At 44.1% G+C, this 144179-nt stretch overlaps 1 protein-coding gene across 2 annotated transcripts; it reads left to right on the top strand.

Annotated features, from left to right (window-relative positions):
- The first annotated feature begins 40780 nt into the window (after window positions 1-40780).
- SLC1A2 (solute carrier family 1 member 2) lies at window positions 40781-142545 on the top strand. 2 transcript variants are annotated; one of them, XM_081239745.1, is made up of 11 exons: window positions 40781-40883; window positions 84300-84439; window positions 86300-86452; window positions 88307-88557; window positions 94291-94459; window positions 98859-98985; window positions 106853-107086; window positions 112077-112271; window positions 116260-116394; window positions 128557-128788; window positions 132724-142545. In XM_081239745.1, the coding sequence occupies exons 1-11, from the start codon at window positions 40876-40878 to the stop codon at window positions 132793-132795; spliced, it is 1716 nt and encodes a 571-aa protein (XP_081095871.1). In that variant the 5' UTR covers window positions 40781-40875; the 3' UTR covers window positions 132796-142545. The 2 variants fall into 2 exon arrangements, with proteins under 2 accessions (XP_081095871.1, XP_081095872.1); XM_081239746.1 differs by lacking the exons at window positions 128557-128788; window positions 132724-142545 and having other exon boundaries at window positions 114082-116319.
- The last annotated feature ends 1634 nt before the right edge of the window (window positions 142546-144179 follow it).

Genomic DNA, 144179 nt, shown 5'->3' with positions numbered 1-144179 from the left:
ATGACTTGATTGTAGAGTAGTAGAAGGTAAAGCAACCAATGTTGAAACCTTCCTTTCCTTACCTGTTTTTGAGAGTTACACATCTGTTACTTACAATGGCAGAAAGATACTGTGTATGTTTCCAGTTACGTAAGGCAGCACTGATTGTATTCAGTCTGCATTTAGAAAATACATTTTGCACATAGAATATATCAGCCAATAAAGGGGTATGACGAATTCACAGTCCACTGTCAAATAGATTATATTAAACAAATTTTAGAAAACTTCTTGTCCTCTGGATCAGTGGCTCTTTTCCCCAAACGAAAAATGTGGCATTATTAAAAAAAAAACCCAAACTTCAAATATTACAGAATAGCATAAAGTAAAGAAGTAAAAGACTGCCTCTCACCCCGATCCTGTTCTCCAGAAATGCTCATTTTTTGGTCTATCCTTTGAGCTATTTTTCTGTAATGTAGAATGTCAATGTAAACATCCTATTCTTAATATGCAGATTGTATTATCCTATACAGACAACTTGCTTTTCACTTCATAGCCCTAGGTACATATGTATGCGATATATATGTCTCCTATGTATGGTAATATGTTTGGTTATAGCCACTGGTCCACTGTATGGTTACATAATAACTGACTTAAACAGTCCCCGATGGATAGATATTTAGATTATCTCCACGTCTTTGTTATTATAATTATTATAACAATGTTGGGTGAAATATGAATTGGAGAGGAGGATGAGGCAGGGCCACTGAGACCATTAGAAGATGACAGCAAGTGATTCGGTGGGAGATACTGCCTTATGTTAGGGTATGGGGATGCATATGCAATACCAGAGTCCAAGGATATTTAGAAGGACTCAGTGACCAAGCACATGAGGTGGGTGAGTAGGGGGAGGTGTAAAACCATCTCTTGGGTCTCTGGCTTAAGCAAATGGAAGTGAAGGGCTGGGAGAGGGCAGACAAGGAATTCAAGAGAGAGAGAGAGGTTTGACAGAGAAGATAATGGATTTGGTTCAGCATCCTGGGTTAGACTATTTCTGTGGGACGTCAGGTGGAGATGCTTGCTGAGAAGTTGGGTGCATGAGAGTCTGGGGCCTTTATGGAGTGACATTTATGATCCGAGAAGTGAACAAAGTCACCCAGACAGATCATGAAGCTAGAAGAAAAATGGGTGGAGGGAAGAATCCTGGGGAGCTCTCATGTCTCTAGATGGACAGAGATGATTCAGGGTACATAGGATGCTGAGAAGCAAGAAGGGAGTCAGGAGGCAATGGGGGTCTTGGGGTGGCTGACTTCTACATGCTGCAGAGATATCAAATAATGTAAGTACTGAAAAGGGATCATTGGATTAATCAATTTCAAGGCCATTGCTGACCAGAGCTAGACTCAGCAAAGGGATGGCTACTGTCGCCATGTTGGTGTGGGCTGGGAATGGCTGGAGAGAAAATGAAATTTTTTTTTTCAAGAGTGGTAATCTAGGGGAGGATGGGAGAGCAGGATTACATTTTAGCTTAGTTGTTTTGGTTTCAGGATGGGTGTGAGGTAAGCATGTTCAAAAGGTTTTATTAGTGATGGTGAGGTCTTGAGTACCCTTTGTGAAAGAAGCTGATGAAGGAAAGAATTAGAACCAGAGGAAAATTCATTGCTTGCTCTGGAGGTTCCTGCAGGGGAGGACAGGGCAGCTCTCTGAATACTTGGCCAAAGCTTCCTGCAGTCTTCCTGTTTCATCCCACAGCGCAGAGCAGGACAACTCAGAACAGAGGGAGAGGAGAAGATCATGTGCTTAGACTGCTAGACCCAAGCAGTCAACCCTGGTGATCTCCTGAGTGACAGAGGGGGCAGCTAGCTGGAGTTGGATATATTTTGGTAGTAGTTGTTATTTATTTTTTTAGATCCACCTTCCATAAGCCTTTCTAAGTCTCCCTAGTTGTATGTCTTCTCTTTTTCCCCCAATCCTTCACTTGTGCTCCTGTGTAGCTCGTGAAACTTCTTTGGACTCATTCTTGATCCCCATTCTCTTGACTCTGCAGTCTCTTTGGATCACTTCTTGGGCCTTTGCATACCACATGTATACGTATAACTTTCAAATGTATATTTCTATCCTGGACCTATTCTCCAAGCTCCAGATTCTTATATTCTACCACCTAATAGACATCTTCATTTGTGCAACGCACAGACATGTTGAAATGACTGTGGTACAATGGAAATCTTGATTTTTAAAAAGTTTTTATTTCATATTGGAGTACAGTTGATTTACAATGTTTTGTTAGTTTCAGGCATACAGCAAAGTGATTTAGTTATACATATACATATATCTATTCTTTTTCCATATAGGTTATTACAGAGTATTGAGTAGTTTCTCTAGAGATTCAAAGCCACAAAGGTAGGTGTTACCCCTGTTGTTTTCTCTTGTGTCAGCCCCAACCTATAAGCTTTCTCGGTTCTGCCTCTAAAATGTCCCTAAGTCTGGTCTTTTCTCTCCACTGCCATGGCCATCACATCAGCCCAGACAACTGTCATCGCTCCAGTGGAAGCTTCACAGCTTCCTAACTTTGAGTTCTTCAAATACCCCATGCTCTCGCCCACCTCAGGGCCCATTCCCTTTGTCTGGACCACTTCCTACCCTCCATCTGCCACCATTCTTCAGTTGGCTGGCACCCTCTTATCCTGGAACATCCTTTAGTTCTTAGCTTGAACGACATTTCCCGGAGAGCTCTTCTCTCATCATTCCACTGAAAATAGGTCTCCTTTCTTAGTCCTACATCATTCCTCCTTTTTTCCTTTCTTCATGGCATCAGTTACAATTTTAAGATATTTTATTTATTTATCTTCTTATTTGTATCTACCTCCCTCACCAGAATGTAAGCACTCTGAGGGCTGGTTCATCATGGCATCCCCCAGGATCCTAATGGCCATGCACTCAGTAAGCGTTTATTGATTGAATATTCACCCACCTCAGCCTAGCGACATAGAGAAGGCTTCTCAGGAGAGGTGACATTTGGGCTGAGCCTTTTCCAGGGACTTTATCCCCATTACACTTATTACAGCACTTCATTATAACAGAGTGTGCTAAGTGTTTTCTTGTCTGTCTGAACAATCACCATCCTGAGATCTCTCTGAGGATCAGGAATACACTCATTTCTTTTTTTTTTTAATAAATTTATTTATTTTTGGCTGCGTTGGGTCTTCCTTGCTGTGCACGGACTTTCTCTAGTTGTGGCCAGCGGGAGCTGCTCTTTGTTGCTGTGCGCAGGCTTCTCACTGCGGTGGCTTCTCTTGTTGCAGAGCACGGGCTTAGTTGCTCTGCGGCATGTGGGACCTTCCTGGACCAGGGATCGAACCCATGTCGCCTGCATTGGCAGGCGGATTCTTAACCACTGCGCCACCAGGGAAGTCCCTCCATTCATTTCTTTGTGCCCCAATTTATTATCATTGTCACAATGCATGTAGTAATTGAATTGTAATCTCTTTGGGAAAGAGACATGCAAAGGCATAGAGAGGGCAGGAAAGGGAGGGTTTTAAAGTTGAAAAAAACATGTTCTTTTGCTTGTTGGGACAAGTCCTCCCTGGTGGTCAGTTGAACTTCCCTGTCTTGAAGTGAGTAATCAGCCTTTTCACTGCAAAGTGTTGATAGGGTTCAAGTAGGTTACAAGAATAATTAGTTGGGCAGCAGCTCATCTTGTGAAGCCAAAAATGTGTTTGTCATAGTCAACCATGTTCCAGTGCTGTTGTCTGGGAAAGATTACAAACTCACATAGCTGGTGTTATTTTAAAATGCAATAGAATGGAATCAGATAAGATTTCTTGAGCCCATCCGCCCCCCCCCACCATGCCCCCACATCTTTCCTAAGACTGCTTGCTTCCCCTCAGAGGGATGTCTTTCTATTCCTTTTCCTTGTTCCTTGTGGAAGAAAACAAGAAGTTAGCGTGCATTTGATATTCAGATGCAAAGAAGGATTTAAGTCAAAGATGGTGTTTCAATTACATCAGTGAATAAATCCAAGGCTCTACAGACGGTACAATTGCTAGTGAAATTGATTTAGAAAAAGTTACCAGAAGCTGACAGCATTGTTGTCAAATTTGACGCTTTTTAACTTTTAAAAAGATTCTGAATGTATTTAATCATTCCCAATAGAGTTTTCTTCTCTGGTTTCCTATTGTGATCGGGGAAAAAAAGAGCCATGGGTCTAAAAATAATATGTCTTGCCTTTGGTATATGTGTTTTCTGGTAACATAAATAACAATGTTCGATATTTCTATATTTCCTGAAGTGGAGTTCTTTTCTGGAGTTTTCCAGGGCCGGGACATGTTGAGGGGTATTTTTTGTGTCCTGGTGGGATAAGAAAATAAAAACTCTGCCCGGCGTATTCTTTCTCGACTCTCAGAGAGAATTCTGTGATTGGATGAAGGGCCAGTTTATGGAACCCGCTTCCTGAGCCTTATGAGAAAGTCTTCAGCTGAAACCCCCCTCCTCATCCTTATGGCAAATGCTAGATTCCTCCTAGATTCAGAGCTAGGGCATTCAAACTGCTGTTTTTGAGTTGAAAGTAGAATCAAAGTAGAGACGCTGTGTTTTCTAGTGTCCTCTGACATAGAAGTCATTGTTAGTTGGAGCATCCACGGATCATGTGTTTACTTTCTTTGCTTTCTCTCTCCCTGTGAAGACTTTCAGTGGGTTTCCAGGAAAGTAAACTCCAGATCTCCACACACAATCCCCACGTCATTAATTGTTCCACAATCAGAAAGACCTACCCGGTTTGTCCAGAAAGCGGCGCGGTGGAGCCTCCCAGTGGCCAGCTGCAGGGCAAGGCTGATTTTCCTGCTGCCCTGAATCAAGAGTCAGAAGGCAACCGCCTCTGTCCCCAAGCCAGCAGCAGCTGTTGCCTCGGTTTTTGAGGAGAGAAGCCCTTCCGCTTTGACTGTTTACATTCCAAGTGACCTGGAGTTGTTAAACCAACCAGGGGACCAGAGCTCTTGAGCCCAAGGCTACACCTGGGTCAACGGGACTGAGGTTGAGAGTGCGTTGACTGCAGTCGCCGTTTACACCCTGGTCCTGGGTCCACGTCCTTGTCCTCGTCCTCCTGGCTTCTCCCTGAGAGTCATCAGCAGGGTTCGAACGAGATTTGCTGGTTCCAGAGCTTGGGTATGTCCCACCTGGGTTTAGTCTGGGTTATTGGCAGACTTTTTAAGATGAGGGGGGCAACCCTGGGGAAGGAGAAAGGCCTTTAATGGGGGGGGAAACAGACGAGGGATTGAAAAGTACATTTGGAAAAGGTTGGAAAGGCCCCAGAATAAACAATTCAAGAATGGAAGAATAAAATGAAATGAAAACAGATATTCCTCTTTTCCTAATGACTAACCAGACACCCCAGAAGTCCAGCTTGTGTTCCAACCCAACTGGAAGCAAGAAACGGAATTAAAATAGGCGTGAAAATGCTGTGTTTTTGTTACTGGGCTCACTCTCTTAGGAGGAGGCTGTAGAGGAGGAAGAGGCTTAGCCATGTGTCCATATGTTGGTTGAAAGAGGACTCTCCTCTCCACGTTTGACTGAGATGCCCAGGCCAGCCAGCGAGGTGGAGATGTTCCCGAGTTTTCAAGCCGCAGGAAAATCACGCTTCTGTGCAGCTGTAACTTTCGTGTCTAGTCAAGGGGGCATTTAAAATTAACCTTTGAGTTTCTCATGTCATAGAAGCGCAGGGTATTAACTGAGTAAATAAATGAAAGCCGTCGAAAAGCTCACTGGATGAGTTCTTTACTGCAAGAATTTCTGAGCCCTCCTTCAAGAGAACCTTGGATTATTTGAGTTTATTGATTATAAACATAGGAACACAGGGAAGCAGGGCTTGCTTCGTGGGCATGCGATGGGCAGACACACAGGGCTCAGAAGGGGCCTGTCCTTGGTTTAATGCTCTGCAGTTGCCATCTTGAAATTCTTAATAACAGAGGCTTTGGGTTTTTCTTTCTGCACTGGGCCCAACAAATTACGTGGCCAGTGCTGCAGGGAAGCCACCCAGAAACAGGCCAGTATGAAATACTGCTATTAGTGGTGACAGTGACCATGAAGAAGATGATAACTGTGAGAATATCTGATCTCTTGCAGTGCACTAGACTATTTCATAATGAGATATTTTGCATAAAACAGCTTCTGGGGGCCAGTGTTGTACAGTGGTTGAAAGGATGTGTTTTATACTTGGACCCAAGCCAAATTTCCTGTTCCACTGCTTACTAATGGTATAACTCCAGGGAAGTTCATTAGCCTTTCTGAGACTCAATTTATTTATCTGCTAAACAGGGACAATATCACCTACCTGATAGGGTTTTGGACACGGGGGACACCCTGTAATGATGACTGCCTTTCTGTATCTTGGAATAGCCTTACTATATTGCTTTTAGCCTGCTGAATTTAGGTGGGGTTATCCCTCAGTCTCCTAACTTTGCAAATTACATTGCTAACACTCACGGTTATGTTTGCTAATTCTTTCTCAAGAGTCCCAGGTGATAAGATTAGAAAGTAGGTCCTAGACTCCTTTGATCTTATGGTGGTATTTGCACTAGTGAAGGTCTGTTTGAAGATTTTTCTCTTCTTGTGCTTTTAACCCTTGAACTATTTTTACTCATAACACATGTGACTCAAAATGCATGGTACCTTTTCCACCACACTCTGATACCAGCTGGGTGTCCTACCATTCAATTCAGTTCTGACACTGTCCACCTGGAGTTAGCGTCAGATCCCACAAGTTAAGGGCTCAGTCCTACAAGGCTGCCCCCGCCCACTGTAGATGCCAGTCGCAAGCCCAGGTTGTGCTTCTGATGGACAGGCTGTAAATTCAGGGGGTTCCCACAACCCCCTCGTCAGGTTTGATAATGCCCCAGAATGACTCACAGCATGCAGGGGAACACTTTACTTATGTTTCCCAGTTTATTATAAAGGATACAAGTCAAGAACAGCCAATGGAAGTGATGCATAGGTCAAGGTATGGGGGAGGGAGTTTGGTGCCCTCTCTGGGCACACCTTGATGTGTTTACAACCTGGAAGCTCTAGAAGCCATCCTTTAGGAATCTCTATGGGTGTTTCATGATGTTCCACGATTGATTAAATCACCGGCCATTGGTTATGAACTCAATCTCCAGCTCCTCTCCCCTCCCCCAGGGTGTCGAGGGTGAGAGGGCTGAAAGTTCCAACCCTCTAAGGCCTCGGTCTTTTTGGAGACGGCTGCCAGCCTGAAGCTACCAAGGGATGGGGCCCCCAGCCACCACTCATCAAATTAGCCTACAAAAGATGCTCTTATTGCCCTGGAGACTCCTACAGTTTGGGGAGCTATGTGCCTCCCAGAAACCAGGGACAAAGACCAAATATTAATTTTTTTATTTTATCACAGTCCTATAATAGGAAGGTCTCCCCAAGCAAGAAGCATCCTTGTCCCAGCTCATTCATTTGTTCTGAAACTGTCTAAAGATAAGATGAATTGTTTCAGGAGATGTTGGGCAGGGAGATGGAGCAGAAGGTGTCTTCAGACCTAGGTCAGACGACCATCAGGCAGGGGCACCACGGAGGGGAGCCAAGCCTTGGAAAGAGGGGTGGGCTAGATGACTGTTGTTTCCTGTAACACTGAGGGTCTGGGGTTTCCTCTCTGTCACGTTACCCTCATCAACTCCAACAACTGGTGGTTCAGGATTTCCAACACGTTAGACCACCTTAAAGCATCTCATGGGTGTTTGATTGGTAATTGCCTTGTAGGTGACCAAAAACATGTGACAGAATGTTACTCTTTTATCAGGCGAGCTGGTATACGGGGTAAAAGGGACCTCTGTGTGCTGTAGAAAAGAATGCTTGTATCTCCCAAATAAAACATAAAAAATAATAGGCAGCTGGGCACTAAAATATTACTATAGGATTATTTTCAAGGGAAATCAAATAGAAAGACTTCTGTGTTTTTCTTTTTTCCCTTTTCTTTTTAATGTTACCTCTGTTAAACTTTCATGGGACTCTGATTTTCAGGGATGTTCTGTATCATTTGTGACAGGCATAAGCCATATTAAGACATTATTCTGTAAGGGTGGAGAGTTTGTCTATAACAAATTTATTTATTATACGTGAAATCCATACTGGTTAGACACAAACAAGATAAAAAACCCCCATAATACCTATTATCTCACTAACCAGAGATAAATACCTTTAATATTGGTATATATCAGTTTGGACTTATGCATATTTACATGTCAATAATTTTTAATAAAAGTAGAAGCAGAACCTACAGATTGTCCTATGAACTAATTTTTTTGCCTTGGCAATGTGTTATGAACATCTGTTAATAAGTAAGTCTGTAAACTTTAATGAGTGCAGTTTTCATTTTGTGGATATCATAACTTTTAAAACCTATCTCCCGTTGTCAGGTATTTAGCTTGTTTCTAATTTTCCACTGTTACAAACATCCCTGTAGATACATCTGTGCAAACCTGTCTCATCAATGCCTTGGGGTGGAGTGCTAGAAGCTGAATCACTTGGTCAAATGGCACACATACTTACAAGTTTGACATGTATATATCAATTGTGCAGTGACTGGGAGGGGCAGGAGATTCGGGTGAATGAATTCGGGTGAATGCAGTGTCTTATTGAATCTACCTCACTGCAGTGTCTATTAATTATTAATTATAGTTCTAATATAGGATGGCTCTGTCGCTAACTTTAATTCCTGGCAAAAACATAAGCCAGAAGTAGACTGAGAAATGCCTTTCTCCTGCACTTGGTTAGAAAGCATTTTTTTTTTCTGTGTTGGTTTTTCCTGTTTTACATATCCTCTTTTACATCCCACATCAGTCTACACTGAAATGGTCACAGGCTTTGTTTTGGAGATTTTAAACAAATTGCAGAATGTTCTAGTGATGTCTATCTGTAACCGTGTATTGTTCACACGGTGTCTCTAAGGGGTTATCGCTCCTCTGATGAGTGATTTCCGTGAAAAGGTGGCTTCTGACGTTACGTGGGGTTGGCTTCTCCCTTTTTGCTCTGTGTTTTTGCTGCAGATGGAAAGAACTAAGTATCCCCTCTACGCTGAATAGGAATAGATGATGGAACAACTATTTCCAACTATTTCCAGTTGTGCACAACTGCCAAAGTCATCCTCTATACGCAGGCATCGGGTGCAAGCTCTGCTTCTTGCGTTCTTAGACTTCTTGTCTCAAGACCCAGCCCTGCCCCTACCCTGGCCACCTCCCTGCCTCCAGTTGTGGTCATCTGGATTTTGTACCCCAGTTCTAAGGAGGTGACATCTACCTAGCAATCAAACAGGGAGAATCATCCCATTTGTCTTTCTTATCTGGGCAGGTCAAAGTTAAGGTGTTGGGACCAAGTCATTCAAAGTGCTTGCTTCAGTTTCCCACGTGTCCTAGGAGATGTCTGTAGAGGGCTGAGTCTGTTAAAGGCCAGCCCTCAACTTCCTTAAGGGTGAAGGGGGACCTCATGGGGAGCATGGCAGTTCAGGGAGCAGAGAAAAGAGAGAGGAGAATAGTACAGACATGCTGAAGGTCGACGTGGATGGGATGGCTCCTCCTAGGGTGGTAGGAAGAGATGCAGCTGAAAAGTTTTATTTGCAAGTAACTTACAGGCTGATGCAAATGGAGTCTCTCCTCGAGTAGATGGTGGTCCAGTCACGGGCAGGCTCTGCAGGGCTAGCGTGGTGCCCTTCCTTCCCATCCAGGAGTCTCCAAATGGCCTCTCTTCTCATCTCACGTGTTTCACAGCCCCGTGGAGCTGAGTAGGAGGCTAAGCTGCTGCTGCTTAGGGTAAGACTCTGCCTTTACTTAGCTCTCTTAAGATTAGATAACTCACGTCATCTCCCTGAGGGAGAAGTAGGGGCATTGATCTTTATTCCTCTGCAAACAGTGGACCCCAAATATCTATTTGAGCAGGCTCTACTTAACTCAGTGTGGAGTTGCTGTGGGCTTAATATCCTTTGGGCTACTCACCAGGGTAGCACTTCAAGTTTGGGTGGTGTTTCCTTGGTCAAACTTGGACCATATTTTTGTTCCATCCCCTTCAAAAGGGAGAGAGTTCAGTGCATGTGAAGTTGCCTTGGAAATGAATGCTGAATCGACTTCTATGTCATGTTAAGGATAATAAGGGGTTCCTCATTGTTGTCACCAAGGTCTCAGAATGTTCCAGAACATTTGGGCCAGCCCCCTCATTAGCCTGAGGCCCACAGTCAAAGTGAGTTGAGAGACCTGGGCTTTAGTCCTTGCTCTCCTACTGGCTTCTCGACCGTTATATCTCCTAATACCCTCTGTGAGTTTCAAGGATTGGGAGAAAGAAAGAAATGAGGTTTCAGCTAAAGTCAAAGACTGTGCCTTAGGCATATTCTGAGCTTTTCTTCTTCCTTCCCAGTGTGTGAGTTTTAGAAGATGCGTTGCTTGCTTCACCTGTGTTCTTCCCTTCACCTTGGGCCTCCGCTGGCTATTCTGGGGTCCCTGGGACCATTACTGTCCCTTGGGATGGTGCAGCTCTGTCTGCAGTCTCAGTGGAGGGTGAGGTGGGAAAGCCGAACTTCCTTAGCTCCCGTACCCCTGAGTTCCCTAGAGCCTCTCACATGGAAGGGGGTTGTGAATATATAGACTTTATTGAAGATACGGGAATTACCAGAGGGAATAATGATTAAAAAAAAAAGATAACCATAAAAAAGAATATTCTCAGTGCTTAAGAGAAAAAAATCCTCAACTTTTGACAGAGGGGTCTCCTGAGAGATGAACTCATTCCTGGTTCTGGCTTGAGGTCTGAGCACAGAGAAAGAACCTCTCTTTCAGTCCTTCACCGGGTGGGCGGACATCACTCCCTTTTGAAAACCACCACGCCTGCCCACGGAGATGTGGATGCTGTCCTTGGATCTCTGTCACCCTCGATGCTCCAGGACAGCTCATAGCTGTTCACTGTGGAGTGTTCCTGAAATCAGAGTTAATCACTGTGGATGGCACAGCGGCAGCATCCCTGTGAGAGCTCACCTCCTCCTGGGTCTCTGGGAGCCTTTGAGTGACTATAGGCCATGGCCCAAGCTCACCACACAGAGCACCTGGGCTCCTGAGGACAGCAGTGGTCCAAGGGGGACCCTCCACACCTACCATGGAAAGAAATGTTTTTCTCAGAGGTAACGTACCATGCAGCTATGTCTTCCATCCACCACAGAGAGAAGATTTAGCTTTATAAAGCGTTGTCCTTCCCTCATCTTCCAGCTGCCATGTCATGGTCAGCAGCTTAACTGTGCAGCAGAAATGGGACTCAGAGCTGTGTCTCTCCAAGCCCCCAGGGCCACTTGGCCCTGATCACTTCTACTAACTAGATCAGAATCTACAGGGTTGAATCTTCCTGGAATTCCATCCCATTCTTGGCTGGTGGGACGGTGGCCCTCCAGCAGATGAACAGGAATTGAAGGTGTGACTGTGGGGTGAACTCTCCAGGGTAGAAAAGAAGGGATGGGCCCACCTGGCCTGTCCCACCTTTTTCTGCTGAGTCACTTGGTCATTTTCTACTGGCTGAAAAGTTCATGCTGCTTTGACTCGAGCTAAAGGAATCTTAATATTTAATCAGGAGAGTTAAGTGAACTACTTGCACTTTCGTATAGTTGAAAAGAGGCCTTTCGCTCCAGCAGGCTCAGATGGCCAAATCTGCGCATCCAGTGTCTGAGGGACGAATGGCGGGCAGGTCCAGGACAATGTGGCAGTTCTCTGTGGTGCCTGAGCAGCAGGCTGAGGCTTTGGAGACCCAGCGGATGTGTCTCTGCTCCCTCCACACCTGGCTGAGGACATGTTTGGGGACAGAGCGTGGATCTCAACCTTCACTGTGACATCATAAGCACCCCCATTGCCTGCAGGAGGGAGGTGGGTGGAAGGATCATGTCTGGGGACCTTGTACGAGGAAGGGGAGTTTACCTTTCCAGACTCCTGTGGTTAAGGCTGGGATTTGTTCAGGGGCAGGGGCAGGAGTTGGCGACAGGAGGGCAGCAAACTTGCAAATTGCTGAGGGTGGAAGGGCTCCATTAAACGAAGACATCTTCTTCCTTTACATGTGGACCGGAGAATGCTGGGTCTCAGCTATAAAAGGGTCTCAAGGACCTGGGACCTCCTCTAGCCATTCCCATGAGAATACAAGCTCGGGGGAGGAAGAGGAAAATTGTGAAAATGTCCATGATGATAAAAGGGAATCTCTATTCTCTCCCATCTTTAAAAGACCAGAACATTTTAGGCAAAGAATTTTTAAAAATGCCTTTTTAATACCCACATTCTATTTGAAGATGCATGTTCTATTGATATCTATAATTATTTTCATTTGGTTACTTTTTGTATATGGAGGGGGGCACAAATCACTAAAGGGAATGTTCAAAGCTTGTAGGAAAAGTGATGGATGACTTTTTTCAAATTCATGAAACATCCTTCCCATTTTGTCTGAGTGCCTCTTCCTAATTACCAAATATTAATTTGATTGAAGGCTTAGCAATGAATACCAGTTTTAGAATTATTTTTGCCATCTCTGCTCAGGACAAAGGCAGCAAAAAGAATGGAAGGGTGGGCTGCAGATGCTCTGGGTCACTTGCAGCCATCTGGCTTTAAAGTGACCAGGGAAGGGACTCCTGTATTAGCTGGTGGTGGGGGGTGGAGGTGAGATCAGGGGCTGGCCTGGCCTCTGCCTTCATCGTGGCAGCTTTAGAAATCAGGGGAGTTTCCTGATATATCATCTGGACCCCCAGCTTAAGCTGCAATAAAACATGGTGCCACTCATTGATTTAATAGATGCTTGTGGAGTGGCTGGCCCTCTGCTAGGTGTTAAGGATGACCCTCTGTGGGTCAGATACAGCCATCTGGTGGGACCCAGCAGCCTGGTGCCTGGAGAGAATGCATCTTGGTCTTCTGCTACCTGCTGTTCTCACAGCCTGGCCAGAACCTTAGTACAAGACACTTGGCACCTAGAAGGAGCTAGAGATGCTTGAATCTAGGACCAGCTACTTTCCAGATGAGTGACCTGGCTTCTGGGAGCTTCAGATTCCTCTTCTATCCCTACTATAAAGTGGAGATAATAGCACCTACCTTGCAGGACTGTAATGAAGGTCATCTGCCATTTGACTGGTACTGGAACAAATAGGTGCTTGAAAAAAAGGTGGCTGTTTTGAAACATATTGCCATGTAAGCACAGTTGCGCTTAAATCTCCCTGGAACACCTAAAACTGAGCCTTCAAGATGTATAAAACCTTTGTTCAAAGTGTAGTAATGCTACATTTATGCATGCTCCCCCTTCGAGCACACATGTGCACCTCATTGCTGCCGAATCTGCCAGAAAGGGAGAGCCTGATGATGCTGAGCCTGGACAGATGCTGTGCAGGACTCAGGGCATCCCTTCCAGGCGGCTTTCCCAAGCCCCTCCACTGCCGCCGGGAAGATTCTGGAAACCCTGGAAGCCTTTAGTTCGGCAGGCAAAAGGTGGGCTTTGGAGCTCCAAATCTCTCACTTGTCTAACTCAATAAGCATAAATACTGTTTGGCCCTGGGTATTCCTAGTAGTCTATATGGAATTGCCCAGCAGGACCCCTGCCCCGGAGCAGCAGAGGCCGGCTTCCTCCGCCGGCTGCTGGTGACGTCCCCGACCCTGGACGCAGGGGGGCGCTGCAGCCCCACTTTTCCTCAAAGAGGGCTGGTGGCCCTCCCCGGGTTTCCTGACTGAGCCCTGAAGATGCCAGTCCTTTGTACTTAGTGATTATTCTCTACGTCTTCCCATGTGGAAATCAGTGGAAGGATGGCAGTGCTCTAAAAACACACACACAGAAAATGTGCATGGCTTCTTCAACCAGGAAAATTTAAAAATTTGCAAGCAATACACTTTCATTGTAACAAATATTTAAAAGTACATACCAGCAAAAAGAATTCCACACACCCTGTGAGAATAGTCTTCAACACACACACACACACACACACACACACACACACACACACACAAGACAGTTACAATTGATTTTTATTTATTCACCAAAATAGGATATCACTCTGAAAACTATTTTGTTATTTGCTTTTTCATTTAATAATAGCCCCAGTGAACTTTTTCAGTCTTTCCCACACTATTTTTGTTTCAAAGTGACTTTGTTTAACTGTCTGGGACCATCAAATCTGAGGTGTGAAGCCCTAAAGTATTAGGGTTGAAAATGAAAAACCAGGCACCTTAATGAAAAGCCCTAATTGAACAGAGGCTTAAAATGATGGCAGTTTGGTCACTCTTAGAGCAGCATCTGAGCAGTATTTATTTGCAAGGCGGGTAGCAGGCAGCTCACTTTCCCTAGAACTAAACAAGTATTTACCACCCTTAAATTCCCTGAGGAGAGGTCTTCTTCCCCAAACCTGTCCCCGTTTCCCTCTGGACTGGTTGACAGTCCCATGGGCCAGTTCTCCAGCCACAAAGGTAGAATTTAGTGCTACATCTAGCTAGGAAGGGATTGTTTGAGGGAGGGGAGGGTGCATACAAGGTAGAAATGATAGCCCAGGCCTTGTTGTCAGACTGGCACGGGTTCAAATCCCAGCTCTGTTATTTGCTGCCCAGCTGGGTGATCTTGGACCAGTTACTTAATTGCTTGGAGCTTCATTTATAAAGTGTGGTAATGAAACTCCTCTTGCAGGATTGTCATCAATATCAAGTCAAATAACATATATATGTATATATATATATATATATATTCACACACATTGACTGGCTGATAATAAGCATCTGGCACTCTGTTAGGCATCAGCAAACTTTCTCTGCAAAGGGCCAGGTGGTAAATATTTTAGGCTTTGCAGGTCATACACAGTCTGTGTCGCAACTCTTCAACAGTACGTGAATGAAGCAGTGAGGATGTGTTCCAATGAGGGTTTATCTACCAAAACAAATAGCGGGGTGGATCTGACCATGGACAGTGGCCACTGACCCTGCTTAATGTGAGTCTCCTCTGTAATATCAAATTTTCTTGTAGCCACAGGAAAAAAGTAAAGAGAAACAGGTGAAATTAGTTTTAGTAAAATATTTTATTTGCTTCAAAATATCCAAACTAGGGCTTCCCTGGTGGTGCAGTGGTTGAGAGTTCGCCTGCCGATGCAGGGGGCGCGGGTTCGTGCCCAGGTCTGGGAAGATCCCACATGCCATGGAGCAGCTGGGCCCGTGAGCCATGGCCGCTGAGCCTGCGCTTCCGGAGCCTGTGCTCCGCAACAGGAGAGGCCACAACAGTGAGAGGCCCACGTACCGCAAAAAAAAAAAAAAAAATCCGAACTATTATTGCTTCCACATGCAATCAATATGAAAGATCATTAGTGAGGTATTTTCCTTTAATGTTTGGTAATTTTTTTAAACATCTGCAGTGTATTTTAAACTTGCGGCCCCTCTCATTTCATCTAGTCATGTTTCAAGTGCTCCAGAATGAAATTGGACAACACAGCTTTGGAGAGTGCTTCTCAAACTGCACGTCCCCACCGTTTAGTGAGTCAAGAAATCCATTTGTTAGAAAAAAGTCAAATTAAGAAAATAAGCTAGAGGAGAATAGAACCTATCAGAGTACATTGCATATAGAAAGAGTGTAGGTTGTTTCCTGCAGTTTTGTGTATGCTTGCCTGTGTGCGTGCGTGTGTGCGTACTTGCACATGTGTGTATATATGTGCATGTGTGTGTATATATGCGCATGTGTGTGCATGCTTGCATTGTGTGTGCGTGTGTGTGATGCATGTATGTGTGTGCTGTCACGATGAAAAACATCAGATGTATTTCTTCCTGTGGATTGTTGTCAAACATGCTTGAAATTCACTCTTTTACAAGCTAAAGTCAAGTTTTTTAGTTTTGTTTTTAAACTCAGGCTGAGGTGTTTAGCTTCTTCCTCACTTAGGCCCTGCCTGTGCTGTACCAAAGCCAACTGTTGACCACATGACTGGTATAAAACGAGTCAAACCAGTTACTAAGTGTTAGGCTGACCATTTCAAAAATACAAATCAAAGTTCTCAACTTTAAACTTTACTATCGCTATACTTAGTTTCAAAGAATCCTCATTTTACAGATAGTAAACTGAAGCCTGGAGAGCTGAAATGCGTAATTAAGATCCCAAACGTGAGCCGTGATTTTGGGTGAGAACGAGACACTCCATGTGCCCAGCTTGGGGACAGCTCCTGCCTCATGTGCTGGAGCTCTACCTGTGCACGTGGACGGCGGATGGGAGCCTGGGCCAGCTCACCTGGTGATTTAAGTGTCATGAGTCATTTTTGCTCGGAACTTTGGAATTTATGAAACAAAAGTTAAAGGGATGTTGCTTTAAAGTATTTCCGTCTCTTCTTGATTCTTTCTTTCACGCATTTTTCTGAGCACCCCAAAACGAAGGTTAAGTAGGTTCAGGCTCTGCTCTCAAACAGCTCAGCTTTTATCTTTCTATAAATATATGTCTAATATTTTTCAGAGGGTAGTGGAAAAGAGCATGTTGTTGTGTCTGGCTCGTAATTCCATAAAAGAAGAAAATAGGAAATTGATAAAACTCATTTTCCCCTCTTCTCTTTAGCTATGTGATGAAAGATATTTTAAATAATGTGTATAGTTAAAATTATTTAAGGTCCATTTTCCTGAAAGAAATTCTGGGTTTATCCCACTCCCAGTTGGATTCAGTTTTCTTCCTTTCCCACAAGATTGGTGTGTAGAAACAACACAGACTTTGGATTCAGGCTGACTTGGGTACAAGTCCTGCCTGCACGGCTTCTAGGCTGTGAGGCTTAGCTGTGGTCTCTAAGACTCAGCTTCCTCGTCTGTTAAATGGGGATAATAATTTTGGTCTCATAAATTTATGGTAAAGATTAGTTGGGGAAATATATGTTAAGATAAAAATGTTTGAGTGTGGTAAAATACTTTTATATATGTATTTTCCATATGACTATGTTTTCATAATAATAGAGCCAAGTTGAGTATAGAAAATGATACTTTTTTCACTTCCTCCTCCTTCCAGAAGGGTGCAGTGTAGAGCTAAGAAATGCTTTTGTTTAGTTTGTTTTAATGTCCTGATATTTAATGACTTACAGACTGCATTTTTAAGATATCTTTCCTCCACCCGTTCCCATCTCATTCTCACACATATACAGTTTCCGTCAGGAATTCAACATTCGAGAAGAAATGGCCTCATGTTTTAGATACTTAAAAAAAAAAAAAGGGCTTTATGTTGTTGCCATGACACCCAAACCCTCTCCTGTCAGTTATCCAGAGTGAATTATTAAAAAGCCCTGTCCAGAGAGTCATTCTGAGGGGAAGGTTATGTGGCTCTAATAGCGAGAGAGCGGTTGCAGTATTGGGAAGGTGGGGCATGGGCTTGCCTTCTCAGCCCACCCACGGAGGAAGACCCAAATGAGCCAGCCATTTGCATGGGATCCTCCTCAGTGGCCAAAGAGTCTATTTTCCTGGCATTTCAGGTTGCCTAAAAGGCTGAGTGCCTCTCTGAGTCACTTTTCTAGAAGCAGGATGCTTAAATTAGCACTTTCTTTCATTCCCAGAAAGAGTTGACCCGTCCCTGCTCAGAAAATCCTTCCCACAAATTAAGATGGCCATCTACGGCGATTGGTTGACCAGGAACAAATTCTTATACCAAGTCCATGAGAGAATGGGGGAGGCCGCTGGAAGACGAGAAAGTCAAAATGTATATGTTTGCAACTTATTGAGATATAAATGGCTATCCTCATTTTTATTTTAAATTAAGAAGCACTGCATGTTAGCCATGGATAAGCTTCCCAGACAAGGTAATTTTAAGGCAACTTACTTAACTTTTCTGAGCCTCAGTTTCCACACATGTAAGGTTTAACAAAAGGTTTAACCAAATCTTTTAGGGGTGGTTGTGAGGATAAATGCATAGAAAATGTAGAGGGAAGTTTCTGGCGCACAGTAATCCTTTGGTATGCTAGCTGTTGTTCTTAAAATGGTTGATCCCCAGGCCATATATCAGTATTTCTCTAACATTGTCAAATCTCCTGAAATCTGTTAGGATGTTCAAAATAAAACCTTTTAAAGCTGATTTTATTATCATTTTAAAAAATAAGTATTGGTTTTCTTTCTCTTTCTTTCAGAAGAAAATGCTTGAACCTGCCATCCGAGTCATAACATCTTGATGGCTTTTCTTCACTATTGAGTTTTGGTTTATACTAACATCTCTGAATTTCACTGCAATGGTGTCTGAGGGTGTCAGTGTCTGAAAGTATCTAGAAAATATATACATTTAAAAAGACATGTTCCTTTACTGACACAGTATAAGAGTGAGAGATGAGAGAAAGCAAGATGGGCCTAAGATTTTGAGTATTCCATTGAAGAGAAAAACGTGGCGGTATGGAAGAAACATAGCAAGGAACATGGTTAAGGCCCAGAGATAATAGTTTCTAAAGGCTGGTTTTGCTTGTAGCTTTCTGCCTCCTCTGCCTAAATTCTAATTCTGATGAGACAAATTCCTGTAGGGTCAAGATAAAAAAAAATTATTACATGAGTTTAGTTAGAAGATGCTAAGGAGAATCCAGGGGACCAGAGAGAAATGAAACTAAGCTCTGTGTCTTTGAAGGAGCACACCTTGGGGACAGATGAAGTCAAGAAAGTAAATGGGCTGGCCTGGTTCCTTGTGGAATCGGTGTTCTGAGATAACTTAGAGGTCCCAAGCAGTGTACTTTTAAGGAATTCCAAAAAGATCATTTTATGCCAGTCATGCCCCTCTGAGGATTTTCTGCCTGGCAAGAGTGGGAGACATAACACTGCAAAACCTGGAAGCTTTAGAGCCAAACAGACTAGCTCTGTGACCTTGGAGAAACTGCCTAACCTATAGGAGCCTCAGTTTGCTCATCTGAAAAAAGGGAGATAATATTTTCCTTGTAAGGTTGTGATGGGGATGAAATGAGAAGCAGTCTGTGATGCGCTTGTCATGTCATTGGCTTTCAACATCTGTTATTCCTCTTCTGTGTATTGAAAAAGCTGTCCATTTTTCTAATACATAAAGAGGAGGGCAGGGATGGTTTCACCTGGGAGATTTACTGGTCTTTATAAGTTACATTTAGGAGTGAGCTTTTATTTTTGAATATTTCTATTTTGCTCTCATTAGTTCACTCTGAGGCCCACCACATAGAGTATGATCTTATCAATCATTCAGCCTGTGGGTAAATTTTTTTTTGTGTTTGTTTGTTTGTTTTGTGGTACGCGGCCCTCACAGTGTTGTGGCCTCTCCCGTTGCGGAGCACAGGCTCTGGATGCACAGGCTCAGCGGCCATGGCTCACGGGCCCAGCCACTCCGTGGCATGTAGGATCTTCCCGGACCGGGGCACGAACCCGTGTCCCCTGCATCGGCAGGTGGACTCTCAACCACTGCGCCACCAAGGAAGCCCTGTGGGTAAATTTTTATAATCATGCTTCTTTAGTTTATCCTTGTATACACAACAAATTTCTGGGAAATTTACCAAGTGCCTCTCTATGGGTTGTGCCATATTTAGGCAGATGATTACCTATTGGGTACACAGAAGGGTAGGAAAACTATAGTGCACTGACTGTGGGCTTCCTGGCCTTGGCAATCACCTTGACCTCTCTAACCTTTATTCTTTTATTCATATTTAATAAAATATGAGGTTGATGATTGGGTTTCTAAAATCCTTCTACATCCTCCAAATTCTACGGTTCAAGTTCTCAGTTATTTGTGTAATTGTCCAATAGCATAAGCAGATAAATGGCTCAACTTCTGAGGTGGTATTTTTCTTCCCTGAAGTTGGTGAACCTTCTGAAGATTTGAAAGTTGAAACACTGATGAATATGCCATAGTGTAAGTATGGATAGGTAACTCAGCAAGTGAGTAAGCTTCAGTGATGAATTGATGTTCTCTAATCCATAGGGTTTAAGGCTAGAGCTGTCTGAGACTCATTTACGATTCTTAGATCTTCCACGCACTTGTCATTTTGAATTATGGTCACATACTGTGCAGATGGCCTCGGGGCTGGTCTTCCTTGTTTGAGAGGGAAGAGGTCATCTTCATTTATCTGTACTTTTCTAAAACTCATGGGATTCTAAGGATGAGTTCAGAATTCAGGCACACTAGGATCAAGCCATATGGATGAGAACAGTCATCATCCATATTCCATGTGGGATCTGAGGTCATCCAGAGTTTGGCAATGTTTTTATACACTTTCAGTTAAAATATTTCTAGTATTATGATATTTCAAAAAGTCATTCTCAGCTCTAGCTAACCAATCATCCAATGACTGGTCCAAATTGCATTTGGCAAGGCAGCTTCTATTATTATTTTGTTTCTTGTTCTTGGATTCCATGACATACCCATGCCTCACACTATCACAATCTTCTCTTTTGTTTTGTGTGAGTGCATTTCTCTCTCAAGCAACCAAAAAAGTCCAGACCAGGACAATGGAGGAAGATGACAGGCCATTGATAAACTTTATTGGGTTGTGTCCATACCGTTTCTCAACTGTCCCTTTTGTTCCCTGAACAGTCAGCCCTCCAAACTGACCACTAGAACAACTGCTGACCCTTCGATACTAAGAAGCCCCAAAGACAGGATCTGGAGGGAGATTTATGCAACGCATGTCATGAGTGAGGTGGTATCATGGTGGCCACACCTCAAAACACTAGCATTGCCCCCCTGGAATCCAACTGGGCACCATTCAACAGACATTGATCAGACACCCACTGTGCATGAGGCCCTGTGATACATGCTGGAAATATAAAGATGGATAAGATAAGGGGCTCGCTCTTGAGTGGTTTACACCATAATGAGGGCAACAACTTGTACAGAACATGCTCTATGACAGGCATTGTTTTAAATGCTTCATGTGTTAGCTCATGTGACCTTCAGAACAACTCCATGAGGTCAGTACTATTACTCTCATCCCTGTTTTCTAGGTGAGGAAATGGAGATGCAGAGAGGGTGGGTAACTTGCTCAGTTACAAAGCAAGTGAGTAACAGAACCAGAATCCAAACTCAAGCAGTTGACTTGAGTCTGGGCTCCCACCCATATTCTGCTTATACTTTTCTTTTCTCTGATAACCTCACTAACATCTTCATCTCCCTAATCCTTGAAGCCTTTTTCTTAATAACCGTTATAAACAACCATTTATCAAGTAATAACCATTATAAAAATAATGTTGCTCAAAGCAAAACAAACCAAAAAACTTTCAACCAAAAAGGCACAAGGCAAAAAAACAAACAACCAAAAAAAAAAAAATCACCCACAATCCCACTACTGTTAACCATTTTAATTTATGTCCTTTAAACCTGTGTGTTTGTTATTTTTGTAAAAATAAACATTTTAAAGTCTGCATTTTTCACTGAGGATTATGATAGGTTTGTTTTTTCCCCACTGTATTCGTCCTCAACATAACTTTAATGACTCAATTGGTGTACGTGTTTTCAAATCACACTTATACTGTACGGTTCACTTAACTAATCCCTTATTGTTGGACATTTAGGTTACAACTTACCTTTCACTGTCATAAGCCACAGGGTCATGCACATCATTGTATATACATTTTTTTCATATATGTTTGATAATTTCCTTAAGTGGTTGTCAGCTTTTAACTTTTGTGACGTTTAGGTGGGGAAAGCAGAATCAGATGTCAGCATCAGGTTTCAAAGAACAATTTAAGTTCTTTTTACTCCTGGAGAGCTGAGAGATAGTAATATCATAAATGTCTGAAGCATGATTTAAATCATCTTTTATTTTTTAGGAAAAACATTTAAAACTTAGGATTTGTTTTCTTGGAAATATAGGGAATTTTCTTCCTGAGAACTGGATTCACGATTCTACCAAAGGTTAACTAAACCAAGATGTAACTGGTTGGTTGCCCCTCTTCACCCCCTTTGAAGAATCACAATGGAATGATGGAGAATCAAACACAAGAGGATCCGGAAGACACCACAGAAATTTAATGGGAACTTTATGGGAGTGAAAATGTAGAGAGTCTGACAGGCCAGGAGGGAAAACACAGTGTGAAATAAATAGCAAGTAAATATCCATCAAGCAGTGGGTGGTTCAACACATAGTGGGTGACCACAGGCTTTGCAGATACATGGGGTTGAGTTGGAAGCCTAACTCCACATCTTACTTGCTGTGTGACCTCGCACAAGTTGCTCCATCTTTCTGAGCCTCAGTATCTACATCTGTAAAATGGGCGTGTGACAGTATCTGCTTCAAAGTGTTGTCCTGGGGATTTAACCAGATCATGTAAGTAAAAGTCCAACGGCTGTTGGCTGGTTGCTTTGTGCAGGGCACTAGACTACTGCAAGTTCATCATCATTATCTTCATTACCAGCAACATCACTCAGTGGAGAGGACTGTGTGATCGGAGGTCAGCACTCACACACAATTGTGGGGGCATGAAGCTGTCAGGGAAGTTTGCTTTTCTGGGAATGACAACAAATGAAAGGATGCCATGTGATATCTGTGGGAAACGAACGTTACACTTTTTTTTTTCCGGAAGTACAAAGTAGGATCAGCTTGGAATTTCCCATTTGCTTTCTGGGACAAATGAGCACAGTTAGGAGGCCTTTGTTGACAGGGCTTGTATCTTAGAAAGCCGGGTGGGCATAAGTGGATAGGCTTATGGCTTGTACTTCAACATTCCTCTGGTGTTTTTAGAAATCTACATTTAGAGATCACCCCGCATTAAGCTTCTTTTGGGTGTTCTTGGTAGAACCCCAACTCAAAGGGAGAAAATGGGGAGCTTTATTGTTCAGGTCACCGGGATGTCTAAGGAGTCAGTGGGCTGCAGACAGAGCAGGGCCAAGGGTACAGACACCATGAGAGTCATCCTGTTCCCTCCCATCTCTTGGCTAGGCATTCTTGGGTTGTCTCATTTCAGGCAGTGATGGCTTCTGGCAGCTCAGGGCTTATAGCATCCTCACCATTGATGATTCAGCAATAAAAAGTGCCTGTTTCCTGATGCTTCCAGGAAAAAGCCCAGGGAACAGTCTCATTAGCTAGACTATCAGTCACACCTATTCCTGGTCTGACCATTGCAGGAAAGGTTGTCTGACTGGCCAGGTCTGGATCACTGGCTTCACTTCTAGGAGCAGATGGAAAGGGGTGGAAGAGCAAAAAGAAAGGGAAAAAAAAAAGAAAAGGAGAAGAAGGAAGGAAGGAAGAAAAAGAAGTATGTCTGGCTACTACAAACTCCTAAAAATCTCATGATTATGTGGCGTACACCTGAGCTCTGCAATACTTAATTTACGAAGAAGTTTTTTCTCCCTTTTCCACCTCTAGTTCCACGTATGTGTGATTTCTAAGTCAGCCGTGGCTTCCTTTCACCTGAAACTTTGGCAGTCGCTGTGCGCATCCTGCTTCTTTAAGCTCAGGGTGTCAATAGTGGCATAACAGCCACCCTGTGCAGCTTAACTTCTCCCTACAGATTCTAAAAATACCCAGCGGCACTCAAAACAAGCAGTGAGGCCGAGGCGTGCGCAGGCGCCACTGCACCCAGGCGCCCTAAATGCCTTAGTGCTGTCACTGGAAAGGCAGCCATTGGCTCCCTCAGCTCTATTCTCCATTCTTTATCTTCAGTTTTGGCTCACGTATACTGCTGCTTATGCAGAGGAAGAAAACGGGGTTATTGACGGAACAGAATTGACTGGAAGAAAGGGAAAGAAACACCAAACTAGTTCATGCTGTCATTTTGCAGCTCGCTGTAGACCTGAACTAAGATGTGTCAAGAGATCAGACCAGTCCAGGGAGCAGCAAAGATTAGCTGGCATTTAAAATAAAACTCTTTAACCAGAGGTCACCTAGAATAACTCTCACGTATATGTCCATGAAGAGACTCGAGGACCATATTCGGAGAAGGTTAGTGCTCACAAACGACCTGGGCCACAACCTGGGTTATTTTCCAAAGGCAAAGCAAAAACAAATCCCCTTTCTGTGAAATTCTTAGGTGGAGTTGATCCATCCAGGGAACTGAGGTTTTCTTGTTTCAGGGAGGTGTCCCATTTTGTGGGATTGAGGACCTAAGGGTATTGGCATCACATGGTTTGGGAAGCTGCGTAGCGTCGTTTGTCTGATCAAATCAGTGAGTACTGGGGTTTTCTGAAACCTGACCAAGGGATTAAATGATAAAATCAGGTGGGTTATGAAAATATGTGAGTCATTACAGATCTGACCTTTTATAGATTTCCTGGAAGAATCAGACATCCTCTTTAGGGTAATGAACCTGAACCCAGTGGAAGCATTCAAGTAATGTCTTTTGCTGTTGGTGCCTAAATGGAATCTAATAGATGTCACGAGTGATGATCATGGAAAGGAGAAAAAAACACAGCTTTTTACTAACTCTATGGATGTCTGGACTACATTGAACCTTCGTTTTAGCTGTTGGGAATTGCCGCGCGATTAATAGATTGCCCAGAAGTTGTTCTCAGAGCAGCCTTTCAGTTGGCTGGTTTATGGCAGGATGCTGGGATTTCAATTAAAAAGTTCAGCCTTGTAGGGTAAGCATGAGTCAATTCTTGGGACAGAATGTACTTAGCATTGTTTCCACCCATATGTGAGCGGAGGAAGCATATGTACCCTGGACATATGCTTCTCATTGGGAAATGCGCTCAAATGTCTCTCTCTGGACTGGTTCTCATGGAAAGTCCTTGGCATCTTCTCAAGCCTCAAGTAAAGGCTTCTAAGCTCCTGAATTGCTAGATGGTCTCTCCCAAGGCACGTGTCAGAGGCAGGGGTGCTTTGCTCTTTGTGGGTGGGAGTTTGCTCATTCAAGATTTCATGTCTGCCTTCTTTAAAAAAATCTGCTTTGCTTATTTAAATTGAATTGCCTAAATGTGGTGAAGGTTTCTGATAGTTTTGTGAATCTGTGCAGCCCAATAACAATTTCAGTAATGACGATCGTAGCAGGAACAAGAGCTAACATTTCTAAAGCACTTCCTTTACGCCAGACACTGTTCTATGTGTCACAAATTTTAATGCATTTAATCCACCAACAGTGGGGTTTCAGGTTTATCCCTCCATCTTCTCCTTCTCCTTTCAGAGCTAAAATTAGCCAGGATGCCTGTACACCCTTTCCAAGATGGCCAACTTTGAACTGTATCCATACAGATTTGACTTTTAATAGAGTTTAACTGAAGAGAGCCACGTGTTGTAAGTTTGAATAGGAAGAGCAGTGGACTTTTATTAGAGTTGCTCGTAAAGACACAAATTGCTGATGTGAACGGAAAGGGTGAGTGTTTTCAGAAATGAAGATTTTGACAAATCAGTTCAGGTTTATGACAATTTTCAACTGCTTCAGATTAGTCGTCAATGTTCTTTTCTAGCTCTTCCTCTGCGTTTGTGGAAAGATGTATAATATGTAGCCACAAGCTGCTCTAAGACTATTGTCTTCCCAGAAGGTAGGGTCCCCTGAGTGTCTTGTGTTTCATCACCCAGACAACGTTTCAGAATAATTGGTACCCAAAGTCCTACAGTACAAAGGCATCGGGCCACTTCCACTGTGCCTGTGTTTTAGAATCTGGGGATTCTGTCCTTTCCTAAATTCATGTATTGCTTTTCCTTTTGAAACGTGGAATTTTCTAGATAGCTTGAGTCATGGAGGTGTCTAAAATAAGAGATGTAGGCCCCAAACAAAAGAAAACACGCAAAACAAACAAAGCAGGGCTTCCCTGGTGGTGCGGTGGTTGAGAGCCCGCCTGCCGATGCAGGGGACATGGGTTCGTGCCCCGGTCCGGGAAGATCCCACATGCCGCGGACCAGCTGGGCCCGTGAGCCGTGGCTGCTGAGCCTGCGCGTCCGGAGCCTGTGCTCCGCAACGGGAGAGGCCCCAACAGTGAGAAGCCCGCGTACCACAAAACAAAACAAAAACAAAAACAAACAAAGCAAAATAGACAAAAAGTACTCTAATTGTTCAGGGTCTGAATAATCTGGATTTGATCAATGTGACAGGCAAAATCAAGGATAATGTCAAAATCTGCATGAATATGCCTATTCAGGCCTATCTTTTAGGGTTACTTTTCAGGGCCTTGAGAGGAGGTTCATTTATTCTTAGCTACTTTACATTTTTTTCACCTTGTGACTCTGCCTTGGAAGTAGAATGAATGGAGCTTTGGCCATCAGGAAGATCTGGGCTTAAAAATTTCTGGTGTGGCCACTCAGCTGTCTGGTAACTTTTCTGAGCCCTGGTTACTTCATTTGAATATGGAGTTGATAATCACTCCTCTTTGGTGATGATCAAATGGAATGATGGATGTAGAGCAGCTGGTACATAGTGTGTGTTCTGTGATATTCATCTGGTTCGCTTTGCATCTCACTCTCTGAGTTGAGGGCAAACCAGAGGATGATTTGATAGAGAGAGCCAGTCCAATTTTGGCCGAAATAAGCAAGTGAACAAAGAAAGGGAAGCCTACAGTCTCTCATGATAATATGGTTTTCATGCTATATCCCAACTCTGTTCTTGACTTGCTGTGTGACCTTGAGAAGCTGTTTAACCTCATTGACCCTCAATTTCCTGATGAGTGAATTGGGAATAATAACAATGGTTCCTTCCTCCTAGGGCTGTAGAGAGGATTCAGTGAGCTAATGCAGGCAGAGTGTTTACCTCAGTGCCCTGTACATAGTTACAGGGAGCTGTGCATCTGTTTTTCCTTTACCCCTCTGGCTGCTGGCTGCCAGCCACCTTGACCCTCATGAAGACTTGGTTCTCTCTGGCTTGCCCATTCCTCCTTGTGTGTGTCAAACCCGTGCCTACGAAGTGGTCCTTCAACCTCCAAGGGATCCAGGCCTTTCCTGGGCAGCGGCCATCTACCTGTGGGTATTGAGTAGATTTGTTGAATAGCAACACTGAGAGTGGGCCCAGCCGCTCCGCGGCACGCGGGATCCTCCTGGACCAGGGCACGAACCTGTGTCCCCTGCACCAGCAGGCGGACTCTCAACCACTGCGCCACCAGGGAAGCCCTCTCTTCCAGTTTTATTGAGCTATAATTAACATGCAACACTGTATAAGTTTAAGGTGTCCAGCTTAATGAGTTGAATGACGTACCTAATGAAATGATTATCACAATAAATTTAGTGAACTTCCATCATCTCCTATAGATACAAAATAAAAGAAATAGAAAAGAATTTTTTCCTGGTGATGAGAGCTCTTAGGATTGACTTTCTTAACAACTTTCATATATAATGTAGAGCAGCGTTATTATATTCATCATGTTGTACATCTTATCCCTAGTACTTATTTATCTTATAACTGGAAGTTTGTGCCTTTTGACTGCCTTCATCCAGTTCCCCCTCCCCCACTCCCCACTCTGCTAAACACAAACCTGATCTCTTTTTCTGTGAGATTGTTTGTTTGTTTGTTTGTTGAAGTATAATTGACCTACAGCACTACATTAGTTCATGGTATACAACATTGTGATTCAGTATTTCTATACGTTTAAAACTGAAGTGATGGGTTTTTCTGAAGAAGATACAGGTTTCTAAACCTAATCATTGCCAGCTTTTTTTTTTCATTGTTGTTTACAATTTTTAACAGATTCAATGTCAAATCAAGATAAGTACTTATTCGCATACATAGGAGGAAACAATGTAGTTTGATTACAATTACAAAGATAAACACATTGGTTTATAAACCGAGAATGTCAGTGGTTTTGATCCTTTTGTCACCTGTATTTTTTTGTTTTTCAACACCAAATTCTAGAAAAGTTTTAGATAATTTTAGACTTAAAGAAGAACGGTAAAAATAATAGGGAGAGTTCCCGTATGCCCCTCACTCCGCTTCCTGTAATGGTAACATTTTACATAACCACAGAATATTGATTAAAACTAAGAAGTCAGCCTTGCTCCAATGCTATTAGAACTCATTTGGATTTCCCCAGTTTTTCCAGAAAGGTCCTCTTCCTGTTCTGGGATCCGATCCAGGATCCCACGTTGCCTTTAGCTGCCCTGTCACTCCCCGTTTGTGACAGTTTCCTTGTCTTTTATGACTTTGACACTTTTGAAGAGGACTGACCAGTTCTTTTGTAGAATGCCACTCAAGTTGGAAGTATCTAATAATTTCTCCATTTCTAGTTTTTTAGTTGGCTGCTCTATATACACTTGACTACCCAGGCCGAGAAACCAGTCGTAAATGAATGTTTCAAGGCCTAATAAATCTAGTTGCTTCTGAGGCTAGCCTGGTGGGGGTATTAGAGAGCCTAGAGGTTAAGAGTATGGACTCTGGGGACAGAGAGCCTGGGTTTTGTTCCTGGCTCTATGACTTACCTACTGTGTGACCTTATGAATGTTACTTGACCTCTCTGTGCCTAGTGTCTTCAACTACAAAATGGGGATAGAAATGACTTCTTTGGATTATGGTGAAGATTGAATTAAAATACATGGTGCATCAAACAGTCCCTTGCATGTAGCCATCCCTCAGTATGTCTTAGCTGCTACCATTGCTGCCCTCTGCAGCCCCACCCCACAGAAGTTCAGGCCTAGTGATATCCTGGTGTCACTTCTCAGGTCTGCAAATTCAGGTGTGGTTCTGGCCAGAGTGATGGCTTTGCAGCAAAGCCCTGGGGTTTTGGACATGGGCCTCAGGTCCCATGGAGAAAACCCATTTCAACGGGAGGATTGAACCTTGGCTGCCAGGACCATATAGAGGTTCAGTCTCCAGGGCCTCCTGGTGGTGCTCAGCTCTTAGAATGTACTTGTCGCATCCCCTACCTTGCCCAGTTCCCAGACCAGTGTACCCCCTGGCCATGCTGTATTAGTCCCACAACCTCTCCCCTACCAGCAGACGGGCTCACCCACAGCCCTTCACCTTGATACAGCCCAGCCTGCAGTCCCCCACCCTTAACCCATGCCAGCAGCCCTGGGATCTGCTTGGAACTCTCTCCAGGGCCCCTTTCTCTGCTCTGCTTTCCGTTCTTCTGTTCTGCATTCTTCTGGGCCTCTCACCTTGGCCCCCTCTCTTCACCTTGTTCCTCTGACTTGATGTGAGGCAGCAAGGCATGATGGTTACACACCGCACTTCCCTGGAAACATTGGCTGGGTTTAATTCCCAGCCCCATCACTTTAACATTACTTAGATCTCTGTGCTTCAGTTTCTTTGTCTCTGAAAGGGGCTAATGATAGCAATAATTATTACAGTGGAATTGACTGAGGCTTTATTCCTTGTGATGCACAGCTTTAAATGTTACCTCTACTGTCACAACTGTATGACATAACTACTAACATGTTCCCATTTTACAGATGAGGAAACTGAGAAACAGAGAGTTTAAGTAGCTTGCCCGAGATCACAGAGCTAAGAGATGGAGGAGTCAGGATTCAAACCCCACCTTGGAGCCCACGTTTTCATTCACTTCACTCTTGCCACATGGTGTCTCAGGGGGTTTCTGTGAGGGTTCAATAAGATAACTTATATAAAGCACTTATCAGTGTGCCTGGCTTAGGGTTAAAGTTCAGTAAACTTTAACTATTATTAATCCCATGATCTGACTTCTGTTTCCTCTGGCTCATGGTTTATACAACTCTGGGTTGCAGGTTCTAGGGTTTATCAATCATTGACCTGGCACTCTGCACCATGAGCAACGGACACCTTGCCCAGTTCCCAGACCAGTGTACCCCCAGGCCATGCTGTATCAGTCCCGCAACCTCCCCTCTACCAGCAGATGGGCTCACCCACAGCCCTTTACTTTGATACAGCCCAGCCTGCAGTCCTCTATCTGCTTCTGATCTACTCATTTTCTCGTGTCTTTGCTCCTTTTCCATTGAGTTTCACCTGCACCTCCAACGTTTGGTTCTGCTTCTCTGGCCCTGTTTTTGCCTTCTTCCCCTCACCCACAGCTGGCCTCATGCTTGCCCTGGACCAGTTGCTTCCTGTCCCCAGACTCAGCCCCTGGGACCTGTCGTGTGGCACAGACTGAGGCAGGTCCTTGTGACTGGTGTCCCTGCTGGGTTTGCCCAACTCGTGAAGGGACTCTACCCTGTTATGGAAACAGCAGCACTTGGCCATTGTCCTCGAGGTCTGAAAGAAGGTACTCAAGGAGAGGGGAGTGCAAAAGGACAGGGACAGGGGGCAGGAGCCAGCCAGCGTTTTGTTCCCTGGTCCCAGGAAGCCCTTTTCCTCATCCAGTGACCAGAACCCCCTTGTGTTGCTTCAGGCTCCGTTCCAGACAGCATGTCTGAGAGGAGGACTTCTCCATGCCCTACATCCGGCTCAGGCCCTGCTTTGGTGGATCCCGGTGCTTCCGAAAGTCTGCCCCCTGGATTGTACACAGACCTGAATCTCTGACCATGCTGTAAAGCAGGGAGGTGTAGTGGGCAGGGTCCAGATGCTCCAGCCGGACTGCCTGGGTTTGCATCCCAACTGCCACGTGCCAGATGAGCTCAGGCAGGTTACTGCAATCCTCTATGCCTCAGTTTCTTCATCTGTAAAATGGAGCTACTAAGGGTATCTACCTCACAAAGTAATTTTAAGGAAGCTCAGAATGTGTTGATCCTAATTATTTTTATTAGCGGGAATTTCTCGAGGCCACGTACAACATCTTACTCATCTTTGTGGCTGGTCCTGGGCTAGGTCCTTCCTGGTTATTGAGAATCAGTTTGCAATAAGTACCTGAGGATATGAGAATAAATGTCTCAAGTTGTATGGAGTGTGCACTTGGGAGATACTCCAAGAAGTAGAAAGGTTAATAATCTAGCTCAGAGGGTTTTAATGTGGGCTCCAGGCCTGGGCTCCAGAACCACGAAAGCAGGGGAGATGAGGCTAACATATAGGATGAAACCACAGAGAATGGTAACCGAGCGAAGCCATCAGCTGGGTGGTATGAACTGCTGCTGGAAGCTCTGTATGAAATGATGAGATTCTAAGTGCAGCTGAACATGAATGAAAGAAGCATCCAATCCTAAGAGACAAGACAGCAGGGAGCATGGCGTGGCTGCCTGGAGGGGTGATGGGGGGAGGGGCGGGGGGAGGGTAGCCTCATCATTACTCTTCCCAGGCACGCTTCCTTCTCTTGCCCTCTCCATTTCCCCCCTGCCTTCTCGCCAAGTCGCTTCTTTGCTTGCCCTTCTCCCTGCCTACACTGTGCCCACACCTTGGGGAGCTGCCGACAGTGGCAAAGGCACCAAGGGCTGAAGCGGGAGTCGGATTGTGGGCCAGACCCCAGGTCTCCTTCCTAAACTTCCCATGAGGATTGGTGGTTTCATGGCTGTCAGGCTGTCAGGCTGCTCTTATTGTTCCGTTTTTGTTTTTTTCAAATTAAACAAATTTCAGACCCGCAGCCTAGTCAAATGAGTTTCAAGATCAGGTAGACTGATGCTTCTTAAACCTCAGAGGGTTTAAGGATCACCTGGGGATTCCGTTAGAGATTCAGTTTCTCATTGCTCAGGGCTGGGCGGGGCCTGAGACTCTGCATTTCTGTCTCCTAGGTGATGGTTGCTTGAGTATCTGTTGATAGGCAAGAACTCCAGCACATTAATTCAGCCAGTGGCACTTCTGACTGTTCGATAAAGAATTAAAAGTGCAAAGGTGTTGCCTTGAGCCTCACTGCAGATGTTGCCTCCTCCTAGAGATGGTAAATGAGGTCACAGTCTGCCTCGGCAAAGGTTTCGAGGCATTGTTGGCATATTCCCTCATCTGCTGGTACCAAGGAAAATGAGGCCACAGGTTCAAACTCAGCTTTTCAGGGAGCAGTCAGCTTTACTTTGCTCCGCAGATGTAGACGGTAACTCAATAACCATTGGCCACCAAAGTCATATGCAAGGGCCGGCAAGGGGAAGAGAAAAATCCACTGTGATTGAGGGATGAGGTCCTGAGGGCCCAGCCGGACCATGGTAGATACTTCTCCAGGTCAGCAGGAAGGGAGTGAATGTGGCTCTGGCGGAGTTGGTGCCATATCCATGTGGTAAGGGGAGGCTATAGACAGGAGGTGAATGGAATGATGGGAAGCAAGGGGATGGGAGCCATACTGGAAGTGTCCCTGATGGGCTGCTGGAGGGGACTTGCTCAGGATGCAGGAGGCAAGGTTGTTCTCACTCAGGGTGGCTACCAGGCTTAAAGGTGCAGGATGAGAGTCAATACGGGTGAGTCAACTCATTCCATCACCTGGTAAGGAAAGAGCTCAACACTCACCCTGCTGACGGGAGAGGGGCTGCCCCCCCCCACCTTTTCTGGTTCTCTGAGCCCTCACAGGCTGTCAGATAGGGAGGGCAAAGGTTCACATCTTCCATGCACTCTGGCCATCTCTTCTTCCCCTCCAATACTCAGCAGAGACAGCGCATTCTGTTCTTGGTCTGGGAGGTTATGGAATCTCTAACTGGCCACCAAAATGCTGGGAAGGAAGACTCAGCACTGAGGCCTCTTCTTGCCCGCAGTTTCTCCCCTCTGCCATCTGACTCAAGTGAGACAGCCGCTCACCTGGAATGGAAAGAGATCTCACCTCACCCTGCTCGGTCCCCATCCCCCTGCTCAGCCCTTCTCTTCACTCTCCGCTCCACATGGAAGAGTCCCGCTGCCCCGCACTAAAGCGCAGGGATACCTTCTAACAGCCCCTCTGTTCTTTGCACTTCTCTTTCAATTTATAATCCTGTCTGTCAGGCTGCTGGATGTGGAAACTCCAGGCTGCTTCTCTCGTGGCCGGCGGGGCATAGTTACCGCCACGCCAGCATCATCCTTGTTCACTTGGAAGCTCAGGTAACTCATGCAGTTATCTAAGGACAGTCTCAGCTCCTTCCTTGAGGAGGCTTAGCTCTGCCTGGAGTACAGGTGGACCACCACCAAAGGGAAGTAGGAAGGGATAGTGGAATGTTCTACCGTGACCATTCCCCCATCATTTCCCCTAGCGATCCTTGATTTCCACAACCAGATGAGCTCATTACTTTATTCCTATATGAACAGTTTCTTACTTTTCTAGCTCTGGATACTTATCATAGTCTGATTTTTGTTAGCATTAGTTATGTATTTGAGTTACTACCATACCATCCTACCCAGCCCCCTGCCTCACCACGTACACCTCGCCAACATCTATGATGATCAGTTGTCAGACAGTGGGGTCTAGCCCTGTTTGGCCTGCAGTGGGTGGCATAGAAGGCAGTCCATGAAAAACTCAGAATAAATGTGTCAAATCCTGATATGGAAATGCCAAGCCCCTTTCAGGCCCTTAGACATGGCTGTATCATGCTCTGGTGGGTGTGAGGGATCTAGAGTTAGGGACAGTGCTTTGACAAGTATCCACAAAGCCATTTTCATAAATGAAAGAACATAAGTTTCCATCCAGAACTTCCCCCCTCCTGCTTCCCATGAATGCCCATGGGCAACCTGGGGTGTCCATAGCCACAGCACTAAGTGTCCTTCATCTGCTGGCCGGCCAAGTCCCTTGGGGGGCTTCCTGAGAATGTCCGGACTGTTCTTTGCTTCAGAATCAAGTGATTAAATCCAAAGCAGACAGAATCCAGCAGGCACTGGGGATGGAGAGTGGCTTTTTCTGGACCGTTCCACTTGTCCTGGGACTCCCAACCTCAGCCAGGGACTTTTGGGGTGCACTCTGGGTGTGGCCCTGTGGTGGGTCAAGAACACCCAGGGTCCCCTTTCCCACAGTCCCACAGACCATGTACCTCCTTTATCCCCAAGGCCCCGTGTCTTTATTTCCAGCTTCCAGCCTGGGTTTCCATTCATTCTCTGCACATTTGTTTTGCTTCAGTTTGGGAGAGGCAGGGAGGTGCAAGGCTGCTGATAAGGAACCTGGAGCCTTGTAAACAGATTCTGTGGATGGAGCATCTACAACACAGGTGATGCTGAAATATAACTAACTTTTAAGCTAAAAGAGTGTCTGACTCACACCACCCTCACCATTGCCTTGAGTTCCATGACAAAAGACCCATCCCCTGGGTATTACTTTAGTCTTCAGAGCCCCTAGTCTCTGGGAAGGCGGTGGGGAAGAAAACTCCACTCTGGGTTGTGTTATTTCTGCTGCCTTCACACTGTCAACTCCAGAGCAGGACTTGATGTTGGTGCTTTAAGACCAGAAAGGGGTATGGGGAGGGAAGGCAGCCATGTGAGCCATGGCCGCTGAGCCTGCGCGTCCGGAGCCTGTGCTCTGCAACAGGAGAGGCCACAACAGTGAGAGGCCCGCGTACCGCAACCCCCCCCGCCAAAAAAAAAAAACCCTACCATCCAGAGTGAACAATAATAGATAATAATGACAGGCATAATTTAGTGAGCCTGACTGTGGGCCAAGCATTTTTCGAAGGTCTGCACATTACGAAGTAGGGACTATGATTATCCCCATTTTGCAGATGAGGAAACCAAAACCCAGAGAGGTTTAGCGACTTTGCCAAAATTGCACAGCTAAGAAGTGGTAGAGCAGGACTCAAACCTGTGCTGTTAATAATGAAACCACATGAGGTAAGGATCCAAGGCAGTGATACAGCTTTACTCAAAGCGTGAAACAGATGCTCAATGAAATGAAAGACGATTTTAGAGGACACATGAGATGATTGTTCACTGGTGGCAAATTAAGGAACATTGCATCACGTGGTGAGAAAATTACTCCCTTTTCAAATATCTTCCAATCTTTCTGATTAGGACAAAGTTAAAACCTTGGTTAGGTGCTGCCAGGCCTTTATCACTGTCCTAAAACCTTTCAACTTCCCTTTTTTTTTTTTTTTTTTTTTCTTTTTTGCGGTACGCAGGCCTCTCACTGTTGTGGCCTCTCCCGTTGCAGAGCACAGGCTCCCAGGCTCCGGACGCGCAGGCTCACGGGCCCAGCCGCTCCACGGCATGTGGGATCTTCCCAGACCAGGGCACGAACCCATGTCCCCTGCATCAGCAGGCGGACTCTCAACCACTGTGCCACCAGGGAAGCCCTCAACTTCCCTTTTAAACCAGGAGAGCAGGAGGCCAAGGCTTCAGCAAACATCCAGGTAGAATTCAATAAAGATGTTTGTTGTCACATTTGTTTGCACGCCTACCTTCCGTTTTTGACAAGTGTTACTGGTTTTTCATTGACAGTAGTCATGTAATATTCCCTCTGAAGATACATGTATTTAAGTACAAAGAATCCATCAGTGCTAAATATTATTAAGTTAGTACTAGTAGAGGTGGTTTCAGATACGGCAAAAATAGCAAAGGCCGATGTGAGTGACTCAAGCATGAGGAATCCTGTGATACATCATGAGTAGGTTTCAGCCTGATGGGTTGCACAAGGTTCATACTTAAGTGAATGTTAAAGGACAGAGGGAAGGGAGGCCACTCTCTCTTTCCATCTGGGAACAAAGGAAAAGAAATGAGCTGTTGGTAAACTGCATGCGACGGTCTTTCCCTTGAAATTTTGGGTCTGATTTTAGCTTGTTCTAAAGGCTGATGGATCAAGCAGGGGATGAAGAAAGTGAGGTTGGTTTTGGTCTTCAGCGAACCACGGAGGCTGAGTGCTGGTGGTGGACCTCAGCTCTTAGGGTCAGACCCCAGGTTACAAATGGGAGGCTCCAGATGAAGAAGGGGTTTCCCCCAAGGTCAGCCAGGCAGAGAGAGCCGTAGCGTGACTAGTGCCTTCATCCGTTTCTAGGCCAAATGCCTCGTCTTAGTCTCTTTTCCCAAAATAGTCACCAGGCCTGAACTGGTTCGTGGTAAAACCCAGATGGCTCAGGGTTCAGTCCACCTCTCTAGGTGCTCACCGGTTCCCAGCACTGCATGAGGAACCATGAGTTATAGGAAACTCCACAAAAGGAAGAAAGTAAATAATCATCTCCAACCTCAAGGCTCTGCTGTTTGATTTTGCCCTTAGACGAGCATCATTTGGGAGGTAAATAGCCTAGGTTTTCTAGAATGACATCAGTGAGGAAGGTCCCTCTAGGAGTGAGAAGCCCCATATTAGTCAGGTTTCACCAGGTTATGCTTCAGTAAAAACAACTCCCAAATGTCTGTGTCTTACAACCACGGAAGTTTGTTTCTTTACCTGTTGGTTGCAGGCCAACTTCAGGTATCCACCATGTCTCCTCCATGTGGGACCCAGGCTGAAGACGCAGCCCTTAGCTGGGTCATGCCATTGTTGTAGCAGAGGGAATAAGAGCAATGACAGAATCATGTGAAGGTTCCTGATGCTTCTGCTGGGAAGAGACATGTGTTATTTCTATTCTGTGTTGGTTTGGGTACCGAAGGGCAGATTCCAGAACAAGGATTCCAGCACAAGTAGTTTATTTGGGAGGTGCAGGAAATACCAGTAGGAAAGGGGGAAGTGGAAGGCCAGCCAAGAGAGGGTGGGTTATCAAGCCCGCTACCACTGTGGGCAGCTCCAGTTTAACACATGGGGAAGTCTGTGGTGACAGGGTGAATCACATGTCCTGTTATCCTTGGAATCATGTGTCCTGTTATCCTCTCCAGGAATGAGGGAGCAGGTGTATTTACACATTCAAACCTACCAGTCACTGGTTGAGGGCTACTCCTGGTCGGGGCATTTAATTCCCCAGCACTTCTGACCTGTATGGGGGCAGAGTAGCCTTTTAGCTTCTGAGAAAGCCCTCAGACAAAGATACACAGACACTGGCACTTGAAAGTCAGCTGGAGTGCATTAGAGTGATAGGCGAGTATTATGGGTGAGGCAGGGAGAACATCTGAGACATCTCTCATCCCATTGGCCGAAGCGGAAAGGCAAAGCATGGCATCAGGAATGGAGACGTATAATCCTCCCACAGAGGTGCAAACAAATATTTGAGGTCTGAAGCACAGTTTGCAGCAGGCTCTGAGCCATGATGTACGGAGTACAGTAAACTCTTTAGTCAAGCATCAGTGATGCTTAATTGAGAACTACTAGGTAGACTAGGGTGTATTGACCTTGGCACCATTGACATTTGGGGCTGGATAATTCTTTGTTGTGGAGGGCATATCCTATGCACTGTATCCTATGCACTTTAGCAGCATCCCTGGCTTCCACCCATGAGATAACAATAGCATGTTCCCACCTCCAATTTTGACAACCAAAAATGTCTCCAGATCTCCAGCTGTCCCCTGGGGAGCAAAATTGCCCCCACAGAGAACCACTGATGTGGATTATGCATGCATTGCTAATTCCCAGAGAACTGAAATACATTGCTAATTCCCCAAGAATTAAAATAAATCATAGGTGCCTGGATGGAGGAGTTCACAGTCTAATGGGGGAGACAAACAGCAAGTCACTCGCTGTTGCAGCACTTCAAAATACGTAAAAGAAGCAAAAATATGTAAAAGAAGCAGAAATAGTTCAGGAATGGAAAACATCCAATCGTTGAAGGGTGGGGATGGACAAGGAAGGCTGTATAGAGCCAGAAACAGCTGAGTAAGGTTTTGAAGGATGAAGAGGAGTTTTCCAGATGAGTGATACCACAGGTAGAAGTTAAATATAATCTTTGATGATAGTGGAGACTTGGGCATGCTGTAATAATTGATGTTGGAAAAGCTGACTTCAGAGCCTTCTCACACTCAGGCCAGCATGCACGACTGTAGGTGGATCATCTTTACCTTGTGATGACAAAGCATTCTGAGTTCAAATGGACCTGGGTTCCAGCCCTCCTCTGCCATCCACCAGCTGTGGACTTCTCTGACTCCCTCCCCATTTTCTTATCCATAAAATGTGTATAATACCTACCTTATGGGATTGTCTTGAGGACTAAATCATGCTATGTCTATAACTCTCAGCCCTGTGCCTGGCATACAGTATGAGAGGAATAAATAACAGTTAATCATTATCATAAATATTATGAAATATGCTGAATTTGCGTAATGATAGCTAACTTTTATTGAGTGCATGTTATGCTCCAGGCACCATCACAAGGGCCTATATGTATTAAGCTTTGAGTACAATAGCTATTGTGATTATTATCTCCGTTTTACATATGAAGAGGTCAAGGCACAGAGTAATATGTATGGTGGGTGAGTGGTACTCAGACGCCAGCAGACTGTCTGAACAGGCAATCACTTTGCTGGATTGTTTAGTACTTAGCATTTCCCCTTAACTTTTTGAAGAGAAATCAAGGGCTTGGTTATAAAGTTGTTTCCACCAATTAGAGCCAGTGTAGCAACTTTTGGATAAATGAACTTTTCTCACTGTTGGCTGAAGGTCCTTAATACACTTACACATTATTAATAAGAAGGTGGGTGAGCAGAGACTTTTTTTTTTTAATAAATTTTATTTACTTATTTATTTATTTTTGGCTGCGTCGGGTCCTCGTTGCTGTGCACTGGCTTTCTCTAGTTGCATCGAGCTGGGGCTACTCAATTGCGGTGCGCGGGCCCCTCACTGCGGTGGCCTCTCCTGTTGCAGAGCACGGGCTGTAGGCGTGCGGGCTTCAGTAGTTGCAGCACGCGGGCCCAGTAGCCGTGGCTCGTGGGCTCTAGAGCGCAGGCTTAGTAGTTGTGGCGCATGGGCCCAGGTGCTCCGCAGCATGTGGGATCCTCCCGGACCAGCGCTCTGTTCCAAGAACTGGTTTCAAATCCAGCCTCTGTGTGCCTGGTGACAGCTATGGAGATCAGCACAGGGTCCCAGCGTCTGGGGGATGCCCTCCTTCTGCCTGTGGTCCTGTGTCTTGCTAAGCTCTCATCTCTGATAGCCTCTTCTTGTAGGAACAGAAAATACAGCTCAAAAAAAAAAAAAGAAAAGAAAGAAAATACAGCTCAGTGAGGGCATGGACCTCTGTGAGGGCATGGAACTACATATGGACCTGCCATATGTAGTTCTGCGTCCTGGACCCATTGTAGAAGCTCCAACAAGAAAGAGTCCGTGAATGAAAGGTGTGGACGCTCCTTCTGTCACAACACTGCCCATCGAGTGCCTAGACTGCACCTGATCTGAGTTTCTCCCATCTTGGGCTCAGGTCGTGGCTCCAGTTCTTGCCGGCTTCATGTCCCGGGGCAGATTTCTTTCCCTCTCTACGCCTCATCAGTAAGGTGGAGAGAATAATAATTCCATACAGAGTGTGGCTGGAAGAATTCAGCCTAAAGCACCCGGCTTATAGAAAGTACTCTTAGTGGTAGTTCTTCTGTTTGTCATTTCGAAAATGGAGCTGGCTCTGTTGACAGTATCCCTGGGGCTGGGGAGAAGGACTGGCATCCTAGAATCCCACAATGTGGAGGGATCTTAAGGTACCCTCTGGCTCTGTATCCCAAATGATATTTGAAACCCTCTGGTGACCCCCTGTTTTACAAGTGACAAAAACCTTGGCAACCTAGAGAAAGAGGCATCTGTAGCAGCTTTGCTCTCATTAGCCGTGTCCCAGGCTCCAGCTGGGCCCCCTTCCTTGCTGCCAGGCAGCAACCTGCTCTCTGCCTCCTACTCAGGCATCCATGGGTCTGCGGCAACCCCAGAACATTCTGGGGTAGAATGTGAATGCGGCTTAGGTTGTGCCTGATTCATTGATTAGCTGGTGGTTTTCTCTGCACGACACCCGAAAGATGGTCTCACTCTCCATGCCTCACCCACACCCACCCTTCCCTCCTCCACTTCCCATTCTTTCTCGAATATCCATGCCTCACACTGCCCCTTCTCTAGAGAGACAGTAAACCCCTCCAGGGAGAGTCAGGGTCATGCGATGGTTCTGGGCATAGGCTCAGGAGTCTGAGTTTGAGGGTTTGGATCCCAGCTCTGCCATGGAGCTGCTGTGTGACCTTGGGCAAATTACTCAGCCTCTCTGTGCCTTCTCCTGGTCTACAAATGTAAATACTAGTAGTGCCTACCTCACAGGGTTGTTGAAAGATTTAAATTCGCCAAACACACGTAAAGCATGTAGAATGTGCCTGGCACATAGTAAGTCTGCAGTGAAGAATAGCTAATATCAAGATCTTACAGTGACAAATGGCACCAACAGAGGATGAAGATGCTGCAACTAGAAGAGCTTGAATGTAGTCAAGCTCCCAAGGGGATCTGAGATCTGAAAATCCAGTTGGCTGTGGATTTGCCATGGATTCTAATGGCAGCTCTCGATAGCAAAATTGTTCAAAGGACATTAAGGGCTCATAAAGGCAATGGCTACTGTACCTAAGAAATATTTGTGGATTGAATAAATACTGATGAAAACAATAGTTACTATGTGTTGCATGCTATCCATGTTCTAGGTACATACGTGTATGTTGACTGATTTAATTTTCACAACAACCTTGTGAGGTATTATATTATTATTATTATTATTTATGAATGAGGTATTTGAGGTTCAGAGTTGTTAAGTAATCTGCCCAACATTACACAGATCATGAGAGGTGGAAGTAGGACTGAAATCTCAGGTGGAGGCCCAAAAGGTGTCCACTGCATGCTATAGACTTACCTATGGCTGAGATTAGGAACCAAATAAAATACAATTTTTTCCCAGATGCATAGCTCTTGTGAAAATTTCGGATCAACTGGAAGGCTACAACATCTCCGAACCTTACAAGGAGAGGGTTACTTTCATTTACATTGGGAATTAGAAGGTAAAGACTCAGTACTTTGATGATTCCAGGTTAAGTGTCAGGGAGTGAGGCTGCCAGGGGTGGAATGGTTAATGATCACAGTGGCTGTAAGGATAGTGATAGAGGAATGAGGGTAAGTGCCAAGGGATGGTGGTCTCGTGACAGTGACTGGGGCTTGTCAGCAAGCTTCTGGGCTCGCTGAGTGGAAAGTCACAACACCTGGATAGGAAACAGGTACGGTTCTTGCTTATGGAGAGGAAAGGGACATCAAAGGCCTAAGATGATCCCGATGAGGTCTTTAACTCCCATAATTACACAATGTTCAAACAAACACTTAGTGACCTTGAGCTTTTCAGCTAAATGACAACAGTCAGTAGGACAGTTTGTTACTTCTGTGACATCAGAACTCTGGCTAGGTAAACTTTAAAGCAACGGGCAGATTTTTCTCGGAGGTACAACAGCACCGAGATGGAAGACAGAACTCATTCCAGTGCTACGTGGCCAGTGCGTTCCTGGAGACGAGAGGATGGTCAGGTCAGAAGCCTTGGGTGGGGTGGCGGTGGACAGTGCGGGTTGATGAGAAGAGAGGAATCCCCTTATATTCCTGGAGGAAGAGGAGAGACAGAAAGTGGGACCATGTGTTATTATAAAACACTTATTGGAGCCTATTTTGGTATTTGGCAAAGACTCTTGCTTTTCCCAGTGGTTGAGATAACGTGGGCTTCCTTCTGTGAACCAGGTCTTCCCTAGAAATGTAGAGGTTTCAAGAAAGAAGGAGTACAAATTGGGAAATATAATCTGTTCATCAGAAAAACAATTGGCCCTGAAACATCTCAGGCTGGTGAAGAAAATGTGTGGGTCCCTGCACCCCAATGCCTAGCAATGAACCAGACACATGGTTTGCTTCTCAATGAGTATGTTTTGAATGAATCAGTGGTTGAATAGATGATATTCCTACTTTTTCATAGAGACGTTTTCTCCTTTAGATGATTGCTTAAATAACATATTAATAAGGTGTTTAGTGATGAGTTGGAAAAACTGTACCTTGTACCAAGGTCATCATCCGTGATTGCCTCTTGAAGAACTTAAGCACCCAGAAGTATGACACAGAGTCCTAAATGAGGATGTCTTCTGCATTCAGCCCCAGACTCTTTCTAGAAGTTCCGATGTTAGCTAGCGTCTTCAGCAATCATTGCTGAAGAAATTGGTCCAGATAAAAATCCATGCATCTCAGCTCTGCCATTTACCTGTTGTGTGGTAACTGTATTCCCTTGTGCAAGTGCACGATATGTGAATGACTTTATTAAGAGTGTATCATCAACCAGTTAATCCTGCTGCAAAAGGTCTTGGGATCAAAGATTGAAAAGCAACAGTGTAAGTGATGTTGCACTTGGTGTGATGGAAAAGACAGGAGGCTTGGTTTACATGATGGAAAGATATTTTCTGATATTGCTAAATATGTAAGGTGTTTGGTCCAATGCTCTACTCAGGGACTCTAGCATTTCTTATTCCTCTTGCAACACAAAATGTAGGTGTTACAAAGACCACCAGCTCCTCTTGCTGTTTTTCCCTTCAAATTACTCTTTTTTTTCCCTCCATAATTGGGAAGACAATGTCTTATGTTCATTCTGTTCTTCAATCATATCTTTTGAGTGTCTTCTATGTTTTGGGCCCAGTTTTAGGGTTTACCCTAAATTGGGTAGAATTGGGACAGTACTTAAATACTCTATCCTTTTACATGCTGATTTCTGTTTTTAGAAGCTCAAAAAGATGACAGAAAAATAATGATGGGACTTCCCTGGTGGCGCAGTGGTTAGGAATCCACTTGCCAATGCAGGGGACATGGGTTCGAGCCCTGGTCTGGGAAGATCCCACATGCTGCGGAGCAACTAAACCCATGCGCCACAACTACTGAGTCTGCTCTCTAGAGCCCACGAGCCACAACCGCTGAGCCAATGTGCCTAGAGCCCATGCTCTGCAACAAGAGAAGCCACCACAGTGAGAAGCCAGCGTACCCCAAAGAAGAGTAGTCCCTGTTCAACCAGAAATAAATAAATTAATTTTTTAAAAATGAGTCAAATGAAGCAGAAACTGCTGATAGTAATAATTCAGGAAATCAGAAAGAAGCGATAAAGTGTGGAAAGGTTGGATTTTGGGCGAGGACTCTATGTATTTGACACTGTGGATGATACCAAGCTGTGAAAAACCTGATGATTTTCCTTTTTCACAGTAATATAAATGACTTATTCTTTTCACATTTTGGCTCATTTCTCTCACTGTTTAAAACTAAGTCCTAAAGGTTCATTTGTTTATAGTTTCTTTTTTTTTTTTTTTCTGTGGTACTTGGGCCTCTCACTGTTGTGGCCTCTCCTGTAGTGGGCAGTGCTATTATAATCCCCTGCCATTCTCCATAGGAGAAAACCGAGCTGTAAAGAGTTACCTAAGCTTGTCCGGGAGACAGGCAGCCAAGGTGCTGAGTCTAGGTCTGTAACTGGCCTCACTCACTCCAGAGCCATTGTACTGACCACGCCCTGCTGATTTGCAGCACCCATGCAGTCAAACAAGGCGGTCAGCAGGCAGGACCCATGGGTGCTGTCCTCCTAGTGAGCCTCTGAATGCTGCCAAGTGCTGACCACCGGAAATGGTACTAGTTATGGGAGAGAACAGCAGAGAGACAGCGGGGATGAATGGGGTGGAGATGCGGGAGGAGGGTGCTGAGGGCCAGTAGGAAGAGGGCAGGCCACCTGAGGTTTTAAAGCGAGCCCACCATGGGTGGTCTCATCACAGACCCTCAGGCTACTGGTTGTTTTTCATCCTGAGAGTAAAGTCTACGCTTCGAACTTTTCTACCAACGAGGTGGAGGCATGTGACCTCACCCTGGTGGAAAGAGCCTGCTGCAAGAGAGAAATTCTCTGAAGGCTTGTGTTTGGTCTTTGTCTTTCAAGCACATTTTACATCACACTCCATCGTCTATTTGTGTTTATTTCTAGATGTTGTGTTTTAAACTACCATGTTTCTCTGCTTCTGATATATAATCGTTTATAAGAGTTTCCATTGATTTCAGAATGACATGTGGGCGGGTAAACCTGCATTAATTATAAGGCACATTCCATTTTCAGAAATATTAAAATACGGGAACAAGATGTATCTGAGAATCGAGACAATTCAGTGAATTCTGAGTAAAATTGCTGCTCCCAGAAGATGTGTCATGTTTCTGGTGGGGCTGGGTCTGTCCTCTGGTCCATATTTGCGTACATGTGGTGGTAGACAAGAGCCTTGGTATATGATGCACAACCTTAGATGTGTTGTGGTGAGGGGAGCGTGTTGTGGTTGGGGCCGAGAAGCGTGGGGAGTTGCCCAGAGCTCATTCTGGGTCCTTTTCTGACATCTCTCGGGGCAGGGTTCCTTGACCTTTGTACTGTTGACATTTGGAGCCAGCTAACTCTGTTCAGGGAGATGTTTAGCAGCATCCTTGGCCTCTGTCTGCAAGGAACACCCCTTCTCTTCAGTTGTGACAATGAGAAATGTCTTCAAATATTATAGAATTGCCCCTGGTTGAGACCCGCTGTGTTAGGGCAAAAGAGAAGCACCTGAAGCAGTGGACCAATACAGAGCCTTTGGCCACAAGCTTTCCCTTTTATTCTAGGGGGTCTCTTGTGCCAGGATACATCGGTAGGACACCTCTGTCATCTGGCAGCTGATGTTGTCTTTGGCCTTTATCTGCCAAGTGGCCAGATCTGAAGGTTTCTAGGGACCCTTCTAAGTGTGAAATTTTTCTCAATGGTTGAAAGGATTACAGGATTTGAAAGAGTATCAATAATAACCTATCGCACCATTCCAATACCTCGGTTGAAGTTTTCCTTCCTCAAGGTTTAAAATGTATACTATTATTGTACTAAATGTTGTAGTCATATTATTTATTTACTTAACATTCATTCAAGTGAGGATTTGGCTTATAAATGAAAGAGGAGTAAGAAAGAGTCACTAGGAGCCAGTACAGAAAAATAATAAACGCCTAAATATTATTTAACAGGCAGTGGATTAAATATCAACATGGTCCAGTGGTGGTAGGAAGATGGCAAGACTTTCTTCTCTCCTGAAAGTCTAGCTCGTGTCCACCCTTGTAGGTGGTGACATTTGCCAAGAATTTTTTTTTTTTTTTCTGTACGCGGGCCTCTCACTGTTGTGGCCTCTTCCATTGCGGAGCACAGGCTCCGGACGCGCAGGCTCAGTGGCCATGGCTCATGGGCCCAGCCGCTCCGCGGCATGTGGGATCTTCCCGGACTGGGGCACGAACCCGTGTCCCCTGCATTGGCAGGTGGACTCTCAACCACTGCACCACCAGGGAAACCCGCCAAGAATTTTTGAAAGGAATTTGGAATCATCTGAGGCAAGAATTAATCATTTGTCTTCCAGCTCTCATTAGAAACTCAAATTTATTCATGAAGCAAAAAATTATTGAAATTCCTATTGTGCTCTCTTTTTTTTGTATTTTCAAAAATTAAAAAAATTATTGAAGTATAATTGATTTACAATGTGTTAATTTCTGCTGTACAGCAAAGTGACTCAGTTATACATACATACATACATATATATATATATTCTTTCTCATATTCTTTTCCATTATGGTTTATCACAAGATATAGACTAGAGTTCCCTGTGCTATACAGTACCTTGTTGCTTATCCATCCTATATATACTAGTTTGCATCTGCTAATCCCAAACTCCCAATCTGTCTCTCCCCCAGCCCCCTCCCCTTTGGCAATCACAAGTCTGTTCTCTATGTCTGTGAGTCTGTTTCTGTTTTGTAGATATGTTCATTTGTGTTGTATTTTAGATTCTACATATAAGTGATATCATATGGTATTTGTCTTTCTCTTTCTGACTTACTTCACTAAGTATGATAATCTCTAGGTCCATCCATGTTGCTGCAAATGACATTATTTCATTCTTTTTATGGCTGAGTAATATTCCATTGTGTGTATATATATATATATATATTATATTACATCTTCTTTATCTGTTCATCTGTTGATGGACATTTAGGTTGTTTCTATGTCTTGGCTATTGTGAATAGTACTTCTATGTATTGTGCTCTTAAGTGGTGATTTAACCATGAGGGAAAAAAGGCCCAATCCTGCCCTCATGGCGGGTACAGTCTAGTGGAGGATGGTGGACATCAGTCCATTACACAGACAAATAGGGAAGTTAGACCTGATCTTCGAGGTCAGGAAGGCTTCCTGGAGGAAGCAATATTTGATCCAAGACCAGAAGGATGAGCAAGAGTCTGCTAGGTGAGGCAGAGGCGGGGATTTGCTTCTGTACATTTGTATGAATTGCTTGAGTAGTGGAAACCTTAACAGTAAAGAGACAAGTGAGTGAGAAAGTCAGTGCATCTGCTTCTATGAGAAGGTTCTTATTTATTTATTTATTTATGGCTATATTGGGTCTTTGTTGCTGCCTGTGGGCTTTCTCTAGTTGCAGCGAGCAGGGGCTACAGTTCGTTGTGGTGCTCGGGCTTCTCACTGCAGTGGCTTCTCTTGTTGTCGAGCATGGGCTCTAGGTGCACAGGCTTCAGTAGTTGTGGCTCACGGGCTCCAGAGCACAGGCTCAGTAGTTGTGGCACACGGGCTTAGTTGCACCACGGCATGTGGGATCTTCCCGGACCAGGGCTTGAACCCATGTCCCCTGCATTAGCAGGCGGATTCTTAACAACTGTGCCACCAGGGAAGTTCTATCAGAAGGTTCTTAAACAGCTGCATTTACTCCATCCTAGATCACCCTTGGTTGTAATCTGCAAAAACAATTTAATAATAGTTTTTTCAAGTAGAAAGGCAAACACCGCAATAGATGTATATATTGAATATTATATGCAAGTATATATTCCAATTTCAGAAGTTCTAAAATATTCAAAGAAAGAAAAAAGGTTACCTTAAAACCAAGGAAATAAGGCATCAAAATTCAAGTGTCAGTCTCAAAATTTCACAAATCATCCAGTTTCGCACAGGATGTTATTGTACTTTATGATTTATGTGAAATTGACTTGAAGCCCTGCTCATATTCGGAGGGCCACTGAGCCTCTCTTCCATGGATTCTTAGAGGCTTGGATTTCTCCAAGGCACCTCCCAATCTGAGTCCTGCTTCTGTTGAATTCTTCCTCTCCACCCTGTCACCATCTGTGCAGGCTCTTTCCACCCTGCCTTCCCTCCTTGGAACCGTTTTGATGCCCCGCTTCCCAGGGTTTCACAGCCTTAAGGCTGTAGACACAGCAGAGCTTACTGATGGTATGAGTGGCAAGGGAAGCGGGTGGCTTACACTGCAGAACAACACAGCGGGGGGGATACAGTGGCACCTTTGGCGTTTCTGTTCTTAGGGAAAGAGTGTGTAGTGATGTGGTTAAGAACAAAGTTTCTGAAGTCAGGCTGAGATTTTCAAAACCCACTTACTGTCACTTTGCACAGATAACTGTACTTTTTGGTGCCTCAGTTTCTTCACCTGTGGAATGGGGATGAGAGTAGTACCTACCTCACAGGATTGTTGTGGGTACAAAGTGCTTGGAAGGACATCTGGAGTTAAGTGCTTTGGAAATGTTAGCTATCATTACTATCAACGTTATTATTATTGCTATTATTATTGTTATTATTATTGAAGGTCCTTTGACCACCCCTGCTAGCTGGGATAATCTTCATTGGCCATCTCTGCCACGCAAGCTCCCACCTCCCCACTGTGTTGATAGGACCTCTTGCTTCCTGGTCAAGATCCTCCCTTTTCCTCCCCAGATCCCTTCTCCCCCACCCCCTGAATTCCCATTTACCATTTACATCTTCTGCAGCACTGTTTACCCATTGCATTAGCTTATTCCCACCTGTCTCAGCCTAACCCCTGGAGTGAACTGTGTCCTTTAAGGTGTATTACAAAAGAAGAGCAGCTCGCATTCTCTCTCTCTCTCTCAGATTTGGTACAGCTCACTCTGAGATGTTTTTACAAATCTAACTGGTGATGATGTTCTTAGGAGAAGAAATTGTGCCAGTGCTTTGGAGAAGCGAGTTGGAGCCTGGCTGGTTCCTCAGCCATTGGAGTGGCTTCTAGAAAAACAACCTTGGCACCGGGACAAGATGAAAATGCCTTGTCTCTGTGACCTCTGAGGCTCGGCCAAGGCAGGAGTGGATAAAGAGCTAACCTGCCCCGCCTGCCAGCCAAAAATAGGCCAACTGCATCACAAGGCTGTCGGTAAATAAACCTTCCCTCTGCAAAAGGCTGTGGCTCAGACTGGAAAGGGGCCAGGGATGGGTTAAGGTAATTCACTCCCAACCCTGACATTCCTCTCTTAGCATCAGAGGCAGGCTTGGAAACCATGTAGTGCTACATGGAGGTGTAAATTCGTAACCAGGCACGATGTGTAAGCAGCCAGGTGAGGGAGCATGTGCCAGTGAGGTTACTTACAGATGGAACTATTCTTTGTCTTTACTCTGAATAATGTAGACTTTTGGGGGGGTCAATCGGCTTATTTTTGTAAGTTTTTTGTTTCTTGTTCTAAAGGTTAATTTGTGTTTGTTGTAGAAAGTTTGAACATAAAGGAAAGAATCAATAAGGAAATAAAATGCATCCATCAATATATAAGGAAATAAAATGCATCCGTCATCCTACCATTACAACCACTGGAAACCTTTGGTGCCTTTTTTTTTTTTTTTGGCATCTTGATGCAACGTATGGTTTTCCTAAAATTGTGATCATATGCAGTTTTCTGTCTTGCATTCTAAAAGTACACACAGAGCACTCACAATGATACTGTATCTCATGAGGTCACTAAATATCACTTGAAAACCAGATGATTTTTGGCTTATTAACCTCCTCGTGGCCGGGCTGAGTGCAGTGGAGTGGTGGCACACATGTCCATGTTGGTAGGAAAATATGCTAGTCTGGAGTGTTCTTCAGACTCCACAGTCCCAGGTGCCCACGTGCCATCTGTGAGAGCGGAGATGTGCTGGCCATTCAGGGAGGTGGGGAAGGAATGGAAGGCTGCCCCAGCTTCCCTGGAGAACGTGTGACACAGTGAGTAGAGCCTGGGCTCCTAAGGAAAGCATTTCTGGTTTGTATTCTCTCTGTGCCACTAACCAGTTGCCTGACTTTGATTAACCTACCTCATACTCTAAACCTCAGTTTTCCCATCTATAAAGTGGAACTAATGATTGATTGTATCTATTTCTTTGGGAGAGTACCTGACTCCGAGTAAGTACTCAGTAGCGATTGTTAGTATACTCTTATGATTAATCTCTCAAATGAAGACTGGGTCAGCTGATTCCATTCTATGAGGATAGTGGGTAGATGGGTTCACTCTGTAAGAAAATCTCCAAAAGGAAATAAAAATGTGGGCGGGATTTAGTATGTTCTCTCAGAGAGGTGGTATGGTCAACGTGCAAGATGATACAAAGAATGGAATTAAGGCTCCTTCCATTACTCTTTTGAGGCCATGAGTGGAGGGTGCTTCCAATGCCTGCTAGGAGGTCACCCACCCCAGGGCCTGGGTCCAGACCAGAGAGAGGCTCCAACCCCAGGCAGGCATCTTCCCAATCAGACTTGATGGAGCAGCTACACCGTCGAAAGTTTTGTTGCTTCTGCCAAGCTTGTTAGGGCCTGAAATTGACACACTGGGATGACATCTTACCTTGGTGTGCCTTCATGGAAGGATCCCCAGGTACCGGGGGTTCAGGTCTGGCTCCAGTCAAGAGCGGGGGAAGCATCTGAGGTGGCTGGAGAGGCCCGGGTTTGAAGCCCAGCTCTGCAGTCGCAATAGGACCTTGGGGAAGTTTCACACCCTCAGTCTCTTTTCCTTCTCACTTGATCTGGGTTAAACGTTTGTACCTTGTGGGTTGTTGTGAGGATTAAAAGAGATAAAGCCTAGGACATGCCTAATGCCATGCTGGACTCACTGTAGATGCTCAACAAATGTTGATAGTATCTTCCACCCTTACACTCTGCAAGATAAAACAAGGAAGAAGAGAGTCTCTTGGTTTCTCCATCTGGAAGTAAGAAGGGTTGATAAGACTTAATGGCTCACTCAGCCTCTAGGGTTTGGGAGATGTTGTCTTGTCCTCCGAGTGTGAGTCCTAAAAATCAGTAGTGAGCTTCCAGTATTTCCTGGCACATCCTGGCAGGTAACCAGAGTAAATGCCATGTGCCGGGCACTGAACTGAGCCCTTTGCATGGGCCATCCCATTCAGAGCTTACATTCCAAAAAGGAGAAAAACTGAGGCTCAGAGACATTAAGAAACTCACTCCAAGTTTCTTAGCTGGTAAGTGGTGGATCTGGGATTTGTACCCAGGTCTCACTACCTCTGGAGAGCTTGTTCATAACTAAAGACTTCTGCCCCCTGCTGGAAAAAATAAGTACAAAACAGACTAGAATGGCCTTTTCAGTTGCTAAATTGTAAGCTCCCTGAGCCCAAGGACTGTGGGTTATTCACTCCATCCCCTCCCAGGCATGCAGCAAACAGGAAACTGTGGACAGACATCTAGAAAATCTAAGCATCTGAGCCAGGCTTCCTTTAAATGCAGATGTCCTGTGAATAGTAAGTGTGTTAGATACATATCTTTGCTATGAGAGAAACCAGGACTTTCTCAGGTCTCTGGGTGAGTGCCCAGAGCAAAGGAGATTGAAAATCTGGAGGGGAAGGGCCTTTCCTCTCTTTTTGTTCCTCTACAAAAGGAAGGGAGGAAAAGGAGCTAGGATGAAGAGGACAGCTCCATAGGTTTCCAAAGAAAAAATAAACTATCTGAATTATTGATATCTGGGCCCTGGGCATTTGCCAGACAAGGTTTGGTGGTCTGCAGTCCACAAAAAATCCATGTTACTAAGGACTTATAGAAAACTGCCACTTCATCCATCCTTTGACTGTTTGTTCCTAGGGTCCTCTCGGCCTTTGATTCCCTTTGCACCTTTGACTCCTTCCTGATTCTCCCTTTCAATGTGGGCTTGGTTTCTTAGAATCTTTATTTTCATCCATATAGTCCACACCTTAACTCCGGCCTCATTCCTCACTGCCTGGGCCCCTGCGGTGCCCCCCATTCACATCCCTGCTTCCAATCTTGCTCCCTGTTTCTCCCAGATTCTCCTCCCACATTGTTCCTCCTGTTACTGAACTTTGCCTTTCCCATCCTGCCTCCGAGCTTTTGCCCTCCATTTCCTCTGCCAGATGCCTGTCTCCCCTTCTCTATCCCTATCGAATGTCTACCTACAGCCTTCCAAACTCAGCCCACACTCTTCTTTCTCCTTTGTGACTCTGTTCCAAGCTGTCCCATCCAGCTCTTTGTAACTCCGGTAGCACTGATGCGTGTGTGCATCGTTCCTTTGGCAGTTAATCATGTGCTGCCTTCCTCCTCATCTATTCAGGAGTTCTTTAAGTGTCTGTCTTATTACTGAGTCTCCACTACATACAAGACACTCTGCTGAGGGTTGAGGGACAACAAAGAGGATTATAGGGTTTGCTCATCAATAAATACTTGAGGGAAGACCCCCAGAAACGGCTGTTCATTGGCTCAACCCATTGCTAGAAGTTCTTTCACCAACCGCAAGGGAGGCCAAGCTGGGCGTGTCTCTGCTTTTGACATTCCACAAGTCTCCTCTGCAGAAGCAGATGCCTGGGGAATGCTTCTGTGTCAGCCTGGATTCACAGGCATGTTTCTAGTGAGGCCGTGCCCATCAATTCCAGAATTTATCAGCTCTGTTAGTAACATCTCTTGCAGGGCAATGCATGGATGCTGTCCGTTGGCTGGGTACTTTCCCTGAATGAGGACAACCTCAGCTCAACCCAAGAGGAGCCCAGACTGTCATAGGGAGTTTGGCCCCTGGCGGGGTCAGAATGGAAAGCTGGCTTCGGAGGAAGAAGCCCCTTCTGCCACCCCTGCATTCCGAAAACTCACAGCACCCAGCTTCTTTGTCATCATTATTCTTAGGAACAAATGAGTGCGATCATTCATTTAACAAACATTTGCTGAGCACAGTGATCTCTGTTCCCTGGTGCCTACCTGGCACAGGGCCTGGCACAAAGATAAATCTGACAGTCTCGGCTCTAAATGAGCCTACATCTAAGAAAGAAAGTGTGTGCAAATTACTGGGCGAACGATGGCAAATATGGGCACTCAATTATGTGTCCATAGCAGACATTTCTAATGGATCATAGAACTCATTCACTTTGAATCTGGACTGAGCTTCAGAATACTTCTCAACACATTGCTCCAGGCAGCCACTATTTTTATTTATTTAGCTATCTATCTATCTTTTTTTTTTTTTTTTTTTTTTTGTGGTACGCGGGCCTCTCACTGCTGTGGCCTCTCCCGTTGCGGAGCACAGGCTCCGGACGCGCAGGCTCAGCAGCCATGGCTCACGGGCCCAGCCACTCTGCGTCATGTGGGATCTTCCCGGACCGGGGCACGAACCCGTGTCCCCTGCATCGGCAGGCGGACTCTCAACCACTGCGCCACCAGGGAAGCCCGGCAGCCACTATTTTTGAATTGGATTTTGCCCAAAAGTTGATTGGCTTGTGATCCATTCTTATCTTTAAGGTGGTCTAAAGGCCATTGAGATAGAGGGAGGGAGGCTCATTGTATTGAGTTACTGTGTCTGTCCCCTTAGTGGAGTGCTCAAAAGTAGCACTGCTTTGGGGAAAGCCCCTTAAGATGGCTCCTCATGACGCCTTCATGTTTCTCCTGCTCTCTCATGACTCCTTTCTGCCTGCGTTTTGGAGGATTCTTCTTCCTCCTCTTTCCCCACAGAACTAGTTGCGAGATTCAACTCTCATCCTTTTTGAGGTCTTTGTTCTTGCCTGTTCTCTCACTCCGAGAGCTCATTAAAGTGGTTAACTCGCTAATCTTTATCTTCAGATACATCTTTTTCCTAAGTCTCCCCTCCTTCCTTTGGCATTGGAGTACCGGTATGACCTGAGCCTACTTATCTTTCCCACTCCCTCCCCAGCCCCAACCCCAACCCCTTGCCTCCAGAACCTCTGCTGGGAGGACCTGGGTCCAAGTCCTGTGGAGTCAGTTGTGGGGCATCCTGCCCCCCTTCTCTGTTTGGTCGCGTCTTATCCAGTCTCTGAGTCTCAGCTGAACTGTTACTTCACCTGGAAAGTCATACCCAACTTCTTTATGATTTCAGAAGAGCACCACGGGCTGAGATTCCTATTATCTTACTCTTTCAGGCATTCAGCAAGCAGCCACTAACCGCCTCCTTTGAGTCGGCAGTGAATACAATACAAACCTGCCCTCAAGGAGCTTAGAGTCTGGCCACACTTGTGCTGTTCGTTTTTCTTGTTCACATGTCATGTCTCTGCCATTAGACCAAACCCCTTGTGGTCACTGTGTCCCCACCATCCTGTACATATAGTTGATGTTCTCCACATCCTGAGTGGACTGAAAAGTGGCCCCTTTTCCTTTTTGGTTTGCTGTCAACCCCATTGAATATGTGGTTCTCAGGGAAGCTCACAAAGGGTTGGAGTGCTGGCAGGAGAAGGAACAGCCCGTGGAGGCTGGACCCCAGAGCAGTGGGAGCCAGGGTAGAGATGGACTCCTCGAATGGAAAGCAGTTGCGATTAAAATGCCTTAAGAACAAGGTCTGGGTTTGAATTCCAGCTCTTCTGCTTAATAACTAAGAGATGTTGGCAAGTTACTTAATTTCTCTTTGCCTTGGTTTTCTCATCTGCAAGATGGGCCTTGAAATAATGTCACCCCTATAGTGTGGCTGTGAGATTTAAATGAGTAGATGGGTGTACATGAGCATAAAGCACTGAAAACAATGCTTGGTATACGCACTGGCTATTACTTAGACTTTCCTGGCAATGGAATTTACTGGGGATTTTCTTTTTTATATCTTTCTGTAAACAAAGTGCATGTTATTTATGTAATCTGAGAAACAGACAAAAATTTTTTAAGAGACAAGGAAAGAGTCTGGTGGGTACGGGGGTCAGCGTTAGCCCTGCTAGCCCCTGCTCCTTGCCCCGTGTGTGTATTTCTTGGTGCACTTCGTGTAGGAGAGGTAAGCTTCAATCCCCCTGTCTCCTGTCTGTCCCCATTGGTCCCTCCTAGTCCTAAGAGTTTCACAGTGTAAAGCTCCAACCTTCCTGGATGTTGTCATGATTGATGCCCAGAAATCTTGCACGGAGAAAAGGAATGAAATCACCCAAGGGTTCCCTCACAGAGAGAATTCGCTGATCAACGCAGTGGCAGGCGCACCAGGCCGGGGTGGGTTCCTCAGGACTGCGCAGAGGGCTCCAAGAGCGGGAAGGTGTGTGTAACGCCGAGCGGAGAAAGGAAGGAGGGCCAGACTCGCGTCTGCAAAAGCAGGAGCCAAGTCCACACATTTTATGAAGTGTTTTATGGTGAAGCTGTAATTGGAACCCTGGTATTTAACAAGAATTATTAGGTGTGATGGTCCTAACACTGAGAGTCCTGTGGGGACCTGAGAGAAACTGGCAGGGGAAACAGGCAAAGTAAGCATCACAGAGTGGGTTGCTTGGATTCAGCACGCTGCTTAAATCTGCCTATTTATTTATTGTTGTGTTGTTTTTTTGTTTTTTTGTGTTTTTTTTGCGGTACACGGGCCCTGCATCGGCAGGCGAACTCTCAACCACTGCGCCACCAGGGAAGCCCTTTATTGTTTTTTAAATTACTGTTATTAATTTTTTACTCTGGGGCATTCAAAACTCAACTTAGAGACAAACCAAGAATATTTGTCAGTTACTTGCTGTCTCTCTGAAACAGAGCTGCTAAGCCTAACTGAATGGTTTGATTCTCTTACTATTATACCTTCTGGAAACTAAAAGTGCCTCTGGGTCACTTCCAACTCAGAAGGCCGTGGAATCGGATCTAATCAGAATGCTCAGAACCCAGAAGGCTTTCCCTGTACAGAGAGGGGGCAGTGAGCAAGCCTACGATTGATCCTGTTCATCATTGCCCCAGGTTAATTTCTCAGTCTCCCAAGATGAGGGAAGGACCTCCCATCCCTTTGGAAATTCAGAACCAGCAGGTTGTCTGAAGAAGGAATTCATCTCCTCTTTGTCTCTTTCATCCCATGAGGGATGGCAGCCATGATTCAGCCATTTGGAGCCACACTAGCTCCAAAGCAACCATCTTCAATGGTTGGAGTAGAATAGAGTTTCTTAACTGGGGTCCATGGACAAAAGGCTCCAGGGGTCTTGGGGTAAGGAAAATGTTTCTGTATGTGCATTTTCAGGGGGAAACTTCTTGAATTGCATCAAACATGTGCTTACAGAATTTGCCTGTGTGCATGACGGTAAGGAAATCCTCCTTGCTGTTTTTAGAATTCACCACCTTGCCTGCTTCAGGGCCTTTGCACTTGCTGTTCTCACTCTCAGAATACATTTCCCAGGGATTCCACATGGTCACCCTTACTTTCTTCAAGTCATTGATTAAATGTCCCCTCCTGACCCCCTTATATAAAATAGTCCCCCATCACTCTCTGTCCCACCCACCATTATATCACTCCATTGTTTTTTCACAGTACTTTACAGTACTTATTACCATATGACATTAATTATTTGTTTATGACCTCACTCTTTGTGAGCCTCTATTGTGTTCACTGATCTTTCTGTGGTATGTAGAATAGTGCCAAGCCCAGAGTAGATGCTCAGTAAATATCTTCTGAATGGATGAGTAAATGAACAAGTTAATAACTTTGATCATATTTGGGTCTCAGATGTAAAAAGTATTTTTTAAATGATGGGCAGTGAAGGTCTGAGTTCTTTTTTAGAAAATTTTATTGAAATATAGTTGATCTACAATTCTGTGCTAGTTTCAGGTGTACAGCAAAGCAATTCAGTTACACACGTATATATATAAACATATGTATTCTTTTTTTACATTCTCTTCCATTATAGGTTATTACAAGACATTGACTATAGTTCCCTGTGCTATACAGTAGATTCCTGTTGGCCATCCATTCTATGCACAGTAGTGTGTGTATCCCAATCCCAAACTCCTAATTTATCCCTCACCCCATCTGCTCTCCAAGTCCGTGAGTCTATCTCTGTCCTGCAAATAAGTTCACCTGCATCACTTGTCTAGACTCGCCACACAAGAAATACTACATGAAATTCATCCTGCTCTGTCTGGCCCACACCACCCAGCACGAAAATCTCCAGGGCCATCCATGTCGCTGCAAATGGCATCATTCCACTCCTTTCCATAGCTGAGCAATATTCCACCGCACACACACACCACATCCTCCCCTCCATCCATCCCTTGATGGCTACCCAGGCTGCCTTCATGTCCTGGCCACTGCAAACAGTGCTGCTGTGAACTCCGCCATCTGAGTTCTTAGTGGGGCCACTTCTCAGCCATGTACCTTGGGTTTCAAGAATTTCATCTGCTGTGAAATGATCACCTGGGCACTGCAATGGATGGTTAGGCAGAAGCCTTCTAGGGATTTCACAGTGTTGGTGCATCTATCATCGATTTCATCAATCCTTTGAAATTGCCAGATCTGTGTGTGTGTGTGTGTGTGTGTGTGTCAAAATGAAGGGGTCAGATCTTGGTGCACCGATATTATTATTATTGATTGTTATTATTCTGGTGCACAGATAATGGGTTACCCCCTGTGAAGATGGATTACAGACACATCACCGTGTTTGTTGTGACTTGCCTGAGTCCTCACAATGTGTCAGGGCGGGACAGTGATGAAAGTCTCACTTGCAAGCTGCAGCCCTATCCTAGAATCATTATTATGAACATTCTGGGGAAGATGTCCCAGTGTTGAACGTAAGTGGCCAGGACCAGTTTGGGGCTAGTATGTTCTGATACATGAACTGCTGTGTGAATGGGATGCAACTGCCTCTGTTACTGGCCAAGGAAAAGTGGAATTCAGACCAGGAAAAGAGATTCTGTAGTTTCCTCTCATTTTAAAGAAAATAAAAGGTACCCAGCTTTCCAGGAAGTGCATTTCCTCTGGTCCTTCTGGACAGGTTATTTGTTTTGTTTCTTGGGCATAAACCTCAGAATCATTTCGGACTTAAGGTTATCTTTTGTCAATATCTGTGTTGGGTGAGCTTGGAAGTAAATTCAGCACAAAGGGCTTGTGACCTCCCTGATAACTCCTTTCTAAAGGACAGCTCCTAAATTTTGTCTTTTAAAAAGTTAATACTTTCCTGCATTAAAAAATGTTATGTCCTCTTCAAAACATTTCAGATGGCTGATTCACCATTCCTCAAAATAAATTTTAATTATAGAACATGACACATGACTTTTATTAAAAGTCAAAACCTACACACAGGGCTTCCCTGGTGGCGCAGTGGCTGAGAGTCTGCCTGCCGATGCAGGGGACACGGGTTCGTGCCCCGGTCCGGGAAGATCCCACATGCCGCGGAGCGGCTGGGCTTGTGAGCCATGGCCGCTGAGCCTGCGCGTCTGGAGCCTGTGCTCCGCAACGGGAGAGACCACAACAGTGAGAGGCCCGCGTACCGCAAAAAAACAAAACCACACAAAAAAAGCCTGCAAAAAATGTGTATACACACACCTGCCTCGAAAACCCTCTTTTATTCCCAGAGTTAAACCCTGAGAGTATTTTTTGGCTTCTTCCAGAATTTTTCTCCATGCATTATAAATGTGCATTATAAATGTATAAAATTTTCACATATTTATATCTTGGAGATTTTTCCAAATAGTAATACATCATCCTTTTTAACAGGTACATAGTCTTTCATTGCATCAAAGTGTATCAGAATTTTTTCAACCATATTGATGGAATTTAGGTTATTTCACAGGTTTTACTATTATACACAATTCAGCAAAGAATGTACCTCTTTGTGCGCAGACATACACATTTCTCTAGAACAGATATTAAGAAAAAATGTTTCTGGGGTTGGGGTCAAAGGGTATTGCACACTTTTAATTTTCTACCGCATCAACCCTGCCTCCACCCTACCTTACCAATCTAGACTCCCATGTTAACTTTTCCCATGTCTTTGCCGATCCTAGATGTTATAACCTTAAAATGTTTTGTCAATTTGATGTGCAAAGCTGCTGTTTTCCTTTGCTGTGCCCTGATTTCCAAGGTGATTGAGAACTTTTTGTCTGTTGTTTCTGATACCCCCTAGGTTGGCGGGTTTTTAACATGGTTTTCAAACATTTTCGTTAATAAGACTATTTCAGAAATGCCTCTCCTCCAGGGCTGACACTCAGTTGGTAGTTAAAATATTTTGCAAAAACAACCGGCTTTTACCATATGTGTATTGATAGTGACGTGAAAGTGATTTGGAGGTATAAAGCATTTTCTGATCTGGAAGTCAATATGGAATCATAGCTCGGGTTATGTTATATACTTTAATAACCCTGAAAACACAGAATCCTATGGAAAGGAATATGTTGGTGTACATAGCTGGCTTATAACCATACTTTTAAAACGAATGTTAGAAGAATGAGACTCCCTCTATCACTGATGTGGTCTGTGGCTAGGTAATAAACCAGATGAAACAACCAAAAACAAACAAACAAACAAACAAATAAATAAATAAAAGATCGAAATACTTTCACACTTGTCGGTAGCATGCCCTGACCTCAAGTTTCTGTTCCCTCACTCCCTGCCCTGGACCTGCCTGGGAGGCAGCAGCTAAGAGGTTAATAAGCAGGCTAGAGCTGCAGGGGACCTTCAAGGACCTGCCCTGTTGCAGTTCCAGCCTCTATTCAGGTGGTTTGGCACCCGGACGTACCATTTAAAAAATATTTTGACCATTTTCTCCCCTACTCTCAACCAAATGTACTCCACCTGTGTTTTAAGACATTTGGAAGTTTCTGGCTTCTGAGAGATTCACTGGAACATACCGCTGGCTTGCTTCTTGAACTGGTCTCTGCTTTGCTTGCCGATTTCCCAGGATTACGCTTACGTAATTTCCTTTTGCCCTTAGCCTGCACACCATAATCCCAGAGTGCACACACTGGGGGAATAAGATGCCCCTTACATAACTTGTTACATATGAGTCCAAAGATCTAAGTCTCACTGGAGTGTCTGCTGAGTTTCCTAAGAAGTGTGAAAATTCATTTTGACAAGGGTTTATGTTGTCTCTTTTAGTCAATTGAATGCTTTAAAAAGCATTTTGTTATTTCAAAAATAGCGGAAGGAAATGGGGAAAGAAGAAAGGACAGTACTGCTACTCTGTGGCAGACACTTAGCAGAAGTTATTGTATCTAATTTAATCTTCTCTGAAATCCTCTTTCCTTCTGAGAAGACGGAGGGATGAAAATGAGTAGCTGAGGCTCATACAGCTGGAGATACCAGCCCTGGGCTGTAAAGCCAGACCCAGGTTCTGCCTATAGAATGTGCCTCTGTGTGTGTGTGTGTGTGTGTGTGTGTGTGTGTGTGTGTGTGTGTGTGTGTGGACAGCTCTGTTTCACGTCCTGTTCTCTTGAAGACAAACTTTCCCCGCTGACATAAAGCTGATAGGAAGCTGAGACCATTCTGAAGACTTCCAGTACCTTGGGGGCCAGGCTGAGGCTAGCTCTTTGATCTCTGTGCCAGAGATACCCTCCCTGGACCTGGCTGTGCCCAGATGGACTGGAGGCTTCGTGGCTGGAACCCTGGCTCCTTAATTCTCCCCTTCCTCTTTACCTCAGAGCTATGGCAGACCCCAAAGCAGCAGGTCCTGTGTCACATGCTAGCCTGTCACGAGCTGGGTCCCATTGCTTCTTCTCTCTCTGTTCAGGGAAGTGACATGGAGAAGAGATCATGCCAGGGTGTATGTTTGCAATGGCCAATCTCACCAAGCCTCAAAGAAAAAGCTTAACCAGGGCTTCCCTGGTGGCACAGTGGTTGAGAGTCCGCCTGCCGATGCAGGGGACACGGGTTCGTGCCCCGGTCCGGGAAGATCCCACGTGACACGGAGCGGCTGGGCCCGTGAGCCATGGCCGCTGGGCCTGCACATCCAGAGCCTGTGCTCTGCAATGGGAGAGGCCACAACAGTGAGAGGCCCGCGTACCACGAAAAAAAGAAAAAAAAAGAAAAAAAGGAAAAGCTTAACCAGGAAGCTTGAGGAAATGGGGTTCTGGTCATCTAACTTTTGAGTCATTGGGAGATGAAACTAGAAGTGTTTGTTGTTAAATATATTTTTGGTAATTCTCTTATTTTTAATCCTTACATTGAAAAAGTAATTAACACACAAGGCAAAACATTCAAATTTTGCTAAAGAGGAGGTAATAATCAGTGAGTCTCCCTCTCACCTGAGATGCCCATTTACTCATTCTTCTCCTCAGAGGCCATTGCTATTAACAGTGTCCTGTGGGGGCTTCCCTGGTGGCGCAGTGGTTGAGAGTCCGCCTGCCGATGCAGGGGACACGGGTTCGTGCCCCGGTCCGGGAAGATCCCGGTCCGGGAAGATCCCAAGTGCCGCAGAGCGGCTGGGCCCGTGAGCCATGGCCGCTGAGCCTGCGCGTCCGGAGCCTGTGCTCTTCAACGGGAGAGGCCACAACAGTGAGAGGCCCGCGTACCACAAAAAAAAAACCAAAAAAACATAAAACCAAAAAAAAAAAACGGTGTCCTGTGATCCACCAGAAATAGTATCTGTAATCTTTGTGTATACAATAACAAGTGTGTATATTTTGTATCTATCTATCTATCTAATCATCTGTCCATCCATCTATCCATCCATCCTTCTATTCCAACTTATGCTTAACTCTTGTTGAAAATCATTTGATATTCTCAAATTTATTTTCTCATCTTGGTTTGGTGTATTGGGACCAGTACACCCCTGACAGAAGGTCTTGTGTGTCCCCTGGGATGCCTGTCTGAGGTCCAGTCCTCATTATAAAGTCCTCCAGCTGGTGAAGGTATAGCACTGAGTCACATACCAACCTCCCTGAGAGGTTGTGTTGCCACACCCTGCACTATACTCCTCCTGGTGTCCGTCCTTCTCTTCAAAGCAGAATATAAGAAGATGCTGTAGGAGTGGGGTGATAATCTTCCCTCTGCTCTTCTAGGTTCTTGGCTGATAGCTCGTGTAATAAAAAGGCAAATTAACAGGAGAAAAACAAATTTAATTACTTATGCACATATGTACAGGAACTCCATAAAGATATGAGACCCAAAGGCAGCCAGGCAATCGAGACTTATATACCATCCTGAGCTGAGGAAAAGGATAGAGGTCTTAGGGCTTCAAGGGGGAGGAAGGCAATTTGCAGGGAGAGAAGAAGAGCAGACATTTGGCAAACAAACATTTGCCCTGCCTGCAGCTAAGTCTCTCAGATGAAAAAGTTACCTCTGGTAACAGCTTTCTTCCAGAGATACAGACCTCCTTTCTAAATTCTTTTAGGCAGTTAAGGGGAAGGTAAAAAGCTTTAACTGAGTCTGCTGGGTCTTGATTGACTCAACTCAAAATAATCCTCATACCAAAGGGGCATATTTTGGGGTGGCATGTTCTGCTCCCCTTCAGGGGCCTGTGGGATGGATGGATCCAGTTGGGTGAGATTTCATGGAATTCGTGCTTCAGCAAAGACTGCCCTTACTCATCCCTTGCTAGAGAAGGATCCTGATTTATAATCCTACTCCCTACATGGAGACTACCTTTTTACATAATGTTGATTGCTAGATAACCGTATGCTCCAACAGAAGGAGGTAAGTTTTCTCACCAGCAAATTTTTGTCCCAGTTAAGTATGGCAAGAATGAAGGGCTGAGAAATGGCTAAGACCCCAGTTTTTATTACAACTTCCTCTGAATTACCATGTGAGAAGCCAATACTCTACTGGGCCTTGTCACAGGATAGTCACAACTAGAAGGCACCACAGAGGTATCCAAGGCAAATGCCTCATTTTACCAGTGCATCTTAGGCCCAGACCAGAGACAACACATGAACAAGTTTATACAGCAAACTAGTGGCCCTTTGGAATTTGTAGCTGTTACCTCTGGTCCTTCTCCTGCAGTTTTGAAGGACTCTGCCCTGTAGACACATGGTACACCTAGTACATTTTTTTTTTTTTTTTTTTGCGGTACGCGGGCCTCTCACTGCTGTGGCCTCTCCCGTTGTGGAGCACAGGCTCCGGACGCGCAGGCTCAGCGGCCATGGCTCACGGGCCCAGCCGCTCCGCGGCACATGGGAAAGACCAGGGCACGAACCCGTGTCCCCTGCATCGGCAGGCGGACTCTCAACCGCTGCGCCACCAGGGAAGCCCCCTAGTACATTTTTAAACAGAGGTAGAATCAGACCATAAACATTCATTGACTTTTGGATCCAAACTGGGTAGCGTGGTGACTTAGTATCGGTATTATTCTTGGCACATACTTGAGCCAGTGGAAAGACCTTATTCTGGACCAGCATGTGGTTTTTTTTTTTTTTTTGCGGTATGCAGACCTCTCACTGTTGTGGCCTCTCCCGTTGCAGAGCACAGGCTCCGGACACGCAGGCTCAGCGGCCATGACTCACGGGCCCAGCCGCTCTGCGGCATGTGGGATCTTCCCGGACCGGGGCACGAACCCATGTCCCCTGCATCGGCAGGCAGACTCTCAACCACTGAGCCACCAGGGAAGCCCCAGCATGTGTTTTTATGACTCAGGAGAACTCCTTGCTGTTGGGATGACTCAGATGTTTGTTTTACATGAAGATTACCAAACACCTCTTGCTACTTTTGAAAACAGTGAATAAAATGAATAGTTATTCATTGCCTTGCTTACTGCCCTCTGACACTATTTCTTTTCTTTTTTTTTTTTTAACTTTAAGTTGGCTCCATTGTCCTTTCAACATTGCAGTGAATATTAAAAAACATCCTTGCTTTCTTTTTAAAATTTTATTTATTTATTTATTTATATTTTGGGCTGTGTTGGGTCTTCATTTCTGTGTGTGGGCTTTCTCTAGTTGCGGCGAGCGGGGGCCACTCCTCATCGCGGTGCGCGGGCCACTCACTGTCGCGGCCTCTCTTGTTGCGGAGCACAAGCTCCAGATGCGCAGGCTCAGTAGTTGTGGCTCACAGGCCTAGTTGCTCCGCAGCATATGGGATCTTCCGGGATCTTCCCAGACCAGGGCTCGAACCCGTGTCCCCTGCATTGGCAGGCAGATTCTCAACCACTGCGCCACCAGGGAAGCCCCTGACACTATTTCTGTTGGCTTGGTATGCCGGTAGCCATCCAAACAGCTAGGTTCCAATTTGGCTGTATGCTGATGAAAGGGTTCCCCTCAAATCCACCATCAACATGGACAGAGAGAGACCCATGGGCATTTTTATCTACACTAAGTGGGTCATACGCTTTGGGCAAATTCTTCATGACTAGCAGAACCCTCTGTGGGTTTTGGTTAACCAGTAGTCCTGCAGTGATCCAAGAGGTGGATATTATAGGACCACAGCTCTTTAGCTGTTTTTTCTTTTTTTTTCTTTTGCAAATTTATTTCCAACTTTCATTACTCAGGGTCGTTTACATAAATCAATGAAAATAAATTTTTCATGAATCAAAAACAAGCCATATAGTCCTCTGGTCTCAAGTACTACAGAGACCTCAGTAAACAGAATGGAACATTTGGAATGTGGTTTACTGTTCCTCTAAGCCAAGGGTCAGCAAACTTTTTCTGTAAAGGTCAGATAGTGAATATCTTATGCTCTGTGGTCCATTTGGTGGGCCATGAGTTTCTGACTCCTGCTCTAGGCTCTAATTAGTTAGAAAAAGAAGACCAAAGGATGGAGTATTTGAATTGGCTACTCAGTTACTTGAATGTAGTCTTTAAAAACTTGAGCTTTAGAGTTGGACAGATGTGGGTTTAGTTTTGTGGTTCTGCTGCTTAGTGGGTAAGTTTAGGCATGTTAGTTTCCTTGTCTATAAAATGGGGACAATAATAGTCTCCCCTAAAGACTCATGAGGATCAAGCAAAGGAAGTCACTTGCCACAGGGCTGGTATCTCTAAATGATAGTAGTATAACTAGCACTATTACTGATAACTAAGACCAATGAATAAGAGGGACTATTGAGTAGCATGTAATTGAGGAACTGACCTATCTGGTTACCCTCAAAGGGAACGAGGTGGGGAATGCCAAGAAAACTTTTTTCATCATCATCTTCTAAGGGGGAAAATCTGAGACTGGATCGCATTGGCTTTTTTTTTTTTTTTTTTTTTTTTTTTTGCGGTATGTGGGCCTCTCACTGTTGTGGCCTCTCCCGTTGCGGAGCACAGGCTCCGGACGCACAGGCCCTGCGACCATGGCTCATGGGCCCAGCCGCTCCGCGGCATGTGGGATCTTCCCAGACCAGAGCACAAACCCGTTTCCCCTGCATCGGCAGGCGGACTCTCAACCACCGCGCCACCAGGGAAGCCCCACATTGGCTTTGCATTGTTGCTAGGAGCCTAGTGCTAACTCATGATAGACTGTCTTCCTTTCTCCACAAAATGAGTCCTTACATCATTCAGAGGAAAGTGCAAAACAATATTCCCTTTCTTCTACACACACACACACACACACACACTCACTCTACCTGGAACAATTCAGGGACAGGTCTGTGATGCAGTAATTCAAGGAATATCTAAGAATGTATTCTCATCTGGAAGTTCCAGGTTCTTGCAGCCAACATACTGTGGTGAAAAAAGATTGGGTTTTGAATGAACACAGATCAGCCTGTCATTTCCCGCTCTGCCCTTTCCTAGCTACTTGACAGCAGGCAAGTTACTTAATCTTGCTCCCTCAATTGTACAACAACTTACAATCACTTCTCACACTATACACATTGTCTGTCTTAAAAGATGCTGCAAATAATTGCTGCCCAGCCGGACTGTACAGGCTGGAATCCAAATGACCAAATCTGCACACCCTGCCCTTTATTGCAGACTTGTAACGAAAAAAGGCTGAAGTGATTCTCAGGATTTTAGCACACGCTGAGTCATTACTCTAGAAGGTTCTAATCCTGCAGCCATGGTATCAAGGAGACCTGCTGAGAAGACAATGTAAAGCCTACTCCACCCTCTGTGGCCTGACATTGATTGTACCTCCTCCATTGGCTCTATCTGCTCTCAGGTCACTTGCTTTTCTGTTTTCACAATTGTCCCCTGAGAACCTTTGCTCAAAGTTGTAAGTCATGTGACATCTTTAGTAACCACATGATTCACTCTAAACCATGCTCTACCTGCTTTGTAGCCTGGCCAATAAATATTCATTCCTTGATTAGGGATTTTATTTCAGCACACAGGGAAAGCCTCCATCTATTCAGTGATGAAACTAAATGGGACAAGGCCTGCTAACTTAACAGGAGCCAGGCAGGTGTGCAGATGAAATCAGGAGGTAGTTTACTCTCCTGTTAACATTTTTTTCAGGCAAAACAGCAGTGCAAGCATGATGACAAGTGGTATTTGACATTTGGCCTTCATGTCAGGGAGCAATAGGGACTGGTGGGGACTGTGGCAGACTGGAAAATCTGTGTCTGTCTAAAGGACAATCACTTCTCAGTCCTAGCTGATTGTCGCCACTCAGGAATTAAGTCTGAGGATAGCTAGATTTTTCCAGTACTTTAAGAGATGGGAGAAATCTGGATTTTGATGTGAAATCTATCAGCTTTTACATTTTGTTAAATAATTCAAATTAAAAAAACAGTAACAACAACTGTGTGTTACTCTTGCATTTATAAGCACTTACATAAACTGAAAGGGAGAACTGGTGGGGAAAAACTGAAGTTGGGAGTGGGGGAAGATGGTCATGTGGACTAACACCTCAAAAATTGTATACAGCCTTTCTTGTAACACACTCCAAGTGGAAAAGCTTGCCTATTTCATTCAAGTTTTGTCACTTTCCTTAGACGTTACTTACTAAGGCAGGAAAGTGGTCAAACACCTTTAGTATTTTTCAATAACAAGCTCAAAAGGAAGAGCATTGATGTTTAGTTAAGAAAAATGTAAATGACTCACAATTTATTGGCAGTTATCGCTGCAAATTAAGAGGTTTTTAGAATTAATTCCCAACTTGTTATCGTTCATAGTGTTAAAGTTACTGCTGACTGAACTTAACAGTAAAGAAAAGGAACACTTGCCTAAAGGAGTGAATGGGTTCTGTGACTTCTCTCCATTATTTTTAGTGTAAAAATATACGAATATTTTCTTAGTGGCTGAGAAAGAGACCTCTTTGGGAGGACTTGACATGCTGTGTAGGCATGGGGAAGAGACACACTCCAAGGAGCATGCTGGAGGAAAAACAGCTGGGCAGCTGTTGGACAATCCATCAGGCTCGTGTTTTGCTCAATGGACTATGGAAATTGAGAGTGATAAATTTGGGGGAGTCTGAGGAGGAAGAACAAAGATGCTTCCCGTGAACTTTTATTATGTGCTTGTTAGGTGGTGTGTGATGTAAAACCTCGTCCCCTTCTCTCCATACAGTAGTGATTACCGTGTATTGGATTGTGGAGTTGCATGTGTTTTCAAGTAAGGGACAGTGGGCTGACTGTGAGCACCTAGATGGGGCGGGTAGAGGAAGGAGGCAAAATCACCCATGGCAAGAAAGCCTGCCACTTCTGTGTTAACCCAAAGCCCTAGGGTGTCCTGGAGTCCAGGACACTGATATCAAGGAACACTGCAGCTCTCATCCAGTTCCTACTGATCGCGGAGAGACAGCAGTGAGCAGTGGCTTGAAGTAAGATCTTAGTTTTCTGCCCAGGAATTGGACCAGGGAAGCCTGGATGAAAACCAGGAATCCTAGCTGCTAGTCCACCAGAGTCTAGAGGCTGGAAGCAAAATTCCCCTGGCCCTTGCCCCCATTGAAAAATGCATTTCTCAAGGAGGCAAAAACTGTAAAAACAGGTACAAAGTTTATTGTTAGAGACACAGCACAAGTGGAAGATCACACAGGGAAACAGTTTGTTTAGTTAAGGCAGAAGGCAAGCAGAGATACACACCGGGAGAGAAAGGGTGTGGGCGTCCTCCCTAATGAGGAGGAGTGCAGTAAAGAGGCGGTTAAGTCGTTTATATTGGGCAGTTCTTCCAGGTCTTTGTTTACCTTTGGCCAATTATCCGGTTTCTTTTTCCACACCTAACCCGCCCTAGGGCCCTCCCCAACATGCGTGCGCAACTTTTTTCCAAGATGGATTCCAGCCCAGAGGCCTATGGGGGCCTTGAAATCACCTATTATGGGGTGGCACCCCCTCCTTTTTGACCCCCAAGGAACGTTTCTGCACATGTGCAGTGTCTCCCTTGCCCCAAGGATGGGAAATATGTGACCTCTTGATCTTTTACTCAGACAGGGCCTAGCCCCTCTCTGTCCCTGCCTTAACTTATCTTAAAGTGTCCACAGGAGGCAAAGTCCAGCTATTTACCCTGTTCTTGTTATTTCCATCTCGAAGTGCAGAAAGGAAGCTGGTCGTAAATATCTAGCCTGGAGCCCACTTGCCTCCTGCCTCAGGAAATGTAAACAGGAGACTAGTTGTAAATGTCCAGCCTAGAGCCCATCTCTTTCCTGCCCCAAGAAATGTGAACAGGAGGCCAGTTGTAAATGCCTAGCCTGAAGCCCATCTATCTCCTGCCTCACTATTACCATATTTTATCCTAGCACTTAATTTGATCGACTGGTTTTCACTGAACACCTTGGGTGCCTGGCATTGTACATGCCATTATATGGTGGATACAAGGAATGACAAGACATGATCCTTGTTTTGATGTCATAATTTAAGAGCCAACCAGATAAGGCCTTGACACAGAAAGAAACCACACTCAAATAAATGAAAGATTTTACAAATTGAACAAGATTAAGCTTTTCTTCCCAAGCACCTGGGGTGAAGGACTTTCACCTCAGTTACTGTGGAGAGAAGTGGTGTTGGTGGTCCAGTGGAAAACATACCAGACCACTTCCAGGGGTGTCAGGGAGAGTTGCTGCTGGAATGACTTCAGGAATGCATAAAAAGTCAAGGTATGATCACCTGTGCTAATTAGAAGCCCTGGTTGCTTTTGGCAAGGTCATCAGACATTAGTTTGAGCTTCTGGTCAACTTCAAGGCTAAGGAGTTTTGTACATCCTTTCCTTGTGCTTTGTTTAGGCTCCTTTCCAAATCTGTATCCATGGGAGGGGCCTCTTGTTCAGTGCCTGAGTTGGGAAGGCTTCTGCCACTTACCAAAGTTACGTCCTAGATCCTACAGACTTGGGTCCCCCTTGTACCTGTACCTTAACAAAGTCTTAATGAGCACCTAATGAGTAATGGGTCCAGGGGTAGATACAGGCCCTTCCCTTGCAGAGTTTAAAGTCTAGTGGGGAAGACATTCAGACATCAAGGAGACAATCTGAATGTGATGAAATGTGAAGTGCAGGATATTACAGGCATGAAAAGTAGGTTGGGGGCTCAAGATAGGATTACTCAAAGAAACAACATCAGTGTCAATTAAGATTTCAGGTTCTAATGTAAGAAGTAATGCAGTTCTAGAACGCCATTAACTATGACTGGCTCTTAAAAAGGGGGAAATGGATCATGAAAAAGGATGTAGTCCACTTGTGGGCTGTGCCATGTTTACATAGAGCACCATGAACCAATCTGTCTCAATAAGCTACCAGTTTGAGAAATGCACATTCTTTTAAGAAGGAATTTTCCTGGTGAGAGGATTACCCTTCTGTGGTGATTGAATGACTCAATTTATCACTTGTGAAATAAACATATAAAACTAGTTAAGAGGAGATTGGGCAATCTGGTGGAATTAGCAGGGACTGAATAGTTGACTGATCAATAGCCACATATTTAGCAGCTTACTAGAAGGAACCAAAGTAACAAAAAACACAAGTCATCTGGGAGGCCCTGAAATGCTTCCTTGGACTTTATTGTTAAGCTAAAGCAATAAAACAGCCAGTTACTTTTACCAGCAAAAGAGGCTTCCCCGGGAGCAGTGAAGAATTGCAATTTGGAACATGCAACTATGGTGAAACATGTGCTAGTCTGGTAAAGCAAAGGAGAGGAGACTCTTTTATGGAGGAAAAGGGGAAGTTGGGAGGGGCTGTTATAAACAAAAAAAGTCCATTGGAGGAAACTGGGAGTTCAAAATCTAGAGGCTTTTCATTGGCTGAGGTGAGACAGTCTCTCACTGGCTGAACTGTTGCCAGGCGAGCAGACATTTTTCTTCCTCCTGCTCAGGGTAGTAAAGTAGGGTCTCTCCCTGCTGGAGATGCAAAGTATGTCTCTTCCTGTTGGTCTGTGCATGAGAGCTCTCCCTTCTGGTCCTCTGACTCCATTGTAGTGGGGTTTCCCTTCATTAATTTTTACAGGTGATGGGAGCCATTTGGAAGCATGATGTTGACCAGCCTTTGAAACAGATTAGTGGTTAAGCAAAGATGTTGCTTTAGCCTGTGTTTATCTAGAGCTTCCCTCAAAGCTGGAAGAAGGAAGGAAGGGTGGTGTCGAAGAATTCTGCCTACATCTCAGTAAGGGAGGCTGAGAAGCAAGTGTTCGAGCATACTGCCTCTCTGGACAGAACTCTAGAAGGAGAGGAGTGGATATTGATAAAGACTCTCAGTATCTGCCACCTTGCCCCTTAGGCTTATTATAAACATCAAATAAGATACTTAGCCTGGGATCTGGTACTACATTAGCTTTCTATTGTTGCTGTAACAAATTGAGTGTTTTAAAGCAGCACAGATTTATTTGTTTTCTTATAATTCTGCAGATCAGAAACGAAAATGGGTCTCACTGGGCTAAAATCAAGGTGTCAGCAGGTCTGTGTCCCTTTCTGAAGGCTCTAAAGAAGAGTTTGTTTCTTTGCTTTTGCCAGCTTCCAGAAGCTGCCCATGCATTCCTGGGCTCATGACCCCTTCCTCCATCTTCAAAGCCAGCAATGTTGGACTGAGCCTTTCTCATGTTGCCATTTCTCTAGTTCTCTCTCTCTCACCTGCCTTCTTCTACTTTTAAGAATCCTGGTGATTATATTGGTCCCACTTGAATAATCCAGAATAAACTCTCCATCTCAAGTTCAGTTTATTAGCAACCTTAATTCCCTTTGGCCATGTAACTGACATAGTCACAGGTTCTGGGGATTAGGACATGGGCATTTTGGGGGAGTGGGCATTATTCTGTATCCGTATTATTATGCTGGTACACAATAAAAAGTCAATCAATGGTCCTTATTTATTACCAGCACTCTTAGTAACTTCTTTCTCAAGTGTGAAGTTACCTACTGGCCTTCATTCTTCAAATGCAGGACTGAAGCCTCAGCTCTGGTAGATTTTAGAAAACCTTCCCTTGACTGGCTCAGGGGGGCAGGGACATGGCCAGACCCCACCTGGAGGGTTGTGTCTGGTCTAGGAGGAACACTGTAATGGGATGTAAACGGTTTGAGGTGCTGCAACCAGGACGGTGAGGAATTTGAGGAAGAGAAAAATCTGGGCAGAGAGGAGAGCTTCCTTCATGTGCCTGGAAAGCTGGTGGGTGGGGGAGGAATTAGGCTTCACGTATTACAAGTGTGTTGTGATTAAGAGCGTGCACCTTGCACAGGTAGAGCTGGGTTCACATCCTAACTCAGCCACTCACCAGCTGCCTGGCTTTGGACAAATGACCTCACCTCTCTGATCTCCAGTTTTTCATCTATAAAGAAGGAATAATAATAGTATCTACCTCGTGAAAGTGTTTCGAGTGGTCAATGAGATAGTGCATGTGAAGTGTCTAGTACATTGCCTGGTGCTAACTACTATTATTATTAACTGGTTCCACAGGGTAGAAAAATAACCAGTGGGTGGAAGCTACAGGGAAACAGATTTAGGCTCATGGTAAAGGAAGAGCTTTGTAATAGTCAAAGCTGTCCAATGGCAAGGTGATGAGACAAGTGAAGTCAAAAGCTCTCCTTCAATGCACCTGTTTGGGTGTTGAGTAGACATCCGCGCATGGACTGACGACACCGAAGTCAGCTGGGTACTTTCTAAAAAGTCGGGAGGTCTAGGACCCACCTGATGTGCTGAACTGGGATATTGAGGGATGGGGCTTAGAGATCTGTGGGGGGGTTTTAATTAATTAATTTATTTTTATATTTATTTTTGGCTGTGTTGGGTCTTCGTTTCTGTGCGAGGGCTTTCTCTAGTTGCAGCAAGCGGGGGCCACTCCTCATCGCGGTGCACGGGCCTCTCACTATCGCGGCCTCTCTTGCTGCGGAGCACAGGCTCCAGACGCGCAGGCTCAGTAGTTGTGGCTCACGGGCCCAGTCTCTCCGCGGCATGTGGGATCTTCCCAGACCAGGGCCCGAACCCGTGTCCCCTGCATTGGCAGGTGGACACTCAACCACTGCGCCACCAGGGAAGCCCCGGTTTTTTAAATGGACTTAATTTTTTAAGAAAATTTATAGAAAGTTTAAAAGTTAAAGTTTTTAGAAACTTTACAGTTTTAGGTTCACAGCAAAATAGAGCAGCTGGTACAGAGAGTTCCCATTGACCCCCTTTTCCCACATGTGGACATCTTTCCCCACTAACAATACCCCCCCCCCACCGCAGTGGTACGTTTGTTACAATTGACAAACCTACACTGACACGTCATTGTCATCCAAAGTCCATAGTTTATACTAGGGGTCACTCTTGGTGTTGTACATTCTATGGGTTTAGAGAAATGTACAATGACATGTATCTGCCATTATAGTATCATATACATACTGGTTTTACTGCCCCCCAGAACTCCTCTATGCTCTGAGTTTTCATCCCTACCCCTGGCAAACACTGATCTTTTTACTGCTTGCCTAGTTTGCCTTTTCCAGAATGTCATATAGTTGGAATCATACAGCAAGTAGCCTTTTCAAACTGGCTTCTTTCACTGAGTTATATGCATTTAAGTTTCCTCCATGTCTTTCATGGCTTGTTAGCTCATTTCTTTTCTATTAGCACTGAATAATACTGTATTATCTGAATATACCACAGTTTATTTATCCATTCACATAATGAAGGACATCATGGTTGCTCCCAAGTTTTGGCAATTATGAATAGAGCTGCTCTAAGCATCCGTGTGTAGGTTTTTGTATTTTGGAGATCAAAAGTAATCCAGAGACAGATCTGGGGCCTCCAGACCAGATAATCAGGACAAACCACATAATTTGTCTGAGGTTGAGGTTGAGGTTGAGGGAAGACTGAAAGCTTCCCTGGTTCTGAAATTCTAGAATTCCATGAGGATTGTGTGTAGTTCTTGCATCAGGCTTTGGTTTGGACTAGGCATTAGCCTTCTCTCTGGACTTTTCTCCCCCAAACCAAAATCATTCTCTTGGTCAAAGGATCAGTGTCAATGTTTGTGGTTAGCACAAAGTTATCTAATATAAAGGGCAATTTTTCTAGTTCTGGAGACAGAGAGTGGGCTGACCTGTTCTTCCAAGTTCAAGACTGCCTGGGTTCAAATCCAGACTCTGCTACCCACTAACTGTGACATTGGGCAAATCTTTTAACCATCTTGTGCCTCAGTTTCCCCTTCAGTAAAGGTTGCTAATAATATATTTACCTCCTGAGATTATCGTGGGTATTAAATGAGTTCATACACATAAAACGTTTAGAAAAAGCAGGTCTAACTGCCTGGTACAAAGTAAGCTTTGCGTGAACGTTACTTGCTATCATTATTGTCATCATCATCATTTTTATCCTTATTATTACAAGTTACCAGACATGTGAGTGCCTCTGAAGTGAAGAGTCCTTCTTGGTGAAGAAGTGGGGGAGCTGCAGTGACCCCTGGAGGCATCTCACACCAGCCTGTGCTTCCTGCACGCTGTGGCTGCCTGAGGGGAGGAGCACTTCAGTGGATGCCAGTCCGCTCAGTGGTCACCTGAGGCCGCAGCGGGGCGTGGGCGTCCAGGAGCATGGATTGTCCAAGACGGGCCAACAAGGTGATGGCTTTCCAGAGCTCACGATGCCTTTTCCTTCCCCTAGGGGCGCACTCCTCTCTCTGTTGTCCTCCAGGAGCTAGGATCACATGCCCCATAAGTTGCTAGTGCCTGGGCAGAGATGGAAGTTTTGTTGTGTTCATCACTCTGCAAACATCCCTAGAGAGGATGTAGCCAAAGGACCCTGGACTCAAAGGCAGAGCGCAGCACAGGTTTAATTCTAGCTGCTTGACCACCTGGTTCAAGTTCCAGTTCTGCTGCTTCTGAACTTGGGCGAGCTTCAGAATCTCCATTTCTTTTTTTTTTTTTTTAACATCTTTATTGGAGTATAATTGCTTCACAATGGTGTGTTAGTTTCAGAATCTCCATTTCTAAGACGGACTAATTCTTTTCCTCTCAGGGGTGTCATGAGGAAATAAGTCAATGGGTGTGAAAATATTTTGTGAACTATGCATATTTTAAGTTATTATTAACTTATGTGTTTAAAGATCAACAGATGAAATGTTGGTTATTATTTATAATTTAAAAGATGAACACACAGAGTGAAGTTAAGTCAGAAAGAGAAAAACAAATACCGTATGCTAACACATATATATGGAATGTAAAAAAAAAATGGTTCTGAAGAACCTAGGGGCAGGACAGGAATAAAGACACAGACGTAGAGAATGGACTTGAGGACACGGGGAGGGGGAAGGGTAAGCTGGGACGAAGTGAGAGAGTGGCATGGACATATATGCACTACCAAATGTAAAATAGAAAGCTAGTGGGAAGCAGCCGCATAGCACAGGGAGATCAGCTCAGTGCTTTGTGTCCACCTAGAGGGGTGGGATAGGGAGGGTGGGAGGGAGATGCAAGAGGGAGGAGATATGGGGATATATGTATATGTATAGCTGATTCACTTTGTTATAAAGCAGAAACTAACACACCATTGTAAAGCAATTATACTTCAATAAAGATGTTAAAAAAATAAAAAGAGGAGCACAAAGGGACAAGCCTTCAGGGAATCTTCTTTTGGAAGATAAACTGTTGTGTGAGAGTACTTTGCAGTTATGGGCATGGAAAAGCAGAGGCAGATAAACACCAGGAATTTTCTTTTTTGGCCTGTGAGACCACTCTCTGGTAACCTGGGCTACCCAGAAGCCCCACTGCTTTTGTCTCACCTGAAGGAGACCTTTACGTGTTCCCCAAATATAAGGTGTTTTTGGGGTCAAATTAGTACCTGTTCTTTTGTTGGCAAATCCACCGCCATTGGAATCAGCCATTTGGGGTCCAAGCTAGAAATATAATATATATTTACTTCTAACACCATAATTTATTTAGTTTGCTTGTTTATTTTTAAAGTCTTTATTCAAGTCTAAGGTGCACACAAAAAAGCACATAGATCTTAAGTAACTAGCTTGATTAATTTTCAAAAATTGAACACATGTGAACATAGCCTCCAAATTAAAAAAGAAAGTAAAAAGAAAAATAAATTGCTAGCCTCAAGAAACACTGTTGAGGCCACAGAGTTTTGAACTCAGTGACTTCAGAACGTAGCAAAGTTCACATCCAGTGTCCTGACCTCCCCTTTTTTTTTTTTTTTTTTTTTTTTTGCGTTTCGCGGGCCTCTCACTGTTGTGGCCTCTAACGTTGTGGAGCACAGGCTCCGGACGTGCAGGCTCAGCAGCCATAGCTCACGGGCCCAGCCGCTCCGCGGCATGTGGGAGCTTCCCGGATCAGGGCATGAACCCGTATCCCCTTCATCGGCAGGCGGACTCTCAACCACTGCACCACCAGGGAAGCCCTCTTCCCTCTTTTTATTTGGCTTCTGGATGTGGTTCTGGTCAGGACCTGTGTCCAGAAGTTTTCCCCAGCAAGTCTTGTTCTTCAGGATAGATCTGAGAAGCTCCTTCACACTGGGATGTCAGTGAATGCTTTTCCTTGGATTTCTGGCTTTAATCTGGTCTCCTGCGGGGATACAAAGGAACAGGTCTCTCTCGAGAAGGAATTTCAAGGCCTCTGGGAGCCAGAAGCGGGTGACTTTGAAGAGCAATAGGGAAACCTTAAAGAAGTCCTGAAGCATCACCCCACAGTGTGGCCTTTTGAACGCCAGCCCTGGGAGAACTGACCATTTACATGGTCACGGTGGTGACTTGCCTTCTTGCTTGGAACTAACACTGTGTTTCGTGCTTGTCTGCTTGGTCTAAAAGGAGAGAAAAGGCCCACAGTCAGACTGCTCTGCTCACGAAGAGAGAGGACTGCACTGAAGAAAAGCAATTGTAGGGTGTGACCAAAACGCCCCGAAAGTCTCAGCTACTGGACGCCTCACCCAGTTTCTGCTGGTGCTTGAAGGCCCTGCAGCTAATAAGCCACTTAGTCAACATTCCAGCCACTCCCCTGTCTGGGGGACTGATTGGGAAGGCTCAGTCTGGGAAGCTTCTGGGGCTAGAGAAAGAAATTCTCAGGCCTCAGGGCCAAATCCAGAGCTCTGTTAATCAAGGGAGCACCTCAAAATCAGAATCCCATTGGGAAGGGAATAAAATGCCCAGGCTCTTTGGTTGAAAGATCACATTTTGGAGAATCCAAATTTAGGGATGTTGATCTTGGCAATTGAGTCCTATGGCGTCTTCCTGTGTCCTCATCAGTTTCCCCTGAAGGCCTCGTTAGCTGAGCCCAGATTGGTTCATGGCTCCACCCTCCCCCAAGAATGCTGGAAGCAGTGGAGCCACCACGTTTGGGCAGGGCAGCTGGATCAAAACCACCAGCAGGGAAGGGCCAGCCCTGGGTGGTGCTGACCCACCACTTCCTGCCACCCACTGGTTAATGCAGGTGTTTGTGCTTTTGCTCTCTTCTCTCTTCTTCTCAGATTTACTAGTCTTTGAGAATACTACCCTCTGGAACTGTGTCACACAGAACTTGTGACTAGAACGTTTTTTATCTAGTCACCCATTCATTCATTCATTCATTCATTTATGGTTTTTTTGCAATACGCGGGCCCCTCACTGTTGTGGCCTCTTCCGTCGTGGAGCACAGGCTCCAGACGTGCAGGCTCAGTGGCCACGGCTCACGGGTCCAGCTGCTCCGCAGCATGTGGGATCCTCCTGGACCGGGGCACGAACCCGTGTCCCCTGCATCGGCAGGTGGACTCTCAACCACTACGCCACCAGGGAAGCCCCCATTTATGTTTTTAAATATACAATAATTGAGCATCTACTATATGCCAGAAACCATACTGAGTGTGGGGAAGACAGTCAAGTAAGTCAAGATCTTGCCTTCAAAGAGTTTATATTCTAGGGCTTCCTTGGTGGCGCAGTGGTTGAGAATCTGCCTGCTAATGCAGGGGACACAGGTTCGAGCCCTGGTCTGGGAGGATCCCACATGCCGCGGAGCAACTAGGCCCATGAGCCACAACTACTGAGCCTGCATGTCTGGAGCCTGTACTCCGCAACAAGAGAGGCCACGATAGTGAGAGGCCCGTGCACTGCGATGAAGAATGGCCCCCTCTTGCCACAGCTAGAGAAAGCCCTCACACAGAAACGAAGACCCAACACAGCAAAAATAAATTAATTAATTAATAAACTCCTACCCACAACATCTTCTTTAAAAAAAAAAAAGGAAAAACAAGGAAGAAATTCACTAATCAAATAATAGAACTATTATTCTAAAAAAAAAAAAGAGTTTATATTCTAGTGGGGAAACAGACAAGTAAATTGTGATAAATACCTTGAGAGAGGTAAGCACAGGTAAGCCCGGGTAAGCTGCAGGAGGAGCGTCCAAAAAGCAAATTTGGGAGTCAACAAAGACTTCCCGAGGGAAGTCACACTTGAATGGAGTTTTGAAGAAGAAATAGAAATTAGTCTATGAAGGCTGGGTTGGAGGGTAGGGTGGGGAGGACATCTTAGCCGGAAGAGACGGTTTGCCTCAAGGCAAACTGATTGGGGCCAAGTTCCGTGTGGCTCAAACCCAGAGTGCATGCATGCCCCATGAATCTCCTCCAGTTTATTGAAGTTATGTGAAGTTTTCAAATGTATTTTCATGTTGTTCCATGAACCAGAGGGGGTGGCAGTTACTTCAGAATCGACATGCCTCTGGGGACTGGGCTGACCAGTGTGCTCCTAGGCCATGGCTCAATCTTTATTTTTAGAAAGGGTTCCCAATTTGGGAAGATCAAACACCCCCATCCCAGTTTGTCTCTTGGGCCTGGAGGTTTACTGTTCCTTGGTGTCTTATTTCTGTTTTGGGTGGTGAGCCTTTCTGGAAATAGGCAATTCCACTGGGTCAAGGCCAACTTAAGTCTCTACCCTGGGGAGGACTTCACAAAAGTCCAAAGGTTTTATACTTGAGACTGTACTCCTGATGCTCTTTGAGAGGTAGTCTAGGTCATTCCACAGTGTGGAAGACTACAGCAGTGGGAACTTCCCAGGCTCCCACCCACTTGGACCCCGTTCTGAGACTTTCTTTTTGTAAAAAGCACAAATACCATTTGTTGCTAAAGTGACTTATTAAAACTCAACAGTAGCTAAGCTATCTGAATGGTCATTTTGCACCATTTTGGGCATTTAAGACAAAGAAAGCAAACTAAAATTGAATATCAATTATATGTTAGGTGCTGTTGGTGCTTTCATAAGTATTATCTTATTAAAGGCTCTATAATGACCCAGTGAGTTGAATGTTATCGTCCAAGAGATTAAATGAATGCCTTGTCCCAGCCACAGCTGGAAAAGGTAGATTTTAACCAAGAATCCGATGGCCACGTTATTATGTAATTTCATTCCACTGAGGTGCCTTCTCTCAGCTGCTAATCAGAGCCAGTGTTTTGACTTATGGTTCTCGGCAGAGTGAGTGCTATTTTACTTATTCCTTCATGGTTTTGTCTCCTATTCTTCCTTCTCTCCTACTACTTCTTGTGTGAGAACATCCAAAGTCCCACCTGACTTTCTATTTGCGATTCATGTCATTAGCGAGTTTGAGCCCCTTGGCCTGGGAAGTGATAATGGAGAAAGGACTCCTTTCCCTCAATTTTTCATCTTGAATGCTCCTGTGAGTGCATCCTGTCCAGTTCCATGGGAGTTGACTGTGAATGAGATAGGTGGACTCTCAGTGATTCAATGGTGGATTTGGCTATTGGCTGGTCCCAATGCCAGTTCACCTGTTTGACTATATTCCCACGGCATTGACCTGCCCACCTTAGAAGTCTAAACTGAGAATTGGTCAAGCGTGGATGGGGGATTAAGATGATGCCTGTGTCTGAATTGTATAGTGAAGTTGACCCCAAACTCAGCTTTAGTAGCACTAGAAAAACATGTTTATGTAGCAGAGATAGGAAAGGTAAAAATGGAGATAAAGACATAAAGAAATGGTTGTCACTGTTATTATTGGTTTGTCTCTTATCCCTAAGTCACCCATGATCTCTAAGCTCATTCAGTGCTGGATAGAATAGAAAGGAGGCTGCATCTCTGGAACTGAAGGCTATTAATGACCACCTCCCACCCCAGGAGAATTAGAGAATCACAGAATTTTAGAACGTTCAAGAATTTCTAATCCAGCCCTCTTATTTTACAGATTAAGAGCCTGGGACCTCAAATATAAAAATCTGCCAGAACTGATACCTAAACCCCATTGGTATTTCATATTCAGAATGTGTTTTTATCATTTCATAGTGCTTTACTCTTCTGTCTGATTATGGTCAAGTAACTTTACATTAATCTTATATTATTTCTGACACAGCCAGTTAGCAGCAGCCCTGGAGTTAGAACCCAGACCTCCTGACTTCCCATCTCATGTTATCTACTAGGTCCAATCCCGTCATAATTTGGAATAATTGTAAACTATGCTGTTTAGCCAGACCTTCCGATATTCAAGAAGAAGCTTAAGATGTATCATTTGTGAAGTCTGGTGTTCACTGGCAGGACCTTTCCAGAAAGCATTTAGGTGATCTAGGAAATGGACACAGTGAACAGAAGGGACTGAGGAGATTTTGGAGGCTGTGAACCTCTAGGTTTCATTCATTCTCAGGATCGGTGAGGACACAGTATCTGTCAGAGAGATTCTGACTTCTTGGTCAGTGAGCATCCTTAACATGGTTAAACCAGGTCTTACAGGATCTAGCATGGGTGAAGGAACGGGTTGTTGGAAATTCCCAGCTGTTTTAGAGTTCCAGTCCCTTCCCTGTGGGTGTGACATTCTTTAGGAAACCAGGGAATTCCCAGATATTCCCAGTCACAACTGTAATCACTGTTTTGTGGTGCTCAGCGTTAACAGCACTGGTATTTCCGGCATTCTTTTTCAAATACCCTGACCACCTTGGGGGAAAGCCCCATCAACAAACACTAGTTTTGCTCTTGAGGCTCTGACCTAGTGTCCCCCATCAGGGCCATTTCTGGACGTTGTCTCTTCTGTGCCTCTGAGGTCTTTAGACTTGGGTAGCAGAGGGTCAGATGGGTGATACCCATCTCAGACCTCACATCCTCCAGGAAAAAACACACCGGTTGCTTTTAGGTTCCTTGGGGAACATTCTGTTGTCACCTCATCGAACCAGAGAAGGAGGAAAAAGAATTGGTGCCAGAGAAGTTGACACAGAAGTGTGCAGGCAGGAAATCCGAATCCAACACCACATCTAATGAGCCTATTATTAGAGGCTCTTGGCAGAGCAAGGGAATGCAAATGCAAATGAAAAGCAGGTCCTGAGAACTGTTTAAAATTTAGCACCATCCCCATTACATGTTCCCTTTGGAGTCACAGAGGATGTTTTGCATGATAAGCTGAGCTTGCCTTGGAAACAGGACTCACGTGGATTTGTGTGAGAAAGATCGGGGCAGTGACTGCAAAATTAACAGCTGTTTCAACAGTTTAGTGGAGAAGCTAAGGCTGAAGGAAATTATAGGCTCATTGTTCAAGTTTACATTATACAAACAGCTCTCCCATCGCATGGCCTTACTTTGCTGGGCAATGGAGAGAGATGTGGCCTAATTGGCTTATACTGTATTAAAGAATTACGTTGCTAAATCTTCCATCCAGAAGGCACCCGAGTAGAAACAAAGGTGGTGAACAGTGTGGGGAGAGCATCAGGCTTGATGGATTTGGTATAACCAAGCCATGCCCGGGCTTTCAAAATCCTTATTTCTTGGTTCTGTCTGCAGGGCCACAAGTTGTAGGGAGGGAACATTAATGAGGGAATAAGTGTGCACATTTGAAATAACTTATTGTCTTTATACAGTGGACCTACCCAGATCAGGCCTTGCCCTTTCTGTTCATTGCCAAAGAAGTAAATCTGCAGGCTGTCGTGACCTCAGGCCTCCTCCTGTGTCCAACTCACCTTTCTCTGATATCCATTTCTTTTGCTTGGAACTGGGACAGTCACTGAACTTCCACCATATTCATGATGGTAATGGGATGCAGCATTACTGCCTTGACTTTTTTTTTTTTTTTTTGCGGTACACGGGCCTCCCACTGTTGTGGCCTCTCCCGTTGCGGAGCACAGGCTCCGGACGCGCAGGCTCAGCGGCCATGGCTCACGGGCCCAGCCACTCCGCGGCATGTGGGATCTTCCTGGACCGGGGCACGAACCCATGTCCCCCGCATCGGCAGGCGGACTCTCAACCACTGCGCCACCAGGGAAGCCCTGCCTTGACTTTTATTTGAATCAGTGCCTGTGCTAAAAACCAATGCGTGGACACCAAGATTGGCAACTGGTGGGAGCTTCGGGCTCTAGATTGGACCAACAGATTTCCAAATTGTGTGTATGCCCATTTATTTGCTAAGCTCTACAAACTGCATAAGTAATTTAGGAGACCCCTTATTCCTCCAGGTTTCTGTTCAAATGTCTCCTTATCACGAAGCCCTCCTTCCCTGACCACTTGATGCAAAATAACTCTGTCTTCTTCCCACCTGTCACCCACTTCCTAGCACATTATCTCCACTTGAAATATATTTATTCATTTATTTGTTATCCCACTAAAATGTACAGCCTGTGAGAGCAAGGGCTTTGTCTATTTTGTCTATTGTGATATTTTATCACCTAGAATAGCATGGGGCCCGTAATATATGCCCAATGGGAATTTGTGGAACAGATCCAGGATGGTATGAGGGGTGCTAGGTGGTATGCTGCCAGGCTACTGTAGAAGGGCCTGGTTCCCAGGAGAAAGCACAGTGCCCTGTATAGCTGCTCTCCAATTCTTAATTTCTTTGAGCAAACGTTTATCAAGTGCTTGGGACCAGGTGTTAAAGATCCCAGTCCTGCTCTCAGGGTTCAAATGTTGGTAGAGGATGTAGACATTTAAATTAAATCCATCCTTTAAGATCCAGCTCTGGTATCAGCCCCTCCCGGGGGCCTTTCTTGAACAGTCTTCTTCTTCCCCAAAGCTAGGTTAGGCACCATTCTTACCATGTCCCATAACATCCTGTACAGGGCCTTATCATGGCCCATATGTAAAGCAGACAAATACCATGCAACGTGCTTTGTGTTTCCCCTTAAGAGCTCCTTAAGCACGAGGATTACACCTTACTCATCACTGACTATAGTGTCAGACACAGAGTCCTCAGTAAATACCAGTTATCCTTGTTATCGCCGCTGTTACTATGTGCATTCAGTAACCAGCATTCACATAGCTGTGGATGTGTGTAATCTCATTTGAAAAACTATATCTGTTCTAGGGATGTAATGAAAGTTGTTAAAAGAGTCAATCCTAAGAGTTCTCATCACAAGGAAAAAAATGTTTTCTATTTCTTTAATTTTGTACATATATTAGATGGTGGATGTTTTCTAAACTTACCGTGATAATCACTTCATGTTGTATGTAAATCAAATTATAATGCCGATCTCCCTGTGCTATGCGGCTGCTTCCCACTAGTGTCCACCTAGAGGGGTGGGATAGGGAGAGTGGGAGGGAGACGCAAGAGGGAGGAGATATGGGGATGTATGTATATGTATAGCTGATTCACTTTGTCATACAGCAGAACCTGACACACCATTGTAAAGCCATTATACTCCAATAAAGATGTTAAAAAATTATCATGCTGCTTACCTTAAACTTATACAGTGCTGTGTGTCAATTATATCTCAATAAAACTGGAAGAAAAAACCCCAGAATTATAGGAAGAAATAAAGAGCATTGGAAATGGTGAATATAAAATAAAGTAAAAACAAAAACAAAACTATATCTGTTCTTCTGAAGATATATAAGGCTTAGAAGCAGCTCTGTATTATGCTATACAATATTATTTTATGTTATGTTCTATAATATTCTCCATTGCAAGCTCTCCTTGTGTTCTGGGGGATGCAGGGATCACTTAGACTCGTCTAGGATCTTTCTAAAGAGTTCTCAGGGGACTCCCTGCATCCCCAGAGGCCAGCCAAGGCTCTGATGTACTTTAATAATGATTTTCTATGTGCAGAGGTTAGGAGCTCCTCTGAGCTTGGAGCACATGTTTGATTTCAAGAGGGCAAGTCACAGGCATTCTCTCAGTGCTTGTGGGTTCATGACATTTTGATGCTGACACTTTGATGTGGCTGTTTTGATTCAGGGCTTCAGGGACATTTTGTCATGGCTTAAAAGACAAATCATTAAACATACAGCGATTTTGTGCAACTAAGAAGTGTGGCCAGTAGGCATCCGACCACACTGCTGGATCGGGCGTGTACGTTAACCTAATATTTGTGTGTTTTCACTTGGACACGGCTGTCTTGATGCTTGACACTTTCATTACATCATGTGGATCCTGCCAGAATGTCTGGTTTAAATACTTGTGAGTCTCACTGAAATACCAACCATGTGCCTGATTCTAACTTCGGTGGCAGGAGGGCTTCAAATGAAGCAGAAGGCAGGGGATTACTCTCTCAAGGAGCTCATAGAGTTTTTGCCAAGGGCTGGCTAATGAATGCATTCACCATTTCTGAACACGTACGGCCCCCATTCTCCATTGGCAGTTTCCTGGTTTACAGCTTCAGATTACTGGCTGGAGAAGTGTTTAAAAAATATAAGGAGATCCTAATGCAAGCATAGAAATATGATCTATCCATGTTAAAAAGATAGTTTTGATCATTTTCCCTGCTGTGCTGTAAGAAGAACTTTTCCGTCTGTTTCACTTGGTGATGGGAGGAAGTGGTACTTACTGCTCACGGGTCAGAAAGCCCCCGTCTGCTTGCTGTGAGCTTCATGCCCTATTTTCTTCTTTAGACTGTCTGAGCGATCATTAACACACACGTATGCCGGATAGAGATTGCCCCCAGACTAACTAGATGAGTAGAATATTAGGCCATTAAGGGAAGACTAAGAAGCTTATATTTTTGACTAATGTTATCATCTGGGCGTTCTACCAGACCATGTCACATTATTCCTAATTTTAAAATATTCTGTTATTTATTTATTTATAATTTTTATTTTTTATTGAAGTATAGTTGATTTACAATGTTGTGTTAGTTTCAGGTGCACAGCAAAGTGATTCAGTTATACATATACATATATCCATTCTTTTTCAGATTCTTTTCCCATATAGGTCATTACGGACTATTGAGAAGAGTTCCCTGTGCTATACAATAGGTCTTTGTTGATTATCTATTTTATATATAGTAGTGTGTATATATTAACCCCAAACTCCTAATTTATCCCTCCCCCCCCCACCTTTCCCCTTTGGTAATCATAAATTTGCTTTCTAAATCTGTGAATCTGTTTCTGTGTTGTAAATAAGTTCATTTGTATCATTTTATTCTGGAAGCAAGTATATTAGGCAGCCTGTTATGAAAAAGTAAGTCTTGTGTTGGGTCCCTGGTCTTGACTCTGAGACTCTGGAAGCTAAGCTTGGTGTCTTGAAAGAATGATGGTGCAACTGGGTGGGTCCCCGAACTTAAATGTCACGCTTGTCGTGAATGTTCCCTGGAGAAAGGAACCACTTGTGTTGGCTGCCATGCCAGGCCCCCAACATACATTATCATGTTTAACTTCCACAAGGTAGGCCTCGAGCCCTTCTTTCTATAAACCACGCAGCTAGCAAGTGATAGAGTCATGATTTGAACCCAGGCTCTCTGTTTCCAAAACCCACACCATTTCCATTATAACCGGTGATTCCAAACCACTAACCTGAAGAGTTCTGTTGGTTCCAAAGGAAGATCTCCCCAGCCTGTGGTGAGAATATCTGGGTAAAGCTGACACCTGCCTATCTGGGAAGGTATTGTCATTTATTCAGAGACTGTGACTTGTCTTTCTAGGTGTTAAAGATCTTTTTTTGTTTGTTACATGATGGTGGTTGTAAATGGCAGCTAACAAAAACATCCTAAGACATCAAAGTGAAAAATTGGCCTCCTTATGTTGGCCCCCAAGCTTAAATTTAAAATCTTATTGGCCTGGGAAATGACATAGCTGGAAAAAAAAAAAAAACAGACAGTATACTCATTATCCTGGCAAGGGCTCCATTGTCAGAGTCTTAGCATAGCTTGGGTTCACATCGGGTTTTTCTGGAAGAGGGCTGGGGTGCCTCTACGGGTGAAGGTGATCACATGCTTCTTAAAGCCATACTTCTTTGACACTGGGTAGCGTGACTATTGGCAGCTTAGAGGAGTCCTGACAATACAAGTGACCTTTTAAAAACCACAATGGAATGATTTTTTTAAAACCAGATAAACCATCTTTTCCAAAAGAGAGGTAAAACTTGGACTACTAGCATTTATGACTTTTCTGTGTCCAGAATGGGGAAGGCTTGAGCTCAGAGGCATTTAATTTGGCAGTGACTTAGGCTGTGACGCTCCTGACCTTAGATTATTCAAAAGCCATCTTCTTGCTGTTGATACAAGAATGAAAGAGCTCAGGTTTTGAAGCCAAGCATATATGGAGTTTGACTATCCATTCCTTCTGGCCTGTGACCCTGGGCAAGTTACTTTCTGTAAAACAGGGCAGAGGTACTTGCCTCAGACAGTTACCATGGTGGGCAACTCTTGGAAAAACCTTCCACTGCCTATGTGATGCCTTTTCTCTGATGATCCGAGATAATAGGGATAAAAGCACTTGGCGTGTTGGCATTCGGTGTGTCCTAGTAACCTGCTTATAGGCAAACTGGAATGCAGGGTGCCCTGAGTTGCCCTGGTTTTACTTTCCTGCCCATGGTTCCAGATTCCCAGCTGTGCCTGGGGAAGGCTGTTTCGCCTCCTACAACCCGAGACCCTCAAACTGCAGAGATGCCCAGCAGACTCTAAGCACTGCCTCCCCTTCTGTTTTAGTGCCAACAACATGCCCAAGCAGGTGGAAGTACGGATGCACGACAGCCACCTCAGCTCGGAGGAACTGAAGCCCCGACATCTGGGGCTGCGCTTGTGTGACAAGCTGGGGAAGAACCTCCTGCTCACGCTGACCGTGTTCGGTAGGTGACAGGCCTGCCCCACCCTGCCCTCTTCCCCTGGTCTCTCCTGGCTAAGTGTGGAAGCTGGTTCTGGAAGTCAGCCCTCCCCCTGGGAAGCAAGCCACATGCTCTGCCTAACTCTGCCTTTACCCAGGCACGGCTGCCTCAGTGATACCATCTTCCCTGCCACCTGCCCTAGCCATGTTTGCCTCCTTGGGATTCTTGTGGTTCTCAGATGTCAGTATGCGTGTACATTTCTCATGGGTATGTCAGCATGCAGATTCCCAGGCCCTACTCACAGAGACTCTGGGCCACGTGGAGTGAGACCTAGGAATCTGCATCTTAACAAACCTCCTAGGTGATTCCAAAGCAGATGGTCAGTATACCACATTTAGAGAAGTACCTGTGTCCAGATAAAGGCAACAGTTGCCCTAAACCGCACTAACAGGGCTCCCAAGGTCTAACCTTCTTCAAGCACCTCATTAACTTAGATTCAGTTAGCACATTAGCTAACGAGGTCTGTGTGGAAGAGGCTTGTCCCAAAGCCTTGATCCACTCCAGCTCCACCTCAAAAGACTTACTCCCCTGCCTCTGGCCTCACCCAAGCTCTGGTTGTCCTTTCGTGTGACTGTTGATACAGACTTGGCCTTGGGTTTTCAACCAGGATTGATGGAAAATGGGGAAAATTGCAGTTTCTTATAGTGACAACCACATCTTTTCCTTTCTCAACCCCCCTCCTTTTTCTTCAACTCTTATGAGGCTATACAATGAAGCAATGAAGAGCCATCTATACACACACACACACACACACACACACTCACACACACCCGTCGTCCATCGCTTCTCCTTCGAGTCAGTCATCTTGGATGTCGGTGGACTAGAGTCAGGACTGGGAACTTGCACCCCAGCTCAATTCACTTAATAGAAGAAGACCACAGGCATGGTAGGGTTTTCCAAGGGTTACCTTCCACAGAAGCAAATTTCATTCATCATAGGTTTTGAAGAAGTGTGTTTTTCACATGTGGAAGAAAAAAAGGTGAGGCTTTTGGCCATGTTACTCCCTTTGCATATCTGGAGTTAACACCATAGCCACATACCTAGTACCTCCCTCCCCGCCTTACACCAGTCATGCTATGACCCCACTTGTGGTCTCCAGAAGGTAGTTTATGTTGGCCACCAGTTTGGAGAGATCCAAGGTTTTCTTGTGGAAGCCCTGCATATGCATAGTGAAAGGCTCCTGCTAGCATCTCTGCCCAAATTGTTTCCTCCCAAATTATATATTTTTAGACACCCCCCTTGACCTCCCCTAAGACCAGCAAGTCTCAAGATTATGTACAAGGACATAGAAGTCAAAGACAAAACTTCTTGAGGATAAGCCATGGGGAAATTATCGGAAGTCAAAGAAAATAGAAGAATAAAGAAAACACCCCATCTTGGTCACTTAAATGTTCCTTTTATCTGGGATTCAGTTCAAAAGGGAAGAAAAACATTAAACACCATGGAATGTGGCCAGCCTAGGCTGTGAAGAGAAGCAATATCTGGTGCTGTGGATTATTTCTGCTGACAATCTGTGACTCTGCAAGTGGATGATATCCTCAAAGAAGTCAGAGTCAAGTTGCCAGGTTATATTTCTCACAAAGCCTTGAGAAGGCTCTTCTTGACTCTTCCACTGCTGCCTTTTAGAATAGTTGGAGATACAAAGTATTTTCTCATGAGTCATCAAAATCAACTTCACTTTCCTAATGGTATTTTTGTTATGTGTTAGTCATCATCTGATGATGAAGAAGTATGAGGAAAGTCAATGTCACTGAACTACATCCCTAGAGCTATTCATTTGATGAGGGCAAAAGCTAAATTCATATATTCCCCCCTTTCTTATAGGTGTCATCCTGGGGGCAGTATGTGGAGGGCTTCTTCGCTTGGCATCTCCTATCCACCCTGATGTGGTTATGTTAATAGCCTTCCCAGGGGATATACTCATGAGGATGCTAAAAATGCTCATTCTGCCTCTAATCATCTCCAGTTTAATCACAGGTAAGCCCACCTCTCTGGCACTGAGCCAAAGCAGGTCATACTCCCACTCCAGCTTTTGGATTGACCATAGATTCTCAATTTGGTTGAATCAATGAATGTGATCATCTGTATCATTTCACTGCAGAGCCTTGGTTTTTCCTGTCTCTAAAATTGGGATAAGCAACCCTAAAAAAAAGAGTTTGCCATCTATTGGTTGGTCCATCTGTCTGTCTAGCAACAAAAGATAAAAAGGAAATAGCCTCACATTAAAAGGGATCATATCTAGTGATTTTAATTTTTAATGTATACATTTCTCATTTCCCAAATTGTATTTGTTCAGAAACTGACAAATAAAGGTAACAAATAGAAAAAGAAATTTTCTCTTTACTACTTAATTGGGTGTGGAGGGAAGTGGGTATTAAAAATAAATGAGATACTAGATATGAAACCCTTCGAGGTTTTCAGAAGAAAGGTACCCTTAATGTATAGGTCATGTTCACTTGCCTTTTGGCTGAAAGAGTTGTTTTATTTGAAAGAATTTTTTCCCCTCCCTGGGCTTATACTGGTAGTTTCCTCCTTACCAAATAATATTACTCAAACAAGGTATAAATTGATGAAGTTTAGAGACTAAGCTCTGAGTTAGGGATGAAGAACTGGGCTTTGGTTTATATCTGGGTGCCAACAGGCTGGGTGACCTTGAGAAATCTGTCCCTCTGGACCGTCCACCTTATGAAGGTAGTGAAGCTCTGGTAACTCCAAGAGATTCAGATGGTACAGTCTCATAGCTGGTTGATCAGTGAATCCAGTGAGGGAAAGAGCTAGGACTCAGTGTCAGGAGGATCTTATCATTCAGCCCCAGATTGAGTGAAACTATGTTTTACTTTATATGCTCCTTTTTAAAGCAGAGAAAATTTGTTCTCCATGCCTGTTTAACAGATTGTACATTAGCCAACCTGGTAAGGAAACCTCACTTCCGTTGGCCAGAATTAGACTTCAGGTTGTAAGGAGAAATGTGTCACATATGGGTCAGCTTCATTCAGAGAATTATTAACATCAGTAATAACTTCCTCCCCCACGGCAAAAAAGACTGATCCCCAGAAAGGGTTGCATCTCTCAGTCTAGTAAAAGCAGGAACTGAAACCAGGAAGTAGAAAAACTGAAGAAACTACTGGAAAAAAAACCTAATGAAGGCTGGAGTTTTTGTGACTTGCTTGGAATTTCCGCTAACCATCACAGAAGCTCCTGAAATATAGATGAAGCTCCCACCCATGCTGGGTGTTTTGTGCACCTGTTCTCACATCCCTACTTGAGATCAGAAAATGTGGTGTCCATCAAGTTTCACCTCAGGGGAATGAGAAGGCTGTGCTAGAATCACTTTTCCAGACTTTTGATTTCATGACCAGTAATGTATTCAAAAGATGTTTTGAATACATAGGGCTACCAATCTTTTATTTTCCTAAGCGAGGACATTAAAACAAACAAAAAAACCTAACATGTACCAGGACCACCACTTCATAAAAAAAGGATATCTTAATATCAAATAAGTGGGAAGGACATAATCTCAGAATTAAAAATTGAAGAGAGTATTCAATTTTAACTCACTATTGCAGACTGACAAAAAGTAGTCACCAACCAGTTTATAAACCCTGAACCAGATGTTCTCCAACTCTCCCCAGTTCTCTAGAATCTCAAAAATATCCTTGGAAAATTGAATTGTAAACTGTGAAATTGACCAAATATTCAGGTGAAGAAGCTTTAATTAACCATTAATACATTTGAGTAATACGAAGCCGAGGGTTAGTTATAGGTATGCAGAGAGGGGCAAGTAACAGGAAAATAATAGAACTAATACTTCTGGATTTCTTTTCCATCCAGGGTTGTCAGGCTTGGATGCTAAAGCCAGTGGCCGCTTAGGCACGAGAGCTATGATATATTACATGTCCACGACCATCATCGCTGCGGTGCTGGGGGTCATCCTGGTCTTGGCTATCCACCCGGGGAACCCCAAACTCAAGAAGCAGCTGGGGCCTGGGCAGAAGAATGATGAAGTGTCCAGCCTGGATGCCTTTCTGGACCTTATTCGAAATCTCTTCCCTGAAAACCTTGTCCAAGCCTGTTTTCAGCAGGTAACCTAGAGTTCTGATATCCATTGTTCTCCAAACTCCTAAGTTACACAGGTGGTAACTTAGAGGCTGTTTCAACAAACCAGCTCTGGGGAGTAATTTTTGTCATATTTTTACTCTGCCTGGGGGTTGTATGGGGTCATCTGGGGCAGGAGTTTAGAATTGGAGTCGTGTTGTCTTTGTTTTTTTAACCTTCCCTTTCTTTTGCAGTACACTTAATAACATTTAGCTCTGGGATCCCTCTTCTTTTTTTCTTTGATCTCTTTTTCTTCTCTTTGGTTCTTGTCTCTGTGTCGTCCAAGGGGGCAATTTTGATCACCCTTGCCCACAATTCTCTAGAGTACTCAGTGGTTCTTGATCTTAGCAGTATAGCAAAACCACATGTGGTCCATTTAAAAATGCATGTGCTCTACAGAATCAGAATCTCCAGGGTGGGCCCGGGGACTGGGTATGTGTCAAATTCTGGTAGTAATACATGAAGATTTTGGAAAGTTTATAGATGCACATAAAGTGAAAATTCAAGTCCCCACGTCACTTCCCTAGAGCTACTCATGTTTCCTCCTATATATTTTCTTTGTCACATATGCGTGTGTATGTGTGCATAAAATTAAAAAAAAATTCAGCTCGGGTGGTGCTGCATCGTACATACTGTGTTACACCTTGCTTTTTCATTTAACAGTGTTTTAGTGTCATCTCTCTCTTTCGTTTTTCATTGTTGTATAGTATTTCTAAAGGATAAATTCTAGAAGCAAAACTGTCCTGCCAAAGAGTTGATATTTTGAATTTGCTGGATGTTACAAAAATAGCCTTACAAAATTTGTATCGATATATATGTTCCTACCAGCTGCACACAGGCATATCTAGTTTTTAACACACGACTTTTAAAACCAGTTGATTCTGCTGGGTGTGTTACTGACCAGGGTTCTTGGACTCTTTAATCAATAGAAATTGATAAGAGGCCAGACGAGAAATTCAGGCAAAGCTTTATTTGGACTTGTGCTGCCGTACAGCGAAAACAAGTAACAGCTTCCCTCCCTCCCTCCCTGGGGTGTGGGCCAGGGCCGGCAAGCTGGTCCCTTAAATGGGGTGAGGGTGAGGATGGGTCCAGGGCTCGGGCGGGAGGGGTGGCTTGGGTGGCGTGCCTACCCCCTTGGTGGTTCTGTGTACAACTTTTGCTTTTGCTCCAGACACCTCAGAAGTGGCAGTTGGGTTTTGGGGCTTTTTGTATCTGGTTGTTCATAATTTGCCCCAACTGCGCATGCACGCAGTTATTTTTAGTCCCTTATAGTTTCTTTGTATTCTGCTGTTTGCCCAGGTGCAAGTACTGCAGCAAAGAGTCCCAGATATCCCGGGTCCCAGATCCCAGCCTCTCTCAAGTGGAACCACTGAGTTAGCTGCCCAAGCCCCCCTCGCCAGCCTGTTGTCTAGACCTAAGGCTAGTTTAGGTTCGAATACACCTCAGTTCACATTAACTCTGGTTGGAAGTAAATTAGAATCAAGGAACCTCCTTCAACCATTTCCAGGGAATCACAGAAGAATACATTGAGGAAACAGGTCGCAGAGAAGAAAAGTCTGCATTCCCAGCTGCCCCCAAAGTGCCATTGCCAATCACTGCTGAGCCCAGTTGACTCTGGATAAATCTGGAATACGGTCTCTGATTTCCAATACTACTTCAGAGGCACTTGTAGCTAGGAGCTATATTAAAGGAAACGTACCAGGCGGGGGAAGTTGGGTGCGGAGTGAATAGAAACAGGCTAGGGAAGGGGTGCTTACTGGTACCCTCTCTGTGCAATGTGCCTGCCCCTCAGCCAGCCTGCGTAGAAAGATGAGTTTGCTTGCTTTGGGGTGATAGACACAACCGGGTGCCAAGTCTATTCTTAAAGTATTGGAAAGAGTGCTCTGGAGCTGTAGCAGCTGGAGGCTGAGCTGGTAGGAGTCTGGGGGTAGGGGTAGCATTGGAGGGACGGGGAGGGACAGATTTGGGCCTCCCTTCTGTGCCCCATCACGACCACACTCCATGCAAGAAGGAATCCCTTTCGTCTGAGTCAGTGAGGCAGAACTGAGAAGCAGGCAGCACCCAGATCTGTTGCTGTGGGCTGGGGTGAATTTCTGTGGTGTCAGCCATGCTCATGCTCCCTGACCTGTCTGGGTGATGGGCAATCTCTAGTGTCCCCCAGGGCAAGGGGCACTGGGGGACACTAGAATAGAGGACCACGCCATTCCCTGCCTCACCCCCGCCCTGGACCCACCCCTCCACTGACAAAATTCATCTGAGGAATGAGCCTTTAGTCCTCCAGCTATAAGCCCAAGGACATGGTCCTTTGGGTTAGGATACTCAGAGAAATAATCATGTGGAATATTTGACCGCAGGGTGAGGGACGGTGCAGATTACTTAAGCAGACTCCAGGCAGCCCAGAGGAAAGGAAGCTTAAACTAGGTGCAATCCCACAGGCCTAGGAGGGCCTTGAAGAGGGTTGGAAGAAAGGGAACTCTTTGACGGTGACATGGAATTACCAGAGAGAAAGGGTGCTGGGTGGTGACTTCCGTGCCCTTGGGGTACAGCTGGGAGTGGTTTCAAATAGCCTCTCTTGGGTGGAGGGAGCTTCAGGACCAAAGTTAGACACGAGACATAAAGAGAAAGGCGCGCTGTCTCCAGTGCAGAGGCTCCTCCCCCAAGGTGGAAGGACCTGTGTCTCTGAGAGCAGGGAGGCTTCCTGTTCACTGCTTCTGGCTGACTCTGAACCAAGGTGAGGTTTCCAAGGTGGCAACAGGCTGTCAGGTGTGGCCTGACCACATTCATCAGGCCCAGTGAGAGTGACCACATGGGGTCCTTTCTTCCGGGGAATTCACTGAACCGGGTTTGCTCCTTTGGCCGATATTTGGGTGCACAGGATGCCACAGAGAATGAACCAGTCGGGGTCCCTGCTCAGTGGAGCTGACTTACATTCAGGGACTGCGGGGAGATAGACCAGAACAAATGTCAGGTAAACGCACAAGGTACTTGAAAATTAAGGTAAGTGCACTCTGAGAGCTGGAGCAGGATGATGGGCTAGTAACTGGAGGAGACGTCTGAGCTGAGACAATAAGCGGTCAGAATGAGCCAGCCCAGGGCTTCACTAGTGGCGCAGTGGTTAAGAATCCACTTGCCAATGCAGGGGACACGGGCTCAAGCCCTGGTCCAGGAAGATCCCACATGCCGCGGAGCAACTAAGCCCGTGCGTGACAACTACTGAGCCTGCACTCTAGAGCCCGTGAGCAACAACTACTGAGCCTGCGTGCTGCAACTACCGAAGCCCGCGCACCTAGAACCCGTGCTCTGCAACAAGAGAAGCCACCGCAACGGGAGGCCCGCACACCGCAACGAAGAGCAGCCCCCGCTCGCCAGCAACTGGAGAAAGCTGGCACGCAGCAACAAAGACCCAATGCAGCCAAAAATAAATAAATAAATTTATTTTTTAAAAAAAGAATGATCCAGCCTGAGGAGAACTGGGGGAAGAGCCCGCTAAGCAGGGGCAGAGGCTCACGGAGGTTGGCAAGCATTTGGTGAGAAGAGAAGCAAGGCTGCTGAGTGGGGAGTGGAGTGGGTGCAGGAGGACCTGGCAGGCCAGGGTCAAACTCTGGTTCTTATTCTAAGAGTTTAGGCAAGGAGATGACTGTTTTTCTATTTTTAAAAAATCAACCTGGTAGCTCTGGATATAGACAGAGCTCCAGGTAGCTACTTACCTGGGGATCGCAGGTAGCCAGGAAGAGGAGGTGAGCCAGTGAGCAGGCTTTTGCAGGTTTTAAGGTGAGAGACCCTGGTGGCTGGGACTGGAGTTGGCAGCCAGCTGGGGTTCTTCAACCCAAGCAGGCTTGAACTGAGAGAACCCGGCCATCCAACCTTCAACTCAGCCGCTGAGCTGTGCTCTTTGGAAGCTGGATTTTAGAGCTGAACATAACTCATTTTGAATCCTGCTTCAGTAAACTACTAGTTGTCTGTCCTGGGGTTAGTTACTCAGTCCTGTGAGCCTTGAGGGGCTCCTGTTGACATACGAAGTAATAGTTGTCAGGCTTCCCTGGTGGTGCAGTGGTTGAGAGTCCGCCTGCCGATGCAGGGGACACGGGTTCGTGCCCCGATCCAGGAAGATCCCACATGCCGTGGAGCGGCTGGGTGAGTCATGGTCGCTGAGCCTGCGCGTCCGGAGCCTGTGCTCCACAACGGGAGAGGCCACGACAGTGAGAGGGCCGCGTACAGCAAAAAAAAAAGAAAAAAAAAAGTAATAGTTGTCAAAGGTGGAGCACCTGGCCGCCCCCTTGATCCTAGAAGCACCATTTATTCAAGCCCATGGCCGTGACTCCTTTGAACTTGAGCTTTGGCTTCTTTAGCCTTCTCAGGATAGGCCTACAGTTGGCTCTGATCCCCACTTTGTCCCCAGGAGGGTGACTCTGTTGTTCATGGAAGCTTCCCTTCAGATCCTTCCTGCATCTCTCTTTGTGCCAGCGTTGCCCAGACCAAGGGGACCGTGAGCTGCCTATTCCCATTCAGCTGGGGCTGACCTTCTCCCTGCACAAGTGCTTGTGGCCAAGTTAGAACACAGAGTACCTGCCTTGCCTCAGGGAATGCTGTGCTTCCCTCTCTCCCAGTTAGGAGAGCTGGCCAGGTCAGCTTTGCTTACTCTCGGGCCCAGCTGCTGTACGGTTGGGTCCATAGTGTTTATCAGGCAGCACAGGTGGTGAAAGACCTCAGTGATGGTCAGTGCATCTGAGTTGAGGTCCCAGTTCTCCCAATAATTCTATGACATCTGATGAGTCACTTGACTTCTCCATGCCCCCTCTTCTGTACCTATTCAGGCTTCAGCCATCTGTCGCCTACTATGTGCCGGCACTGACATTCTAGGATTCTGCATGACTTCTGTTTTAAGGCCCCTGGAGGTAGAGTTTCTCTGGGCTTAGACGTGAGTTTTCACAGCATGCAGGGTGCCTGGCACCTTTAAAAATAGGGTGGCCGCCCCAGATGTCGAGGAATAGCATGAGAGCTTCTTAGGGGGCCGTTTGCACAGGGATGCTTGGGGAACATTGAGCAAGGCTTGGCATCACCGCCCCGAAGGAGTGGGTGTCTTCCCAACTTACATATGGAATATGAGCCAGTGACCCTGCCATGGGGGCTGCTGGCAGCTGGCACATCTGGCAGCTACATGGAGCTTCCCAGCAGAGCCAGGCTCTGGGAGGAGCCTCAGTGAGAGTGGGCCTGTGAAGATTCCGTGCGACAGGAACCAGGCAGGGAGAAGCAAATCACTTGGATCATGAGGTGCTGATCTGACTTCCAACAAGACCCCTGCCTTCCTGTTCCTGACCAGATCCAGGACCCTCCACAGGGGCTAGCAGGGCATCCAGCTGGGTCTCACATTTGCTACTATCTCCATGGGAATGAAACAAGCAGACAGGCATCCCTCAACTTGAAGCTTGGGTCCCATTACCAATCACACTGCTTATAGTAGTTACAAAAGAATGTTATAAATCCCATCATTATCGTGGGATGAGGACATTCGTATCCCACTGCATTTGTGCCATGAAGCATCACTCTGTCAAGACAAACATATAAAATATTCCCCAATTTCATAACCTTGTTTGGCCATTTCTTAATTATAATATTTTTGACATATTGGGAATTCAAAAATTTATGTAAGCGGCCAGGCTTTTGGTGACCTTTTACACCAAACCTCTCATCTTTATGGTTTTTTTTCCCCACTCCATTAGATTCAAACAGTGACAAAGAAAGTCCTGGTGGCCACTCCATCAGACGAGGACAGCAATGCCACCAATGCTGTCCTCTCGCTGTTGAATGAGACTGTGACTGAGCCGCCTGAGGAGACGCAGGTGGTTATCAAGAAGGGCCTGGAGTTCAAGGACGGCATGAATGTCTTAGGTAGGCACACTGGTCTTCATCTCCTTGGGGGAGGTGCCTCTGCCGGGGCCACGTGGCCAGCTTTCCCTGCAGGTCAGCACCTAGGCATCCTCGCTTCCTTCTCAGAAAGCCGATCGCCCTGCTGTCCTGTAGGTGGAGCAAGAGGCTGTCTCTGGGGAGCGAATTTGAGGGTCACTGGGACTGAAAACTGAGAGGGGAAGGGCGAGGGAGACGGCAGGAGCAGTAGCACGTGGGGACGTGGCAGCTGGACTGGGGTATGGGCGAAGCGAGGGGACTGACATTCACGGGGCACAACCCCCACTTTCTGCGTGCTGTTGGCAAGCCACTTTCCCTGACTCTCCATTTCATGAAGTTACACATCCGATCCTTTCATTTCCTAAGCATTTCTTTTGGAGGCGCCCTTGTGTCTGTCCCAGGACTATGCTAGGCATGGGGGCTGTCCCACCCCAGCCCTCACAGTCTGTAAACAAACGCAGTGCTATCAGGAGTGAAAGTGTTGGCGCTGGTGCCAAAACGAGCTTGTCAAAAGGAGACTGTCTGGTTTAACTTTCTGGGATTTCAGTGAGCTTGGAACCTTCTGAGAGTGTCATCCCAGGGGTTCTTTGGCTCTGACGTTAGACTGGTTTGTATCCAGTTTGACTGGTTTGTATCCAGTGGTCCAGATGATGGACCACTCACCAGTTATCTAATCGTGGGCTGGCTTACCTTTTATCTGTAAAGTGGGCATGGGGTTGGCATTTCTCCTGTAGATCATTGTGAGGATTCAATGCGATTGTGCATGTTGGCACAATGGTACGCGCCATATGCTTTATCATGTGAGCCGCTGTCATCATTAAAGGCAGGGGGTGGAGTGCTAAGCGGCTCAGTAGAAAACACCCCACAGGAAATAGCGACTCCCCATTGTGTGGGTGACTCCAGTTTGCTCACTTTACTCCCCATCCACCCTGTGGGTTCACTCCCCCACCCATAATAACCCCCACCCATGGTTAGAATGGTGTCCCAAGACAAGACATTTGGTCATAAGCTAGGAGAAATGGGATATCTATGTGGAAGAAGTATGTTGATCCACGCAAGCAAGATTTCTAAGGATTTGAATGAGAGCTGTTTAGAAAAGGTTGAGCTCACTTTACCATCTAGGAGATCAAATGCCCTTGTCTCTTTGCTAGGGGCATCAGATAAAATACAGGGTGCCCAGTTTCATGTGAATTTCAGATAAACAACAAATAATTTTAAAGTGTTAAGTATGTCCCAAATATTGCATGGGATATACTTGTACTAAAAATTTTTTTTCATTATTTTTCTGGAATTCAGATTTTACCTGGGAGTCCTTTTTGTTTGTTCTAAATTTGGTAACCGTTCTCCTTACTTATCCAGAATGGTGGAGACACAGAGGGGGAGGGAGAAGGATTGCCGGGCTAGTGAAAAGTGTCTTTTTCTTTGACCTGGCAGGAAGCAGAGAGTGAGGGAAGAGATAAGCTGACCGGGTTGCCAGGCAACAGAAGATCAATAAACATTGCTGACAACCAGTGGGAGGCAAGAGGAGGAAAGAGTGAGGAGAAAATAGGAGACTTCCTCTGAGAAAGAGGGTTTGCAAATATCCTCAGCATCCAACCCTGAGTGGCTCTTCTCTCCCACTGTCCAGATATCTGTGATGCTTTCAGGCATTCCCAAATCCCCTTGCCCCCCAAACCCTATGGTCAAAGTGGCCCCACTATTTTCTACTGTGGCCATGAGTAATGGGGCCAGAGCTTTGGGGTTAATCATTCAGAAGACTTTTGTGGTCATTTCCAGAGTCCTGGTGGATTCTGGGAAGTCACATGACCTTTGGCTGTACCAGGGAGTTTCAACACAATTCAGGACTCTCTCAACCCCAGTGACCAAGTCTAAGAGGCCTTTGTTCAAATGAAACACCCCTGTTCCAGCGAGTTCAATGAGGCAGTGTTTACAGAGGGAAATGCACAAGCTGGCTGTGGGTTTCCAAGTGCAAATTGAGGCTCTGGAAAGCCAAGGGAAGTTAGACTGTTGAGAAACTTCCCACTTACAAATCATGGCTGAAATAAGGTTCTTTCCATTGTCTTCCAAGGGCAGAGATGGTGGCCTTTTTTTTTTTTTTTTTTTTTTTTGGTTTTGGTTTGTTTTTCGGCTTTGGAAAGTCCCAAGGATCAAGCATTGCAAGAGTGAAGATAAAAATCCTGGCTCTGGCCCCCCACTTCTTTAAAGACTCATTTCTTTACCCCCCAAACCTCCAGACTGCTCCGGGCTCTACTTCAATCCCAACCACTTAAATCAACTCCTGTGAGAGAGAGCTCCTTTCAACATCTCTCTCTTACACTCATAGAGATGGCCCATTTCTGGTGACCCTGCCAGGGGAGCTACTTTATTCTAGTTCTTGGTGACCTTGAGACCTTGAACATGTTCTCTTAAAATTTCCAAATGGAATAACCAAGTGATACGAGCTATTCTCAGCAAGAATGTTCACAGATTATTGCTCACCACACACCTAGCAAACTCCTCTCCATGGGCTTGATGAGAGCTTGAATTTGATTTCCTCCATTACCAAAGAACTAGGTCACTCTCTCCTGTCACTCTGATTCTAGGTCACGCTAATTCTCATTAAGCCTTTGTGTTCATGGCCAATAACTCACTTGTAAGTCACTAGTTAATCTTTCTGGCCAAGAGCTAAAAAGGGGAAATATTAACTACCAAGGATTAACAATTTCAGTTAGAATCTAGCAAGTGCTAGATTCTTTTTGCTGAGGGTAGCAAAGGGTAGTTGAACAGTCTGGGTTGACATGTGCTTAGTGTGGGAGGTGTGTGGTTTTGGTGACTAGAGAAAAGGTAAAAGCAGAGGTTCAGAAATAATTTTCCCCTAAGAGAATCATATTATAATGCTATCATTTACTTTGATACAGCTCAAGACTGCAGGCATAAAAGGATGGACACAATAGGAAATTGGATGGAATAGGGAGGGACCGGAAATGAAGTCTGCCAAACTGGGACAGGGTAGGTGTAAGGAGAGGAGGGAGAGAGAAGGAAGAGTGGATGGCCCATACCGCAGGTCAGAGAAAAAGTCAGATGGGCAAGCGAGGGCCTGTTGCCAAGGGGACAATGACATTGATTTATAGTCCATGCAAGTCTTCAGAGTTGGAGCCCCAAGACTGACAATAACAGATTGGGAGCTGGGGGCACATGATGACTGGTTATCAGAAATCCAGAGAGCCTTCAGGTAGTAACAGGGACATCCGTTAGCCATGTAGTGTGCCCCAGTCCCTGGGAGGGTCTGGGTGAGACTCCAGGGTGAGAGGCTGAGGAAGAGGGGTGGGACAGAGTGGAGCCAGAGAAAATATTCTGGGGAGAGAGAAGCCAGGTCTTGCCTTGGAGGAGCTAACGTATCAGGCAGGTTCCCTGGACAGATACTCAGGGAATGAGGTAAAAGGTAACATAGAAATAAGACCCAAGGTTGGCTGTTGGGCTTGGTCCAGGACCTAGTGCAATTTGATGCCAGCATCAAGAGGTGGGGACAGGGTTCCTCAAATCCTCCTGGCCTGGGATTAGATTGACCCTGGGGGCTGGGGGGAGGGGGGCTGCATTTAGATGGAAGTCAAGTGATATCAAGTGAAGGGAGAAGAGGGCCAAGGGGCTAGGAAGTAACAGAGACTATGTTCTCACTTTATGATCCTGAAAAAAAAAAACACAATAAAAAAGAAAGCATTCTAACCATTTTGACCATGGAAAGAACGATGATGAATTAATAAATAACAGGTTAAATCCAAACAAATTGGGTCATTTGGGGTTTCCCAACTCTTTTGGATTTTTCATTGCTTTCCCTTGGATTTTTCAAGATTCTTCCTCCTCCAATTAGGCACACAGCAATAGGAAAAATATTTTATGTTTAGGATTTTCCTAGAGTGAAACATACCAGCCATGCATTAACTTGGGATAACACCAAACTAATACAGACATAACCCTGGCAGAGACTGAATTGGCTAATTGGTCTCTGCTATTCTAATATTGGCTCCAAAGTTTGCATGATAATCCCCAAGTCCCAACAAGCCTTCCTTCTTTAATCTATGTACTAATGGAATCTGCTTCCACATGATTTCATAAGTGAGGAGGAGAGAGAAGAGAGTACTTTTTAGTTTGGAATGAAAATGAATTCCTTTTCTGCAAGGAACTAACCTGCTTACAGTTCAACTTGCTCATGTGGAAAGTATTCAGAAAAGCCATAATTATCCAGGGGAAAAGTGTGAAACGTAATGCTTTTGTCTTTTAAGGCCTAATTTATATGGTAACAGGTGGTTAAGAATGTGGCTCCATACACGGGGGATAGTAATGAACAAGGGAGAAGAAACACATACTTTGTAATTTGTCCTTCTGTGTCCTGTGATTCACCCAACAGGTCTGATAGGGTTTTTCATTGCTTTTGGCATTGCCATGGGGAAGATGGGCGAGCAGGCCAAGCTGATGGTGGAATTCTTCAACATTTTGAATGAGATTGTAATGAAGCTAGTGATCATGATCATGTGGTAAGTGGGCTTGTTCTTGCTTCATGGTGGTGGCGCGTGAGATGGCCTTGGGGTCGCCAGAGGACACTGGAGCCCTCCCAGCAGGAAAGAGTGAGCAGGCGTGAACCAAGCAAAGGGCTCTCCAGAAAGACTTTGAGAAAGGGATGAATATCTCTTTTTTGGAGGTTTCACTAGAAAATGGGCTGGAAAACTATAGCCTGTGGGCCAAATCTTATCTGCCATTTGTTTTGTATGGCCCGTGAATTAAGAATGGGTTTTATGTTTTTATTTGACTGAAAGAAAAATCAAAAGAGTAGTAATATTCCACGACACATGAAAATTATGTGAAATTCACATTCAGTGCCCATAAATAGCTTTGTTGGAACCCAGCCATACCTATTTGTTCATGTATTGTCAAGGGTTACTTTTGTGTGAAAAGACAGAGTTAAGTAGCTGTGACCAAGACTGTGTGGCCTGTAAAGCCTAAAATATTTAGTACTTGGCCCCTTACATAGAAAGGGATGGCCCCTTCCATCCCTGCCCTGGAAGAAAAGACTTAAAAAAAAAAAAAAAAGAAAGAAAGAAAGGACAGAAAAGTTGAAAAAACCAATGAGTAATCCTAAAACTGAGCAGTATCAGAATACACTACACTAAGACAGGGCCAAGATCTCAGGGATATGACATGACCCAGGGTGTCTGGAAGAACCACTGTGCCAGTATTCTGGTATCCAAAAGCAATGCACCTTAGACCTGGGTTACTCGTGACTCATATAGGAAAAAAAAAAAAAAAAAGGGCAGTTCTCAGGCCATGCAAGAAAAAGTGAAATCACAAAAGATTAGAACTGTAAGTGCTCTTGGAAATCTGGTCCTACTCTCTGGTTTTACAGCAGAGAAAACTGGTCTAGAGACACTAAATCTTGATTCTTTAACATCATCATAATCATCATCATCATAAAAACTATCTTTTATTGATTTCCTCTTATCTGCCAAGAGCCATGATAGTGCTTCATACCTATCAAATGTAATCCCCACAACCCTGAAAAAATGGTGTTATGGTTCCCATTTGACAGAAAAGGCAACTGAGGTGCACTGAGGTGAATTAACTTGCTTAAGAGTATATAGCTAGGGAGAGGAAGAGCTGGAGTTTATGCTGGTATCAAAATCTTTGATATGTAAGTGAGTGGGGTTTTTTTGTTGTGGTTTGAGTCATGTAAGCAATACTGTCTCCACTTCATTTCATGTGTGTTTATGGTCATTGGTTCTGAAGTATAGGGTAGCACAGAGCATAGGTGTTCTCTCCTTCACCAAGGAAATTGTGTCACCTCCAGTCACTGGAAACTTCTCGTGTCCAGTATCTATCAGACAGAAAGATTTTTACATACGCTCATTTCAGACCCCTATGACGGTCCCATATGCCTGCCTAGAAATAAGGCCAAACCACATGTGTGCTCTATTTGCCACAGGAATTCTGCATTACAGATTCCTGGTGCTCCCCACCAGCCTCCCCACTCCGCCTCTGATCCGCCTCCGATTCCATGTGTCTTCCCCTGCAATTCCACCTTCTTTCTCTCTTCTTCCTTTCCTTGGCCCTTACTCCCAACTTACAAGGGCACAATCTGTTCTCGACTTGTATTTTATCTCCAAACCTGATGCTGTGCCTGTAGTAAATTCTTATTAAAACTTTAGGAATGAGGGGCTAGCTGAAGGCCCCCCAGGGTCCTAGATCAAGAAGATGTTTCCCATGATTTCATGAACCATATTTAATAGGTCTGGCTGGTGTTGATCATTACTTTCTTGTACTTTAGAAACATGGAAAGGATGCTAGTACAATAATGTGTTCTTTTCGATTATTGTACCGATTCTTCAACTTCCCAGTCAATGCTAGATTTCTGAATATTTCTTTTGTGTGAAGATTTAAAGTCACACACGATGTCATGCTGTAAAAATATTTTAAAAGTCTTTTAAATCCATTCTGAGCTTGCTGAGAGATTAATAAATGGTAATATATGAAGCAGAATAGTCCTCTTGGTTTTAAACCTTAGGATCTGCCTTCATTTCCTAAAATTCCTAGCAGAGTGAGCACCCTAACTCTAAATATGCAGTCTACTTTTCTGTATTATGATGCCAGCGACGTGGGTAATGTATGAAGATTCCTTCCTTTATCCATACCACTGTCATTTCCACTGAGCCCTTGAAGCAGAGGGAATCTTCTAGGAAATCAGATGAGTTATGGGATAAAGTGTAGCCTCCCTTCTCTGCAGGGATGGAGTGGGTGTGGATTGAGAAGTTTCCTCTTCACTGAAACCAAATCTCCTAAAGATTTAGCATCATATCCCAGGAGATGAAGAGCAATTGTGAGTCAGGAATAAGACCTATCGAACAGTTTCTGACAGCTGTTGGGTTACCTCATCTAGGCTAACAGTCCGGAGGGTGTAATATGATGTGAGATGCCAATCCTACACATTTCTTTCATTCTTTAGCTGCCTCATCAGCAAGTGAAAACGATGTGTGTGAGAAGGTTCTGGATAAAACAACCAACCACTCCTTAACTGACACCCTCAAAGCTTAAATCATCAGAGTTCTTTCATAGTCTTCTCTATGTGGTAGTAAGAAGAGTAGTAATAGCAAAATGCATCTTTGAGGAGATTACTATTATTCTAACAATAATTATTATAAAATTATAACAGAATTATTAAATTCTTGCTATATGCTCAGTACTTTTTCAATTACTGTCCTGTACCTATTATCGAGAAGATAATAATATTACAATTATTATTAAATCACAACTAAGATTTACCAGATTCCTACTGTATGCTTAATACTATTCCAATACTTTACATGCATTGACTCATTTATTTTTCACAATAATACCTAGCAAAAATAGGTACTTTGGTGAGCACTATTTTCCAGAGGAGAAAACTAAGCACAGAGGTTAACTCATTGCACAGCCTAAGTAATTGGAATTATAGAGAAGCATTACCTTAATCAACTTCCATCTGACCTCAGACTGGATTGAACCCAGGATCCTTCTCTTACTAGCTGTGTGACTCTAGGTAAGTTAGAAACACTCTAAACCCCTCATCCTGATCTGTGAAATGGATTGATCATAGAATCCATATCATAGGGTTGCTGTGAGAATTAAGTGAAATTGTGACCAATAGTTATGGAGCATTTCCCATGTGCCAGGACCTGTCTGAGCATTTTGCATGAACTAGCATTATTATTGTTGTTACATTGTAATTACCATTATTATCAATTCAATCCATAACCCTTTGCTTCTCTGTATTTGTGAATTCCTTAAGAATCCTGCAAAGCCCTCTGAATCACCAAAAAACAAAAAGAAAAACTTTCATTTCGGTGTGATTTTCATATCCTCATTTTTTCACAAAGTGCTTTAAAACATACTTTTCAAAATCTACAAAACTTAAATAGAAAGTAAAACTTTTCATAATCTCACCACCATAGAAACATAAAGTGAGAAGTGAAATCTCTGCTCACTCTTTCAATTCTCCCTCCCAGTTAACCCACCACCACCATCATCCGTCCATCCACCAGTCCACCCATCCATCCATTCATTCCTTCACTTCCTAAATACTTTTGAGCACCTCTTCCATGCCGACAGCAATTTTAGGCACTGGTGATATAATGGAGCCTGGAGGCTCCATGAACTGACTTTCACTCTATCCTGATGAAAAGTTCTAATCCTCATATGGTAACTCCCAGCAAAAGTCACTTCTTGGATAGCCAGAACCTTTCCCTAAGTGGACTGGAAAAATGGAGATTTGTGTTACTTCCTTGCCCTGAGTACCAAGAGCACCTTAGGTAACTCTTGGAATGTATGTTTAAGTCTTTATTGACAGACTCTTCCAACTCTGAGTTCTCTCGAAATCTGTCCCAAACTGGCAGAGTGGTGTTGCTGTTGGCAACATGTGGGACAGAACCAGAGTGGCTTTATGGCAGGACTGGGAAAGTCCCTCCACTTTCCTCCACTCCAGGTGTCTGGCCCACCTATTCCTGAAAGTCCCAAATTGATCACTTTAGTGGGTTAGAACCAAAGGCCTTGAATAAGATGCAGCTAAATAAAGTAAATGGTTTCCAAAGACTAACCAAGGACTATCTGTATTTCATCAGTTGCAGATCAGATTTTATCCCTGGAAACACTGATTTATTTGGAAACATTGATTTCCAAACACATCAGAATTACCCGGGAACTTGTTTGAAATATAAATGTCCCAAGGCCAGCTCCAGGAAATTCTAACTCAGTAGGTATGTGGTGGGTCAGGGGATCCATATTGTTTCAGGCAGGCCAGGTAATTCTGAGGCAGAAGTCTAAGGATGCACTGACTGAGTTCAGGGTATGTTAGGGCTGTGGATGAGTCTGTTTGTGGAGTAGAGAGCAGACCTGAGGGGGCATCTTGGCTGGAACCTTAGGATGACAAGGACTGAGGCGCAAAGTGGGCAGAGGCAAGAATGGGTGAAGCAACAGTAAGAAAAAGATGCCACAAGCCAGTCCTGGATGAATTAGTGGCTTTGAAAATGAAGCCCAGAGCTGAGGATATAGCCAGTCTCAGGGCAGCGTGGGAGCCATTCCCTCTCCCAGCTCTGTAGTTATGTCCTTCTAATTTAGAAACTGGTCCAACAATTACTGGGCATCACTTGGCTTCAGGACACTCACGGGAGCCCTCAGCCTTTTTTTTTTTTTTTTTTTTTTTTGGCGGTACGCGGGCCTCTCACTGCTGTGGCCTCTCCCGTTGAGGAACACAGGCTCCAGACGCGCAGGCTCCGCAGCCATGGCTCACGGGCCCAGCCGCTCCGCGGCACGTGGGATCTTCCCGGACCGGGGCACGAACCCGCGTCCCCTGCATCGGCAGGCAGACTCTCAACCACTGCGCCACCAGGGAAGCCATCTCAGCCTCTTTTTGCACTTTAGTTTATGGCTTTGTTTGCTTCATCAGAAACTTTAAATGGTGACCTGGAGCCCTGAACATTTGCCTTCTCTTTTCCATTGAGTACATTTTCAACAAGGTTATTCATTAATATGGAAACCCAGGAACTCAGAAGCTCCAGCTCCTGAGTGGAGGCTTAAGCTACCTGCTTTGAAAACAGGTGCAGGGGGGCTTCCCTGGTGGTGCAGTGGTTGAGAGTCCGCCTGCCGATGCGGGGGACACGGGTTCGTGCCCCAGTCCAGGAAGATCCCACATGCCGTGGAGCAGCTGGTCCTGTGAGCCATGGCCGCTGAGCCTGCGGGTCCGGAGCCTGTGCTCCGCAACAGGAGAGGCCACAACAGTGAGAAGCCCGCGTACCGCAAATAAATAAATAAATAAAAATTAAAAAAAAGAAAACAGGTGCAGGGAAGTAATGACCCTAAAAAACAATATAGAACAAAGTCTCTTTCCCTGTCCTAATTAATGCTCATTCTAGTTCCAGAGACCAAAGTGTTTGGGTTAACTAGGGCCCCTGCTTGCCATATTTATTTACCCTAACACTCTACCTTCTGGCCTTTGAATGACACTGTCCATTTATAGTGGGGACTCAGGTTTCTCCCAGCGAGCTGAGTGCTCTGGAGATAACCTGTTACCTCTCTCTAACATATGGTTCTGGCAGATGTGTTCTCCAGAGGTCTCTATAGCTGGTCTTGCTTGGCAAAAGCCTTGAAAGCATTTTCTCTCCATTCTACAAATCGCTTGTCCTGGAAGAGCAGGAAAATTGAATGGCACCCAAAACAGCCGGTTTTGTGTTTTTCTGGACATTTTAAGGGGTGATTGGTGCCTGGGAAAGAATTAGTCTCTTGGTTTATGAAGCTAGATGCTTGTTGGTTTTATCAGAAAATGCATTCTGCTTAGTTGTTTACAATTTCAGGGAACACAGAGCTGGCCCCTGAGACCACCCGACTGATCTATGAGATGTCGAGACTATGGGCACAGCAAGATAATATAAAATGGTGGGAAAGCCGAAGGTTTAATGACTTGACTCCCTAATTCCCGGGAAAGCAGCCCTCAGACATCGCCAGCCTTCACCTCCAGGAACAGAGAAACGGAGACTACAGTCTAGATGCCCCTCAGGGAGAGTAGCTACGCTCATGTTTTAACTACTTAGTGTCAGTTACAAATCAGCTCTTTCAGGAGAAGATTCCTCTTGAAAAACTAGTTTGCACATAAAAACATCCGCAGTTGGGTGGCAATGACCTGTGAGATGCCTTAGAAAACCTCTTCAACTCAGACTTGACTCATTACGCATAGGTGATGAGGGGACATGGGGTAGATGTGTGAAAACAGAACCTGCAAGGGACTCCTGTGTCAGGAGTCAGAGAACTAATGACACTGACAGGGATGGGGGAGGGACTTTTGATAGTGCGTACATATGCATGTTCAAAAACGTAATCCTCACAGCAATCCCATGAGGTTGCAGGTAGCCTCTCTAAGCCTCGACTTGCACATTTGTAAAATGGGGATGTCACTAACCAAGGTCATATAGCTGGTAAGTGGCTGAACAAGCTCCATGTCTCGTGTAACTGTGTATATGACTCTCTTCTACTCCTCAAGGCTTTGCTTTAACCCAGGAAGTGCTTTTGCTCCAAACAACTGAAAAAACAAAATCCACCAAATCTGCTTGCTGGCCCTCTCTTTTTCCTGACTCCCCTCCCCAGGCTGGGAGCGTGATTTCATTTGCCCCACAGTCTTTCTTTCAAATATGTTCATAATTCTTTGTAAGGTGTCAACGTTCCCACAAACATTTTCATTTCAGTCAGAAGTGTTACAGGCTGAACAAGTTCATGCTCCAACACCACCGGATTAGGCAATAAAAAAAGGGTGTTGTCAAACGTGCAAAAGGTATACCCAAGGTGAGAGAGAGCATGGTTAGCTGACTCAAGAATGAGGACAACAGTAGATGGTTTCCAAGCATGCTATAAAATAATAATAATATAGAAATATAAAATAAGTCTATTTTAGGATAGGTTGGTAGAGAACAACTTGTCTGCTTATGTACAGAAAGCTACAATTGCTCCTGCAAGGAAGTGGTTTGGTTGGTAGGGATGAAAACCCCCAGTGGTAGAGTTTCACAGATCTGAGATTATTCTCCTCCTCCTTCCTGTTTTCATGGTCTTGGCCCAGTTATTTCACTTTTCCAAACCTCAATTTCCTCATTTGCCAAACAGGCATAATGATTCCTTGGTTTTAGGGGTTTTGTAAGAATTAAGTGTGTGGATGTCTCCCCATATCCTTGAAACACGATGAATGGCAGCCAGCATTACTGTTGGAGTAGGTATGGAAAGAAACACTTTCAGACTTGGAAGTAATAAAACCACATTTCTCTAAACATGCTTCTTGGCTCAGATGGTTTTCTTGTTTGGGCAGCTCTCTCTCTCTCTCTCTCTCTCTCTCTCAATGTATTTCCTAGATTCCTTCCAAGGCAAAACCAAAACACTATTTACAAACACCAGTGTTTGTAAATTGGTGAAATTCTAATGAGCTTTCTGAGATGCTCTAAATTTATTCTCAATTTTCAAGGAAGGAGATCTGGAACAGAGAAATCAAATAAGATTCTCAAAGATGTAACCTGGGTGTCTCTCAACTTTTACCTTGGTGCTTACTTAAGAGGTGGTAAAGCATGTCTCCTTTAGCCCTAAAAAATTACCTGAGCAACAAAGTTTGCCTTGGGATTTTTCATGAAAGCAGGGGCCACCAGGTCCATAGGAAATATTTCAGATAATGCAGTTAGTCGGAAGCAAAATATAGCATCTATTGAATCTCAAGGTCCTCTTTTGGCAACACTCTACAAGAATGCAAAGGGTTTTCCTCAGGGTGTGGTACGAAGGAGGGCCCTGATTTAAATTCTTAATCCCATCACCAGCTCTTCAATGCTTTTTTTTTTCTTTTATGTTTTTCAGGTACTCTCCTCTAGGTATCGCCTGCCTAATTTGTGGGAAGATCATTGCAATCAAGGACTTAGAAGTGGTTGCTAGACAACTGGGGATGTACATGATCACGGTGATTGTCGGCCTCATCATCCATGGGGGCATCTTTCTCCCCTTGATTTACTTTCTAGTGACCAGGAAAAACCCTTTCTCTTTTTTTGCTGGAATTTTCCAAGCTTGGATCACTGCCCTGGGTACCGCTTCCAGGTAGAGAACACAAGAAATCACTGTTGTTTCTCTCTGCTCATTCCTTTTACTTCTTCATCACTTCCCCTCTTTCAAAACCTTCCCATCACAGCGTTCAGTGAGAACACTTTTCACATATTTTTAAAATATTTTTGAAAAAGTGGAACACTTTAGATTCTTCGCTCCTTTTAGGAACTTTTAAGCTTTCTGATGAACTTTTTGCTGGTATGTAGCTGTCTTGGAGCTATGATCTCATACTGTTTCCCAGGTGAATACATGCTATTCATCTCTAGGTATAATTTGCCACATATAGCATTAGTTCAGTTTTAAATGTTTTCCAAAAGGGTGTAACAGGATGTTATTTTATTTAAGAAATTCTGTCACCTGTGATTTGAGAAAGGCTATTATATCACTGTACTGGAATAATTTTTCAAAAGTAGGAGAACAAGGTTTTGCAGGGTAAATGGTAGGTTAGGTGAGATTTTTCAAACAAACTGGAAATCAGACAAGTCTTTGAACCTGTAATGGACTATTCTGCCCCGTTGACTTTGAGGAAAGTCAGGTTGGCATTGATTTGACTTAACATTGACCGAGAGTCAGTTCCTTCTTCATTACCTAGTCCCAGTTCCTCCCAGAAGCCAGTGAGAACTCCAGAGATATGCAAGCAAAAAAACCTCTTTTTTTTTTTTGATATCATCTTGGACTGAATTTAGCAAAAATAAAACCAACAACCCAACAAAAACAGATACGTAAGAAACAGCCAGCAATGTAGAATTTCAAAGACTAAAAGAGTTTTATTCTTTCAGCCTGCAATAGTTGCTTTTATTTCTGCACGTGTATCCTTGGGTCACAAAACAAAGACTGAGGCCATAAAGCAGGTGGCAGGGAGGCAAGTAAACTCTGCAACCCATAGCTCAGCGTTATCTCTGGAGTCATAGATTGGCAGGTCCTTGTTACAGAACCCATGACCACTCACTGCCAGGGAGGCAGCTGCTCTGTGACACAGGGAGACTGCTTTTTTTTTTTTTTTTTTTCAAAACTACTGAGCAGTCAATCAGGTTTTTCTTAAGTGACCTAACAGACCAATAGTGGTGACAACCTGGAAAAGCCAAATTATATTTCCATCTTGCAAATCAGTGAGAATTCTGTACTAGTAGAACGTGAGGTTTCAGAAAAAGCTAAAATCTATACAATTTGGGAGATCTAGATTCTGCATTCAGTTTCCCAAGATGAAGGGAAACACTTCAAAATTTCCTTTTTCCTTCTTGGTCCTATACATTTCTTATCGCTAAGTATCTCTATCCATAAAGATTTTCTCTTTTTGGTGAAAAAGTTAACTTTCTTTTCAAAAATAAAAACAATCATGTTTAGTTTTAATTTTGTTTTCTGGTTATGAGCATGGTATTTGGTCGTTATGAAAAAGTTCAGACAGTGTATAAAATTTTGGAGGAAAAAAATGGGCAACACCACTGATAACCGGTAGTAACCTTTTTGTTAATCTTTACAGTTATGTACATTTCCAGTTCTTATTATGTATAGATATTGTACACTGCTCTTTTCACTGGTCAATAGATCATAAAAGTTATATCTATTAATATAGCTCTTACTATATCTATTACTACATATCTATTACTACTATTTTTAAACTTCATAATAATATACTGTAGGTACTACAATACATCCCCTACCCCAAATGTACATTTAAACCTTGTCTATTAAACAGGGCTGTGACAAGCATCCTTGTAAATACATTTCTGCAAGGATGTTTGGTGATCCCCTCAGGATAAATTTCTAGAAGTGGAATTTCTGAATCCAGTGGTAAGCACCCTGATGGTTTTGAAACATATCACCATTCTAAATAGATTACTATTTACTATTTAGAAAAGTACATTCGTTTATGTACCCACTAACTGGGTACACGAGTGTGCCCTCACCCACCTGCTCATCAACACTGAACACTATCTGTCACCTTAATACTTTCAAATCCTATTGGTGAAAAGTGATCTCACTGAATTTGCATTATTTTGATTACTAGTGAGGGGAAACATCTTTTTAATGTTCTTTTTGACCATCCTTGTCTCCCCTCCTCTGCCCTGTGAATTGTTTGTGAGCTTAATTTCCTGTTGGGGTGTTTATCCTTTCCTGATTGGTTTTCAGCTCTCTACATGTATGGAAATATCAACTCATGTGTCATAGGTTGTAAATAGTGTCCCCCTTCACTTGACATTTGTCTTAAAAACTTACAGCGCTTTTTGCCACTAGCAGGTTTTAATTTGTATGTAGTCAAAGTCGTCAGTGTTTTCCTTTGGTATTTAGAACTTTGATTTTGCTTAGGAATATCTTTTCTGCCAAAGATTATAAAATATAACTTTATATTTTCTTCCAATACATTTATGGTTTTGATATCTACACTATTTCAAAATAGTATCATTATCTTTTCTTTTGAATGACTACACAATTATCCTAGTCCCTTTATAAGACAAAGGTAAATCTTAAAAGCATAGGGAAAACCCCAAATCATATTTAAATCAAAGACAAATTCTTGGGTTATCTGACCAAAACCACAAACATTAGACTCATATCTCCCCCTTGCCCTGTATTTCATCTGAAAAAAAAATATGCTTTTAATCTTTGGTTAAAATGTGGCTCTTACCTAGATGAGGAATTTCTTTTTTAAAAAAGTCACTGTAGCAGGAGTCACGTACTAAGAATTAACTCAGGGTTTATTTGCCATTATGACCACAGGGGAAAAGCCCTGGGACAGCCAGCGCTAAATATACTTTCCACCTCCTCAGACGTTGGACTGAATGGGGATGTGCAGTGGAAGGGTTGACCCCGTTTTCTCAATAGGCACAGAGGCTGGTGTCAGGGCAGCTGAATGGAGTGGGGATGGCCTGAAACACATCTCTCTGCATCCCTCTGACTTCCGAGTGCGCTGTTAAAACTAATCTGGACTTAAAAAAAGAAGAATCTCAAGTACCAGACAGTTATTATTAGCAACGTTTGAAGACTGTCATATGGCCACTGAGGCAGGAACCAAAAAAACAATGTCAGAATGTCAACCTGTCAACACAAGAAAGAGTTAAAATTCTCAAGTCCCAGTTTGGACTGATGGGGTACATATGGATTTTTAAGACACAAAGCCTGTCCAGTAGTGACATTAAGAATATTTTCATGCCTTACCAGTTGTTTTCTCCAATCTGTTGAATTGTCTAAAGACCCTTTGATGACACTGTGGGAAAATGAATGCAGTAATAGTAATGGATATATTCCAGTCCTCCCAGCAGTGTCCTTAGATTCATACCGATGAGAATTCAGCTGCCAACCATAGCCTCGCTGCCATTTCAGACTAGTCATGGTGTCCTGGTAACCTCAAAGGGGTCTTAGGAAAGGGCTGGGAGTGTGTGAGAGAGAAATAAAGGGACACTAACTTCTCATTAAAATAGCTGGGGCAGCAAGCCAGGTACGATGGCACCCCAGCATGTGAATGAGGCCAGACTCCAACTTTTCTCCCTGGGGTTATAAGGTTTGGTAATGAGAGATCTCCAAACATCCATTTCTTCTCCCCACCTAAGACCAAAGAGGAGGCATGAGAAAGACCCCTGACCTAAAATCACAAAGAATGTTCCAGTAAGATGACTCTGGTTTCCCTAAGGTTGTTAATAGGGCTTGTGGGTCCGTGGGTTGATAAGATGCAGATCTAGGAGACCCTAATTTTAGAGCTTCAGGGACTTTGGTTCTGCATAGGCCCTGGAATCTGCATTTTACTTAGCATGCCTGAAGCTGACGGTCCTGTCCCACTCTCTGAGAAACTGACACCTCTGCAGATGTCTTTGTCCAGCTTGGCTGGAGCCCTAATTCTGACAAGTAGAAGGAGGGAGCTATGACTAAGGTTGTAAATGCAAGAGAGAAAAATGTGCTGTCTGCACTGGGGACAGTTTGCTAACGTTTGAATAAGAGAAAAGAGAATGGACCACAAGGTACTCCCATGACAGTTGGAATGTTCTACATTGCTTTCCATATCACTTAAACTTTGAAGCAAATCCGCCTGCCCTCCCATCACCTCTATCCACATGGAAATAATATTCTGGCTTTCAGCAACACTTACTCTTATAGGTCTCCTGTTTTAGAAGACACAGAACATGTCAGGATTTCTGGCCTTTAAGATTGATTCATATGGTCGTGAATTCCCATCCCATGCCTGGGAGGAGTGGGGTGAAGTCACTCCATGTTGGGTCTTTGATTAGCTCCAGAGCGCAGGCTTTTCTGCCCTATGTCATTGGAGAGACTGTAGAATTGGCAATGACCATTTATCAGGGAGTTGGATTGTCTGTGAGGGTCCCCAGTGAATTGCTAGAAGCTTGGATTCTTGCTGAATGGTCCTTAACATATTTGTCCAGCATTCTCAACATTAGCAGGCCCAGCTCAGGGCAATTCCCAGGGGCTAGATACAACCCATGTAGTCATCTTGTTGGAAACAGTGTTTCTAGCATGAAATTATGGGTCATTCAAGAATTCCTCATTCCTTCTTACTGTTGATAGCTGATCCTTTTCTGACACTTTATTTTGGCAGCCCAATTGATGTGGGCAAACACATGGGCTTCAGTATTTAATCCAAGATGGAAACAATGACCAAAGGGAAAGGAGAACTTGAAGCTCTGAGTAGATCTCAAAAGCTAGAACCAACAAAAATATTTTGCTGACTATTAGCATGTTAATAAGATTGTATTTGAGCCCCAAAATCAATGGGCTTTTTTTCTTTATTATTAGAATTAAATTTTATTTGGACTTTATATTTTTAATTTTTACTGGAGTACAGAACTCTACTCAATACTCTGTAATGGCCTATATGGCAAATCGATGGTTTTTAATTTAGCTCCAAACACTGCTTTTTTCAAGTCACATTGACTGGAACAAAAGAACGAGAGCTTTGTGGTGGCATTTCAGTTTGTGCTTCATCCTGCTTCTCTAAAATGGACATAACTCTTGTCTCTCTTTCTTTGCTCCTTAGTGCCGGAACTTTGCCCGTCACCTTCCGTTGCCTGGAAGAAAATCTGGGGATTGATAAGCGTGTAACCAGATTTGTCCTACCAGTTGGAGCAACCATTAACATGGACGGTACAGCCCTTTATGAAGCCGTGGCCGCCATCTTTATAGCCCAGATGAATGGCGTCATCCTAGATGGAGGCCAGATTGTGACCGTAAGGTGAGTGAAATGGGTGGTGTGAAGCACTGAAACAACTTTTTGCCTTATCCCCTTCCACACTAACTCCATTTCACAGAGGCCACTTGAACTGCTGTTCTCCAGTTAGAAGAATGGTGAAGGAAGTAAAGGAAAAGAGGAACTACGGGCAGGCTCAAAGGGAAGATTGGTTCAGGAAGGAATCAGGCTCATACTAATGCCTTATGTTTGTATTGCCCATGTGAAATTGCTTCAGAAATTTGATATTATTTGATTTTTAACAATCCTATGACGTTGCAAGGCCGTTATTTCTATGATTATTTAATAGATGAGGAAGCACAGGCTTCAAGGGGCATGGTAGTTTGTCTGAGGCTGTAATACCATCAGTAATGAGCCAGCAGAGCTGCCACTGGGGCCAACATCAACTGACTCTGGATCCAGTTTTTCTTTCATTAAAATATGTTCCCTTCAGCATTCCAAGGAGTGATGGCAAAAATGATGAAATACAGGGAGGAAGAGATTCCTCAATATAGCATAACATTATATTACAAATAAACAGCAATTTTTTTTGTTTTTACAAAAGGTATTTTTACCATATGTATTCATCATTTTAAAAAATTCAGAAAGAATACTTTCCCAAGACGTCATTAAAAACACATCACTTCTCTGCAAACTTAAAGATCACACCTACTTACATATATTAATTTATCTAATCCTCACAACCACCCTGTGAGGTATGTACTTGTCTCAGTCAGCTTGGGCTGCTGTAACAAAATACCATAGACTATGGCTCAAACAGCAGATGTTTACTTCTCACAGTTCTGGAGGCTGGGAAGTCCAAGATTAAGGTGCCGGCGGGTTCAGCTCCTGGTGAATGTCCTCTTCCTGACTTGCATATGACTGCCTTCTAGATGTTTGCTCACATAGCCCTACCTTGGTGCGTGGAGAGAGAGAGCGAGCTCTCTTACATCTCTGCTTATAAGGGCACTAATCCCATCATGAGGGCTCTACCTTCATGACCTAATTACTTCCCAAGGCCGTATCTCCAAACACCATCACACTGGAGGTGAGGGCTTGAACAAATGAATTCAGGGGGAACACAACTCAGCCCATAGCAGTACTGTAGGGGAGCCTCAGTTTCCTGTATAATGGGTACAATAATCACATATTCTAGTGTGGCTGAGAGCATAGTCACCTGTCAATAAATGTTAGCTACTAGTATTATTACTATTACTGATGTTTAATAAATTACAGTACTCCCAGGATATGAAAGAAAAATGTGACTATGATATAGTGAGTACCATGATGTTACTCAGTGGAAAACATGCTTCGGATCAGATTATCAAGCCATCTAAGTCCGTCCTAACAGATTGCATGTGAGACTGCCAATCTCCCTTGCTCTAAAATTCAAAGACAAATAGAGCTTCTTCATGGCCCTGAATTCTCCCCATTGATGAAACAATCATGCTTTCCATCAAGCTCACACCACTAGATGAGGACTTAGAAGCGGGAGGATGTACCAGGGAGTGACCAGGTGATTGAGACTGTGCTTGAATTATTTAAATTTATCCTTTATTTTAACAATGATACGACTGAGAATTTTCACTGGACAAAGGATAAAATTGGCCAAATATATTTAATACTTGTGCCCCTGGCAAGTTCAGCTGAATCTGCCATATCTGTACATGTCACAGGGGCTGTCTCTGGGAGGACCGCCCCCTCTCCATGGAGTGTATGTAGTTCACTGTCTTCAATTTAGTCAGAAAAAAATAGCCAAGTCCAGCTTCACTGCTGTGCTTCCAAGTACATTCCTCATCTTTTCATTTCCCTGCAGGCAGGAGAACAGTGGCCAGGAATTCTCAGCAAATTCTTTAAGTCATAGCGTTTTCAATGTGAGGAGGAATCAAGGGACATCAAAAGCCAGTGTGGTATTGGAATCAAGCAGACAAGTGTTCAAATCCCAGCAGACCACGTTCAAGCTGTGTGACCCTAAGTTTCTCCACCCTTCCAATCAGTGGTACTACCGTATGTACCTTGCAGGGTTACTGTGACGTTCTGCTGTGATTAATGTGTGTGTGTGGTAACTTGTACAACATCCAAGAACCAGCCATAGGGAAATGAGTCAGGGAAGGACAGGAAAACCAGGAGGGGATAAAAGGACAGGGGGAGATCACCGCCCAGGGAGCTATTACAGGACTTACAATGCCCCAGACACTCCACCTGTGGTCGGGTGAGGGTATAATTGGGATGGAGGAACAGAAAGAGAACCAGCCACCAGGAAGATTTCTTTATAGGATTTTGTCTCACACAACCAAGGGGTAACAAGACAATGTGGCCACAGTACACAGGGATGTGTAAGAGTGACTCATGTAACAGAAGCAACTGATGTTGTAAACAAAATTGCCGAGGCCAAGATCATTGGAACTTGGGAAGTTCCCTTCCCTGGTGTTCTATCCATCTTGGGAAAATGACTGAGAATTCCCACCTGCCAACTCTCGGGACTAGGGATGTTTTCATTGCAAAGCAGCTCCGGTTGCAATGTGCTGGCCTCTTCTAAGTGCTTTATTTCTGAGCTCCTGATGCCTCTACGAGTGAGACACCATTGTTATCTTCTTTTCTACAGATAAGAAAATCAAGGCACAAAGAGGTTAAGTAAGTTGCCCAAAGTCATGTGGTTAAGGGGCAGAGCTGGGATTTGAACCTACATCATTCAGCTCTAGAACCTTCACTGATAACCACTACACACTACTACCTCCTATGACCTAGATGGATCTCCCGCAAAAATGGAGTTCTTTAAACCCTGACACCAACTCCACATTAATGGGGCAGGGGAAAAGCAAAGATGGGTTCTAGATCCCACCTAGGGGAAGTGTCTATTCTATGAAAGCCTAAATGTGGGAAGGATGGCAATATGGAAAAACCAGTGCAAAACACAAAACCTCCCAGGACCTTTCTTTCCTCATATGTAAGAGTAGGTAAATTTGGGTTCCTCTTGACGGTAAGACCAGGATGCTGTGCTTGGACACACCAGTTGGCAAACCAGTTTGGGAGTCTGATTCTTAGTTTCAAGCCCGAAGACCTACTGAAAAAATTCTGGAATCATATAATCACAAGGAAAGCAGCCCCTTTTTTCTTTTCAGCAGCCAGAAAAGCAAGGTGGAAATCCATGTTTTCATAAGCCTCCTTCCATTTAGAAATGATAGCTTTTATAATTAACATCCAGAAAAGAGGAGAAAAAGTCACTGCCCTTTGTTGGACCACAGAGGCCCTCTGGTGTCTAGACAGGGCCCATGAACCCTAGATTAAACCCTCTTCCGGAGACAACTTCAAAATGGTGCTGGGTATGCCCTAGGCATTGCTTGGAAAGCAAAGGATGAGATGCTTCAGAAGGAAAGCCTCCTGTTATTTTATTGTCATTTCTTGGCACCCTCTTTCTGAATAATGTATTTTCCAGCCCATGGTGAAACGTCCAGGCATCTGAACCTTAATGTCATTTGGAATTCTTTTGATTTGTTCTCCCGATGTCCACTCAGTTGAATCTGGATACTTGCTGTTCTGAGTTCTCATGTTAATATTGGCAATCTTCTCAGACTCTTGCCACGCAGACTAGAAGTCTCTGGTTCTCACAGAGATGTAAAGGGGTAAGCAGAAATGAATGCTGTGGTGCTCCTGTGGGAAGATTAAGGGTGACTTGTTTTTCTTCTTTAATATTTCCTTGCCTGCTTTTAGAGCCACGCTTACCTTGTTTGAGCCCTGTGATATATTCAGTGAGTTGGATGTCATGATGGGGGTAAGACTCTCATCCATGAATTTATAAGTTTCCATCAAGGTTAAGCAGAATCCAAATAGACCCTATTTCCTGGGTCTTGGTACTCCAGATTTCTTTATTCCTTGGGAGGAAAAGGGGATTTTATGACTGCCGGGAGAAATTAGAGGCGAGAATTGCCTGCCAGGGATGGTTTTGCCAAGACCACTTTCTCTTCCCTTGACCTGGCCTTTTCTGTTCTCACAGCCTCACGGCCACGCTGGCCAGCGTTGGTGCAGCCAGTATCCCCAGTGCTGGGCTCGTCACCATGCTCCTCATTCTGACGGCTGTGGGCTTGCCGACCGAGGACATCAGCCTGCTGGTGGCTGTGGACTGGCTGCTGTAAGTGTCTGTGTGTGTGCTTCTGCTGGGGATGTGAACACTGCCTCCCAGGGGTGGACAAGATGCAAGGCTGCAGCCAAGATCGTCACCAATCCCCATGAGAACTCCCCTGTTTCCTTCCTCCTTTCTCCCTTCCAACATTTGCTGAATGCTTATTTGGGAACCAGAGAAGGAAAAGAATCTTTGAGGGCTTCAGAGTCTAGTGGAAGAAGCAGGTAAATTATAATACAAAGTTAAAAGCAAAGCTATAAGGGACCCATACCAAAGCAGGCAAAGGATCTCAAAGCATTATGCTGAGTGAACGAAGCACAAAGGAATATATACTGTATGATTCCATTTATATGATGCTCTAGGAAAGACAATATAATCTCTAGCAATAGAAAGAGATCATGGTTGCCTGGGCCCAGAAGTAGGGGCATGAGGATTGACTGGGAAGGGCACAAAGAAAGCTTTAGGAGGGATAGAAATGTTCCATGTACACAGGTATGCACAGGTGTCCACATTTGTTGAAACTCACCATACCACACACTTAAAATTGGTACATTTTATTGTATGTAAATTACACTTCAACAAAGTAGATTTAAAAAGAGCACACACATAGAAGAATAACGGTAGAGACAGACACACATCCCAGTCTAGGATGGAAGGGCAGAGTGGACAAATCAGAAAACAAGGAATATGGCTGCTGAATTTGAGGGCCTACTATGTGCCAGCTGCTACATGGAGCCCTTCACTGCGGCCTCTAACAACTGCCATTTTATAGATAAGAAAACTGAGGTTTAGGGAGAATGAATAGAGATTTGGCCCTATTTCTGCTTGGCTTTGGAGGCCACCAATCCATAATCATGGCCACATTCAAGCTTCTAAAGGCAGTGATAGCTGAGCTGGATCATAACGGGTAGGTAGAAGTTACCCAGGTATCCATAAGTGGCGGGGGGGGGGAATAGGACATTCTGGTCAAGGACAGCCCACACAAAGGCACTGAGGCAACAAATCATATGGGGACCTATGAGTGGTTTGATATTATCAGAGCGCAAAGTGTAAGGCAAGGAGTGGTAAAAGGTGAGGCAAGATGGACAACCTTGAGGTCATGCAGAGATGCTTGAACTTGACAGTGTATACATAGCCCAGCTCCCTTTCCCAGTGAAGGACACTGTCCTAGTGTGGGACTCTCAGCCCATTCCCAAAGGTGGGTCAGTCTAGCCAGATGGTCCCCAAAAAAGAGGTTGGAATCAATTCTTGCTAAGAGCTCACTGGGGCTCTGATGGGGATGTACACTGATACTTCCGGTCCAGCCCTGGAGCTAAGTGACAGGGGCTGGGGGATGCCATTGGCTTCAAAGTCAGAGGCTCAGAGTAACAAGTGCAGAGATCCAAGGCCAAAGTACTCCCACTTATTTTTTTTTATTACCCTACATTCCATTAGCAATCTTTCTGACATTTATTGACAAAGTTTTAAGAGCCAGAAGCCACATTTTATGGACTTGAGTTTCCTCAATGCTAAGACAAGTTCCACTCTTTTACAACCACCCTTCCAAAGAGAGAAACGTGCCAGTGACCGAAGGGAAGAAGGACATCTGGGAAGGCTAGAAGGAAGCCTGGTCTTTCCAGAAAGCTTGCTTGCTGTTGAAGTTTAGGTTAGAAATGAGAAGTGGACTGAATCTGTTCAACTCAGGAGGGCTGCGAGGAAGGGCACGGATCTTCCTGACTGGTTCTTCCATCACCAGAGAAATGCTCTGGAAATGCCTTTCGTGGGAAGGTGATGAGCAAAGGAAATGACTCTTATCTGTCCCTGCCTGTCTCTCTCAGGCGGGGGTGGCAGGGTCCTCAGCGCCATCTTGGTTGTTCTCTGCGCCCTACGCTGGCCCCAAGGGGCAGTCTTTCTCATGAGGTCCATTCAGACGAGGCAGTCATGGGGGCAGCTGAGATTCGGTGGTGGTGAATGGTGGAAGGATTTGGAGGGAATGGGATGGAGACAAAGGGGTGGGGGTGGATTTGGTTAGGAGGAGGACAAAGAGGAAATGAAGACGGTGGCAACCGCTTGGGGACAGAGCACACAGCAGGAGCTCAATAAATGCATGCTAAAACTTACCCACAGAGCTGCTGCGTGATAACCAGGAAACATGAAGAAAGACAGAGGAACCTATTAAAGTCCCAGCTGCTTCCCTTGTGGCTTTGGCTTACTGAGCCCTCTGCCTCTTTGCCCCTTGAACTTTCATTGTCATTGAGGGGCCTTTGCCTGCTCCAACTACATTGCCTATTCTCTTCTTGGGCTTGTTGCTGAGGCTTGAAATCCACCATTAGAGATTCATCTCTTTAACAGTTACTATTATAGATGCTGCCCCCATTATAATGCAAATGCATTTAAGTGTAAAAATGTACTTGAGTTATCAGGAATGAAGGAAAGGAGCAGATATTTGGTGGTACCACCTTGCTCTTTACATCAGTTTAAAGTTAATCCTTAAAGATCACTATGGTGTGTTTCACAGATGAGGAAACTGGGCATCAAAAGGCACAGGAGAGCTTGTGCGGCCAGGTCAGGGCCCTTCACGCCACCCCACACAGCATCCTAGTAGGTACCCAGCAGATCTAACAGTGGGGAGGAGGAACAGAGGGGTCCAGAGTCAGAGAGGTTGGGGAAAACAGACCGATTCGGGTCACCCCTGGTTCTACATACTAATCAGAGAATTTTTTGTCTGACCTGTTTTTTTCCCCTCTCCCAGGATTAAAACAAAACAAAACAAGCAGGTTAAGTGGGGACAAATGGGATACAATCAAGGTCTCAGCCACTCATAGAATTCAAGTCCTCCAGCTGCACACCCGCCCCCCAGGTCAGCCGTTGTGGGCCCTGTCTTCCTGACAGTCATCTGCTTCCAAGCCTGTTGGAGGAGAGTCACCTCATGAAACATTCAAGACCCTGGCTCCTCCTGACCTAAATGTTAGCGAATGGGCACTCACATGCTCACACTTGCACCCAGAGCAGGGCGTCTTAACTCCAGGGCTGAAACGTGCTAGCAGAAGGGAGTTGGCTGAACAACAAAAAAATGATGATACATTTGGATTAACTCTATTGATGAAATTGCATTTGAGAAAACTCTACCCCAGGCTGCAGCTGGAAAGGGAAGAGTGATTGAAGGCTCGCCTCTAGTTCTGGGGTCTGATCTCAGATGGAAAGAGGCCCCGTGATCAAGGGAAGAAAGGCAGGGGCAGGAGCCCTGGGTCTGAGCTCTGCACCTAGTCGCTGTGGGGCTGCGGGCGAGTTACTTACTCTCTGGATTCAGCTGTGTCATGTGTACAATGGGAACAGTAACTTACCAGCTTGAAAGCACAGTCTAGACCCCATGCCCTTGAGTGCCCTTCTAGTTTTAAGACCCAGACTAGGCTTCTGCTGGTGATGGATGTTTGTATACAAATAAGCATGAACGTTCCTTTTCAGAAGAAAAGAAAAAGGGACGGTAGAGGATCCTGGGAAAGTGTGCTTAGGGGTCGGTAGCTAGGTCAGATCTGCTTTGAATTAGGAATGGTTCCACATTCTTTCTCACCAGCAAGAGGAGTTCTGGAAACACGCTCTTGGTCATGGGCGCCGTGGCTGTTGGGTGCCCATCAGCGTGTGAGTGGGGCAGGGGGATGAGTTGAGAGGGGGGTGCAGGGATTCCCTGGTGACACGTAGTCTGTGGGGGGAAAGCAGAGACAAAGAACAGGGGGGCATTTCTTTTCCTCCCCAGGCAAGGTTTGTAAGCTTTCAATTTGTAAGCTTTCAACTTTTCAATTTAAAACCAAACAAAGCCCGCAGTGACATTTAATGTGCCATGGTGTTTGCCAACTGCTGGAGATCAGCCAGCCTCATTAGTGCTCGCCGAGCCCTGGACGTTTTTCAATGAGCAAGCTTAGCTGTTCTGTAAATGTCATGGTGAAAACCAAGATTCTGGGCCCTAAAAAGTGTCCGAGTCCTAGAACACCGGATGGGTGGGGCTGGTAAAACCAGAACCTTCCCCAGAATCTAAGAAGCCCTTTGTAACAGGAGTCCTTGGCAGGTATTTATGAGATCTGTGACACCCCTCTCTCTCTGAAGGATTCAGGATGGAAGGAGAACTGTGGGGCAATACCAGGAAGAGATGACAAAAAACTGGGTCTGGCCACAGGTGGGAAAAGGAAAGCCAAGTGGATCTATGGCCCACTTATCACATGGGACTGCTAGTGAGATTGTTTCTGGGGACATATTTGCTCATTGGGGGGTATACTTGAGATGGCATTTATAAGGAAGCCTGAGAGAGCCTCCACCCTGCAGTGGGGCTCTCAGAGGCTCCGTCATTAGCCTCCCAGGATGGAATGGAGCATTGGTTCGCAAACTCAAGCGTGCACCAAAACCTCCTGGAGATTCAGGAGATCTGGGGGAGGGGCCCAAGAAGTAGCTTTTCTAACAAGTTCCCAGGGGATGCTGATGATCATTCCAGGGACCTGACTTCCAGAAGCAATGGACCAGAGGTAGGGAGTAGGAGTTCCTGACTGTAGTATATGAGCATCTCTACTCTTTTGTGAGCACTGTTTGACATCGTGTGCATCCATTCAATGGAACTAGATCAGAAGGACACAGGACTCTAACAACTAATACTCAGTGAGTGCTCCTTCATTGTCAGACATTGTTCTAAGCACTTTACATAGACTTGTTTAAAAAGTTGCAGCAAATTATGAGGCAGCTAGTAATATTATCCCTGTTTTACAGTTGAGAAAACTGAGGCTCAGAGCCAAGAAACTTGTCTCAGTTTAGTAGATATTAAAGGGCTGAACTGGGATTCAAACTCAGACAATCCGGCTATTCCTTAGATGTTCCAGGCTTGCCCATCTGGGTTCTCGTTCTCTTATTTAACTGATTTAACCCTCATTCCATGTTTGGTGGAAAAGAAAACCAATCCCTACATCTACCCTATCTCTGAAGAGTCTAGGGACTCATGTTTAAGCCTTTTGCTTTGATTTCCTATTTCCACTGATTTCTCCTTTTTTCTGCATCTTACCTCATCTTCTTTCTCTGTCATCCTTAGCATGACATCCTTATCCTTTTCGACTAAGTCTTTTCTTCCCCTGCCAAAGTGTCCTTGACTCAACACACAGGGGAGTGGGGTGGAGGCGGGGCGATAGTTCCACACAGCAAAGTCATGTTTTAATGCTCACAAAAGAAATATGTGCTCCTGGAAGGGAGAGGAGGGACCAAGCTCAGGAGAGTTATAAAATGAGAAAGAGAAGTCTCCCTTCATCTACAAGTGAATCTTGAAAAGGAGCAAAATATGCGACTCCCCGCAAAATGCCAGTTGGCATGTGGGTTATTTTGAGCTGAAAACAGTCAAGACCCAGCAGACTCAAGACAAGCTTTTCACCTCCCCTTAACTGCCTCAAAGAATTTAGAAAGGAGGCCTATACCAGGAAGAATGCTATTACCAGAGAGAACTTTTTCACGGAGAGACTTATCTGCGTGGCAGGGCAAACATTTTTTTACCAAATATTTGCTCTTCCTGTGAATTGTCTTCCTCCCCTTTCAAGTCCCAGACCCTTATCCCCTTCCTTAGCTTAGGATGGCATATAAACCTCAACTGCCTGACTGCTTTTGAGTCTCCTATTTTTATAAGGCTCAGGTATGTACAAAATTAAATTTTCCTATATGTACAAAATTAAATTTTCAATTTAATTATTAGACCAGCCAAAGAATCTAGAAGGGAAAATTTTTCCACCCCTATAATTTCAGGTCTTGTTTCTCTGAAGTAATCACTGCTAATAATAATTTACAGAAAGTAAAAAGTTAATAATAGGCATTTATTTTCTTTAAAAAAACTCCTTTAGTGTCCCCCACCACTGGGAACCTCTCCCTACACCTGTTTAGTTCCAGTCTCTGCCTGCCTTGCTGGGCCTCCTGGCTCTCCTCCTCTGTGTTTTCCCCCAGCTTTCAAGACACCTCTCTCATTGTCCTCTGCAAGGGACTCTGGTGTCTCTCGGTGTCTCCCTCCTCCTTCTTCTAGATCTTGTCCTGCATCCTAACTTTTCACCACGAAAATATCCAACTGGATGTTTGCTAAACAAAAGACAGTTCTCTTTCTAGAGTTAATCTGCTTCCACTTCTTAAATAATGATCCATCCCCACCCTGCGTCCTTCACATACCTGCCTACCTCCTTCCCCCAGGTCCTGCCCATGTCATAAACGAATATGGTATCAACTCTCAAAGGGCTAATAGTCTAGTAATGGGGATAGATGTGGTCAAAAAATCCCCACAGTGCTAGGTGCAAAAGAGGAACGTATAAGACGTGATGGAGGAATAAGATAGGAAGTGATTTGCTCCCCTTTTTGCTTGGACTAATGATGATGATGGCAGTGAGCAGTTAAGGTTGACCGCTGAGTCTGGGTCAGGCGTCCTGTCAAGCCTTTTATAGGCAGAGTTTGGCTGAGGACCTCTCAGAGGACAGGCGCTCCATATGGGTTAGCCGTTGTTACCTTCTCCACATGCTTGCAGGTGGATATTACTTTCCGTATTTTACAAATGAGAAAACTGAGTGGAAAAAGCTGTTTTCCCAGCTAATCCTGCTGGAGCCAGGATTGCAATCCAGGCTTGAATCCAAAATTCACACTCTTAACCAATGCTTCTGTGGGTCCTTCTTCCCTTCCCTAATCCCATGTGGTTTGAGCTCTCAGAAGCCCGGAACCGTGCCAACCTTCTCAAGGTCTGGGGCCTCAGGCGACCCACCTGCCACACTGTGCACCCTGCATTCTGAGAGGCAGACACAATGATCTGTTTCTATGAATATTAAGCTGACTCATATGAAATTGCCAACAGTTGGCCTTTCTGGACTCATTAAAATGGCAATTTCATGTGGCTCACTCCAATACCAGGGACCAGATGAATCTTGAGTGATCCTGCCCCCTGGTTCTGTTCGTCTGTGAGCAGGACTTTCAGACAATCCCACCATCTTCATGCCAGAAGATTTAGACTGAAAGAAGGAGAAAGAGAGAGACCACCTTGGCAAATGCTTTTCTTCCAGGGCACCAGACCCAGCGCCGCAGCGTGAAGGAGTTTCGTCAAGCTCCCCTCTTGGTTTTGATTCCCGGTGGTCCCCAAAGAATAGCTATGTCATCTGTAGTGAATTCATTCAGTTAAAGATTCTGCCTTCACCTCTGTCCCCTTCTCAAGGTCCTGACGCACCACATCCAGACCCGAGAATAACAGCAAGCACTCTAAAATTCTTTTTACCAAGCAGCCTAAAAACTTCAGAGGTCAGCAGCGTTTCATGAACGGGTCAGGGCTGTTGGGAGAGAAAATGAAAGTATTTGCCTGTGGAGAAATTTTCCACATGTGAACCATAAATCCCCATATCCTGCTTTTGGCCAGAATCGGACTTCCCCAGAGTTGGTCAGATATTCCCCTGGTGACCTCAAAAGCAAACTGAAATTTCTGTCTTCCATCTGCCTCTGTCTACCATTCTGTCTCCTCACCGTCTCAGTCAGTCTTCTTGAATAAGGTGATTCTACACAGTATTCCCTCTTCCTCATCTCTCATTCAAGTTTCTAGCGATGGCGAACAGGCTTCGGTTGTCCCTGCCTCTGTATTGAAACTACCCTTGCCAGGTCAATCATGGCCTCTTTGTTGCTGAAACCAAGAGACACTGCTTTCCCTTATCTCACCTGACCTCCAGGCAATCATGGGTATTGTCCTTCACACCCTTACTTTTGAAACACTCTTCCCCCAGGCTCTTCTAATTTCCTGCCACCTTGGCAGGCTCTTACTCCTTTGCCTAGTCCTTAAATGTTGGTCTCCCTCAGGGTTCTAGACTAGATTGTCTGCTTGTCTCACTCTACTTCTCCCCAAGGATGAACTGAACCTGCCTTGGCACCCATCCATGGCCTCTCTAGGTGTTGACTTCTAATTTCCTACCTGTAGCTCAGCTATCTCTCCTGACCTTTAGTCCGTATTCCCAACCACTTGCGGGACAGCTCCCCTTGGCTGGGTCACAGTCCTCACACTCAGTATGTTTGAGGGGATACCAGAACCTTTCTCACCCCAACCAGTTGTGTCCCCTACATGTGGTAGCCCTGTCCACTGGTTGTCCAAACCAGCAACTCGGGAGGAATTCTTGACTCTTTTTCTTTTTTATTCTCTGTAACCAATCAGTCCTCAAGTCCTGTAATTCTGTCTCCTAAATGTCTCTCAAATTCATCTTTCTCCATATTCCCCACATCTTCACTAAGTGGATTTTGCTCTTTCAGTCTTGCCATCCTTTATAATGGAACAAGCGTGATCCTTCCCTTCCATGGCTCCTCGTCACACATGGGATAAAGTTCTAACTCCTGCACTTGACTGATAAGGCTATACATGATTTGGTCAGGCCTTACTTTCTGCCTCTCACTGTACTCACTAGTCATCCTGAACGCTCCTGAGGTCACCCACCTCTTAGATTTCACACGTATCAGTTCTCTCTTCTCTCTAGCTCATTATCTCAGACCCACCCTTAGCGCCTGACTCAAGACACTTCTATTCAAGCCTTTGCTGGGGCCCAAGTGTAGATAAACTGTCCTGCCTACAAAACCCAAGAACACACAGCACTTATTCCTATTAGAATATTTAACTTACTCTAGTGGGGGATACAGACAAGTAAAGAGAGTGTGAGTTCTACCAGAAAAGAGAACAAAGAAAGGGTCTTTTCTTGCTCTTTACTGCTTGGACACCTGGCATAGTGCACACACTAAGATGCTCATTATATACCTGTTGAATGAATCAATGAACTAACAAAGAACTCAGCAAGTATTAGAGTCCACATTCTTATCTTATTTCCACTCAGACATTTTCAGGCTTATGTGCTCCTGCAATTTTTAATGAGTATTTAAGGTGTTCCCATTGTGTCTCTCATTTCACTTAACCCTCACAACTTCTTGTGGAGTTGGAATTAGCCTCATTCCATATTTCATGCTCAGGTAAGAAGTGAGAGAGTTAGAACACTTGGGTTAGGGTTTTAGCCCTAAGTCCAGGGCCCTTTGTATGTTGATTTGGGCATCAAACATTAGTCTGCTTTGATTTCACCCAACTCTGTCTTCCATCCATTACTGTCCTGGTGACTATTTCCATTGGCTAGAGTTCCTTTTCAAATTCAAAGAGACCTGAGCATATGGAAGAGACATGAGCATTGTGCACATTTGGAGAAAGTTCACCCAGAAATGCTATTCCCCAAACTTGGTTCAGTGACTGCTCAGGAGAGTGGGGTTTGGTGTCAAAGAAAGCCAAGAGTTGAGGAAAGGGGAGTTTGTGAACTTGTATCACTCATTTGAGTGGAAATGGCTTTATTAAGCTGGAAAAGTAATTAATCCTTGAGCATAGTATTTTGTGCTTTTGTCCCCGTGATGGGATATGAGTGATGCTTATCTCCAAAAGGGGAAGGAGACAGCACATAATGAGTATCAGCTGTGGATCAGGAACAGGCGTTATCTTCCCCAAATTTTGTAAAGTAGGTATTTTGACTGGATGAGAAAAATTCTGGTTGAGGAAGTCACCCAGGTCACACCGTTCATATGTGGCTGAGCTAGATTCAAAATCAGGACTGTCTGGCTCCTGGGTGCTTTGCATCACATGGCAGACAGTGGATTCTTTTTTTTTTTTTTTTTAGTTTAATTTTATTTGTTTATTTATTTTTATACAGCAGGTTCTTATTATCTATTTTATACATATTAGTGTATACATGTCAATCCCAATCTCCCAATTCATTCCACCACCACCACCCGGCCCCTGCTTTCACTCCTTGGTGTCCATATGTTTGTTCTCTCCATCTGTGTCTCTCTTTCTGCCTTGCAAATCAGTTCATCTGTACGGGGATTCTGGAGTCACATTGCCTGTGTCCAAATATGGTTCTGTGACTCTACTAGCGTGTGTGACTTTGGGAAGCCACTTAATCTCTTTGGGCCTCAGTGTTTCCATCTCTTAAATGTGGATAATAGTCCTTCTTATAGAGTTGTGGTGAGGATTAAATACGGTAATATCTATAAGGTATATTCCTATACAAATAAAAGTTAGCTACCATCATCATCACCACCACCATTACCTTTGGTCCCTCTACTTGCCAATAAGGCAGATTCTTCTGCGCCATGAGATAAGTGAGTATTCAGAGCATTCCTCTCCAAGACTTTAGTGCTCTTTGGAATTTAACAGTTGATCAGGGGTGTTGGGTGCATGGCTCAGAGCAGAGGCCAGGAGGGATGGAAAGTATAGTTGAAAAGCAACAAAGTAGACTACAACTGCAGGATGAACAAATAACTCAGCTGTTTAGTTGGGTGTGCTGCCATAGGAATTGGCCTATAAATAGGGTTAATGTTTTCAGGGTAGAGAGTAGCTTAAGCAGGCATGTTTGGATGTTCTACCTAGGAGTTTCCAAAAATATACATGAATTGACTTGATAAGATTAATAGTGATATTAAAAGTATACATCATGTAAAATTAATGTTTTGTGAGTTCTTATTAAATGTCTGGAACTGTGCTAAGCATTTTGTTCACAATAACCCTTATGTAGGGAACATTTTTATTATTTCCATTTTATAAATGAGACAACCAGGGCTCACAAATGTTAAGTATGATCAAGATTGTCCAACAGGTAAGGGGGAAAGCTGGCATTTGATCCAGGTCAGCCTGCCTCCAGAGTCCATGCTTTTTCTTAATACATATTCCTTCTCATCTCCTTATACTGGGGCTTCTTAGTGATCTTGATTTCAAGAGCCTGATTCTGTGGATGACCTCAAGACCCAGTCTTCATTCATGTTAAGACTGTCACGCTAAGGCAGATTCTCTAAAGCGGAAGGGAGGGGAAGAGACTTCTCAGATGGAGAGATGCCCCTCAGAGTGGAAGCCGGGCTTTGATCTTTATTTTTTCATGGGCAGCATCTTCCTGCTTGAAACCAGAAGGCCAGCTGGCTCCCAAGTTCCTTGCAAAGGAACCAGGCCAGACTCCTCATAGTACAACTTCATAATTACTATTCTCTAATGAGAAATAGGTTTGATCATAGCAACTAGAATTTATTTTAGGCCTTGGTTCCAAGAACCTGTTAAGGTTTCCACTTTGCCTTAAACCAATTCTAGTATCTTCCTTTATTTATTTATTTTAAATTGAAGACTAGAGTGCCCTGAACTAAGATGTCTCAGCAGCATTTTTACCTAAACTCCTTCTTTTTCTTTCTTTTCTTTGTGGTTTTCCAGCATCCTTCTTTTTAGAGCTTTGAGTATCTCATAAGCATGGTCAAAAGGACTCTTCACACTGATTTAAACTTATGGGTGAGACACTACAACTTACTCTTAAGAAATTAATTAGTTTTCCTGGTGCTGACGTTCTAAGAGGGAATGTTATCAACCATCCTATTTTTTTCAAGTCAGAACTTGAGAAACAATATTTGAGGAAGGATTTTTCTCAACCCTTCTTGGTTCAAGAGGCCCTCTGGAAGATTTTATTTTTTTTTAATTAACAGAGAGAGCAAGAGAAAGCATTTTGGTTTTTTTCAGGACACATAGGCACTACACATATAGGTCAGGGAGGGAATTGTGACTGGGTTTCTCACCCAACAGCTGTGTCTGTGTATATGTGTGTGCTAGGGACAGACTGGGGCCCAGGGGGAAGGCAGTGTTGTTTTGATCCTTACAAAAAAGATGAATTTTCTACTATGGGGGAATTCACAGGTGGTTGCACTTTCCTGTAGAATTAGTAAATAAAATAAGTGGAGGTAATCTGGAATCTTCAAAGAACAGTTTATATCAAGAGGACTCGCTGGACACAGCTAGGAATGGCTGCAGTCTGGGAGCTAATTCTGAGATCTGGACACATTATTTCCCTCTAATTCTTCCTCCCCTCCTCCTCCTTTCTCTTCTCCTGTTGTTTATTGGGTGCTTACCATTCATTAGACATTTTGCCAAGCAATTTACATACATTGTCTCATTTAATTTTCATACGAACTTATGAGAGAAGTATGATTGTTATCTCCAGTTGACAAACAAGGAAATCAAGGCTCCTAAAAGTTAAGCCACTTGCCCCAGACCAGGCAGAGGGAAAGGTAGAGCCAGAGCTCAACCCCAGGTCTCTCCGTTCTAGACCTTGACCTCTCAACCATCACATCATACTGCTTCCTCACTAAACGTGTTCTGTTCTTTGTCCCCAGCGACAGGATGAGAACATCCGTCAATGTTGTGGGAGACTCTTTTGGGGCTGGGATTGTCTATCACCTCTCCAAGTCTGAGCTGGACACCATTGACTCCCAGCACCGAGTGCATGAAGATATTGAAATGACCAAGACTCAGTCCATTTACGATGACATGAAGAACCACAGGGAAAACAACTCCAACCAATGTGTCTATGCTGCACACAACTCAGTCATAGTAGATGAGTGCAAGGTACCTTTCCCATTCATGGATATCGAGACCTGTATTTAATAGTGCATGCTCAATTTCTTAAAGCAAACACAAAAGCCCTGCATGTATTATTGTCACATTTATTTTTCTAAAGAATCATGTAACTCAAGCGTCTATGAGTCCCAGATCATCTAACTCTGTGTCTAACGTGGCAGGAAATCAACAAGTCTAACGGTGAAAGAGCCAATCAGTTGCTTGTTTTATCCATGTGATGTAAAACAATCATTTTGACTCCCCCGTCCACCCACTTCACAAATTCAATCAGTTTTCTTTGAATATTATGCTCAAGAATTTGTGGTTTCTAGGGCCTTGTTGGCTTTCAAATATTCTGTTCAAGTGAGACATCAAGAGAAATACCCAGAATCATTTGATTTACATAGCACAAGTATTCCTTCTTGCTCTATATCATGTATTGGTCAAAAGTGTGCCCACATAATTTTGTGCAGCTATCTTTCTCTTCATTATTTTTGTGGGAAGGTGAGTTTTGACCTGACAATCAATCACTTTGCTCCAAGAATGGGGAAGCAATTTCAAGTAAAGAATAACTCTCCTTCAGGACAATTATCCATAGATGTCTTAAAAAAAAACACTATATGTCACATACTGCCTGGCAGCACCATTTTTCCTGAAGCATGGATGTTCTGGACTCTTTTCCAAGCTGTTGGATGCTAAGTCTTCAAGCTTGATGGGCTCTGTCTAGCCTTCATTGTAACTAACTTGACATTGTCAAAGTGTCATGACCAGAGTGAAGCAAACTTGGAGAAACCCTGGCAGGTGAGCAGTGTCAAATCTAAGGGTTGTAAGTGGCAACTGAGGACAATCTGAACCGAACACAGATTTCTGATACCTTTTTGACTCCTGTTGACGGATCTCATTTAATAGTTAATTTCTCCCTATGTTATTTCTGGGTCATTCCAAATATATGCCATGGCTTCTGCCAGACAACTAAGGATGACACAGAAGCAATCCCCTCTACTGGACTGTATCATAGGTCCAGCCACCATCTTTGGTTCATCCCCTCTGTATAAGCTACATGTGTGGGTAAACCAGGGCTCTGATGCAAATTAGGGAGGGACCCCGCCCATCAAGAGGCAACTGCATAAATTAATTGACTCAATGAAAACAATTAAAATTGTTAGAAACTCAGATGCACCTAAATGGTATACTCCATTCTCCTGGAAGGTTAGTGTTTTCCACATCTCAATGATTGTGCTGGATTATTCCCCATCAAAATATTAGTTTTGGTAAACAAGGGTCAACATTCCATGGAATAGCTTTATGCTCTATTATATTTAACAAGTATTCATCGTGTGCCTTGTGGGGTTTAATTGAGCACCCCCATCTTATTCCTATGACCTCCTATATTTTGATTATTAGTCAAGTTTTATTGAGTGCCCATAATCTGCAAAGCCCTGAGTTAGGCACTGGAGGACAGCAAAATGAATGTACAGTTATAGAGTGGAGATACAGCTTGATCCCAATTACTGCCCTATGAGGAAAAATAGTAGTAGGAAACAAAAGAAAATCACCACATATATTCTTTAACTTTGCAGTTATATATAAGAAGAGTCCTAGTGGTTAACTGCCTTTGGTGCGGCCCTTTTGGAGCATCTCAGGAGGCTTCTTAACAGTATTGTGTAGGACAAGTTTTGAGGAAAGTGTATAGGCATGGAGATGTCTTTAGATTTCAGACTTCCTGCACTTTTTTTTCCCTTAAAGCATATCAAGCACATCAGGACAAATTCGCTTCATTTATTTTAGCAAACAGTTCAATCCCTAAAGGGAAATGTTGGTCAACTGCCTCCGTCACTGTGAAGTAAGCCCATGAGGAGAGAGACTGTGTCCCTGTTTATCACTGCTGTGCCCTAAAGCAGTGCCAGGCATGCAGTAGGCTGTTCAGAAATATTTATTGAGTGTATATTTTAACATCTCGACCCCATGCTTTAATTCAGATAACCTTTTTTGCTGGACAGTTTGATAGAGACAGTGGCTCAGTCTTTCTAGGTAATCGACCACCAAACCAACCACCTGCAAACTCGTTGGTGAATTAGTGTTTAGATGGTCAAATGGTGAAACTGAGCAGATTATGGAAATGATGAAACGGCCATATTGGTTTAATAACTCTTTGGCGGTTTGCATTTTTTAGTGAAGTGATGGGTTCAGCTCAGTGAAGATTGTGAGGCGAGGCCAATCGACCCTTCTCACTCTAGACCAATTAACTGAGTTGACACCTATATGCAAAGGAGGCAGTCAGAGCTATGGAGGTGAATTTGAAGGCTTTCCCAGAATATCTGAGTCACATCTACTCCTGCCTTTGAACCTACTTCTGGCCCATTCTCAGTCTCACTGTTTTAAAAGCTGAGTTGGGAGACATCACTGCTTACTGCCAGTTCTCCCCTTTGGGCTCTTCCATTACCTAGGTGTTGGGACGGAGCCGGGTGGAATAGACTGGGGGAGCGGAGTCCCTGCTTCTTTTAATCCAGCCAGAAAAAGGAAATACCAAAAAAGCTGCTGTCCCAGCTACTTCAGAGACACAGGTCTCAGTATTTGAAAACAACAGCCTCCCTGCCCCTGCCACCTGAGCTCTGTCTGGTTTTCGAAAGGCACCATGATTTATAATGTTGCACAGCTATTGATCTGGTTCATCACTGAAAGCCAAATAGGTACATTCAAGGTCATGGTGAACAGGCAGCTTGCTCCAGGCAGATAGTTTGTCCCTGGCCGTCTTTCCTGACAATTCACTGAAGGGGAAACAAGTTTGCTGCTGCTCTGGTCACAACTTTAACCATTCTAAGCATTGTTCTGTTATGTTGGTCTCTCTATTTTCAAACTCTTGCCTTGTAACCGTAGTTTGAAGTTATGCAATGTTTTTAATTTTAATCAGAAGAACTGCATGTGATGCTTTCATTTGCTTGTTGCATGGTCTTTTTAAAAAAAAAATAATGCGGGGGCCTCATGGGGACTGGAGGAATGAGTAGTTTTTATTTTCATTTGCTTGGTTCGTGAAAGGTTTTCTGTTCCTAGCATGTTGTGTGTGTTCATAATGCATGCCTCTCACTTCCACTTGGGTAAGAAGAAAGCCAGATTTCTTTCAAACATTGCTGCGTTTGTCATGTCTCCATGTCCTAATGCTTCCATAAATCCAGTCTCTCCATTATGTGGAATATCAATCGTGGGTTTAAGTTTGCACATGACGTTGAGGACAGACAGATGGAAGGTAAGCTAGGAAAATGACTTAGACGTGGAGGGGAAAACTTCCCACTCTGTGTAAGGGTTCAGTTCGCTGAGAGCCAGGGAAACATAATACTGACCGTCTGGAGATTATAGTTGATTAATAAATGTCTGCAATGAAATAATTTAGAGATACTGATTTCAGCCTTTTAATTCCCTCCTTTCCCTTTTAATTTTTAAAGCCTGGATAGCTTATATGGTAGAGGCAGACCATAATGATTTGAAAGTTGGACATGTATAAACTCCACCTGGCCTCATTGCAACTGAACCTTTCACATGCATGAGTAGAACTAGCTGCCTAGTTCTGGATTTTTTTTTCTCTGTGGTTGTTTGGAGTAGCACAAGGGCACTATGTTTTCAGGACTGCATTGTTGTGTGGTGGGTCTATGGGTAATTAGACACCCTCTCAACCCTAAAAGCGTAGTAGAAGTTATTTATCCCCCAATTTGCAAGGTATCTCTAGTCGCTCAATACCCCCTAAGGCAACTATGTATTTTTTTTTTTAATGTTCGCGAATCAGTGTTGAAAACTAAGACCAGTTCAAAATCAATTTGGAAGGAACAACGTTTAAAATTAATATTTAAGTCGTGTAGTAGAACCTGGGTCTGGTGCTCCTCCACATAACCCCCCGGGTGGTTTTCTGGTTCGCGGCCCGTAAGCAGGATGTTGATGATAATTATTTTTAGGTAACTCTGGCAGCCAACGGAAAGTCAGCCGACTGCAGTGTTGATGAAGAACCTTGGAAACGTGAAAAATAAGGATATGACTGTCAGCAAATTCTTGAATAAACTCCCCAGCGTATCTTATGGTAAAAGAGGGTATAAACAAGCTTTCTTTAAAAAGAAAAAAAAATACATATATTTCTGTGTTTACTTAATCTGTTAGCGGAGGCTTAGAGGATCTGTTGTGAGTCAGTGATAGGCACGGTGCTGTGTCTTTGCCAAATAATGCTTGGTAACCATCTAATTTTCTCACTTGTATTATTGTTTGAATGGATGTCGCTGGAGTAATCAGTTTGAATTGAAGATGCGTTCTTGCCAGCTTCCCTTTTCTCTCAAGATGCAGAACCGTGGATGCTCTTTTCCCAGGGGACACGACTAAAGCCGTGTGGCACATTCCAGGGATTTGGATTAATGAGCAGACAGTCAGTGTGTTACTCCTTCCAGTGTTCTCCATGCCTCACCTTGTAACACACAAGAGATTCTGTTAGAAGCCTTTAGAAGTAAATCCCCTTAAATGTCTTGTAGCGTATGTCCTTGTGTTGATTAAAACAAAGTACCCATCTTAAGGTACAATTTCTCTTCTGTATACGCTTTAAGTTAAATGGCTAAATGTTTCAAAGAGAGTCATAGTGGGAGCCATATCTTAAAGGTAGCCGGTTATGGAACCCACTGAGTCTCTGCTCTACCCCATCTAGTTTATGGGAATAATTGTTGAATTTCAAAGTAGGTTTCATAATTTGCTCTAAATTTGATAAGGGATTAGGATGTAATTTACACAGAACTTCTGTATATATTGACAACAGTAAGAGAGCACAGTCAACATAAATTTTAACCAGATTCAAAGATTCAAATTTGTTTGTGTTTGGTTTGCATCACCTGGCATAGTGAAATCAAGTGAGATTACTTGCTCTATGCTTCAGTGTCTTTGTTTCGTTCATACAATTCTTATTTGGGTCTCTCCCAAAAAAAGACATTCTTAATCCTCAAATTATTTCAATCATAGTCTCATCAAACTAGAAGGCTTAATCATTTTACTCTCCTCACAGATGGAGGATAGTTGGGTTGGCTGTGCCTTTTTTAATACTAATCTCATGATAAAAACAAAACCAAAACACTGTTAGTTATCTAATATGTGGAAAGCTTTTTGTTATATTGTATCACAGCACCTAAAACCAGTTACAGGACACAGTTGGAAGCAGAGCCCATCTTTTCCCCCAGTCTTCTCTGTGGAAAGGAACAGAAAACAAACATAGGTGCAAAATCCTATAAAGGTGACATTCTTATGGCAAAGTCAAGGCAGCCTTGAACCATGAAGTAGGAACAAAGGATGGCCCTACAGAACTTCACAGATGGAATCTTCTCAAGGCTGTGGAAGTTTGAAGGAATACATGATATAATTGGAATAGCCCAGTCAGTGCCTTGCATGCTGTAGGCACCTCCAAGCTACATTTTTCAATGTCTGTACTATCATTTTCTGTTGAATAACCCACAGTATTTTCCTAAGGTTGCTGGCTTTAGGAGTTTGCTGAGGACCTGAGCATGAATCACTGAGAAATATGCACATTTGACATGTGTAGAACCTTGGTCCAATGTGAGAGTAAGGTGTTGATCTGCTGCCAGCAGATGGGTGCTGAGATATTCATGAAGAGTCATAGAGTCTAGATTTTCTTAGGAGAGGGTGTTTATGGACATACATGCCCTTTATTACCCACTCCTTGTGACTTTTCTCTTCCAAATCAGATACCTTTGGAACACACAAGAGACATGAGATTCTAGTAGTTTTGTCTCTTAAGCTCTAGAGGGTTTTTTTTTTGGATAAGAATCAGTGTTGAGCAGTATTAAGTAGTTTTTGCTTTTTTTTTTTTTAAATACATTTGTCTTCATTTTCATTAGATGGACAGTTAAGAGGGTGGCCAAGGGCATGCTGAAATGTAGTAATGGAAAATGCATCCTTTACAGCAGATGTTGTGGGTCAAAGGGGCAGTTCCTGGATTTAACTGTGAAACTGTTCAGGATCATCATTAAGTGGTGCTCCCAAGAGCTTTTTTATGGTAAGGAGAAGGATTTAGGCAAGGCATCTAGGAGCTTGTGGTTTTGCTGTTTAACGCCAGCTTAGCATTTTTACACGCTGACATGCTACTCAAAGGAGTGGTCTCAGGATCATCTTCCGAAGACTCTGCCTAAAAGTCTTCCCTGTTTGCTTGTCTTCAGCTTTTTCCTAGTTATCGAGTTAACCTACAAATATATAAGGGGACAGCGTGTTCAGAAGAAACTAGGTGCACAGCTTAGCAAAGCAGGTTTTTCAGGTTTGAAACTATGCAATAAGTTTCATGAGAATATACTTAGGAAATCAGTTCATCTGGAAGTTCAACAAATCAGTAAAAATAAGCAATGTCTCAAATTCAGGACTAGCCTGAAAACCCAGGATGTATGTAGAGCTGACGTGTGACTCTGTCCTCTGGTTTTTTTAGGCCTCATTCATTCTTCTCATGCCATGCCCACTGGGGTTTTCCTTGCCCAGCATATGTGCCATAAACAGAACAAGTAGATCCAGAATATACCTCTAACAACCATTTTCTAAACAGAATATTATAGCCTGTCAGTTATATATGCATAGATTTATTTTAATAGGTCCAACACAAATATGAATGCTTGTAACAGTCCATTAATGTTTGACCATGCATAAATGTTATACTTGTATACAGACATGGCAGGCTAGATACATACACTGCATCCCTTAGGTTCTGTTAAGTCAGGGCTTTGGCAACACCGTTTTTTATGAACTCATTCACTATTTTTAAGAATCAGAATTGTTTCAGGAGAAAACCAACAAGGTAGACTTTTATTCTCTCCTTTCTCATTTATGTCCTTTGGGAAACCCAAGTGGAGTCATCATTTGATTACCTACTACAATTCAATGAATCAAGTCCTATCAGTGAAAAGAATCGCTCTCAAGGCAAAGCTTTACCTTAGATCTTTGAGGATGTGCCTCCCATGCAAAGGGCATCAGACTATCAAGGCAATCATCTAAATCATGCAGATCTTCAATATAAAACTTCAGATGATGAGTTTTGAGCCAGGTAGCTGTCAGGTTTGATTCTTCACTTCCTATTGTGTGTGGAAACACAACCTAGAGCCTCATTGCCTGCAGAAGTGGCCGTGTTCCATAAAATATAAATATTTACTTCTCTTTAACTACTCATCAGCTTTGGATGTTCAGGAAAGTCTAAAGAAAGGTTGCCAAAATGCCTAGCTTTTGGATTTGAACTGGTGGAAGCTGAGAAAGGCTTAGGGTAAATTCAGATTATGGAGAGATGTACTCCTGGTAGGTAAGGTCAGGAATCCCAACGACCGGTTGAATAGAGGGTCTCAGATCATTTCCACATGTGCACAGAGAAATATGTCATTTGCAAGTTTATATCTAGTCAAGAAGCCCCTTTGGAGTTGGTAACTCACCTACTGGATCCCCAAAAGGAAACCCAATCCTGCCATGCTTTTGCAAATACCACACTTCCCTTTGTTCCCAATAGCAAAAGTTATGGTACAATATTTCACTTTTGTCTGAATCAAGGGTTCTGTCTGTGCTATGTTTTCCATGCAAAGAAGGTCAGAGAATTAAGGCAATCATGTAGATAATACAGATCTTCATGATCTGAACCAAGTAGCTATTAGAAATATTGCAATGAATCCAAACAGGTACCCACATGCTCAGAGAGAATTCTCCATAGTTCAGACTCTTGATAAACAAGCCTCAGCAGCTCTTGCCTGGTGTGATGACTAAATGCTCAGCAGTTACACCCAATGGAGGTGGCTGTTCCAACTTTGCTGCTCTTCAGTGCTTGGGGCCATACAGTTGTGTGGGTTGCTGGTTTGGCTTTGCTTATTCTCCACATAAATTCATTCCAAGCCAAGGAAAAGGAACAAATGGGATTTTTCAATTATTGTAATACTTGCTCTTTAAATAAGATATGAGAGTCTAGGAGCCTAAAAAGATTAAGTTTAAAAACAAAAGGCTTGAAGGAATTCTGAAGTGAGAGTTTTGTAAATCTAGTTGTCAGAGAAGATAAATGGTCTCAGTATCTGGTCATTTCTGGCTAAAACCAAGAAGGACCGCTGAGTGCCAACCCAGGGACGTTGCATTGTAGGCAGATTGGTCTCCTTGGATGGAGCGAGTTCAAAGCTGTTCAGGCATCAGTTGCTTATGATTTTTCTGAAAAGAAAACCCAATTTCCACTCTTCCTTTTCCTCCCTTCTTATTCCAATGATCATTATTGCTGCTTAAGAGACAGTTTAATAAATGACCATCCAAGTTAGCGCAAGGGTTGGTTTTAGAATAGATGACAGGGAATCTTAACTGAGTAGTGTCTCATTTCACCGCACAGCACAGCTAATTCAGGGAATGACATAGAGGTGAGGAGAAATAATGCAGCTGGGTGGAGAAACTTTTGACTTAGACTCTGCCCATTTTTATTCATATAACTTACACAAGTCACTTTACACACAAGCTCCACTGAAGAAAAAAAAAGTGAAGTGCTGGATTAAATGATTAAAACCCCCATCCAGCCCTATGAAGCCACCATATAATGATCTCTACTTTAATTTCTTCTTTCATAAGAGGCTTACTACTATAACACATTAGCTATTTATATTGTAGGTCAGAGGGGCCCACAACAATGAATAATCAATTTGGATTTTTCTCATCCCCTTTGGGGGAAATTAAATTCAAGCCTCTCTCTTCATCTGAAGTTTTACAACAAGCTTGGAAGATGGCCATGTTCATCCACAGTTTGGTATTTGGGGATATAAACAAACCTCCTTTTATAAAACTGTCCTTTGCCTAAGGCACTGTCTTAATAGAAGTAGCAATTCAGCTCAGGGAAAAATGCTGCCAGAGTCATCATGAGGGGCCAGGATGAGCCTATGGCCTCCCTCAAGGTCTTGCATCATTCCTCTTGTGGCAACAGGGCCCACTCCGAATACCCTAAGCACACAGTTTCCTCCAAACAGTCCTAATTGCCAACCCAGTATGGGAATTTGGGAGCATCTGGCAAATCAACTTGAACACTCTTATGAAACTGGTGCAAGACTTACACAAAAACAGCGACTGTCTGTAAATATTCCCTTTCCACTCGTACGTAGACACGCACATCCATGCACAGGGTGGGCCCGGGCCAACTCCTTTCTCTGGAGAGGTATGCAGGGATATTTGGTTGAGTTCATTTTCAAATTTTTCTCTTGGTTCGCTATTACTGTGGGCATCACATCACAGGTGGAGAAGGTCTATCTTACAAGAATAGACTTGTATTGGTGATCATTGCCTTCTTCAAAGCCCAGAGTTTCTAGGCTGGATAAAATGCCTGGTCTGTCTGTGAGGTGCATGTGACTGGCCATGGTCTTTGAACAATCTCTTGCACGTTCTGGTACTGCTGCAATGGGCCACTGTTTGCATCCTTACTCTTTGTCCAAACTTCTGCTAAATACACAATACATTTGGTATTATTGTGTCGTGAGCACCTTTATTGCCAGAGAAGATTTCAGCTCTGTAGATGCGCAGCAGAGGGACGTAAAGCTAGTACTAAAAGGATCGAGTTAGTGCTTGTTTGTTCGTTTAAATTTTCAGTGCAGAAGACCTGACACTAGAGCATCAAGAAAAAGATATTTCTTAACGGATCCATATAAGAATGTATGGAAAAGTAAGAGAAGCTCTCAAGTTCTTATTTCATTCACTCTAAATAATATCCTGAGTAATTACTGATCAGCTTTTTTTTTTTTTCCATGTCCAGCTTTGCCTCACCTTCTTACTTCTGGTGCAAATATCCATTGTGATATTTTTTTGAAGTCCTTCTGATTATTATACAGGGCCCTTTTGTGCTGAGGATAAAACCTACTACTAGAACAGATCCCGCTACCTTGCAGAGTCAGCAGTTGACCTAGAGCCTGGGTAGCAACAGGTCTCCAGTTCCTCCGGAGACACCTGCCATCCCTGGGTGAGTGTTGGAACGTAACAGCTGGCTGTGACCCTTGTCATTGTTCCCCGTGGGGATGAGGATGATACAGCAGGAGACTCGCTCCTTCTGGGGCTCCATTTCTTCTCATGGCAACCATTTAGCTGCCTAGAAACAGCCTGTTGCCTTCGGTAGGAAAGAGATGCACACACTAGCCAAGGAAGTTAGTCTAGCATATCTCTGAGTTTTCGCCTCCATGGAGCAAATTCTCTGAAGTGTATGATCAGAATGCTGGCACTGTGGTTGCTCACTTCTCCAGGAGAGTTATTCTCCTTACTAGGAACTCATCCTTTGGCATCCAGATCTTTCCATAAATGACCTTCACTCCTTCCCTTCCTCCTTCCCCTGGGAAACCTCAGCATTGCATTTCCATGTTGCACAAGACAGATCAGGTTATCTGGTCACTACAGAGATTTGTATATAAAAAACTACTTTTGTGAGGATTTTTGTATATCGTTTTTCTATTTGTTTTCTATGGTTTGAGGAGAGAGCTGACAAACTGTGAATCTAATTTGGTCTTGCTGCCCACGGATATATTTTGGCTTCCTGGTAAAAATCTATGTTACCAGGGACAATATATTGCCCTCTAATCAGTATTGCATCCACCCCAAAATTCCTCCAGTCCAACCTTACATTCTTTTTTAAACAAATCCGTGGGCTTCTTTGCTATTATTTATAAAGAGCATGAGAAAACATATTTAGAGTCCTGGCTATTATATGGTTAATATTGATTTAGCCTTTAATGATGTTATAGGTTTGTATCTATTCTTCATAAACCATAAAGAACTCAGTGTAGACTGAATTGATCTATTTAGTATCTGTAATTTTGCAGACAGATATCTTCTTATGGTATTTTCTATATAACCACATATGTAGAATTACAACTAATTAGAGCACAAGACGTTTCTACAGCAATTTAGAGCTGTCAGTTGTTTCCTGAGCATACAGCCACATTTGAAAAATTTAAGAACCCAGTCCTTTTTGATGCAATGAACAAAATGACCATTAAGAATAAGGAGTCACTTCAATCCCTTAGCTGGTTAGGATATGCATTTAAACAATTAGTCTTTTAAACTCATGGAATGGTGCTGACTCCTTATTATTATTATTTTTAATTAATTCATTGTTTATTTTTGGCTGCATTGGGTCTTCATTGCTGGGCTTTCTCTAGTTGCGGTGAGCAGGGGCTACTCTGTCACGGTGTGCAGGCTTCTCATTGCGGTGGCTTCTCTTGTTGTGGAGCACTGGCTCTAGGCGCACAGGCTTCAGTAGTTGTGGCACGTGGGCTTCAGTATTTGTGGCTCGCGGGCTCTAGAGCGCAGGCTCAGTAGTTGTGGCGCACGGGCTTAGTTGCTCCGTAGCATGTGGGATCTTCCCGGACCAGGGCTCGAACCCGTGTCCCCTGCATTGGCAGGCGGATTCTTAACCACTGCACCACCAGGGAAGTCCCCTGACTCCTTATTTTTGACACCAGCCTTGTTTTTCCAGCTAAGCATTCTAATTTTGCTTTTCTCCAAGAAAATGAGAAATAAGGTGATAATAGTGGGATCATTTCTGTGTCAGAATCTCCATGCCTTCCCAATAATTTACGTGAAAATTGGCTTAGGAAAACTTTGAATAGAGAGATTGAGGGTGAGTGCAAGGAAGCAAATCAGGACAGATTGGTCGCAGTTCGTTCTTGCCAAGCAAACTGGTAGTAAATGTCACACTGTTATGTGAATTGAGCACATATTTTTAAGAAAAAAAAATACCGGTACCAGCTCTGAAGCAATACTCCATCACTGGGGCTTAGAGTCACATTGAAATTGTTTAGAAGCAGCCCAGGTAGATTCTGTCCTCAGGTGAGTAACAATCTATGTAAATTTCCCCAAAAGGCAAATCAATAACTACTGCAAAGACAAGGGAGGGTCTTCCTTCCACCAAACACGCTTTCTGGTATGGTTGTAGGGCTAATCTTTTTGCTATGTTTTAAGAAAATAGTCAGTTACATAGAAAGTGTACTGGTGTGTATTTGAACCCGCTTCATATTAAGCAAACAGATTAGATGTGCCCTCAACTGGCAATGACTGTATCTGTGATTTTCAAGTACAGATAGCTGTCAAGCATGAAGTTCTTGTGTGTACAGTAACACTTGGTTCACGCATGAAGAACAGTGCCTATGCACTTTGTGTAGCTATAATGTAGGTATCTATGTGTAATTTCAGTGAAATGGTATATAGATGTATTGTAATTTAATTTAAATGTTATTTTTGGCCGTTCATCTAAGTGCAGTAGACATGTTGATTGTTGTTTTGAAAACCCTTCTTTTCCTTCTTAGATAACTAGTAGTGAATAATTTTTCCTCTTTCTTAAAGTGACTTGGGAATGTATATCAGTGAAGAACTTATCTATGAATCCTTTGTACTGATGATTGTTTGAAAGTCTGTGTGTGTCCAGTATCTTTGTAAATATGCAATTCGGGGCAAAGGAGGGTTGGATATGTGTCATGATTCTTAGTGAAAAGTCATCTGAAGTCTATGTAGTGCCCAATGAATGCAACTGTGGAACTTTTGATTATCTAGGCTTAGGTAGATTTAGAATGAGGACATTTATCTACAGCCCTCCTTCGCTTGATGGATTGGGCTCAGAGAGACAAAAGATTCGTCTCCTTCTGAGCATGAGCATGTTATCATCATATCCTTAGGTAAAGGTCTGTCTCTTTGGTTGCCAAATACTGATCATGATGCTCATGACTGAAAGGTTCTGAAGAGCCCCGTCCTCCTTGGTTTCTTGAGTCAGGGTACAGGAAAGACATTCACTGACTAACTGCCATACAGGCAAAACCCCACAAAAGCACAGTTCTGGTAGTAAATTGCACAGTTGTCTCTAGAAAGATAAGAGAAGCACAAGCATGGTCAGTGTACAGCTTTGGGGTTGCAAAAGAAAAAAAAAACTGGTGAAGCACAGATCCCACATATGTGAAGGGAGTAGGACCTCTACCTAGTAGGCTTTGTGTGTGTGTTTCAAGCAGTTGAAGAGGAGGTTCAATGCAATTATATACCAGCCTCCAAAACACACATCCTGTCTAATTATCACTAAATGGAATGCTGTGGGGTCTATAGTTCCTGTAACCCCTTTTTCCTCTGTAAGGACAGAGAAGAATGGCCATGTGCAGCTGGGAACTCTGAGTGCCCCTCTCTTTTCACAAGAGGAGTGAAGCTTAAGAGATCCTCTGAGGGCACAAAGCACATTAATTTTCAGTGTCTTCTCCAATGATTGGAGTGAAGGAATGTAAATGGGAACAGGCACATTTTTTTTTTCCTGAAAATGTGGTTTCTTCAACTCCCGTCAAATTCAGGATGAAACCTTACCGAAAGAAAGCTAACTTTTAGGCAGGATTCCCTTTGAAGATTCTTGTGTGTCCAGAATGAAAGATAAGAATAATTTTTTTCCCTCACATTCACAATCCCCATTGGTCTAAAGTCATGTAACAATAGAGCGTCTATAGCACATAGTGTTTAAAGACTAATGAATGAAAAAAGATAAAAACTGTAACTAATTTTGGGGGTGTTTCTTACATATGGTACTAGGAAATGCCTTGTTGGCAAAGCACATTTTGGGTAGTTGAAGTATTTTGTTCTCACCTTTAGCTTTCTAAGCTTTCTTACAATGTGGACTGATTACTGTAACATTACATGTGTAAAATAACTGGATATTCTTTATATACGGGAGATAATCTGTAAATCCAATATTTCACTAAGTGTTTTAACTTTTATGTATATATCTCTCATCAATAAATGTGGATTCCAATTTCTCTTGTTGTTGCCTCTCCTTCAACTCCAATTTTAAACTAGTGTTGGTTACATGTTACGTGTCTCCAGTGCTCCTTTTGGAGAAGTTTGTGGATCAAAACCTACAGTGTCTAAATGAATATTTTCTAGGAAGCCTAAATATATGGTGGAGTCACATCTTATGCTATAAAGTTATGAGTTGGATAAAAATGGTGTATAATCAAAATTATCCTTGTGAACAGCCAGTATGTGTTATACCCCAAATCTCAGGAGCTTAAAGCAACTGAGGTTGATTTCTTACTCATGTGATATGTCCATCATAGTTTGACTGGGGGACTCTGTTCCACGCCATCCTCACTGAGGGGGTCTGAGAGAGACTTTCCCCTTATGCTTCTGCACTTGCCAAATGCAAGAATAAGAGAACATGGCAAATCTTACACTGACTCCTAAAGCTTCTTTCCAAATGTTGTATGCCTCACTTGTGCTCATTTATCAATGGCCAGAGCTAGTCACATGGCTCTACATAACTTCAGAGAGACAGGAATGTGCAACCTTACCAGGTGCCCAGGAATAAAACTGGAAAGAGTTGATGAACAGCTCTAATGACTATTAGGCTGTAAAAAATTCCTTAAATCATTCATAAAGGATAGTATACAAACATATAGTCTTTCAATTTGTCCAACACAGCAAGTTTTTCTCTAGTATTGAGAAAATCATTGCTATGGAAGTAAGTGACGAGCATTTAGCAGTCATGTTGTAGAAATAAAATGCATGGTCTTCAAAAGTAGGATGAGTCAGCATGAGGAGATTTTCATGCAGTGAAAGGTGTATATTACAGGAATGGAGCCCCACTGAGAGAGTGACAGGTTTTCTGTTCACGCTCCAGGGCACCCACATATTGAATAGAGTGGCTTGGATTAGTTGAATTGTTCTCTCTCGTTGTTTTTTGGGAGGAAAGGAAGCAAATATTTGATTTTAACTAAATAAAATACATGTATGTGACACATCACAATTTCTTTCACCAGGGTCAGCAATTTATGTAAATTGTTGGTGAAAATGGACTCTTCCTTTGAAAAGGCACTTTTCCTTATCCCTTTGGAGTCAAGCGTACATCACATCCATATTCAGAATGTTATTAAAATCTTATTTACTGAAAATATGCTCGTCGGTAAGTTTCTGGGCTGCCATTTGGTCTTAAAGTAGCAAAGAGCCACAAATCAGAGTCAAGGTAAACTTAATACATTAGTATGGATACAATTTGATCATTATCAACTACTTCTTCAAAAGAGGACACAGCCCAAGAGAAACTTGACTTTGCTTGTTCCAGGAGTATGATCCCCATGTTCTAATTTCTTACCCTATCTTCTGGAAGAGAGGTGTATAATCCACCCACTGGCATTGTAAGGCCATTTGTATGTTGCTTCAACTTACTGAAAGGAGAAGCAGAAGAAGAAAAAAGGGAAGAAGAACTATTATTTTGGGGGTGAGAATGGAAGGAGGAATTGTAGACTAGGAACCAGGAGGCAGGAGTTCTGATCTTTGCACAGTCACTAAAGAGTTGTGCAAATGTGGTCAAGTCCCTTTGCAATTTGGAAGTCATTCTGACATACGTAAAATTAGGGGTTTGAAGTAGATAATTTCTAAA

This window comes from Mesoplodon bidens, assembly GCF_964165515.1.
Source record: "Mesoplodon bidens genome assembly, chromosome: 7".
Classification (NCBI taxonomy): domain Eukaryota; kingdom Metazoa; phylum Chordata; class Mammalia; order Artiodactyla; family Ziphiidae; genus Mesoplodon; species Mesoplodon bidens.
This window is presented reverse-complemented; position numbering and strand designations above follow the sequence as displayed.

Excerpts from the sequence above, each read along its gene's own strand:
- SLC1A2 (XM_081239745.1), top strand. Across the intron at positions 84,440-86,299 it reads GCTCACGCTGACCGTGTTCG|GTGTCATCCTGGGGGCAGTA; the intron begins GTAGGTGACAGG and ends CCTTTCTTATAG. Across the intron at positions 128,789-132,723 it reads TCATAGTAGATGAGTGCAAG|GTAACTCTGGCAGCCAACGG; the intron begins GTACCTTTCCCA and ends AATTATTTTTAG.